The 114,916-nt window shown below is 37.5% G+C and overlaps 1 protein-coding gene, 1 non-coding gene and 2 pseudogenes across 9 annotated transcripts; 1 reads left to right on the top strand and 3 right to left on the bottom strand.

Annotated features, from left to right (window-relative positions):
* Positions 1–472: 472 nt before the first annotated feature.
* Positions 473–99,071, bottom strand: TANK (TRAF family member associated NFKB activator). 8 transcript variants are annotated; one of them, XM_066345961.1, is made up of 8 exons: positions 98,857–99,071; positions 57,200–57,347; positions 37,280–37,391; positions 35,782–35,915; positions 11,884–11,960; positions 11,130–11,245; positions 4,695–5,275; positions 473–1,322 (listed from the first exon to the last, which is right to left on the bottom strand). In XM_066345961.1, exons 2-8 carry the CDS (start codon positions 57,296–57,298, stop codon positions 1,143–1,145), a joined length of 1,299 nt encoding a protein of 432 aa, XP_066202058.1. In that variant the 5' UTR covers positions 57,299–57,347; positions 98,857–99,071; the 3' UTR covers positions 473–1,142. The 8 variants fall into 8 exon arrangements, with proteins under 8 accessions (XP_066202058.1, XP_066202057.1, XP_066202063.1 ...); XM_066345960.1 differs by lacking the exon at positions 98,857–99,071 and adding an exon at positions 78,830–78,946; XM_066345963.1 differs by lacking the exon at positions 98,857–99,071 and adding an exon at positions 78,830–78,946 and having other exon boundaries at positions 474–1,322; positions 35,782–35,900.
* On the top strand, positions 92,206–92,932 carry LOC136378989 (thioredoxin domain-containing protein 9 pseudogene; annotated as a pseudogene).
* Positions 99,072–105,533: 6,462 nt separating the features above from the next.
* On the bottom strand, positions 105,534–105,609 carry TRNAA-UGC (transfer RNA alanine (anticodon UGC)). The gene has a single exon. It is a non-coding gene; the product is annotated as a tRNA-Ala (tRNA).
* A 4,116-nt stretch (positions 105,610–109,725) lies between these two features.
* Positions 109,726–110,435, bottom strand: LOC136378988 (nascent polypeptide-associated complex subunit alpha pseudogene; annotated as a pseudogene).
* Positions 110,436–114,916: the final 4,481 nt, after the last annotated feature.

Raw genomic sequence — 114,916 nt, 5'->3', positions numbered from 1 at the left:
CCAGCTTTTCAAAACACATGTTCCAAAGAAAGCTGAATTTTGTTTTGAGAGTTGCCACTCAATGTTTACTTCATAAAATGGAAGTCATGCCTCAAATATTTTTAAAAATGGGGGGAGGGGGAGAGAAACCTAAAAGATGAGAATCACAGGGAAAGAAATGAAAGGGAAGGGTCAAAATTGAAACAAAATTCTACAGCCTTTTGAATTTGGTATCCTCTCTCCTGTCTTCCAGTGGCCATCAATCAAAATGCTATCAATAACATTTCCCAACAAGAATGCATTACTAATATAAATAAAAAAAATAGGGTTTTAGATTTATTCCCATTAAATACAAATGTTTCTCTAGTAAGTTTACTTTGAAAAATAATTTAAAAATTCAAAGTGATTTACTAGTTGTAATAAAACATCACCAGCTCTGGTATCACCCTTTTATCAAGTTACTGGAAAGAAAACATGCATTTTATAAACTTCTTAAAAATGAAATTTATTTCCTTTGTATTTTTTTACTCAAAACAAAGAACACATCAGTGATCATAATATAAGTAATTCTCTTAATTCTTAATTGATTTCATTATGTAGCTACACATTAAAAGTTAAAACCATGTATATTATTTAAAAAGAAAACTAAAATGTTAAATTGTTATACCAGTGATTTTTATTACTGGGCAACAAATATCTTTGGTTTTATATTTACTTAGATGTTTATGTTGTCTGCTATTCTCTATTATAAGTTTATTCAAAAAGAATATCACTTAGAGCATAAATAATTTAAATTTTTTAATGAAAACAAATGAAAAATCCCTATAAACATTTGACATCACCAAATTCAATAGATTTAACTAGAAATCCAAGCAATAAGCTCAGACAGTTGAAAGAAACATGAATTATGGTCATATAATTCTGTAAGTCACATACATAATTTTGAATTATGGTAATTAAAAACTGTAAACATAAATACAATGAATGACAGTTTGATCTTTTGAAGATAATAAAAGAAAGTTACCATTAAGTCTAGAAAAAATTCAAATAGCTGTGATTTTTTTCAATAAATGATCTTGAACTAAGTTTGCAATCAAGTATTTATATTATTACAAACCCAAAATCATCACACAGACCTTGATAGGTCTGTTCTCAAATTAGTCTTAAGTCTCCCCATTAAAGTGTGAATTCAGATGCCGGAGGAAATCCCCCCTGGATGTAATGGATGGTGGGAAAACTGCTTGACAGAATTCACATACTCGAGGTATATGCAGTTCTGAGTCTGTGCCACTTAGTACCGATGATAAATCACTGTCTTGATTAGGAAAGGGCTTCCAAACTGGCTGCAGGAAACAAAGAAAAACATCTCCTGTTATTTGTATTTAAAATCAGCTAGCACTGAATTTCAAATTCACTTTTTTTGAATGGGTTATGTGCATATACATGAAATTCCCTAACAGGAAAGCAAATTACCTTTCCATAGAGTTAGCATGAGACATACTCAATTCTCTTGCATAAGGGGTACAACTAAACTTTGATCAAGCATTGCTTAAAATACACATCCATGCACTTTATCTTCACATATTTAAAAATCCTCCAACTTTAACACCAGTATATTTTAATACCGTATCACAAAGGCAGTAGTTTTGAAACAACAGTTAATAATAAGACTTTAAAAATAAAATTCTATCTTTTCTATTTTACAATAAAAACCTTGACTAAAGGGCCTTTATTAATAAATAGTACACTAGACATGGTATGTATGTACATGCATTGTGAGAAAAAGCAATTCAAATTTCACTATTTATAAGCAAATATAAAATGAATAAATTATGTACGAATGTTTTAATTTTTGAAAATACTAAACAAATTTCATTGATCAGTTGTTTTTTTGAAACCTCAAATATTTAAATTAATCATTCAACAAAATCTAGCATAGGATTCATTCTTTTGATTTCTTATTTTGCTCCTGTTACATAGTATATATAATATGGCCTTCTTTATTCTTTTTTTGTGGCTGGATGAAGTGAAACCTGTTAATAGTTACCTAATTAAAGAATTCTAGAAGCTTATAATTCAATAAAACTATATCCATTTGTAAGCAGCACATAAATACTCTTAAATAATTGAATTTCTTTCTTTTTTTTTAAATGTAGAAGGGCAAGGAAAAGCATTTAGTCCCATGATAGGTGCTCAATAAATACTCATTGATTGGACTGTATTACCTTCTTAAAGTGTTGTAAGCCAAACTGTTTTTTAAATTTGCTTTCTCATTCTGCATAAATTACCCTGACCGCTAAATTCTGAGGAAAATCACCTCAAAAAGTCCATTTTAGGAGACTCCTTTGTGCTATTTACTAGTATGTGTTTAAAGTAACAGCTTAGTCCAACAGTATTAGTATTCATTCCCTTACCCAATGTCTTTCATTCTAGCTATCCAATCATTCACAAATATGTATTACTAATTGAAGCATTGGGATTTCACGACATCACTGGCTTCTTATAAACATTTAACTGGACAGCTGTGTACAGTGGTGTAAATATACAGATTCTGTCTAAGCACCAAGATATATTCAAATATCAGTATAGAAGGCTTACAATAACACTGACTCAAATCCTTTTGTGAGAAGTAGTCATTTTATTACATAAAATAGTATTTAAAATATATATTTTGATATTTGGGGTAAAACAATTTTTGCAAAATCTATGATAAAAGTAGTAATAATTTTGAGTATATAAGCAAGTATCTAGTTAACTAGACTTAAATTTGACTGTTTGCAATTTAAACAAAAAGTACAATTGATTAGTATGTACCACTCTAATGGGAAATTGATATATATATATAAATACAAAATTATGTTAAAATAATTCTTAAGATCTATTAAATAAGAAACAGATTTAGGAACAATTTAGTTTATAAATTTGGTGAGCCAATCTTCTACTGCCATTTTATCTTCAAAGTTCATATTTATCCTTCTCTGTTAGGAGCTATTATTCAGACTTGATCTCTTCATAGAATTCAGTTGGGGTCCCAATGATTAACTCAGCAAAAGTAAGAAGAAAGAAAGTCACATATAGCAAAATAATAAGCAGGTACATTTGTAATGATAGCTGAACATATAATAAAAAAGTGTTTAGTAATGATTAATAAAAAGTAAAAATCTGAAATATGTGACCACAATTTCACTTCTCTTTGTTACTTCAACTCAAGAATTTTGTATTTATCATACTAGCTTTATTAATACAAATAAAATAGCAAAATAGTTTTAAAAACCCATTTTAAGAAATAGTCTTTCATTTCTAAACTGTAACATAGCCTTCAAAACAAACTAATTTTGCCTTTTCTGCCAAAATATCAATTATCTAACCTTATGCCCTGTGTCTTGTGACAGCTCAACACCACTTCTGCATTATTTAAGCTGAATACTTTTCCATCAAGTTGTAATCACATACCAGCTGTTTCCCTTGCTCTAGCATAGAAAGCAAATGCACAATGCAGGGTGCCATCTACTGAAACATGAATGCACAGACGAACTAGTAAAAGAACAAGCAAGAGATATATAATGGAGAAAAATGTAACAAGAATTAAAACTGATGCACTTCACAGCTCCACAGGAATTCTACTTTCAATAAATGAAATTGTTTAATTTACTTCATTTAGTGGTACCTATAACTGAGATTATGATGTGAAATAAGGTACAGTGTAGAACATAAGTGAGTTTATAATTAAAGCTTGTTGTCAGAGATGCTTAGTTTTCCTCACTACTAAAATATACCACAGTTTGGCTATTTCATCCTTTGTATGCTGATTTAAAAGTCTATAGCCTATCAGATTACTTATAAAGCCAAAGGGTATTTGGGTATTTATCAAGTTGTTGAAGACAAAGAGAAATCAAACAAATGTTTGCAAGTTATAAAGACATTTACAGCAATATGTATTTTCACGAGTTTCTGTTTAACAATTATATATTTTCATTTGTCTTCAGGCATTAAAATATTTTCTTTAAACTAAAAGAATCACCCTGTGATGGTACCTGAGTAAAAAAGACGGTAGGAGTGGATTAGGGGTTTATTTAAGTAGTCTGCGAGCTTTAGGAACATTAAAGTAGTTGATTAAAATCATATATATACAGGGACTATTAAAAAATATATTAGGTTGCATGTTCAGTGCAAGATTAGAAACCAAAACCAAAGCTAAATGTGCAGATCTATGTACTGTATAACAGTATATAATAGGAGTATTAACTGAAAGAAAATTGCTCATTTTGATGAATAGGAATATAGAATGTAATTATTATGAAAAATCATGGATTTTTGTAAAGGTGAGTATGATCTACACAAACATTTTAATAAAAACAAATGTCATTTGTTTCACAGTATGAAATTTAATAAAGAACCCTATTATAACACTGATGCTGAGTAAAAGAGCTCTGAAAAAGGGACTAAGGAGTGACACACGCTAGATATGGGTAAGACTTACATGTACTTAAAAATGTGCCATACATTTTAAGGTGTTTTATAATGAAGCTTTACCATGTTCATGTTTTATAATTTCATGTAATTTAGTATAGAGCCCGCATCTTTTATTGAGAGCTTGCATTTGGCTAGTCATCAGTTTAAAAGGATGTCCAATAACCTGAAAGAGATGCATATCTGTGCCTGTAGGGCAAAATGTGTGTTCACACATAATATATTTGTTAATGCGAAACAGTTACCTGCTGTGGTCCTCGGATAGCTTTTCCTGAGGAATCAAGTGAAGGAAAAGGTGAATCAGATGGGTCCTGAAGTGGGGCTGTATTTGCATATAATGCATTGTGGTCTCCAGGTGGCAAATACAGAGCTCTGTCCAGAGTTGTCCTGATAGAAGTGTTGACAAGATTTGAGGATTTTATACTATCGGTTGTTTTAAGGTTTTGTATAGCTGAAAATATGGGGTCAATTCCCTGAATTTCAAATAAAGTTTCTTCTGTTTTAACAAAGTTTCCCGGATTGTCTCCGATTTCCATATTGAATTTATCCTGACACACAGGCTCTGATGCGGCAGGACTGAGGACGCTGGGTCTTTCTGGAGTGCTGTGTAAGAACGGAGAGTCGCTGTCCATAGGTGGAAACTTGACATTGAACTTAGAAAGTGATTCAAAAGAGGTGTCTTCCTCATCTTGGCCCAGTCCTCTAGGTGTGACAGACGTGATGCAGGGTGCACTTCTATTTATATCATCTTTAGCCTGAGGCTTAAAAAGTGCTTCTTGTTTATCTGTTTTATCCGTACACTGTACAGGCACCGAGCACTGTGTTTCTGCAGGGAAGAGAACATGAAAGGAAAACAGTCATATTCTAATCATTCTTAACAATCTGAATGTTCAGTCAGCTTGGGACAGATGAGTATTGGTTTTTATAGCAATTGAAGATAACAGGGATTTTTTACATTTGCTACCGACTTACCCAGAAATATTAGCATTCTCTAGTGGGTGAACTGGAACGTAGCTTATTAGCCGCAGTTTAACTGCTTTGTCTTTTCCCAGGTCTTTAGCTGCAAGCTTTGCATCTTGTTCACAGTTCTACAGCTCTACACTTAAAAAAAAATTGCTTGTAGTGTATACATTTAAACATATTGTCAGGAAAAGAAGCCACAACTGTAAGCTTGCTTATTAGACAAGTAAGTTGTTAAAAGGGAAAAAAATCCTTATGATTTTTATATATCTCTATATAAAACAGGTTAAGGATCTATATGAATTAGGTCATTTATTTCCCCTAATATCACTGTGTGGAAAAGTAAGTCACCAATCAATTTAGACACTGTCTACTCTCAATCATCTATGTGAGGGAGTGGTGATGGTGGTGGGACTTCGGGAGAAAGAAGACAGTGGAGGCAAAAGAAAGATGAAATTTTGGGATACATGTGAAGCAAATTTATGTGAATATATAATTTTCTCATCTTATAGATGAAAAGAAAGCCCCTGTAGCTCATTTACCTAGAAGTCACTTATCCAACAAATTCAGGTCCCTAGGCCACAGGCAAAGCTAACAAGTAAGTAAACAGAATTTCTCAGGAGTCAGAATTAGAGCCACAAGCTCTACAATGATATGAATTGCTCTTATTCTCATTTTAGATTTATTCTAATGGGTTTGGTGATGGTTCCCTAGCTCATAGATGGCTAGAAGCAGTGAATTAAAGGTATGGATATGAGATGTTGAAGGATACATTATCAACAAGAGCTGAAGGCAGAAGAGAAACAAGAAAAATGAAAAAGCAGATATAAGAACTCAGAAAACACTACAATCTGGTTTGGGACCAGCAAGAGTTATAGTTCTCAATGAAAAGAAAAGAAAAAAAGAACCAAAACCAAAACAATGATCAATGCTCCATGCTGATGATCCTGAGACATTAGAAAAAGCTCAATTATGCCCTACAATGTTATTTCAAGAAGACAGTAAGATTGGAGTTTGATAATGTACGTATTTTCATTAAATGGACAAATGGAAAAAATTAAAAATGATTATCACTTTAACCAGGCAATCACTGATGAAGTTGTGAATTCATAAAGGAAAAACTGACCAATGACGCTGATTTAAGCAGACAGGGTGTACAGAGTAGCGTCTGTCCAGGCTAGTAGGCACGTAACAGATGTTAGTTCCTCTCTCTTCCTCCAGGTCTTTGTGGTCACCTCACATTCCAAAACAGTATTTTCTGTTGGGCCATGACTACAGTACAATGCAACCACCATTTTTGTTCCCTCTGTTGTATACCTTCTGCATTTCTTTAGCACATACCATCTTCTCCTATTGGATTATTACAGCCTTTGAACTGCTTCCTTGCCTCTAAATTTATCTCACATTCAATCCATTCTCTACACTGTTACCCCTCACCCTTAGTTCTTCTAAAGTACAAATCTGGTCTTGTTACCCCCTTAATAAAAACCTTTTCATGGCTTTCCGAAGCCCTTAGCCCTCAGTCACCTGTCCATTTTCATATCTTTCATCATACAGGTCTCATTCCTTACTCCAGCTACAATGAACTCTGTAGAGTTCTTCAAAATAGACATGCTCATGTGTTTTGGGGTCTTTTTACATATTATGCAGGCTGCCTGGTGTCCCCTCTCACTACTCTTTGCCTAATCCTTACTTGTTTTTCATTATTTGGCTTAAACATTAATTTACCTGGATAGTTATTCTGGCTTCCCAAGACTGGTTTAGGCATGTCTATTGGGTGCTCTGCAGATTAAACACTCTACACTGTATTTGCAAGCATAACTCTTTCTTCCATTAAAGTAGGTTTCTAATCTACATTATGTTTTCCATTTATTCCCAGTATCCTTCCCAGTGCCTGGCATATAGTATGCCCTTAATAAATGCATTCTAAATGAATCTGTACTCTCTTCCCCACAGAGTTTAATACAAAAATCTTAGTACAGATAATCTGGGAATAGGAGTGGTACAGTAATTGAGATCATGCTCAACTGTTTAGCAAAAATTTTTTTGTCCTTTAAGGTTCTTAAAGTTCATTAACTCTCAAGTAGTTATTATCCTAGTAGTAGATTTAAGAGTGGCAGGAAATTCTAGGAGTAGATTACATTTACTAATTGCAAATAGCTAATCAGAAAAACAAGTTGTTGAGGTACTCACATTTTGTAACACCTGAGATGGAAGAAACACTTATCAAAATGATTATCACAAAGGCAAGAGCACTATTGCTAATAATGACAACATCAGTAGGACTTCTATGTGCCATGCACGATTATAATCATTGTACATATATTAATTTATTTAATATTCAACATAGTCACGCGGTATGTACTATATTGTCCCCCCTTTACACACGAGGAACTGAGACATGGAGCCTTAACTAATGAATGAGTGGCAGATCTGGCACTGGCACCCAGGTAGCCTAGCTCTAGAGCCTGTGCTCTGAACCATTCTGCTAAGCTGAACATGCCACTTCCATAAATAACAGAGTCCACAAAATGACAGAAATGTGCTTTTCTTTTCCAGTAGTTGACCTATCTTCTCTGTGAACAAAACATAGAAAACCCTAACAGCTACATTAAAGCATATATTTTCTTTCAATACAGCGAGCTGGCATACGTCAGCCACATTAAAAAAAATCTTCTGATTTAATCTACTCAAGCAATAGAAGTTACTATCTACCGAAAAACAATTTTTAACTTAAGATTAAAAAGAAACAACAAAAACAAGTGAGAGGCAGGGAGGCAGAGAGACAGGCTCCTACATTCGCCCAAACTGGGATCCACATGGCAACTCCTGTCTGGGGCTGATGCTCTGCCCATCTGGGGCCTCTGTTGCTTGGCAATGGAGCCACTCTAGCACCTAAGGTGAGGCCATGGAGCCATCCTCAGTGCCCGGGGGTCAACTTGCTCATTCGAGCCATGGCTGCAGGAGGTTGGGTGGGGGGAGAGGGAAGGAGGGGTGGAGAAGCAGGTGGTCGCTTCTCCTGTGTGCCCTGACTGGAAATCGAACCTGGGACTTCCACATGCTGGGCTCATGCTCTACTGCTGAGCCAACTGGCCAGGGCTAAACTTAAAATTTTTAATGCTACTAGAAACCCAACCTTAGGAAACTTAAAAGCAATTGTTATCCTGGCCCTGGCCAGTTGGCTCAGTGGTAGAGTGTTGGCCTGGCGTGCAGGAATCCCAGGTTCAATTCCCGGCCAGGGAACACAGGAGAAGCGCCCATCTGCTTCTCCACCCCTCCCCCTCTCCTTCCTCTCTGTCTCTCTCTTCCCCTCCCGCAGCCAAGGCTCCATTGGAGCAAAGTTGGCCCGGGCGCTGAGGATGGCTCCATGGCCTAACCTCAGGCGCTAGAATGGCTCTGGTCGCAACAGAGCAATGCCCCAGATGGGCACAGCATTGCCCCCTGGTGGGTGTGCCGGGTGGATCCCGGTCAGGCACATGCGGGAGTCTGACTGCCTCCCCGTTTCCAACTTTAGAAAAATACAAAAAAAAAGAAAAAAAAAAGAAAAAGCAATTGTTATCTTAACACTATACTGAGAAACATGACCAGGTGAGCAAATTGCTTTTCTATTTTATTTCAAGGAAACTTAGTTTTGCAAGGAAACAAAGTAAAATGAGAAACATTTTTAGATTTTGAAAATTTAAGTACAGTTGTCCATTTAGACTACTTTACAGTTTAATTGCCTTATTGCCTTGTATACTGACCAAACCCCCCCCCCCCCAAAAAAAAAAAAAAAAAAACCTAATAAAAACCGAAAACAACTGATGGTTCTTCGTGACCTCTAGTCCTATATTCTTTCTTCTGGTCCCCACTGAGATACAACCCTCTCATACCAGGTACTGCTTTCTTTCAGAGCCACATCTGCTTAAACATACATGTTATCTCATCCTTTCTCAAGGCTACTGCCATATGTGGATGAAAAGAAACCAAAAGTAATAAAAAGAAAATATGCAAGTCTATTAACAGCAACTCTTACAAATTATATGTTTATTTTAAAGTAAAAATTAACAAAAGAAACATAGGGACAATAATATTAAATATACTTTTTCCAGATATATTATGCAAATCGTATTTGAAATAGTTCTTTTATACTTTTTTTCCATATAGTGTTTTATCCTTAAAAAATCTGAATAAGCATGTTTTTCCAAAATCTCCCCTTTTGATCTACTACTGTCAGTGGTATATTTGATATTTTTGTTTCAGTTTGTACTCAGCAAAACTTCACTGGAACCTGAAACACAATGGATCTAAGACCTTTCAAGAATAATGTTATATTTATTATTTGTGACAGTTAATATAAAGCATAACAATAATGTTAGGAAGCAGTTTTAGTGGGGAAGAAATTAATGTTAAACACTCGGTGTTCTAGTTGACAGACATTGACTAGATTTAGACCTGTGCGATTTAAAAATGGTCAAAGTATTAAGCCACTGATAATGGGGTAAGGCCAATGACTACATCACCATTCCAATGTTTTGATAAGATGTTAATGTTCAAAAAAGCATGTTTATGAACTCTAGGTACTACATCGCTATAATTAGTATATTTTAAGTAAAATTAATTCTTTCACTTCAGAAGTACTTAATGTCTTTAGTTGGCACAGAAGCTCAATCTCTAATGAAAATGACAGAAACTAAGATGAAAAATCAGAGTTCTTGTTGGGGAAGTAGGAGGAAAGGAGGAAGCAATGAATTGTTTATTTACAAAAGGTACATGGGGTACCTTTCCAGAAAATAAAATAGCAGAAGTCAGCAAACAGTAAATTTATACTACAGAATGACTTTTAAACAGCCTAGATATAAGAGCTATAAGAAATGGAACGTGATCTTTAATTAAAGGGGTGTTAGCACTGCTGCAACATCTTTCAGAGTGAAAACTGTAAATCACATCTCTTGGGAGTTGCATGCAAAGTATCTCAACTCACCAGGGTAAAGGAGAATTTATCATAAGTGATCAGTTTACCTTCCTTTTGTTTACATAAGTGTTTGGTAGCCAGATTGGATTCCCAGAATTTTGCTATTCATATGAACTACTGATGCAAATAGCAGAAAACCAGTCTGAGGTTTTAGGAAAGGGTGGAGCTTAAAAAAAAAACAACAACACTGTAAAACAGATGTTCCTTTTAAGTTATTTTTCATACTAAATTTGTACTTTGTGCTTCCAACAGAACTGGCCTCACAAAATGTGTAATGTTTGTTTCTCAAACCAAACTACAAGAATCTATCTATAGTGTTCAATTAATTTTCAGATAGAGGTTAAAAACAAACCTAATGTTATATAATTTACCTCGGCTCATGTATGGTAGTATAGTTTCAAGGTTGTTACTAACACATAAATTAATGTTTTGTAAGACCCCCAAAAAGCAACTGAAAACTTTGAGATATCCTATATTTATACTGTACTTTTCCCAAGGTGACACTTCTCATTAAGATATTAGTAATTGTGTCATTCAATTTAATCTATATGTACCACACACAATAAAAAGAGAAAAAGCCAATAAATTATATAATGTAATACATTACAAAACTTATACAGCACTTACCCATTTTAGTGGTGTGAGGCCTAAACTGCAAATTCTTAGCACTTAAACACTTAGAAATGTTTCCATAATCAAAAAGACATTTCAACCAATAAAATTAATATTATCAATAATATTAATATTATATTAAATCAAACCTTACCAGTTGCAGTGGCTGGGACATTAAGCTTGCTTAAGTGGTCTTTTTGAGCTTTTGTTAGCATACATAGTCTATGAAATACTTCTTTCAGATCCCAGAAAGTCTTCTCTATACAACTCCTAAAAATAAATCAATATTTAAAAGCGAAAAGCTATTTGTTCAAATATTTTTATCATAATTAAACTTACATAGTACCTTTTTATGTACTACAAAAGTAATTATTGAGCTGTTAAAGTTCAAAAAATGTTTTCAATTCCTAGATCATGCCACCCTGCAGAACAATTTTAATGTTTAGAGGGCCAGGCACAAAATGAATGAAAAATGGAAAGTTCTAATACATAAATGTAGGGCAGACTAGCATATCTGCTTATTCATAGATTACACTAATGCTGGCTGTCTCATTCTCACATTAGAAATTTCAGTATACTGACTTTTGTTTTCTGTAAGCATCTTAAGTAGAAGAAAATTAAATATTCCTCACTTTGATGAAGTTCACATTAAGAGTCATTAATATAAAACAATGTGGCCATAATACTTAGTCTAAAAATTCTCAATATGAAATATTAGTGCTATAGAGAATTCAGTTTTTAGATTCATATCTGATATTAACTATATAACTTATTTAGGTCATTTTCACAGTGAGGAGCCTTGGATTGGTTCCTTCTAGTTCTAAGAGGCTGCTAAAATTTAAAAATATGTAAGAATATATTTCAATATTTATAACTTTTAGAGTTGGCAAAAAAGGATATAGAACTACCTTTCATGGAATAAAGGAATGCCAAGACTCCTTGGTGAAGTTTCTTTTCTAGGAGAAGAAACCTCTTGTCTTCTTTCCTTAAAGATACAAAATGATTACCACTTTATATTGCTTCTAAACTCAAATGAGAATGAGTTAACAGAAAACACAATGAAAAATTTATATTTCTCATTGAAAAATAAGTTTAGGTAGCTTACAGATTTATATATATATATGTGTGTGTGTGGGTATATGTGTAGGTACACACACACACACACACACACACATACCATATATAGGATACACCATATTTTTCGCTCCATAAGATGTACTCCCCCCGCCAAAAATGGAGGGAAAAATGTCCGTGTCTTATGGAGTGAAAAATACAATATTTTATTAAATATTTTAACACACCATTTGGTTCAGAATATTTTTTTTCTTATTTTCCTTTTTAAAACCCTAGGTGTGTCTTATGGTCAGGCAGGTGTGTCTTACAGAATGAAAAATATGGTGTGTGTGTGTAAATATATATGTGTGTGTGTATAATAAGAATAAGAGTAAAAAAAAATGAAGGTAGAAAAATAGGATGAAGACATAAAGTATTTCTGTCTGGTAAGTTCAATTACTATTTTCAATACTAATAATTCAAGGAATTTTCTCAGATCCACCTATGACCAGAAAGTTAAGAAAAAAATCTGTATGTGTGTGCATGCATATGTGCGCATGCACTTCTCTACTGCTGGCCTATACATTTAAATCAGTGTGTCTGCATTTTGTTATAGAGTCTTTGCTGAGGAATGCAGTAGTATTAGAGGAAGAAAACCAAGCAACAGCTCCTTAGCATTTCACTAGCATTTAAAGACAGAGCAATTACGTATTTAAGCTACTTGAACACAAGTTCTTGCCTTTCACTCCCACCCTGTGGCTTACACTGGTATTACATTTATTCTGACATTTAAAAGCCAACACTGAAAAACATGATACAATCTATTGTATGGTTAGATTTTTAAAATAATTTTTAATTATACCTAGAAAACTTTGTGTACCTTATAAAGCTATAGACAAACTCAAATATTTGAAGAAGTCTTAATATACAATCATAAATTATAATTGTCAAAATAGTTTAGGTTTTATATAAGTTCAAATTCAAACTAGTGGACTTTTACTTTTAGTGACTTTGAAGATTTTATTCAATTAAGATCATTGTAGCCTTTATTAAAACGAGTGATTTTTACTATACTGTGTTTTTTTTTTGTTGTTGTTGTTGTTGTTTTTTTTACAGGGACAGAGGGAGAGTCAAAGAGAGGGATAGACAGGGACAGACAGGAACGAAGAGAAATGAGAAGCATCAATTATCAGCTTTTTCGTTGTGACACCTTAGTTGTTCGTTGATTGCTTTCTCACATGTGCCTTGACCGCGGGCCTTCAGCAAACAGAGTAACCCCTTGCTTGAGCCAGCGACCTTGAGTCCAAGCTGGTGAACTTTTTGCTCAAACCAGATGAGCCTGCGCTCAAGCTGGCGACCTCGGAGTCTTGAACCTGGGTCCTCCGCATCCCAGTCCGACACTCTATCTACTGTGCCACCACCTGGTCAGGCACTACACTGTTTCTTATCATTGAAAGAAATTTCCCTTTAATCGTGCTTTTCAAAAAGTTCTTTCAATTTCTTAGTTTTATTTGTTCTTTAAAAAAAATACATGAGCCTGGCCAGGCGGTGGCCAGTAGATAGAGCTTCAGACTGGGACATGCAGGACCCAGGTATGAAACCCAAGGTTGCTAGCTTGAGCGTGGGCTCATCCTGCTTGAGCACAGCTCACTGGCTTGAGCGTGGGGTTGCGGCTTGAGTGTAGGATCATGGACACGACCCCCATGGTCGCTGGCTTGAGCTCAAGGTCGCTGGCCTGAGCAAGGAGTCACTTGTTCTGCTGTAGTTTCCTGGTCAAGGCACATATGAGAAAGCAATCAATGAACAATTAAGGCGTTGCAACAAAAAATTGATGCTTCTCATCTTTCTCCCTTTCTGCCTGTCCCTATCTGTCCCTCTCTTTCTCTGTCAAAACACACACACACACACACACACCCCAACAAAAAAATACATGATCCTGTTTTTCTTAAAATTAATCTTTTCCAATTTTATTACTCTATTTTTCCAGCTTTTTATACCTTTCCAGCTTTTCTAATATATGTTCCTAAATATCAGTGTTTTCTTAAGAGTTCTAATTAGTAAAATAAAATTTTGGCTACCCAAACAACTTCTATATTTTACATATTATGACTATATATGTAGTCCGAGTGAGGTAAAATAAAGATCATTTACTGCTGCATACTTTTTGTCTGACAAACAGGCTATGTTTTCTCCTAGATTAAAAGAGATTTATTGAGCTATTAAACAGTCACATCAGAAGACATTTTCACATTCACAGTTTGTTTTTTAAAGCGGTACACAAAGTTTTTTTTTAACGCTATGTACCATTAGAACACTCAATGGATTTGGTGTGGACTAAGAAGAAAGGTGGTATTTTAAAGCTGGCCAACCATTCAGGATGCTACACATATGGAAATAAACTTTTATAAGATTATCTTATATTAAATCTATATCAACAAAATCAGAAGTAATATTAAGAGAACAGAAACATATGACAATACATTAAACAAATCATAAGTAATTAAACGGAACAATAAATCTTTTAAAACTTACTACTAGAAATTCTCAATATGAAAAACAATTATCTTATTAAGAGCTAGAAAGAACCAAAAGGAAGTACTCTATAATTATAGCCTAAAAATTAAGATAGTTACAGAAAGTGATAAAGAATATTCGAACTGTCAAAATACTGATGATTTTGACATAAACTAGGAACGACCGTTTCTGATGTCAAAGAAGCTTTGAAAGCTAATGTGGTGAAGAGGAGGAAAAGGCAGGAAAAGAATGATAAATTTTTGGCTTCTCAAATAACTACCTAATGTCAACTTATTACCATGATTTTTAGATTTGATTACTGGTGTGGACGAATTTATCTGGAAAAGATTCCTTGGGTATACTGGCAGGGTGTGAAGCAAGGACGCAGTCTGAGGAATTTCTACAAAATATTTAAGATCTTCAGCTTCTTTGGGAATGGAAATACAGCTCTACTTGCTATTATTTTTGTTGTTATTGAAGAAAAGTATTATTAATCGTTCTAAGCAATGCACTTGTCCCTTTTTTGATTCACATCAAATAAATTTTTTCATATATTTCAAATAAAAATCTTAGGTTCCCAACATCATAAAAAAATATAGAAAGAAATCTAACATGTTCCTTCCAAAAAGAAAATAGGGTTTATCTAGAATGGATGTAGCATGTTAATGCTATTTTCCATTGTAGCAATTTGACACAACTCTGAAAATGATCATTCATTTTTTCAAAGGATTTAGGATTAATATTAGTATAGTCAATGGCAACTCCAACACTCTTCCAGAAATGCAGACTTCCTTTTCAATGCTAAATAATCTTAATGAAGATTTTTAAGTTTGTTCAACACCCCAGAGAGTAAGTAAACAGAAGAGATAACTTGTATTTTTCTTTACTCTTAAATATTATCCCAAAAGACCCTGCACTGCAGGACATTGAAGTTATTGTAACTTCAAATAAGAAAGCAAGGGAAATTGGAGTATTATCTTTTAGGAGATTTTAAACATTAAATCATTCAACAAATGAATTTATCTTCAGGTACTAAAACTTAAAATTCTTTTTTTAAATTTTATATTATTTATTTATTCATTTTAGAGAGACGAGAGAGAGAGAAGGAGGAAGGAGCAGGAAGCATCAACTCCCTTATGTGCCTTGACCAGGCAGCCCAGGGTTTCAAACCAGCAACCTCAGCATTCTAGGTTGATGCTTTAATCCACTGTGCCACCACAGGTCAGGCAAAATTCTTAACATTATAAACTGTTCCAAGTACTAGTTTGGAAATGCTGAACTTATGGAATGAATACTGAAATAAGAGTGTTACACATCATAGATTTCATTTACACTTCTAGGATGGCGCTGGATAAATCATTCAACTCAATCATTAAGATAAACCCATTTGAAACAGTTGGAAGATGCTGTAACATGATTTCTTAAATTTCCTTTTATGTGAATTGGGAGAATTTTATTTTCGTATATGTAGATCAATTTAAATTTAGTACATGTAAATCAATTTACCCATGTCATAGATGGATATTATATTAAAAATACATGTTCAAGGGTTACTTGAATAAGCAATAATATTTAAGAAGGAAAATAAAACCCTCAAAGTTGCCAATATTTCATTAAGCCAAAGCCAGATTTATTATTATTTTTTTTTGAGATACAGACAGACAGGGATAGACAGGGAGAGCAATAAGAAGCATCAACTCATAGTTGAGGCACCTTAGTTGTTCATTGATTGCTTTCTCTTATGTGCCTTGATGGGGTGGGACTCCAGCAGAGCCTGTGAACCCTTGCCCAAGCCAGCGACCATGGATGACCTCAGTGCCCCAGGCTGATGCTCTATCCACTGTTCCACCACCTGGTCAGGCAGCCAGATTTATTCTTAATGCAAAGGTAATGAGTTTGGCCTCTGGTGGCGCAGAGGACAGAGTGCCCATCTGGAGCACTGAGGTCAGGGGTTTAAAACCCTGGGCTTGCCTGGTCAGGGCACATACAAGCAAACACTAAACAGCTAGAGTGAAGCAACCACTTCTCATTCCTCCCCTGTAAAATCGAAAGTAACATCTTTAAAAAGAATAGGTAATAAAAAATACTTTTGTGTTGGAATACAGGTTCTATTACATATCAACATCTTAAAAAAAGAAATGTATATTTTCCCTAATGCTTATGTTTTAAAATATTTGGCAGTAAAAGTGAAAGTATTTTATTACTTTTATAAACCAATTTGAAAAACACAGAAATGATTCACAATAGGCAAGAAATATGGATTCAACCTAAGTGTCTATCGGTGAGTAAATGGATAAAAAATGTGATATGTATATGACAGGATATCATATACAAATATATATAAAAATATTGTAAGGCTGAAATTCTATCATTTGAGACAACACAGATGAGCCTGAAGGCTAGCATGCTATGAGAACTAAACCGGGCACAGAAAGACAATACTGCACGATCTCACTTGTATGTGGAATTTTAAAAAGATGAATTCGTAGAAGTAGACAACAGAATCCTAAATTCACTAATATAATGTATATTCTCTCATAGGAAAGGAATCTAAACTTTAAAGGCTATTACTGAATATAGGTGGTAAGTTTTCAGTGACACATACTGGAACTAATGATGACTATCACTTTTTCCCAATGTTCATATCACAGATTGTCTCTAAACTTTAGCCGAGATCCTTGCATGCAAAAAGAACATTTATTTTTAGGTGGTCAGGCACCTGAGTGTAGCCAGTACTTGATTTTGTTTCTGGATGAGGCTTAACAGAATTCTGCTCTTACTTGTAACATGTGACTAAGAAATAAGCTGAGCTGAGATGGGATGGACTAGTAAAGGGAACATAAACAGTGGAACAGCAATAAATATGAGCTTGATAAAATCTACTACAGAGAAAGGATAAATGATCAATGGAAAAAGAAATAAAATAAGGATTAATTTATTGCCTACATTTTAGAAACTAAGAATGAAATGTTAGAGGAGAAGCAGATAGACTACAGGGTAGAGCAAAAATAGGTTTACAGTTTTAAGTACATGAAAGTTTATTCTTGTATTACTATTTATTAATTCTTGTATTATTTTCCATATGAACTGTGCACCTACTGCCCCACCCTGTGTAAATATACTTACCACTTTTAGATATCCTGAGACAATGATGTAATGGTTCAAGTCAAGCACTGAATAGGCTGAGTTAGTGGGAAAGTGAGAAAAGGGATTAGACAGGGAAGAGATTAAAGTAGAAAACAGGAACAGAAAAACATACAAAATAAAAAAGTTTAAATAAAAATAAATATAGGACCCTGGCTGGTTGGCTCAGTGGTAGAGCGTCAGCCTGGCGTGCAGGAGTCCCAGGTTCGATTCCCGGCCAGGGCACACAGGAGAAGCGCCCATCTGCTTCTCCACCCCTCTCCCTCTCCTTCCTCTCTGTCTCTCTCTTCCTCTCCTGCAGCCAAGGCTCCATTGGAGCAAAGTTGGCCCGGGTGCTGAGGATGGCTCTATGGCCTCTGCCTCAGGTGCTAGAATGACTCTGGCTGCAACGGAGCAACGCCCCAGATGGGCATAGCATCGTCCCCTGGTGGGCATGCCGGGTGGATCCCGGTTGGGCGCATGTGGGAGTCTGACTGCCTCCCCGTTTCCAACTTCAGAAAAATACAATATGCATAGTTAACAGAAAGTGAAAGGAGAAAAGGTAACTTTGACAAATTTGTTAATGTATTTATACAAATTTATGGCTATGTGAAATCTATGGTTCTCTCCCCCTCATGGATGTTACTGAAAATCTAGCAGAGCGCCCTGGCCGGTTGGCTCAGCGGTAGAGCGTCGGCCTAGCGTGCGGAGGACCCGGGTTCGATTCCCGGCCAGGGCACATAGGAGAAGCGCCCATTTGCTTCTCCACCCCTCCGCCGCGCTTTCCTCTCTGTCTCTCTCTTCCCCTCCCGCAGCCGAGGCTCCATTGGAGCAAAGATGGCCCGGGCGCTGGGCATGGCTCTGTGGCCTCTGCCTCAGGCGCTAGAGTGGCTCTGGTTGCAATATGGCGACGCCCAGGATGGGCAGAGCATCGCCCCCTGGGGGGCAGAGCACCGCCCCTGGTGGGCGTGCCGGGTGGATCCCGGTCAGGTGCATGCGGGAGTCTGTCTGACTGTCTCTCCCTGTTTCCAGCTTCAGAAAAAATGAAAAAAAAAAAAAAAAAAAAAAAAGAAAATCTAGCAGAGCAAGAACAGATCCTAGGAGCCTTGTCTGTTCCGCATGATCCAGTGTGCTAGGCAAACCCACTGCCAGTTCGGGAACAATTCCAGGGCAAAATGGGATTCATCCCATAGTTCTGAAGGAAGTGGCAAGAAAATAAACAATATAAAAATAAAATTAAACACCCCAATTACTTCCAAGTTCTTTACAGGGTTCTGGTTTAATGTAAATCCCCCAAAAGCTCTATCAATTCAATGTTATAATAAAACGTTCTTTAAAAAAAAACAACAGTTCAAATCCTTTACCAGTACTGCCACAATTACTCTAATTTCAGCCTATGAAGTTGTTTGAAGCAGAGTGAAATAAATACTTTTGCACTCTGTTTTTGGAATCTTTCCCTTTGTATTATGTTCCTTTTGCATATATCTTATTTTCTCAATGGGAAGAAATAATTAATTGTGGGAATGCCTTTTAATGTAAAATAGAAAATGAGAAACTTACACGACAAACTTAAAAAATAAGGTTTCCCCTAATCCCCTCACCCCTTCTCCAAACCCTGGGTTTAAAATGAACTTATTTAGAAAAATCATTTCCATTAATGACAAATTGTGTTATACCATTACCATGATGAACAGAAATTATCTTCATGAAAATGGTTATTACTTAAGCAAGCTGAATGTATTATTTGACTTAATCGACATAACCTTGTGAATTAAGTATTTTGACTTTAAAGTTTGTTGTGATAAATAGGGTTTGGAAAGGTCAAATCATTTGACTACAGGTGCAGTAGGAGAAGTAGCTGCAACTGGACAGCTGGAACCCAGGCACAGGGCTTGCTACTGGAGAAGTGGTGCAGTTATCTAAGTTATCTAACATGGTGTCGTAGATTAGAATGGTGATATTTACATTGCGCCAATGCAAAATAATTTTAAGATTCCAATACCTGTCTGTCATACAACAAATGTTTCTCACTCAAGAGCAGTTCTAAGCCAAGTTTTGCTGTTTAAATATTGCCGGGGTTGGGGGGGGTACCCTTTGGTATGGCCTTTTTTTGTGTGTGCTCAAGAATATCCAAGTAGAAATTTACATCCCAAAATAACCTAGACAGATTTATCAAGTACTGCCAAACCGGTTCACTTGTTGACGGGGGTAATTTGACAATAATTTCTTAACTAAAATTTCATAGTAAGTATTTCTAAAACTTGTAGAAGTTCACTATTTGACAGCATATTACTGTTAAATCTGTCCCCTCAGAACCTTAACTTCCTTCCTTGCCTCCCTATCTCCTAATAGAAGAGTGGGTATATTTATAGTAGCTGATTTAAAATTCTTGTCCAATAATTTCAATATCTGGATCATCTTATGGTTGGTATCTGTTTCCTTGAAAATGAGTCACATTATCTTGACTCTCCATATGTTGAATAATTTTGGACTGTACCCTGAACACTGTGAATATTATGTTGTGGAGACATTATGTTACAGGATACCAGAGGGGTACTGATATTTTTGTTTCTGCAGGCAATTAAGTTGGTTAGGTTCAGACTCCAAACTGCTACTGCTTTGAAGAGCAGCAGCTCAGTGCAGCCCGTTAAGTCCTAGCTATGGACTGGTTTCAGTTTGCCCTGCACATCCAACGGGGGCTGAGTTTAAGCACAGCTTTCCTTTGGCTCTCTCTTCTCTGGGCATCCTGCCCTCACTCTGTGTTGACCATGGTTATCCTGGGCTCATTCTGCTGCCTGGTTTGTCAGCCAGAATAATGGTGGGCTTTCTACTGGAATTTCAGCCACTGCAATTGTGGCCACCCTTAGGACAAGACCAAGGAAAACTGGGAACTTACTCTGAGCCACTACTGGCTCCACATTTTGACTCCCCACCAAAATGTGGTAAGTTCAGTTTCCAAAGTCCTCAGGTAATTGTTTTTTTTTGGTATGAGTTATTACTGTTATTTGTAGAGGACCGATTTGTCTGGCATTCATTCCTTTGTAAGAGAAGTTGAACTGCCAAACTCGGTTGTTTTTTTAAATTGGTCTATTCTTCTGAAATTTCACCATGATTTTCCAGAGATGACTTAGTCACCAATCCAATAGCTTTTCCTAAAGCTCTTATTTTGTTTAGTGTTCATTCAACAGTATTTCATAGAGCAGATCCTCCTTCTTGAAACCTTCTTTTTTTTTGTTACCAGAATAATATTTATGTTTTCTTCTTAAGTTTTAGTATTTTCATTTGGCCTTTTTCTTTCTAGGCCATAAATGTGGACATTCTCCAAGATGCCGACATAGGTACTCTGTCCTTCCCTCATTCTACACCTTTCTGATCAACCATCTTCATGTCGACTCTCCTGAGTATTGATTTTGAAAGTCTGTATCTTCAGGTTCACTCTCTCTCTTGACAACCACTCTCAATTCTCTTGATCCAATATATTTTCATTTGTTCTGTTCTCTTGTAGACAACCAAGTTTTAAAACATAAAATAATCACCTTTCCCTCAAATCCAATTCAGACTTCCCTATCTTCATTTTCCTTTTTAAAAGTAAGGCCATCAACCTGAGCATCAAAAAATCTTAAGGCAAGATAAACTTTAAAGACACTGAAATTAAGCTTTCTTAAATCCAATCCACACAAGCAGTGTGACAAAGGGCTACCAACATTTTATTTTGCCAAGAAAAAAGTTAGTAAAAACAACTAACTACCAAGATATACTAGCTTCTTTTTAAATTTTATTTTTTAAGACTTTATTAATTTTAGTATATGTGCTGCCGAAGCGAGCACTAAGACTTTATTAATTTTAGAGAGGAGAGAAAGAGGGAGAGAGAGGAAGAGAGAAGGGGATGGAACGAGAAGCATCAACTCCCATATGTGCCTTGACCGGGCAAGCCCAGGGTTTCAAACCCATGACCTCAGCGTTCCAGGTGGATACTTTATCCACTGCGCCACCACAAGTCAAGGTACTATCTTCTTGGCAAAAAGAAATAGACCATTTATCAAAAAGGAGTTTTAGATTCAGCTTTACAAAGATGTTATCACTTAGGACAAGATGAGAAGAGCTGGAGACAGGAATGGGGATCCTAAGGTTGCAGCATGGGAAAAGAGAAGGAGGTCATTTTCAATCGGCAGTGGCAAGAAGGAAAGCATGATTTACTGTCGGCAAATGGCTGTCCAGCAGGAATACGTTCCAGATGATACGTTCAGGGAATATGAACAAGTCATGACCCCCCGCACCAGGAAAACATGCTGTTCTTAATGTCAATAGTGGGGAGTGATTAGGAATAAAAATAAGAGTATGTAAACCCATCCAATATAGAATTACATAGATGAAAACTTGGTTGAAATACAAAAATCATACCACTATTGATAAATACAATGGGAGAAAGAAAATAAAAGATATCCATCTTAGAATTATTTGGTTTTGCAAAAGGGAGTTATCAGGGAAGAAAAAAGCAGGTCAATGACATGCAGAATACCTGGAATATACTTTACAATAGTTTTATTAGAATATTAGGATATATTTATATTTTAGAGCAAAATGTCAAGTGTATGGAAAGATGTATATTTGAAAAAAAATCATTCAGGGAAAAGGTCAGCTTTCACAACATTGCAAGACTATTGAAGCTAGCAACTGAGAAGTCTGAGAGTATAACATATCAGGTACAAATGAAGTTTTAGGTGACTCTTCCCTTCCGCTCCCCTGCCAAATTCTAGCAATATCTTAGATGGGCTCACAAAACAGGTAAGGTTTTAAATACAATATTGGGAAAAATGCTAGCTAGAGATTCTGTGGTTAAAGGAAACTAAGTGGTTTTCTTACTATTGATTTTGGATCATAAAGTACATTCTTGTGCCTTTAAAAATGACCACAGAGTACTTAACATGCAACATTTCACAAGTCCAGAGTTTTGTGGAACACCTCCAGAAATGCATCAGGTACCTTTTAATATATAGAGTACAGTCAAAATTCGGAGTTTGCTCTCTCTCTCTCTCTCTCTCTCTAAATATATATATATATAGATATATATATATCTATATATATATATATTATTTTTTTCTTTTTAGTGAGAAATATATATATATATTTCTCATATATATATGGCTTGACTGGGCGGTGGCGCAGTGGGTAGAGCATCAGACTGGGATGCGGAAAACCCAGATTTGAGACCCCGAGGTCGCCAGCTTGAGCGAGGGCTCATCTAGTTTCAGCAAAAAACTCACCAGCTTGAGCCCAAGCTCGCTGGCTCCAGCAAGGGGTTACTTGGTCTGAAGGCCCGTCTGTGGTCAAGGCACATATGAGAAAGCAATCAATGAACAATTAAGGTGTTGCAACGTGCAACGAAAAACTAATGATTGATGCTTCTCATCTCTCCGTTCCTGATATATATATATATATATATATATATATATATATATATATTCTTTTTTGTGTGTGTATTCTTTTTTTTTTTTTTAGTGAGAGAAAGACAAGAAGAGAGATGAGAAGAAGCATCAACTCATAGTTTTGGCACCTTAGTTGTTCACTGATAACTTCTTATATATGCCTTGACTGGAGATCCAGCCAAGCCAGTGACCCCTTGCTCAAGCCAGCGACTTGGCCTCAAGCCAGCGACCTTGGGCTTCAAGCCAGCAACCTTTGGGCTCAAGCTGGTGACCCACGCTTAAGCTAATAAGCCTGCACTCAAGCCAGAGACCTTGGGGTTTTGAAACTGGGAACTTGGCGCCCCAGGTTGACACTCTTTCCACTGTGCAACCACCAGTTGGGTCAGAGTTTGCTCTAGATTTAATGTAGTAGGTATAGCTAAGTAACCAGGAGTAATTTACAGTATCATAATTTAAAGTATAAAGATGTAAAGCAATTATTTATCCAGTAACTGTGGAAAGGACTGATGAGCAAGCACTATGACCCCTATGCATTAAGAGTTCCTGAGGAGATTGCTCGAGTATTTTTAGAGCATGACATTTTTTTCTGGATAAAAAGCAAATAATTTAGTGAGAAAAAGACAACACAATTTTTCTATCAGGAAATTATAATCTGGTAAAACCAGTGGTTTTTAAAGTATGGTCTAGGATCCCTGGGGGTCCTGAGATCCTTTCAAGAGATCTACTCTTGAGAGAGAAAATCTGCTTGGGCCCCGAGTATCCCTCCCATTTTTGGTGTACTTGCCAAGAATACAAGGTTTGAGACATTTCTCAGGGTTGCCTTTGTAGAGGAAAAACTTGAAGGATGAGGTATGTGTCCCTCTTGGACCATGAACAGGCTGCTTTACTGCTTGCTATAAAATGGCGAGCCTCCCAACCTCAGTGTCCTCTCCTTTAATGTCCCAGCATTCCATTAAAAAAAGTGACTAGTTCATCTCAAAACTCAGTGATGCTAGGTGCTTTCCCCCAAGACAACCACGCCACCCTCAGGCAGGGCCAATGCAAATAGAAAGCTCTTGCAGGGTGCTGTGCTACAAATTAATAAAGCTTTTTTTCCCTCTGATCCAGGGGTGTTGTGTCTTCTTTCAGCATCTATGGAGCAGTAACTAGCTAACTTATTAGCTTGTAAGCAGGGTAAAATCAAAACCTGAAATCCATGGGGTCAACTACTGTTACAATACTATTAGATGTTATTTGCCTTTTTGTACTGTGGTGTTTATACTGATAATGCAAAAGAGATGGTGAGTAAAACTGCTGGTGCCTGAATATGACCAGGGCCATGGTAACAAACTGTAGTCCCTGTGTTCTTCCATGTCATCCTCTCAGTAAAAAAAAAAAATGGGGGGGGCGGGGTGGGGCAGCTGCATCCAAGAATGTCCTTGGTGAGTCTGTAAAGATTTATTGAACTTTATTCAATAAATCTTTGATGATTTATTATCAATAAATTATTGATGATTAAAAAGTTAACATCTTTTTAATACTGTGTGTGACAAAATGGGAAGTATACACATGGGCTTCTGTTTCATACTGAAGAATAGGGTTGTCTTGGGGAAAAGCACCTAGCATCACTGTCTGAGTTACATGATGAACTAGTCACCTTTTTTTAATGGAATGCCATTTTTACTTGAAAGAATGACTGATAGGCAAGCTATGGTTATGTACATAGACATTTGCTGAAAAGCCAATGGAGTTAGCATTTGACTTTAAGAAGAACAACTGACATGATTTGATGTCCACGAAAAAATTTAAATTTTCCCATGAAAATTAAAATTTTGGAAACCTTATACCCATCACAGTAAGCTTGACAGCTGTCCAATATTAAAAGACTTTTCTGATAAGATCAATGGTATTAAAAGTGATTTTAAAATATATCATAAAATAAGTCAATATTAGGAAGGTTTACATAGTTCAGTGAACCAATATTTCCAAATGACTAATTCATGATGCTACAAAATCATTAACAGGTAAAAGATACACTCAAAATACAAGATAGGCCAATGGCTTTTGATGTAATAGGAAAGTTCATTAGTGTCAGCTTTTATATATACCTCAGCTAACACTTAACTACTATTTATTGAGTTTTGGAGCAGTACAAAGAAAAATGCTCAAAATTTCTTTCTTTTTTTTCCTCTCATTTTCCAAGTGAGATGAGGGGAGATAGAGAATCAGGCTCCTGCATGCACCCCAACCAGGATCCACCCAGCAACTCCCATCTGGGGCTGATGCTCGACCTATCTGTGGCCATGCTCGTAACTATGCTGTTTAGTGCCTGAGGCGGAGGCTCCATGGAGCCATTTTCAGTGCCCAGGCCAATGTGCTCGAACCAGTAGAGCCATGGTTGCAGAAGAGGAAGAGAGAGAGAGGGTAGAAGGGGAGGGATGGAGAAGCAGATGGTACCTTCTCCTGTGTGCCCTGACTGGGAATTGAACCAGGACATCCACATTACTGGCCGACGCTCTACCACTGAGTCAACTGGGCAGGGTCCACAATTTCTAAAAAGGTTATTAAACTACTCTTCCCTTTTCCAACTACATATCTGAGTGAATCAAGATTTTCTTTATATAATTCAACCAATAAAACAAAACAAAAAACCCACAAAATTTTACAACAAATCAATGCAGAAGCATTTCATAACAATGAAAACAAATATTAGGTTCAAAACAAAGTTTGAGAACTTTTAGGATGACAGATCATGACACATGAGTAAGAGAAACCATGCTGTTCTAGGCTAGTCCTAACCTACTGAGGTTGAGAGAACAGCCTTTTCATGCATTCATTGGTCAAGAGAAACCAGAGCTGAATAAAATATACGAGCTGTTTTGTGGGCTCTGAAACACAGTAGAAAAAAACAGAAAGTGTGAGAAAAAGGGGATAATTGGGGGAAATATGGGGAGAAAACCCATACTAGAGATACTCAAATTTGCTTAGAAACCAAGGAAGAGGTCTTAAAAAGTGGTATACCACTTCTCATTTTCTTCTTCCCTCAAAAACCCTAAAATGACGAATTGAATTAAAAAACAGAAACCCAGAACAGGAAAGGGTTAGGCTAAATCAATAATTAATATTTGGAAACAATTTCTGCAAAAGAAATTTCAATGTATTAAAATGCTTTTGATATCAGTATTTTTCCTTATTGTAATATATTTATTATGACAATCTGGAAAAAGGAAGCTTTGAACTTTGAATGAATTGATTAAAGATAATTATTTTTCCTTCTAATTATTATTGTACCAGAGAGTCTATCAACAAAGACTAATCTCCAAAGAAGAGTAATATAGAAGTGTTATATATATAAAAAAAGGAGGAGTCTCTAGAAACAAAACAGGGGGCATAAGACATTTGCTTTGACTGAGAAAGCAAAGTGCTACACACACACACACACACACACACACACACACACACACACACATTTTCTCCAATGGTCTGTGAGTCTCAGCTTACATTAATATGTGCTACTATATACAGGGCACAACCACCATTTCTACTGAATAAAAGATGAAAAGAAAGAATCAAACATCAAACATTAAAAAAATAAAGGGACTCTATCTTTTTTACAAAGTTGAGTAATGAAATGAACATAAGCAGTCAAATTTATGTCAAGTTCCACTCTTAGAAAATGTTCTGCATTTAAATGACACAAACCAGATCTGACTTTCCCACAATTAGTTGGTAATTACATATGTTGACTAATGGTCTAATTTCTAACTTTTGTTTTTTGTTCAAATAACAAAAAACATATTTATTATATACCTGTCTATGGTACTCTATTTTAAAACTTTTACAATGTATATAAAACCAGGTACCAGGATAATACATAGTAACTTCAATAAATATAAAGTGACTTGCAATAGAGAAAGTGTCTAGAATATTAAGAAAAGCTATGGAGGCCTAAAATTCAGATGGAAATCACTAAATGAGAGCTGCACTTAAAGTCTACAGGATATGAGATATGAACAGTTTAAGGTGAGGGATGAGGCTACTAGTTTATAAGCTAGAGACCAGAAAGCAGAACAGGGTTAAAGTTCATACACTGCCTGCTGAAACTGTCATACATAACTGGTGTAATCCATCACAGATAAATGACTCTCATTGAAGGACTGTCTATAGAATAAAAAGGGAGTACTCTCTTTTTTGAAGCCATAGTTATGTCACATTAGTAAATGAAACTGCTCTTTCAAAACCCTGTTTTAGCTTTCAATTTATATATGTTCTCCAAAGTGGCCTGGAATAATTTTGACTCTTGACTAGAATAATTTTTCCATTAAACTCATGTAGACAATTTAAGTTGCACATCTATGCATGCATTACCAAGATATAGGCAAGTAATAATTTCTTGGCCCTGGCCATTTGGCTCAGTGGTAGAGTGTCAGCCTGGCATGTGGATGTCATGGGTGGTTTGATTCCAGGTCAGGACACACAGGAGAAGCACCCATCTACTTCTCTACCCCACTCCTTCTGGTTTCTCTCTCTCTCTTCCATACAGCCATGGCTCAATTGGAGTGAGTTGGCCCTGGGCACTGAGGATGGTTCCATGGCCTCTTCTAAGGAGAGCTCAGTTGCTGAGTAACAGAGCAATGCCCCACATGGGCAGAGCATCGCCCCCTAGTAGACTTGCTGGGTGCCAGTCAGGGCACATGCGGGAGAGTCTGTCTCTGCTTCCCCTCCTTGCACTGAATAAAAAATAAATAAATAAAAAAGCAATAAGCCATGGCTGGTTGGCTCAGTGGTAGAGCATCGGCCTGGCGTGCGGAAGTCCCGGGTTCAATTCCCGGCCAGGGCACACAGGAGAAGCACTCATCTGCTTCTCCACCCCTCCCCATCTCCTTCCTATTTATCTCTCTCTTCCCCTCCCGCAGCCGAGGCTCCATTGGAGCAAAAGATAGCCTGGGCGCTGGGGATGGCTCCATGGCCTCTGCTCCAGGCACTAGAGTGGCTCTGGTCACAACAGAGCAATGCCCTGGATGGGCAGAGCATCGCCCCCTGGTGGGCCTGCCGGGTGGATCCCGGTCGGGCGCATGCGGGAGTCTGTCTGACTGCTTCCCCGTTTCCAGCTTCAGAAAAATACTAAATAAATAAATAAATAAATAATAAAAAAGCAATAATTTCTTTTCCCTACTTGAACTAAATGTTGAGCCCCTATTCAACTCTACCTTTAAATCACTGGGAATTTTTATTTTTAAAATAAGGTCCTATATGTGTTATCTATACCATAAAATTGCCATTAAGATTTCACTTTGTCATGTAATTAGGACTTCACATTGTCTTATAATTGTTAACTGCTTTGGGTCTCCAAATCTTTGTTTCGCCAACCAGATTGCAGCAGCTCCTCAAAGAGGATGGATCTTCTCTTATTTATTTTTTTATTTTATTTTTTTACAGAGACAGAGAGAGAGTCAGAGAGAGGGATAGATCGGGACAGACAGACAGACAGAAACGGCGAGAGATGAGAAGCATCAATCATTAGTTTTTTATTGCGACACCTTAGTTGTTCATTGACTGCTTTCTCATATGTGCCTTGACTGTGGGCCTTCATCAGACCAAGTAACCCCTTGCTCAAGCCAGCGACCTTGGGTCCAAGCTAGTGAGCTTTTGCTCAAACCAGCTGAGCCCGCGCTCAAGCTGGCGACCTCGGGGTCTCAAACCTGGACATTCCATCTATCACTGCGCTACCACCTGGTCAGGCTCTTATTCTTTATTTTAATTCCTGTCATTGACTAGCAAGAGTGGGTAAATCAAAGGACTTCAATAAATATACTTCTGGTTTAAGTGGCTGACAGTTGAATTTTTAGACATTAGCTGTCTTCAAACACAACTGCCAAGTACAGCACATTCCCCTAATGTGAGTTAGTGCTGATGGCAGCTCCCCAGCCAGCTCACCGCTTACTATTCTAAACCTACCTGGTCTTTTCTGCCCCTCAAAGCTACCATGCACCTGCTGCTGCTCTAATCACAATGAGAGCCACATTAGAAATCTGCCAGCTCTCTAACTGGCAACTTAAAGAAACAACCGCCTTCTTTGTATTTTTAAAGTTTTGTTTAAAGCATGTAACACAGATGAAAAAGACATGTATAAAGAATAAATTAGAAATATATATAGAAAATCAGAATTAAACATAAGATCAGGTCATTGGATACATGAACACAATCATCTCTATTTAATAGTTAAAAGTTCAAATAAACTCATACTATATATATTTACTTCTTGTCTAGGATCCTAGATTCTGAAATAACTTTACAACGTTCAATAAGCTCAACTTTAGTTATTACTTAAGACTTTAAGCCAGAGAGCAGGGACAATATCTCTCTTTTCTTCTAGCGGCTGGCAGTGTCAGGTACACAACAGTTAAGAGTTATTGAATAAATGAGTAAAGAAAATTTACCAGTATCACTCAAGTATTTTATGTATTCTATATTATTGCTCTCTACATATCTTCTTGCATTAAAATACTCTAGCCTGACCAGGCAGTGGCGCCATGGATAGAGCATTGGCCTGAGAAGCTGAGGACCCAAGTTCGAAACCCTGAGGTCTCTGGCTTGATTGTAGGCTCATCGGTTTGAGCAAGGCTCACCAGCTTGAGTGTGGGTTGCCAGCTTAAGCATGAGATCATAGACATAACCCCATGGTTGCTGGCTTAAGATCAGAGGTCATTGGCTTGAAGTCCAAGGTTGCTGGCTTGAGCAAGGGGTCACTGGCTCAGCTGGAGCCTCCCCCCACCATCAAGGCACATATAAGAAGGCAATCAATGAACTAAGGAGCCACAACTATAAATTGATGCTTCTCATCTCTCTCCCTTCCTGTCTGTCCATCTCTCTCTCTCTCTCTCTCTCTCACACACACACACACACACACACACACAGACACACACACACACAGACAGACACACACACACCAAACAAACAAATAAATAATTAGATAAATACTCTAGACTGTTGTATAATTGCCACAAAAACAAAAAGTGGGATAGAAAGGTGAGGGTGAAGTTTTGTCAAGCCTTAAATACCCAGTAGGGCATTTAGTTTGGGAAATAAAGTGATTCCCAGAAGCAGTATTATAAAAATATGTTCCAGTATGTTACAATCCTAGTTTTAAAAAAATAAAATAAATAATGCCAATTTATATTTATATTAAAATAAAAAATTTATTATTCAAATAATAACTGTTACCATGACCTATGTCACTACATTTGACAATGGTAGACAAGAAATAATCATCTTTGTCAAGAATAAGTATAGGCATTATAGTATTATTTGATTTACTATATACAAATATTTTTCATTTTTAAAACTCGTTATAAGAAAGAATTAGTAATAACATGCACCAGTTTCTTGTTCTCTAAAGCACTGCTCAGCTATTCTCCCCTAGAAAGTCTATATTCATATTAGAATTTTTGAAATTGTTAAGATGATAAGCTATAATATTTCTTTCCTGAGATTAATAATGTTAATAATGATAGGATTCAGGAAGCTGAATTTATTATTATATTCTGCCGAATTCCTTTACCCTTTACTAACATGTATTACACAGTGAACTAAACACTAGCCCTCCCCAACATACCCTTGATCTTTGGTACCCTCTTCCGTACCACAGTTTATAATCCCTGTGATGCTGTTAGAATATGTCCACTCTTCCATTCAAGGGGAGGAACTTGTTTTCTTGCCTCTGAAACACTTAGTGACATTTCTAAAGATCAGAATAAAGTGGAAGGGAACATATGTGATTTTAGAGGTCATAGAAAACACTCTTTTATTCATAGAACACTTGTTCTCTCTTGTATTTCTTACTTTGAGGAATTTAGTTGGCAGGTAGTGAAGAGAGAGCTACATGGCAAGGTCTCCTCCCAACAGTCATGTGAGTAAGTTACCTTGGAAGCAGATCCTCCAGCCACAGTCAAGCCTTCAGATAACTAAAGCCTTTACTCACATCCTGACTTGAGATGTGAGATACTGAATCACATGAGATACTGAATCAGAACCATCCAGCTAAGTTGCTCCTAAATTTCTGACCCATAGAAACTGATAATACATTTGATGTTTTAAACTGTTAAGTTTTTGGATAAATTTGGGGCACTCCTGTAACATATGATATATATGATACACAATGCAATGCCCCCTTTGCTAAAATCATATCTCATCAAAAAGGACTGTGCAAACTACCATGGTGTACAAGAGGTGAAAGGTTTTCCATTGAACTGAGTACTTCTCTAATGTGTCTGAAGTACAAGCAGAGTACTAAGAGTCATACAATGAATGACTCAGGTTCTGTTGTCTTGACTTTATACCCCTTTAGGAGTCAAATGATTCTTGCATATTGTTTGTATAGGATTAGCATGAAAAGAAAGGAAACTATACATTTTGTACTTTCAAATAAAACTTTCTGAAAGAACCTCTTTCCCCCAACACATCTGTCTCACTTTTCTAAGGTGACACTAAGTTGCCATTTGCCGTAATATCCACAAGTCTTCTCTCAAATAGTCTAACCAAATCCTAAACAAAATAGTCTAAAGAAATTGAATCCTCAAACCACCCACCAAACAGGTGGAAAGGACTGTGGGTAATTAGTAGTAGCTTCCTACTGTTACTGGTTCAAAACATTTCAATTAATTCATTAGAGAGGTTAGGCCAACTGATTGGGAATGTGATTTCTAGAAATCAATTCATTTTTGAGGAGATTAATAATATAAAAGTATATTGAAAATAGAAAAAAATAAATTGTACCATTATCTTAGCCATTTCTGAATACTGCCTTCTAGATCTTACCTCATATAAAGAGGCATACTTTTACAAAACTAAAACCAATCAATATAATATTTTTTTCATTTTTGGAAAAATCCTAATATATTCAAATCATTCAAAGGTCTTTAAAAAAGTATTTCACTTTCATTAGCTAAAAGTGAATTAATTATAATTCAGTAAGTATAGATCAACATAAGCCAGTGCCAAAGATTTTAATTTCAATTGCTTGATTGGCCAGAATTTATCTAAATTAGGCCTATTTTTTTTTTTTTTTTTACATGGACAGAGAGAGAGTAAGAGAGAGGGATAGACAGGGACAGACAGACAGGAACAGAGAGAGATGAGAAGCATCAATCATCACTTTTTCATTGCAACACCTTAGTTGTTCACTAATTGCTTTCTCATATGTGCCTTGACCGTGGGCCTTCAGCAGACTGAGTAACCCTTTGCTCGAGCCAGCGACCTTGGGTCCAAGCTGGTGAGCTTTTTGCTCAAGCCAGATGAGCCTGCACTCAAGCTGGTGACCTCGGGGTCTCGAACCTGGGTCCTCTGCATCCTAGTCCAATGCTCTATCCACTGCGCCACCGCCTGGTCAGACTAAATTAGACCTAATTTTTACAATGAATATATATAGCCACCTCTCAAACACTTAATAAATCCAATTTATCCTTTCTTTTTTTATCAGTTTTATTTTTTTTACTCTTTTTAAAAAATTTATTCATTTTAGAGAGGAGAGAGAGAGAGAGAGAGAGAGAGAGAGAGAGAGAAAGGAGGGAGGAGCAGGAAGCATCAATTCCCATATGTGCCTTGACCGGGCAAGCCCAGGGTTTTGAACCAGCAACCTCAGAGTTCCAGGTTGATGCTTTATCCACTGCACCACCACAGGTCAGACCAATTTATCCATTCTTTTAGAATATATTTCATCTTCTCTTTTACTCCCTTATATATCTACTGATGATTAGCACTTTGGCTCTAGATATATAAAAAAAGATGAAAAAACTAAAATACAAGACAGTTGATTTTTATTTTTATTAAATGGTTACAGTACAAGATTGAGTTGATCAGATATACAAAGTATTAGACATGTGGCTGTCATATAAATCTTTCCCCTATTAGTAAAGAGGATTAAAAGAACTCACTTTAGATTTATTTCTTACTTGAAGCTTTGTATTTTTTTTCCTCTTATTGTCTGCCTACAAGTTATAGTTGATGCAATATCAGTAATTACTTGGAAATAAACTATTTCTGACATGATTTCTATTACTTACACTTAATTTCAGCCTCGGTATCCAAATATAGATTTTATAAGGACATATTACAAAGTTAAGTCAAATGTAATTTAAAAAATTCTAAAGGTTTCCTTTGACCACTTATTTTTCCTTTGACCACTTATTGACTAAAAACTAAACTCAAAAACTTTAATAAGTAATTACTAATTATTCAAATTTTAAAATAAGCTAAATTATTAACATACGTTATAGTCTTCCACATCCTCCCTTTTGTTCTAGCCATCTATATATATTTTGAACTGGAAATATTTTATTATCTTCAAGGAAATATTATAACTGAAATAAATATAAGAATTTTGATTAAAAATTAATGGTAAATAATGATATTTAGAAGTCTCTGAAACAAGAAAAGGGACTGTAAATGTTTACTGAAGCATTAAATTTATTTCAGCATCTAGAGTTCAGGGATTTATAATGTACTATAATAAAACCAATCGTAAAATTATATTCTAAAAGTCAGAATCATTGTTTTTGAAATTTATCTTTCAAAATAAACCTAATAAACATATGCAAGCGCCATGGTTTCTTGTATTTTTCAGAATTTTTAGATAAATGGAAATTGAAGTGGAGGTGAAGAAAGTTGAATGAGTCAAATAAATAATGATTTTAAATTAAAAAAATACAAGCTGATAGATTCTATAGAGAACTTATTCTAAAATATTAATTTATGGAAAATAAATTTTAACATCAAATTTCTCAGATCTGATGTTAAATAAGAACAAGTTAAGATAGTCTTAGTTTATAGACTCAGTAACAGAATAACCCTGACAGAGCTAAATCTCTTACATTACTTAGAAGGAAAGAAAGAAATATAGTGCTCTTGACTTAATTGATATTGTGAATATAAAAAGTCTTCATTTGTTAGCCGATCTTATTTCATTCAAAAGCTAAAACCCAATTCATCTCATTAAAATAATATCTTTTTAAACATAAAATTTCAATGATTCAGAAAAACATGGAGACTAATATTCATGTATATATCCACTACTCTGATTTAACAAGTGTTAACATTTTGCCATATTTGCTCCAGATCTTTTCTTTAAAATTTTTTATTTATTGATTTCACAGAGGGTGGGGGAACGAGAAGTACTTGCTTCGCCCTAGCTGTTCACTGGATGCTTGTCATAGGTGCCTTGATTGGGGAAGCCCAGGGTTTCTTTCTTTTTTTTTAATGTTTATTTTATTTATTTCAGAGAGAGAGGACGGAGAAGGGGGGAGGGAGGAAAAGGGGGAGAAGAGAGAGAGAGAGAGAGAGAGAGAGAGAGAGAGAGATGAGAGCATTGATCTGTTCCTATATGTGCTCTGACCAGGGATTGAACTGGCAATCTGAGCATTTCTAGACTATGCTCTAATCAACCAAGTTATCCAGCCAGGGCCAGATCTTTTCTTTAAAAAAAGAAAAAGTGGGCCCTGGATGGTGGCTCAGTGGTTGGTTGGGTATATAGATGTCTTGGGTTTGATTCTCAGTCAGGCACACAGAAGTGACCATCTCCTTCTCCCCCTCCTGCAGCCAGTGGCTCAACTGGTTCCAGCATGGCCCCTGGGCGCTGAGGATAGCTCAAATGGTCTGAGCGCATCAGCCTCAGGTGCTAAAAATAGCTTGGTAATGAAGCATTGGTCCAAACAGGAGTTGCCAGGTGGATCCTGTTTGGGATGCACGTGGGAGGCTGTCTCACTATCTCTCTTCCTCTTACTAAAAAAAAAAAAAATGTTATAGATAATACTGAAGCCCTCTTTATCAACTTCCCAGAGTCACACACTCTCTTCTCTCACCAACTGTAGAAGTGATCATTTTTCTAAAGAAGTGCATCCTTACTATCCACATTTTTATACTTTTACTTCCTATTTGTGTTTTTATAAACATTAAAACATTTTGTTTAAAAATTTGTTATTCCAATTTTTTTATTTTGTAATTTCCATTTTACTCTACATTTTTTTGAAATCTAGGCATATTAACATATAAATTCATTTATTTAAAAAAATTTAAAAGCATTTTATTGTAAAGATGTACCTACCATTCTACTATTGATAGATGTGTACGTTGTTTCTAACCAACGCGGAATTAACCTACTTGTACCCATCTCCTTGCAGATATGAAATATTCCTTTCTGACTGCTTCAATGAGGACTTTTAAGTAAGCCAGTTAGGTGGATTTTTAAAAAAAACTTAAACACAGGTAATTTGTGAAAAAATTAGAATGCTATTTTCTACTCCAGAGTCATTGGTATCTTTTTTATTGTCTACTTTACCAAAATTTTATTTCTTTGTTAAATGCCTGAAAAGAGAATACCAGAAAATATGAAGCCTAAGCCTTTATTTTACTTGGAAATAGTACTTCTATTTAGGAAAATGTAAGTTATTTATTTGCATACAGAACTTCAGTTTAGAATTCCAGAGGTGAATCTACCTCAGGAAAATGAAATGAGAAGAAATGTTATGCATAAGCATTTGAATGTTGCTTTTTGCAGAAGTAATGTTAGGGTTGAAAAGAATCTTTTCCATCTCCCCCCCTCCATTTCTGCCCACCCCAAGTTATAATAGAAAACTGACTAAATAATTCAAGAAGGCTGTGGAACCCGATTTCTCATTTGATATTTTTTTTTAGAAATAAGCTAGCAGCACAATCTACCTTTGCTTCTTTTTCTTTTGGTATTCCTGATTTTACTTTGTCATGTGGCTGATCAAGAGTCAAATTATTCTTCTTTGCTTCACTGTCTTCAAGCAGGGGAACACGGCCATAACTGTTATCTGTAAAACAAAACCCTATTGAACAGAAGTAGGAAACCATTGTTTTGGGTACAATCTGGATGTGTAAAAAGAATATAAAACCAAACCCCTAACTTTAAAGAGTAGAGATTTTAAACAATGAGTTTTTAAAAACTCTTTAAAAAATAGTTACTTGGACAATTTGTATTTGCTCATTTAAATTATGGCATATTTGCTTCACATTTGTTTCTTTCATTCCCACTAACACACAAAACCTTTACTCTACCAAAATCAGTGGTATATAAAATGTATAAAATTTTGAAAACCAGAATTCTGTTCTTTGCAGTTTAACCATGAGAAATTGTAATTAGACTTTTTAGATGTCCTATTTTCAGGTATGCATTTCTTGTTTAAAATACTCATTTGCTTGATATTAAATATCAGTTAGCTTGATATTTACTGACAGATATGTATATACATTTACTGCTTATTAAACTACTCCAAGCTTACTACAGAAAAATCAGAAAATGCCCACATGCCAAAAAGAATGAAAAAATAAAAGCCACCCATAATATTTATCATCTGTGTTATTTCTGTTAGCATTTTGGTTTATATTTTACCAGTTTTTCATATATCCACATAAGAATCCTTTTTTTTTGCTTAGTAAAAAATAGTATTTATTTTTGTATCCTGTTTTGCTCATTTTGTAATATATCATGAGTAAATGTCATGTTAATAAGTTAATATATTGCCTGACCAGGTGGTGGCGCAGTGGATAGAGAGACAGACTGGGACACTGTCACTCGCTCGGCTGTACCCCCACCCCACTCCACCAAGGCACATATGAGAAAGCAATCAATGAACAATTAAGGAGCCGCAATGAAGAGTTGATGCTTCTCATCTCTCTCCCTTCCTGTCTGTCTGTCCCTGTCTCTCTCTCCTTCTGTCACACACACACACACACACACACACACAAATTAATCTATTATCATCACTCTTCTTGGCTACACAGCTGTTCATTATATGGGTGACTGTAATTTGGACACTTCTTTACTTCTAGTTTTTCGTTATTAGAAATTACGCTGTGATGAGCATCCTTGATACATATCTTTGAGTACTTGAACAAGTATTTTCTTATGATATAGTCTTAGAATTTAAACTTTTTGTTTAAAAGGTACAAACATTTTAAAAAGCTTTTGCTATTTATTGGCAAATTGTCTTCTAGGAAGTTTTATCACCTTAGAGGTCTTCCATAGAGAGTATATGAATATCCATTTTGCCATATCCTGAAAGTGTTCATTTCTTAAATAAACATAAGTAAATCAGAGAAACAATAGAGAAATAAAATAGAAAAATGACTTCCACCTTTGTCTAGAAGTGGTTCAAGAAATACATAAAAAATTAAATTAGCATGAACATACCTCGACTGGAATTTACGAGAAGTAACTGTGATTTTAGCTTGTCAATAATAATTTGTTGAAGTAGCAGCTGTTCCTGTTGCTCACGTATTCTCTGCTCATAGTTTTCAGTCTGCTAACATAAAAATCAGTTAGCTTGATATTTACTGACAGATATGTATATACATTTACTGCTTATTAATAATATGTAGATATGAGGTGCTCATATTGCTATTTCCCAAGTATTGAACATTTACTGATGAGCTAAAAGCTGGCTCCAGTAATGTATTTATAATCATTACTAACATCTGTGATTTAAAACACTTGAAACACTGCAAAATTTTAAAAATCATCTTAAAGAATTTCAGTTAAGAGTTCAACATATGGGCCCTGGCCGGTTGGTTCAGTGGATAGAAAGTTGGCCTGGCATGCAGAAGTCTGGGTTCAATCCCCAGTCAGGGAACACATGGGAAGTGACCATCTGCTTCTCTTCCCCTCCCTCTCCCGTTCTTTCTTCCCCTCTCACAACCAGTGCCTCAGCTGGTTTGTGCATTGGCCTCAGGTGCTGAGGATAGCTTGGTACTACTCGAGTATTGGCCCCGAATGGGGTTGCAGCGTGGATCTCAGTCAGGGGTCATGAGGGAGTCTATCTCCCTTCCTCTTACTTTAGAAAAAAAAAAGAGTTCAACATATGGTTTTTTGGTCATTCAATTAGGTTTAAAATTGTAATTTAGCATTTAACCCTATTGATAACAAAAAAGACACAAATAATAAAATAATGTTATATAAAAGCTTTCTTTTTTAAATTTTTATTTATTTATTCATTTTAGAGGAGGGGGGGGGGTCGGAGCAGGAAGCATCAACTCCCATATGTGCCTTGACCAGGCAAGCCCAGGGTTTTGAACCGGCAACCTCAGCATTCCAGGTCGACACTTTATCCACTGCGCCACCACAGGTCAGGCTGAAAGCTTTCTTATAAAAGACTCACTATCTGGCCCTGGCCGGTTGGCTCAGCGGTAGGGCGTCGGCCTGGCGTGTGGGGGACCTGGGTTCGATTCCCGGCCAGGGCACATAGGAGAAGCGCCCATTTGCTTCTCCACCCCCACCCCCTCCTTCCTCTCTGTCTCTCTCTTCCCCTCCTGCAGCCAAGGCTCCATTGGAGCAAAGATGGCCCGGGCGCTGGGGATGGCTCCTTGGCCTCTGCCCCAGGCGCTAGAGTGGCTCTGGTCACGGCAGAGCGATGCCCCGGAGGGGCAGAGCATTGCCCCCTGGTGGGCAGAGCGTGGCCCCTGGTGGGCGTGCTGGGTAGATCCCGGTTGGGCGCATGCAGGAGTAAAAAAAAAGACTCACTAACTTAAAAAAAGGTAAGATTTCATGTCTTCTAAATAATCACACTTTTAAAATTAATTTTAGAGAACAAAATGAAAAAAAGAAAATAGGTATAACTAAGACTTTATGAATACTGAAGGGACATGTACAAATTATAAAATTCTACTGATCATAAACTTCCTTTCTAAAAGTTTTAAGAAGTCAAGGAAATAGTGGATAGCTTAGATACCACAATTTCCCTTGTGTGTTGAATCCATTAATTTTGCTATTTTATTGCAATGGCTGTGTGAATTAAGCAATGAAAGAAGACAGTTTGCATTAGAGAATACAGATACTGTACACCAGGGGTCCCCAAACTATGGCCCGCGGGCCACATGTGGCCCCCTGAGGCCATTTATCTGGCCCCCGCCGCACTTCCGGAAGGGGCACCTCTTTCACTGGTGGTCAGTGAGAGGAGCACAGTTTGTGGTGTCGCTGCAAAGCGCAGCGTCGCTCACATACAGTACTACTTCTGGTGACGCGGGATGCACGCGTCAGGGCTTCGGAAGCGCGTCATATCACTTGTTATGGCTAGCAGTGACACATATGGAACCAGACACTGACCATCTCATTAGCCAAAAGCAGGCCCATAGTTCCCATTGAAATACTGGTCAGTTTGTTGATTTAAATTTACTTGTTCTTTATTTTAAATATTATATTTGTTCCCGTTTTGTTTTTTTACTTTAAAATAAGATAGGTGCAGTGTGCATAGGGATTTGTTCATAGGTTTTTTTTATAGTCTGGCCCTTCAACGGTCTGAGGGACAGTGAACTGGCCCCCTGTGTAAAAAGTTTGGGGACCCCTGCTGTACACCTTCAAGCAAATTTAAATATATTGCATTAACATTACCAAACTAGTACAGTTTTAAAAATATATTACCAAATATAATAGAGAATTCTTTACCAATTTCTATCACCAGAGAAATAAATAAATGACTAAATTTTAAATTTCTTGATATGTGAGATGGGGCCTTAATAATCTTATAATGTCCTTTAATAGATACTAAATATTTGATTTTGAATTGATTCTTAATCAAAGTTCAAAATCAGTAAAGCTCTATTGTTTTCAGAGTTCAATAAGCCTACCGTTCTCTACAAATCACACAGTTGTTCCTAGAGTCCCAAAACAAATTAGCTTAAGAAACTAAAGCAGCCTGACCAAGCAGTGGCGCAGTGGATAGAGCGCCGGACTGGGACGCAGAGGACTCAGGTTCGAAACCCTGAGATTGCCGGCATGAGTGTGGGTTCATCTGGTTTGAGCAAGGCTCACCACCGTAAGCCCAAAGTCGCTGGCTTGAGCAAGGGGTCACTTGGTCTGCTGTAGCCCCCTGGACAAGGCACATATGAGAAAGCAATCAATGAATAACTAAGGCGCTACAATGAAGAATTGATGCTTCTCATCTCTGTCCCTTCCTGTCTATCTGTTCCTATCTGTCCTTCTATCTGTCTTTCTCTGTCCTTCTCTCCCCCCCCATACACACACACACACACACACACAAAGAAATTAAAGCAAAAATCCCCCAAACATTTTCCCATATAAAAGACAAAATTTTATAATACATTTTAAACAGAACTGGCAGAGCTATAAATAATGCAAGTGATGTGCATGCCTGATTGTAGTCTTATGTAACATGACAATCCCATAGAGCTCTGCGAGGTAACTTATATATAGGAGGTACTTCAACCATGCTTACTGAAAAAGAAAAAACCAAGGAAATAAAGAATTTAAGTTAAAAAATATCCAAGTAAATTTCATTATGAATAGAACAGATCTGTGAGTTCACCTGGACCATATGTCTTATGACGATAAGTAAAAAGAAAAAAGTAAAGTAAATAAAGAATTCAAGTTAAAAGATATCCAAGTAAATTTCATTATGAATAGAACAGATTTTGTGAGTTCACCTGGACCATATGTTTTATAAGATAAGTATCTGAAATAAACCCTAGATACTAAAATCCAGTCTAGGGTCAGGCTTTCTCTGATATGACATCTTATTCCTCCATAAATTTATGTAAAAGGCCCTTGAATGAGTGGGTGACTGAAAGAAGGATTCAAATGTCTATAGCAAATTCTACAATACCTTAAATTTACCTGGGCTACACACACAGCCACCGGGGCTGAGGAAATCAGCAAACTCGTTGATGTTAGTCCTTTCCATCTATTTCTGTGTATTCAGAAATTTCTCAGCAGAACTCAAGGCTCATCCCAAACACTGACCAATAATTAATTACCCATCCTTTCACTATACTTTGATAGGTATGTACATTCTACTATCCAGGCATTAGGTAACTAGTACAAAAAATTTAGCAAGTTAGAGATAGACACAGAATAAATGTATTATTATTTAAGCCTTAGTCCATTCTCCATCTATTATATACACATTTTCCTCATCTTATGAAAACCAATTGACCAGTATTTTCCTTTGGAACCAACTCAGAACGCTGTGCCAGGTAATTATCATCTTCTAGTTCCTGGCTTATAAACATACTTTTGCACATCTGCACATATTGTAATAAATAGATAATGCTGAAAATGTGTTTATTAACTTGAAAAAAATCAATAACTCAACAATTATTTCAAAATGAAGTTTTGAACTATTTCTTGGATCACTTGATATAAACTCAAGCAAATTCTGCAATAATTTAAAAATTAGTAATTTGGAAGTATAGCAGGGGAAACAGAATAGCAAAGGTCCATGTTCTCTCACTGCTCTTTCCACATACGTACATTACAAAAGTAACAATATTCTAGTCTAATTGTTTATATATCTAATTTCCCTTTAAACTATGATCTCAAGGGCAAAGACTAGTCCTGACACCCAGAGTGTAGCAGAGTGCCTGGCACATATTGAGATGCTCTGTAAACACTACTTGAAGAAATAAACTACTACTGACTGAAGAAGTATCAGAGAAATAGATTATGCCTTCAGAAGTGACCTGAAGGAACAGAGAAAAGGCTTTGCTTATACTTCTGTAAGGAAAAAAGAAAAAATGCACAGACATGGTGACTTAGTGAAAAAGACAAAATGAAGTTTAAGACTACAGATACAAATGATAGGCAATGTCTGAAATTATTTTTTTAATAAAAGGGAAACTTATACCATCAAAAAATAAGGTTCAAGAAGAGAAAATACTTATTCAGAAAATATTAAAAACCAATTGGCCAGTAGGCTGTGAGAGGGGAAGTCCAGAGAATTATTATATCAAATTAGAAAGTAATCAATAGAATTCAGTTTATTTGCTATGTTTGGAAACTAAAAGAAACAAAGTTTTTTAATTTTTCTTTCAAAAAGTGTTTTTTAAATTAAATTCTTTTGCTCACTAAACAGATCTGAATAAACTTATAACCCGAGAAGCCCTTTTAAAAGGTCAGGTATTTATTGCACTGTCACAATATTAAAAAAAATTTACAATGTTAGTATATTCCGGCACTATCAAAGACCCCATAAAACAGAAAAATCACTAACAACCACATTGAAAATGTACAACAGCAATGTCTTGTCAACACTTCTGTACAGAGCACAGACATGACAGCTAAAACAGACAGAAGAGAAGATGCTTTTGACAGCCAGTGTGTGTGAATGATTCTTTGAGTCAGATGGCAGCAACAAGTTACCAACTAAGAGATCTGCATGACAACTAACCATCCATCTGTATCAAACACCATCTGGCCAAGATGACTCTGGCTTCTGTGTATTTGACACGCCTTCCAATTCTAAAGACTAGCAAAACAAGTGGTCTACCAGCATCGAAAGAGGCAAAACAGGTACTTAGGTACTTGTGCTACAATGCACTTTGTATTCTTTCTTAGTGTTCAAAAGCAAAACTTAAAACAATGGTGATCAAATATAGCACACATCTTAAATTTATTAAAAATGGTTGTCTCTACATACTCTCGACTATCACAAATAAATCAAAAGCTTAAGAAATGTCCCTTTATTCAGTAAAAATCTGAATCTATCTTCAAAACTATGGCAGCATATTTTCCATAATTTTGGACATACAGCTGCTCAAGTGTTCATGAGTTTCATAAATTAGAGTTCTATAAAATGAATTTTTTCCTATTCCTGACATTGAAAATTTTCATTTTTCATATTTTCCAAAGCACTTATTTCCTAGATGAAGAAAAAAAATCTAGTGTCCTTACCTATAATACTCTAAATCAGTGGTTCTCAAAGTGTGCACCAGGGTGCACTGGTGTGCCCTAGAAGATTTCCAGGTGCGCCCTATGGTATTCCAGAGAAATATGTGCCTGTTGGGGACCAAATAACCAAGAGGGTTTTTGGAGTTAAGATTTTTGGGAGATAGAGGTGTAAGCTGACAGTCTGCCCAAACCCCCCACCTCACTTGCCTGATTAGGTTGCAAAAGGCTGTTAAGCTGTGGTGCTGGATTGTTTACACTACCCCCGTGTTCCCTGGAAAGACTGGAGGCAAGTTTCTTCTATCCTTTGTTTGGTGTAAAGTTAAGATGATATGTATGGTGGGGGTTTTCTGCACTTGGTAAAATTCTTGGGTTGCCTTGGAAACATGATCAAAGATCTCATTGATTTGCTAATGGCCCACTTTTCCCTATAAATAAAGCAAGATGCGGTTTTTGGGCATGCTTTGTTCTTGCCAGCAGCAATTCCAGGGCCCTCCTAATCCTGTATTTTCTTAATTCCACGTATTTTCTTAAGTCCGCATCATTCGTACTCAGGACCTGGAAGTACTAGCTGTGATGGTTCACAGCATGTGCCCAGATATAAAATAAATATAGTTACTCTATTATACCATTTCATTATGGAAATACTGCTCTTTTTGTTAACACATCATTATTATATTTATTATTAACACATCATTATATTATTTTTAGATAAATACACCCAAATAAAATGGATAGATTTCTCAAAACAGCATGATATTGAAGAATCCAATTCTGGAAGTGAGCAAAAGTTAAGTGTAAATAAAATAGGACTTGAAGGCTGATGGGCAGAATTTAATTTATAGTATTTTCCATCACTTAACACTGAACAATACGATTGGATTAGAAACCCATTCATGGAAGCTTCAAGTGATTTTGGTTTAATATTAACAGAAGAAGAACTGACAGCTATATCCATTGATTGTGGATTGATGATGAAACAAAAGGAATTGTCTCTTGAAGCCTTTTGCATTTCTATAAAAGAAGAATATGTGGCAATATCTAAAAAAGCTTTGAACATTTTACTACAATTTTCAACATGCTATTTATGTGAATTAAGATTTTCTACCTTCAACACAATTAAGAGTAAAAAGAGAGGAATTCTTCAATGTATTGATGAGGAAATGAGAGTTTGTCTTTCAAATATATGTTCAAACATTGAAGAAATCACTAGGACACACTAGGCTCATGTTTCTCAAAAACAAAAGAATGAGAAAACTTAACACATTCATGCCAGGACCTGCCGAATTTACTAAATCTTACTAAGAATGTATCTATATATATAAAGAAATAACTTTTTTGTCATTTTTTTTTATTTTTTAACCCCTCTTTTTATGAATTCTAAAAAGCATAACTCAAAATATGTAACATAAAAATATTTTTTAATGTCAGAATAAATTTAATTTTGTTGTATTTATTTTGTTTAATTACCATAAAAGCACGCTTGGACTTTATATATTTTTCTTTAATATTTGACTTAATTATTATAACATATTTCTCAGAAATTTGTATATAGTGCGCCTACAATTATTTGTAGAATTTTAAATGCACCCCAACTTCAAAAAGTTTGAGAACCACTGCTCTAAATAGATCATTTATCTCTTCTTGAACATTGTCTCTTCTCATTCTCAAGAACTAATCTCAATATTCTGAAAAATACCACTATTTGCCAAATATTAAAAAAAGGAATGAAATTATTAATGAATTAAATGAATGAATAAAAAAATAGTCTCAATTTAAAAATCTTTTCATATTGTTCCAAGATTAACAAAGAGAGCAGAAGCCTTACTGAAGGATTTGTTTGGCTACCAGAAATGTTCTAAATAGGCAACTCCACAGTTCATGAAGGAAGATAAAAAAAAATATTAATTATCCCAATACAGAGCACTTGAGAAACAGATTAATTGTCTTATCTTGACACTTTGGCACACTAAACATCAACTTCAATTTTAAGTTAATAAAAATGAGATTGCATAGGATTAGCAACTCAGAGATCCTGGTTTACACAGCTCATTCCTCAGCCATTATCTGCTATGTACTCATACAACCAGGTAGAAGTCCTGTCCTCCCTTACCCTTGCAGTACCAAGATTTATTTAGGCTAGAGCTACAATATGACAGATCAAATTATCCCATTTGCTTATCTATTATTAGGTGACAATGCTGCCACCAATTTCATAGCATGTCAAATGGTAAACTAAGACAAACTATTTTTTATTTTACAATCTTGTGTTTTGGCTCTGATTAATTTACTTAGTCTCCTTTGGCCTTGGTTTCTTTCTCTTTGAAATGAAAATAATGTTTACCTGAAGGATTGAAGGAGACGGCACGTACAATATCTGGCACGTAGTCTAAACTGTATTGGCAAAGCATCGACCTGGAATGCCAAGGTTGCTGGTTTGAAACCCCAGGCTTGCCTGGTCAAGGTACATACAGGAAGCGACTATGAATTGAGGCTTCCTGCTCCTCCCTCAACACCTTTCTCTCTCTCTTTCCTCTCTCTAAAATGAATAAATAAAATCTTGAAAAAAAATCTGGCACAGAATAAACTCCTTGCAACTATTATTATTAATTCCTTTCCTTTAATAGTTAACAAGGTATCTACATAATATCTATTACCATAGCATGTAGTGCATACATCCATTAACTACAGCTCTGATTACCACTGAACAAAGGTGATTTGTCACCAGACTTACCACACAACCACCCCATGCTCTAAGCCAGTTTTCTCAGTCTTTCTTCCAGTTTATCATAACCTAGGACTCAGAAGTTTCTTTTTGAGAAATCAAAGTGGTATCTCCATTGAATTAAAAATATTCCATCAAGCAAAAACAACAAAAAACTGGTTGTTCAAAGTTTACAAAGAAAGTTCTTAAAGCCTATAAAAAACAGGCTCAAAAATGATTAAGGAATTAATGGCTGTTAAAAAATAAAAAAGTAGCATGCTTGTTGAAAAAAATGCCAACAACAAAATGTCCACCATCCCCACCACAACAAAAACCAAGATATGCATAATGTAAAAAGTGAGATAGGGAGAGAGACAGAGGGTGGAAGCTGGAATCATCAACTCATAGTAGTTGCTTCTCGTATGTGCATTGACTGGGCAGGCCCAGGGATTTGAACTGGCGTCCTCAGTATTCCAGGTCAACAATTTATCCACTGTGCCACCATAGGTCAGGCTATATGTATCTTACTTTGTTGTTGTTGTTGTTGTTGTTGTGACAGAGAGTCAGAGAGAGGGACAGATAGGGACAGACAGGAAGGGAGAGGGATGAGAAGCATCAATTTTTTGTTGTGGCACCTTAGTTATTCATTGACTGCTTTCTCACATGTGCCTTGACTGGGGGTGGAGGAGAAGAGGCTACAGCAGAGCGAGTGACCCCTTGCTTAAGTAGCAACCTTGAGCTCAAGCCAGTGACCTTGGGCTTCAAGCCAGTGACCTTTGTTTGGGCTCAAGCCAGTGACCATGGGGTTATGACTATGATCCCATGCTCAAGCCAGCAAGTTGCTCCAACTGGTGAGCCCGTGCTCAAGTTGGATGAGTCTACACTAAAGCTGGTGACCTTGGGGTTTTGAAATCTGGGTCCTCCGCATCCCAGTCTAATGCTCCATCCACTGTGCCACCGCCTTGTCAGGCTGTATCTTACTATTTTAAAAATGAGAATTTTTTTTGTAACCAAGTTTTTCAACAACACATTATCATCATATGATCATTTCACTGAATATTTACTATGCATCAGAATCAGAGAGCTTTATATTCTTTATCTCGTTTATTCCTTACACTAGCCTTTTGAGGAGATTACAGATGAGAAAACTGAGGCACAAAGAGGTACAAAATAACATTCCCAAAGTTTCTAAGTAGGTATTAGAGCTGGGATTTGAATTCAAGTTTGCCTTACCACAAAGCCCAAGGCCCTAAATAACCACTAGTTCTACAAATGTCCTCTCTTTGCTATATATACTCCCCTTAGGCAATATGATCCCAAATGACTGGTCATATGCAGTCTCTCAAATTTCTTCTTTTAGTTTAGACCTCTTCTCTGAGCTCTAGATCTATGTGGCCAAGTACTACTGGACAAGCACTTCAAATTTTACTTATGCAAAACTAATAATTCTCCTCTCCAACTACCTCAACCCCTCAAATCTCACCATCTGCCCTGCTCCCTTAAAAATCAGTTGTTATTTTTTGCTAGAATTCCTTCTCTATCTGGCACCATTATCTATACAGAAAGTTATAGCCATACTTGACATCTACTTGTTCTATAGCCAATCCATTATATGTCAATTTTAATCTTAAATATCTCTCAAATCTATCTACTTTTCCATCTCCAGTGTAGCCATCACAGCCATAATAAACGACTGCAATAGTCTAACTGTTCTCCTTAAATCTATTAGCCAATTCATTCCCTACACACTAGCTATTGCATTCTTTGAAAAAGGCAAATATAACACTCAATCTTCCCCCCACCAAAATCGCACATGACTTCCTATTGCTCATATGATAAAGAACCAAAAATTCTCAATATGGTCTCTAAGATTCTACATAGTCTTGCCCTTGACTCTTCTCACTGCACTATTTCCCTTGTACTCTCATGTCTTTTAGGCCCACAGGTCTTTAAAACATAGGTCCTTATACCTGAAAAGCATCCTACCCCCCAACCCAGCCCTTTCAAAAATCACTTCATAAAGATTATGTTCGCTGACCTTCTAGATTAGGCCAAGTCCCTAACAGACATTCTAATAGCAGTTTCCCTTTCTTCCTGATACTTATCAGATTTTGAAACTTGACATTTCTGAGACTTTTTGACTAGTCCCTGCTTTACCAGACTGTGCCACCATTCCACAAGGCAGAGCATGTCTGCTTATCATTGTAGATCCAATACCTAAAGCAGTTCCTGTGTTATAATATACTGAATAAAGTGCTCAAAATAATTTTGAGTATAAATAATTTAAATTTTCCTAATTATTAATGGATCTTCTTGAACCTAGCATACCTGTCTGAAAGTTTTGACAGGACATATTTCTGGAAATAAAAAACTGGAACAAAGGATACACACATTTAAATTATGATAGGTAGAAAATGAATCTGTGGCAATGTACTAACAACTACAACAGAAGGAATAAGGCTTTGATTAGAAACAGCCAGAAGCACCTTTATTCTAATACTTGTAGCTTTGGTAGGAAAAAAACCAGAGTGAACCGCTCTGTTTCCAGTAATACTTTACAAAGAGAAATATGTTTTGGGGGAACAAAAAAAGCAAAAAAATAAAAAGGGTGGTAAACAATGAGGTCATTTACACTTTAAGTAAAATAGTACCTATAAGAAAGGCATTTTATGCTGTCACACAATCCTTTTAAAACATGTTTTACAAGATTTAGAGGAAACATAAGCCTTTAGATTGATAGTTAATATTTCAGATGGTCAAGACTAGCTCTAGAAGAAAGCAATCTGACAAGACAGACCTTAAGACTTTATGTTTCTTGTCAGAAAAACGTTTGGATCTGTAATTTATGATAAAGAGACGGAGCACAATCAAATTTAGTTATCTTAGGCTCACCGGTTAGTGTCCTTCACCTTCATTATCAGTACAAAGAAAAAGCAATTTGTAGCACAGCACCTGACTATCTTAGAATTAAGATTTCTTTCTACACATAGGACATTGTTGATTTTTCTCTTTTAATGAAGAACTGGGCAGGAAGAGCCAACTTCATTTTATTCTGTATTTCTCTTCTTAACAAAGAGATTTATATTTTATTTACATAATACAAAGGATCCTAGGACAAGCAGATTAGCTATATCCATATTTCTGTAACTTAATCATATATAAATATAATAAGCTGACTTTTAAATGACAGTTTTAAAATTTTCAGATGTTTTTTATTATTTTATCACTGATTCTTCTCTAAGAAAGATGGTCAAAGAAGCAATAAAGGGTACTTAACTCTTTATTAAACATATTTGTTTTCCCCCATAGAATAGTGGTAGAAACGGATGACAGGCAAGTTGGTAATGTAATAAAACTGATTACATATTTAATTCCACATTATGGAATCTTGTAATATTTGAAATCTCCAGGCAACTTTAACTTAGCCATAAGATGTGGCAAAGACTGCTAATTATTCTCCCATATCTTGAATACAGTCTTATTCTCATTCTTTTTTTTTTTTTTTAGTAATACTACATATTTACTGGGCATAGGGAATATATTTATTAGCCTTTCCAACTACCAGGTATGACCATGTAACTAAGTCCTGGCAAAAGGATGTGAACAGAAGTGAGCTGTACAAATTCTGGACCACATCACTAAAAGGAAGCTGCCTGTTCTTCTCTTCTCTGCTTTTCTCTCTCTTCCTCTCCCTCTCCAATAGCAGGGAAATGGTAACAAGTAGAGCCGCTACTGTGATTCCAGTGATAAAAACCATATTTTGAGGATTCTCAAGCTGCCTTAACCAGACTGGTCTGCTCACTTCTGGACTGTTATGAGTGAAAAATAAACTTCCATCTTAATTAAACCACAATATTTCTCGGTCCCTTTGTAAGAACAGCTTATCCGATACAGTAACTAATTCAGAGGCCAAGCCAACTCTATCACAGCCCTATGTAACAGTCCCTTATTCTGTAAGCTTATTAAAAGTTGTCTATATCAAGGGCTACAGAGATTTAAAAACTCCTCTGTTTTGTAAATTACAAGACCTCTCAGTGTGAATACATAAGAGTTCTTATAAAGAGAAGGAAGCAGAATAAGCAATATTAGACTGTGAACCCTTTAAGTGCATTCTCTATGTTTTATTTACCTTTGAATCATAGGTATTTTTTTTTATATTTTTCTGAAGCTAGAAGCTGGGAGGCAGTCAGACAGACTCCCACATTCGCCTGACCGGGATCCACTCGGCATGCCCACCGGGGGTAATGCTCTGCCCCTCTGGGGCGTTGCTCCGTTTTGATTGGAGCCATTCTAGCGCCTGCGGAGGAGGCCATAGAGCCATCCTCAGCGCCCAGGCCAACTTTGCTCCAATGGAGCCTTGGCTGCAGGAGGGGAAGAGAGAGAGCAAGGAGAGGGTGCTTCTCCTGTGTGCTCTGACCCCTGACCAGGAATCGAACCCAAGACTTTCACACGCCGGGCCGACGCTCTACCGCTGAGCCAACTGGCCAGGACCCTATTTTTTTTTTTAGTGTGTGTGTGTGTGTGTGTGTGAGAGAGAGAGAGAGAGAGAGAGACAGACAGACAGACAGAAAAAGGGACAGATAAGGACAGACAGGAAGGGAGAGAGATGAGAAGCACCAATTTTTTGTTGTGGCTCCTTAATCTCCTTAGTAGTTCATTGATTACCTTCTCACATGTGCCTTGACTGAGAGCCTGCAGCAGAGCGAGTGACCCCTTGCTCAAGCCAGTGACCCTGTACTCAAGCCAGCAACCTTGGGCTTCAGGCCAGTGACCCAGCACTCAAGCTGGTGAGCCCGCGCTCAAACCAGATAAGCCCATGCTCAAGCCAGTAACCTTGGGGTTTCGAACCTGGGTCCTCCGTATCCCAGTCTGATGCTCCATCCACTGTGCCACCGCCTGGTCAGGTACAGGTATTTCTTATGTGCCTGGAACATCCTAAATTGTCATAGGATGAGTAGAAGAAATAGTAAAAGCAAGTTTTACATTCTACCTTTTTGGAAAGAGATGTATGGATCATAAAGTCAGAATACATCCAAGAAAAGAAGAGACTATATTAGATTTGTAGCAATGGAAAGAAAACAGGTTGAAAACCTGAAATGGGATATAATTTAGCTAGGTTATTTTAACGAAAATGGAGTTTAGAATCAATAAACCTAGTATCAGTATTGATTCTGCCACTTACGTTGAAAAACTAACTTTACTGAATATCACTTTCTTGATTTGAAAATGGGGCTAACAATGCTGACTTGGTAGGGCTAAGAGGATTTACATATAAATTTAAAGTGTGTAACACTTTACTAGACACTTAGACTGGAGGGTGTAAGACAAACAATTTGAAGGTATGGTGGCAGGACTGCCTAGGCATAACAATGGAAACTTTGGTACAGAAAAGAGAAAAACACTACTTGGGGCCAGGGAACATAAATACACTTGATGGTCAATAGCAGGGGTCCCCAAACTACGGCCCATGGGCCACATGCGGCCCCCTGAGGCCATTTATCCAGCCCCCACCGCACTTCCAGAAGGGGCACCTCTTTCATTGGTGGTCAGTGAGAGCAAAGTGGGGCATCGCTCATGTACAGTACTACTTCCGGTGACGTGGGATGCACGCGTCAGGGCTCCAGAAGCGCATCATATCACTTGTTAGGGCTAGCAGTGACAAATATGGAACCGGACATTGACCATCTCATTAGCCAAAAGCAGGTCTATAGTTCCCATTGAAATACTGGTCAGTTTGTTGATTTAAATTTACTTGTTCTTTATTTTAAATATTGTATTTGTTCCCGTTTTGTTTTTTTACTTTAAAATAAGATATGTGCAGTGTGCATAGGGATTTGTTCATAGTTTTTTTTATAGTCCGGCCCTCCAACGGTCTGCGGGACAGTGAACTGGCCCCCTGTGTAAAAAGTTTGGGGACCCCTGGTCAACAGTATGACACTAGTAGTAGTATAAGAGATCATTCTATGAAACTTATGTGACGTAATTTAGGATAAGTAAAAGGCAGCTTCTAAAACTTATCACTCCCTTGAAATGGTACAGGTGAGAAAAAATAATGAATATATGAGTTCAGGTCTGACATTCAATTTAATATGCCGTCCAAGTGGAAATGAGATACATGGATCTAGAGCTCAGAAAGTAGGTCTGGAGTAAGAAGACAAATTTAGAAGTCACTCTCATAGGTATCTGAAGCCACAGGAAAAGATGAGAGAGCTCCTATAAGAATATAAAGAAGCAAAGAATGTCTTAAAAAATTATTATTTAGTGGCCTGGTACTAACAAAAGGGATTGAGGAAGTGGGGCTCAAGAGTGTATGAGAAAAATGAAGCATGGTGTCTGGAATGTTAAAGAAAATAATGTTTAAAGAAAGAAGTAGTACAAGGGATATGGACAGCTATAAAACGAAATGAGGCAGCTCAATATGTATAAACTTGAAAGACTATCAATTTTAGGCACAGCTATAGACATGAAACCTCTAGCCAAGCAGATTTTTTCAAATCCCCGCTCTCCTAGCTTTACTACTTATTAGTTATATGGTTGTGGGCAAGTTATTTCAGTTCTCTGCACTTGATTTTCCTCATCTGAAAAATGAAAATAATATTTCTTTATAAGATTTGTATAATGATTAAATTAGATGACTGTAAAGAACTTTGACAAAGATAGGTCTCAATAAATCTTAGAGATGACAATGAAGATAAAAACATTAAAAAAATTTTAAAGCCTTTTTCAGATGAGCACAATTCCATTTTTGATAAAATATGATTCACATATTCTCAAAGGATATATATCAAATTAGTAACAATGTTCACCCTGGGGGAGTGAGGAAAAGAACCATCACTTTATATTGTTTATCTTGAATTATTTGCATTTTTTAAAAAGCATGTGCTGCTTTTGCAATCTTGACCAATAATATTTTAAAAATCACTTACCTATCTTGTCTTTGTTTCTCTCATTAATCTAAAATACTCAAACAATCTGCTTGACAAAGTGTTGTTAAATGGACGTAGCACACTGACTTCTTAAAGAGGAGCTTACAAGTCTTAAATTATAGTGAACTAGAGGGGACACTGTGACAAGAACTGGCTTGGAGTATGAACAGCTAAGTGGAAAAGACTGATGAGTTTCTCAAACTGACGAATGGCAGATAGACAGCAATAAAACAGCTAGTAAAAAATTCTAGGCTACACCAATTCTAATTTTTTGTAACAGATTTCTTAAAAGCTGTGGTAAAATACACATAACATAAAATTTTCCATTTTAACCATTTTAAGTGTACAGTTCTGTGGCATTAAGTACACTTAGATTGTTGTTCACCACCATCCATCTCTAGAACTTCTGCATCTTCCTCAAATGAAACTCTGTATCTGTTAAAACACTAACTCTCCATTCCCCAGGCCCAGCCTCTAGAAACTACCCTACATTCTGTGTCTGTGAATCTGACTAATCTAGCTGTCTCCTAAAAGCAGAATCAATTTTGTGGCTGTCTTATTTCACTTAACATAAACTTCAAGGTTTTCAAGGTTCATCTATGTTGTGCAGGTGTCAGATTTCCTTCCTCTTAAAGGCTGGCTAATATTCCATTGTATGTAACATAGAGTATTTTGTTTATCCAATCTTTCTGTTAAGGTAGTATTACATTAACTGATTTAGTATATGAACCATCCTTCCATGGCAGGAACAAATCTGATTTGGTCAAGATGTGTAATGCTTGTAATATGCTGCTGAATTAGGTTTGCTAGTATTTTGCAGAGGATTTTTACACTGATATCTGTAAGGAATATTAATATGTAGTCTTCTTTTCTTATAGTGTTTCTGTCTGGCTTTGCTGTCAGGGTAACGCTGCCTTCAGAATGAGTTAGGAAGTGTTCTATCCTTTTTTTTTTTTTTTTTTGGAAGAATGTGAGAAACATTGTTGGTGATTCTTATTTGAATGTTTGATAGAATTCATGAGTGAAGCCTCTAGGTCCTGGGCTTTCTTTGTTGGGAACTTTTTGATTACTGTTTCAATCTCTTCACCAGGTGTATATCTATTAGATTTTCTATTTTTCATAATTTAGTCTTGGTAGGTTGAGTGTTTCTAGGAAATTGTCCATTTTATCAAGGTATTACAATTTGTTGGTGTGCAGCTTCTCCAAAGTTGTCCTTTTACCTTTCTTCTTGTTCTATTTTTTTTCTCCTTACTATTTCCTTCTCCTGTCACTTCAAAATATCATCTCTACAAGGACAACTTCCAAATTTGTATTTCCAACTAGTACCTTATTGCAAAGATCCACATTTCAGTTACCTGCTGATCATCTTCCCCTACCTAATCTTCTACCACTTGAGCTCAAAATATCTAAATCAAATAAAGTAATAATTTCCTTTATGAAAATCAGCCTTCTCTAGATTTGTGGCTGCATCATCAATCTTCCAGTTATTCAGGGTGAAAATCTTGGAAGCGCTAGAAATGGCATTTAAAAACTGATTATCTGACTTCAGAGCCTTTGCTCTTATCTTCATACTAGAAGTTTGAGAACTTGTATATTTAACATCTCATTACTAAAGATTATAAGTGAGGAATAACTAGTTTGTTTTACTTAAAAGTTCAATGTCATTTCTGGGAGTAGATACCAGTAAATGAAAAGAACTTACTGATTTACATTTGGTGCTTTTGATTTTGTAAGTTCAGAAACAATAAATGTTTCATAAAATAAAATCCCAAGAAATGTCAAAAGGAAGTATGAATGTTTTCTTACAAATATGTTTTTGAAAAAGTTAAAAATAAATGAGATTGAAGTATAAAGCCCAGCGTGACCTGTGGTGGCGCAGTGGATGAAGCACTGACCTGGAATGCTGAGGTTGGTGGTTCAAATTCCGGGGCTTGGCCCTGGCCGGTTGGCTCAGCGGTAGAGCATCGGCCTGGCATGCGGGGGACCTGGGTTCGATTCCCGGCCAGGGCACATAAAAGAAGCGCCCATTTGCTTCTCCACCCCCCCCCCCCCCCCTCCTTCCTCTCAGTCTCTCTCTTCCCCTCCCGCAGCCAAGGCTCCATTGGAGCAAAGATGGCCCGGGCGCTGGGGATGGCTCCTTGGCCTCTGCCCCAGGTGCTAGAGTGGCTCTAGTCGTGGCAGAGCGACGCCCTGGAGGGGCAGAGCATCGCCCCCTGGTGGGCAGAGCGTCGCCCCTGGTGGGCGTGCCGGGTGGATCCCGGTCGGGCGCATGCGGGAGTCTGTCTGACTGTCTCTCCCCGTTTCCAGCTTCAGAAAAATACAAAAACAAAAACAAAAACAAAAAACAAAAAAAAAACAAACAAATTCCTGGGCTTGCCTCCCAGTCAGGGAACATACAGGAAGCAACTACTGTAAGTAGGTGCTACCTGCTTCTCCCCCCTTGTGCTCACTTTCACTCTCCCTCTCTCCTCCCTCCAAAAATAAATAAATAAAATAAAAAAAGAAAGTATAAAACCCAATGTCAGAACTCTTATTTCATTACACTACAGGTGTACCTCATTTTATTGCACTTTGCTTTACTGCATTTCATAGATACTGCCTTGTCATCAACACTGAGCCAACACTGACCCTCTGCCATCAAAAAGACTACAACTTGCTCAGATGAATTTACTGAATAAATCTGATGTGTAACACTGTGTAGGTTTAAGGTATATAGTGCAGGGGTCAGGAACCTTTTTGGCTGAGAGAGCCATGAATGCCACATATTTTAAAATGTAATTCCGTGAGAGCCATACAGTGACCCGTGTATGTTACGCATTATCCAATAAAAATTTGGTGTTGTCCCAGAGGACAGCTGTGATTGGCTCCAGCCACCTGCAACCATGAACATGAGCAGTAGGAAATGAATGGATTGTAATACATGAGAATGTTTTATATTTTTAACGTTATTTTTTTTTAATTAAAGATTTGTCTGTGAGCCAGATGCAGCCATCAAAAGAGCCACATCTGGCTTGCGAGCCATAGGTTCCTGACCCCTGGTATAGCATGTTACTTTGATACATTTATATATTGTAATATCATTACCACTGTAGTGTTATTGATCACATTACATAATTATAGTAAAATATTATTGTCTATATTCATTATATAGTGCATTAGATCTCTATGTCTTATTTACTACGTGTTTGTACCCTTATTTACTTACATGTTTGTAACCTTAAACACCATCGATCTTATTCTCCTCCACCCTATTCCCTGGTTACCACTATTTAGCTGTTTTATATAGCTTGACTTTTTTTTAGATTTTACGTATAACTGATGTGTGATAACCCTTCAGGCCACTACCATGTCCTATCTGCAAACTTATCTTCATTTGCAGCTATTTTTTCCCTTTTGTTTCCTTCTGTTCTCAAAAAAATAGATGTTTCTCCTCTTGTTCATAGTTAATTCCTTAACCTATTCCTGACCAACAGGTTGGCCTTATTTCCTTCCTCTTACCCTTCTGTCCTTCAACTACGTCTTTACTCTAGACACTCTAAATGAGAAATGTTATCCATATTGAAGGCTATAATAAAACCTGTTGTTCTACAATTTGTATCTATACTCTCCAATTCAGAACTCCACACAGGCTCTAGATCCATATTTGTAACCATCCATTGGACATTTTCACCTGCATGCCCCATAGGTAACTAGACCTAACAATTAAAACCTAATTACACATCTTCTTTCTCTATCCTCAAATCTGCACCCTCTTCTCCATTCTTGATTTTAGTTAGCAGCACCACTATTAATCCAGTCTGCTATTTCTTTTTTTTTTTTTTTTTGTATTTTTCTGATGTTGGAAACGGGGAGGCAGTCAGACAGACTCCTGCATGTGCCCGACCAGAATCTACCTGGCACGCCCACCAGGGGGGCAATGCTCTGCCCATCTGGGATGTCGCTCTGTTGCAACCAGAGCCATTCTAGCGCCTGAGGCAGAGGCCACAGAGCCATCCTCAGCACTCGGGCAAACTTTGCTCCAGTGGAGCCTTGGCTGCGGGAGGGGAAGAGAGAGACAGAGAGGAAGGAGAGGGGGAGGGATGGAGAAGCAGATGGGCGCTTCTCCTGTGTGCCCTGGCCAGGAATTGAACCCGGGACTCCTGCGCGCCAGGCCGATGCTCTACCACTGAGCCAACCAGCCAGGGCCCAGTCTGCTATTTCTGATACCTTGGTATCATTCTAGAATACACACTATCACCCTCAGAAATGGCCTGAATTCAGTTGTCACACTGTGTACACGGGTAGTTTTACAAAGATAAAACTTCTAGTCAGTCATTAAAGATTTCACTAAAATGGTTTATTTTCTTTTTGTTAATGATGGAAGATAATTATAAATTAATAACAAATTTATTTCTATGATATTTTAAAATTTGTACTGTCTTCCTGCTATCTAATAAAAATTAAAAAAACAAAACACAAAACTATCTAAGACAGTGATATTTCTGACTTTGTCATTTTATGTAAAAATTATTTATACCTGAAATTAATCTAAAATCCTGAATGTCAACTGTAAGTGAAAAAGTAAAATAAAAACTAAATTTATGAAAGAACATTTGTCATCTTTTTTATGAACTCTTCCCACATGTCACACTGTTTTTTAAAAAGACAAGATATAAAAAATCTCAGATTTTATCCATTAATATATTCCCATGTTTCAATAATTATAGTTCTTCAAGGCAGTTTCTAACAATATGATATTTTTTCAGTAGAAAAAGACTCTCAAATCCCATTTACCAGAATAAATAACTTTCAACCAAAACCACACACCTTTTGCTGTAGCTCTTTTACTGCTGAATCTCTATCCATGCATGCCTGTCGGAAGGCTTCATAAGCTTTATTGAGTTGCTCACCCATGTTTTTATCCATTCCTCTCTGTCCTGTAGCATCACTATAAAGGATGAAGTAAATGACAGGTCTAGAAAATAACAATTAAAAATGCTATTAAAATGCATTGTAAAGATAGTTCTATATAGTTTACCATGAACATTATAAGGTTTATAAAGGCATAAAAATCTCACCTAAAATCCTAATAAGACATACTGTTAAACCTTAAATTCTACCTTTTAAAAAATATTCTTTACTAATGTTTAAGGAGCAAGTGGGGTTCCAGTTCATAAAGATGCTACTTTGAAAATAGTAATCTGTAAGTGCAACCTAAAAATGGAGAATATAAAAGGCCCATTTTAAAGTTAATACTTTATAGAAATACACAACAGGATTAGCAACGTGGGAAGAGATTTCTTTTTACTAAACGGAGATTTACTCCCTCTTACGAGGTGAATTCTCGCTACATAGAAATTAGAGCAAAATTAAATATATAATAAATGTTTGTGGATGGAGTTCACACTGTTGTTATCACAGAGCAATTAAGATATGTGAAAATGCTCTTATTTTAGAACAAAATCTAGGGAGAGCTGCTGTTGGAGTGTATATTTAAAAAGAAAAGTCAAAGTCTAACTCCCATTCCCTATTAGTTTTACAACCTTCCTGCTGTTTCTGAACTACAGGTGACTTACTCACTGGAGGTTGTTTGATTTTTATCGTCTCAATTTGCATAACATCTCTAGCCATATTACTTGGCTATGACTAGAGGGCCACTGATGACTGGTTCCTCCTGTCCAGCTATAAAAACTACACCACAGGAACTTTCTCTGAACCCTCTGAAAGCCACAGAGTAGACAAAGTTCTCTATCAGTTATAGGAGGTTTTGGGAGTACCTATTTAGCTTCCTAATGATTGGAAATCCTTCATATTTTCAGTTTCTAACCGTTCACAATGTCTTTCATTTTATCCTTGGGCACACAATACTTTTAAAATTTCTTTAGTATTTTACATTAAGATATAATTCATATAACATAAAATTCACCATTTTAAAGTGTACACTTTTTTTGGTTTTAGTGTATTTACCATGTTGTGCAACCATTACCATTATATGATTCCAGAACATTTTTATCACCACATAAAGAAACCCTGTACCTATTAGCAGTTATTCCCAATTCCTTCCTCCCCCATCCTCTGACAACCACGAATCGAGTTTCTAATGCTACAGACTTGACTATTTTAACATTTCATATAAATGAAATCATACAATATATGCCTTTGTGTCTGGCTTTTTTTACATAGCATACAATTTCCAAGTTTTATCCAAGTTGTAGCATGTAATAGTTCACTGCTTTTTATGTCTGAATAATATTCTATTGCAAATATACATTTTCTTTATCCATTCCTCAATTAATAAATATTTGGGCTGTTTGCACTTTTTAGTTATTTTGAAGACACTATTTGCTTACACAAATTTGTGTGAACACATTTTCGATTCCCTTGGATATATAACAAGGTGCAGAATTACTGGATCAGATGGTAATTCTGTTTAACTTTTTAAGGAATTACTAAAACTATTACCAAAGAAGCTGTATGATTTTATATTTTTACTAGTAATATACAAGAGTTCCAATTTCTTCACATCTTACCAATATTTATTTATTGTCCATTTAAAAATTATATGCATCCTAATGGGTGTGAAATAGTACCTTACCATAGCTTTGATTTGCATTTCCCTATAGCTGTTAAACATTTTTTCATGGTTTACTGGTCATTTTTATATCTTCTTTGGAGAAAAGTCTAAGAAGTCCTTTGCCCACTTTAAAAAAAAATTATTTTTAATTTATTGTGTTGATATGGTTTCAAGTGCCCCACTCAATATAACATCCTCCACATACTGCATCCTGACCCCCAAGCCCCATACAAAGTCTCTTTTCACCCCATTTCCCTCCCTTTGCCCCCTTTTTACCACAATACCCCCTTTCTCTCCAGCTATTGCTAACCTGTTGTCTATATATATGTGTTATGTGTATATGATTTTGGTTAATGCCTTCACCCTCTTTGTTCCCATCCCCTCTTTCCCCTTCCCTCTGAGAACTATCTGTTTCCTGTGACCATGATTCTGTTTCTATTTTGTTCCTCAGTTTACTGTATTGATTAGCTTCCTCATATAAGTGAGATCATATGGTATTTGCCTTCCCCTTGCCCATTTTTTTATTATTTATTTGAGAAGAGGGGAGATAGAGAGACAGACTCACATGTGCCCTGACTGGGATCCACCGGGCAACCCCTGACTGGGGCTGATGCTCTGCCCATCTGGGGCCCCTCAAAACCAAGTTATTTTTAGCACCTGAGGCAAATGCACTCGAATCAATCAAGCCATGGCAGTAGGAGGAGGGGAGACTGAGAGAGAAGGGGGATGGGGAGGGGAGGAGAAGCAGATGGTCACTTTTCCAGTGTGCCCTGACTGGGAATTGAACCCAGCATTTCTACATACTGGGTCAATGCTCTACCACTGAGCCAATTGGCTAGGGCCTCCTTTGCCCACTTTTTAAATGGGTTGTCTTTCTAATGTTGAGTTGTAAGAGTTCTTTATATAGTCTGGAAACTAGAGACATATATACATATCCATACATACATATGTACACATACACACATATATACAAATATTGTAATTTTTTTTAAGCTAAAGAGAGAGACAGATGGACTGAGAGAAAGATGAGGAGCATAACTTATAGTTGCGATACTTTAGCTGTTCATTGATTGCTTCTCATATATGCCTTGACCAGGGGGCTCCAGCAGAGCCAGTGACCCCTTGCTCAAGCCAGCGACCTTGGGGTCATGTCTATGATCCCATGCTCAAGCCAGCGACCTCCAGGTTTCAAACCTGGGATCTCAGAATCCCGGATCCATGCTCTATCCACTGTACCACCACCAACCAGTCAATGCTTTTCTCCCATTCTTTAGATTGTCTTTTCATTTCCTTGATATAGTGTCCTTTGACACACAAAGCTTTAAATTTGCACAAAATTCAATTTATCTATGTTTTCTTTTGTTGCTTGTGCTATTCATTGGCTAAGAAACCACTGCCTAATCCAAGGTCACACAGATTATCACCTATGTTCCTTTTTAGGAATTTAAAAATTTTAACTTTTACATTTAGATCTTTGATCCATATTGTTGATTTGTATATGGTGTGAGGCAGGAGTCCAAATTCCTTCTTTTGCATGTGGCTTTTCAATGGTCCTAGTACCTAAAGTTATTCTTTTTTCACTGAATGGCCTTGGCACCTTCATAAAAATGGATGAACATAAATCACAATACTCTTTTAAATACCTAGGTAACATTTCAATCCTATCAGCCAGTCTTTCAATTTAATATAATTAATACACTCCTAAGTCAATATTCAGGCTTAGTAAAAACAATTTCAAGGTTTTTTATTTTAAGGATTATAGTGTCATTACTTTCTCAATAAAAGAATGGTAATAATTTTCAACACTCCACTCAGGAAGTTTGTTTCTATCACTACCTCTGATAGCTAGAAAAGATGAAATGCTATTAAAATAATCAACATAGTGTCTAGGAAACAGAACTAATTAGCATTAATACAAAGTATCATTTTTTAAAAGATTTTATTTATTCATTATAGAGAGGGGAGGGGGGGGAGGAGCAGGAAGCATCAACTCCCATATGTGCCTTGACCAGGCAAGTCCAGGGTTTTGAACCAGCAACCTCAGTGTTTCCAGGTTGACACTTTATCCACTGCGCCACCACAGGTCAGGCCCAAAGTATCATTTTGAGTATTTTATTTATATACTATATTAATCAAAGAAGGCTTTAAGGCATCTGACACAGGCGATTAAAAATAAGTATAAAAACTGGAAAAGAAAAATAAGAGTAGGTAGTTAAAGAGACTACAATATACTGTAATATGCTAATGTAGAAATTAGAGATTTTAAGTAGCTAAGTGGCTAAGTTATTTATCATTGTCTTAAAAAGCTGTACATATCATTACAAATTGTCAATGTAAATCTCATCCATATTTTTAGATCTGGGACAAACAAGAGGCTTGAATTGAGAACCCATCTAGTTTCTTGTTTTGCTCTGTAACTATCTGATTATCAGACCTCTGACCTTAGTATAGGGTCACTAAGTCTATTTTTTCCTCTTCAATATAATTAATATATACACACACACATACACACACACGGAATCAATTCCTAAATAATGTCTTTGTTATATAGTTCTTGAATCTGTGAGTCTAAAAATGAATGTCTGTTCCATCAAAAAGGTATATTCTTATTTTAAAAAATATAAATGCAGAATTAAAAATAACTGCTTCACATGTAAGTAAATCATGTGGAGCCTTCACTTCAGGTCCTTGAATTAGATCATACAACTGTCACAGAGTTACTGAACAAATTGCAAATGGATGCATTCTATTCCCTGAAATAAGAATGTATGTTGGGGAGATATGATTCAGGTCAATACAACTAAATAAATGATACATTTAATTCCTACCACACAACCAAGAAGAGAATTGGGTGTTAGATCAGTGACACTGACCAGAGAAAAAGGAAACAGTCTCTGGGACCCAGCTAAATAAATTTAGACAGACTTCAAATGTCAACATTCTGAACTTTAAAGCACTTGGTTTCTCTATTTTGTAAAGCACTTAAGTGTGAAATTAATTTCACAATTAAAGATGCAGTCACATTTCAATTACATTTTGGCATGTCTTCTGTGAAACTTTCCAGGCTCCAGGGAAATGGCTTTATTTATAGAAAACATGCTCAAACCCACATTTCATGGCTATTCTCAGTTGCCAAGCCCAGAAAGTCTAAGCTAGAGCAACCTCTGTCTTGGAAACACTCTTCTAGTCATGGCTTCATGCTTTCAAATATATTTTTAAGAGAGCCTTCTATAGTAATTTCTTTACTGATGAGACTGGTTTGCTGTTTCCTTCCATCACACTAAGGAAAGATGAAGTCACTGGTGCCCCAGAAGACTGCCAGATGGACAGAATGCAAACCCCTTCACCCCAATCCTCCAGAAGCCAGGGCAGTTCCCACCCAGTCAGATCCATCAGAAGGCCCTTTCTTCCCTAGGTGGTTCTTGCTAGAAGCAAAATGGGGACAGTAAGTTCCTGTTCTGCTTCCCAAGTCCCGTGTGTGCCACGCAGGAAGAAGCACCAAGAGAATCCCTGGACAGCAGGTTGCTTCCTCTTGGGCTGACCTCTTACCTTGGCTCAATAGTAAAACTGCCCCGAGGTAGGAGAGGCAGCCTGCACAAGGGAGACAGTTTTATCTTCCCTTGGGAAAGTTTCCCAACTCCAACAAAGGCTTTTTGTTTTTAAATAAAAAACATTTTTGTTTTTAAATAAAATATATACCATTACTGTTGAACTCAGTTACAAAAAACTAAAGTTTTTGTTTGCTTACAACATGTGTGAGGGCAGCAAGAGGCTTTAGAGATGGTACTACCTTAGAGTTGTGTCCCTTTCGCAAAGGTTTTTCACCAAGTCGTTTCCTATTATTCATTTCCCATTTCACTGATGAGGCTCAGAGGAATTAAAATATTTGCCTACAGCTACAAATTCTTTGTTAAAATTGTTCATTAAAGCCTCTGCAAAGTATTCTCCCATGGTAGAGATGTTCATTCATTACATTTACATCACTGCATGCCAACTACAAGCAAAGCCTGTGCTGGGTACCACTGATGCAGTGAGAACAAAGACACGAAACCTATCTGCATGAAGGTGCCATTAACTGCTACTTAAAACACATGTGACTAACCTGAGATATCCAAAGGCTATAGAATTTGGAGAGGAAAGTGGCCACATCTATTTATGAATCTTAGAAACAGCTTTTGAAGTAGGTGACATTTGAATTGGGTTTTTAATTATGGATAGGAATGACCCCACCTACTCCTGATTTTCAAATAGCATTCATCCTTTCTAAAACAGGTCCTGGATAGCTATCAAGATGTTTTTAGTGTTACATAATACCTATTCTTTACTAAAACAGGACAGGTTGATATGCATTGTTTAGCTTAATTTCCCTGATCTGGACAACTCTGAAAACCTGAGAAAATTCTTAGGTATAACAATAATGGTTACTCAGGAAAATGATTGATTAGGCTAGAGCTTTGCCTATGATCCCATGAAACAGGAATGGAAGTAAAATAAAGAACAAAATGTTTTATCTTCAATGGATCTCAATTTTCCTTGCTTTTATTTATTTATTTTTCCAATTTTCCTTGCTTTTAAAATTAAGGGGTTAAATGATATAATCGCTTTCAACTTTATTATTATATAGCATTTCCAAAGGAATTCAGAATAGAAGCTTTTGCTTGGCAAATATGGTGATTTATTTTTCCTCATAAATGACACTATAGATTTAAAAGTAGACATTTTGTTTCAAATTGTATTATAAACTAGGCCTTGATTACAAACTGGTTGATATGACTTTCATTTCAAGACAGTGAGAAGCATGGAATAAAGTTATATAGGGTGTTTTGGAAGTAAGAGATAATATGGTACTGTGAAAATATGTGATATTATAACACTGTGCAAATTAATGATTTTATTTATTTAATAACATTTATATATTCCCTCCTAATATTTTATGTACAATGAAAAAAAGTATAGGCTTTGTATTCAGCTCCCAGATTTGCAATTTTCTAGCCCATGGAGGAGACTGTTCCATGACATTATTGCTATCTGTTCAGAAGGTTGGACTTGTGCCAGGATCCCCCAATAGAGATTAATCACAACTGATGATGTTCACCTTGACATAAATCGGCACCCTCCCTTGCCTCCTGGTATGTGCTGGTTCTTGGGACAGGTTGTCCTGACCTGGTAGCATTCATTTACTAGTAGTCCTGACTGTTCCTCTTTCATCTCTTTTCCCTCTCTTCCTGCCACGCTTTGGTGCCTGCCAAAGTGGCACTGGGATCCCTGTCATCTTGCAGCCTCCCGAGACACGCTTCATAGGTACATTTCCCTTAGTAAACTATGAAATACCAGACTGCAGTGGCCAGCCTCTTTCTTCAGTCTTTCCTTGCTCTTCGCTTCTGGAGGAAGATTTTCAGTCTTAGGAATTTTCTCTGGGTTTTCATGTACTAACACAGCCACTGACTTCATTTCTCTGATGATTAGTTTTCTTAACACACATGGCTTGTAGGGTTATTAAGATTAAAAGAGACCATATATGAACCATATGTGTTATTTGTTCTTCATAGTCATTCTCTTCAAGTATTCCTGAATTTTAGCTGATGTAGTCATGTGACTATGTTCTGATCACCAGAAAGTATATGTTAATTTCCAAAATGAACTTTCCTTTTCACCTTTTTCACTTCTCCAGCTGGATGCAATGTTGTGGTGAGTCACCCAGAACTGCATGGTGAGGGCAACGCTTCAGGGGCGGTTGAACAAAAGGGATGGTGGGACAGGAATGAAGAAGCTTAGGTTCTGGACACTGTGGAGCTGCCAGATCACTCTGGATATCTTATACTTTGAATATGTGAAGGGAATAAAATTCCTGTCTTAAGCCACTGTCCTTGGGGGTCTCTTAAGAAAGGAACTGAGCTGTATCCTGACTAGTACAATATTCAAGACTAGGTCAGTGCTGAACACACAGTAGGTAATCCTTGCCTTTCTTTTTCCTTCTAATTAAAGCTTACAATTTCATAAGGCAGATACACATGAAAATGATTAACCATACTAGCAAGTATATATAAATGTGCAAAAAGGTATAAACATATCTTTTAAAAAAATTTTATTTATTCATTTTAGAAAAGAGTGAGAGAGAGATAGAGAAGGGTGGAGGAGCAGGAAGCATCAACTCCCATATGTGCCTTGACCAGGCAAGCCCAGGGTTTCGAACCAGTGACCTCAATGTTCCAGGTCGACGCTTTATCCACTGCACCACCACAGACCAGGTGGCATAAGCATATTTTGATAGGAGTCTGAGAAGCACAAGAAGAAGTTATTGTAGAAATTCATCCAGTAGTTCACTCAAGATCTGTGCATTTAATTGTATGTTTTACCTCAAAAGAGAAAAATAAAGAAGTGTAAAAGAGAACTACTGGTCTTCAAAGAGGATCTAACAATTAAACTGGGCCCTGAAAAATGAGGATTTCAACAAGTAAAGAATGAGAGGGGAAAGAACATACATTCTGAAAGAGCAGAGATACTGAGTAGACACTACTTAGTGCATATAGGGACTGGAGGTATTCCATTTATGGAAGTCTAGCGTATGTGCAGGATGAGGGGATGCTCAGACAGGATAATCAGGGACACCATCTTGATTGTGCTGCACTGCAAAAATCCTAAGGGCGCCATTCATATAGACTAACTGGAGTAGATCCCTGAGTTACAGGGCGCACTAACTGCATAATGATATGCAGCAGACTCGGTTTGACCAGATTGTAGCAGATCTTGAAATCTGGACTTTAACCTGCTGAAATTAGGAGTAGTAAAGGATTTTCAAGCAGAAGATGGGCACATTTTAGAAAAGTAAACTGTACATTGTGGAATACAAACTGAGGGAGACAAAATGAAGATACCCATAGGAAACTGTTGCTATATTCTGGGTGAAAGATGAGGCCTTGAAATAGAGTAATGAAAAATGGATCCAAGAGATAGTTCAAAGGCAAAATAAACAGGATTAGTTGGCCAACTGGATCTACACAATAGACAAGAAGGCAGCATTCAGGTCCCTGCAATGCCAAATCAGTTGACCTGGGACAGGCCTCTGGATTCTGTATTTTGATAAGCAAAATAACCCAGGTGATGCTGTTGAAGATGGTTCACCAGCCTTAATTTTTAAAATACTAGGCAGTGATGATAGCCAGACATAGAGAAACAAGAAGAAAAATCTTGGGGGGGGGGGAGGTAAAAGTGTTTGAAGAGATATAATTAACAATAGGAAAATGTAGCTACTGAGTGATAAAATGTAAAAATGATGACTAGGTATACCTTTCTTCCTGCTTTATTCCTAAAGTCCTGCTTTGAATGTCCAATGTATTGATACTCATAAGTCCTTGAACAGTCAACAAGACCAGTGTGTGTGTGTGTGTGTGTGTGTGTGTGTGTGTGTGTGTGTGTATTTATTTATTTATTTAAATGAGAGGTGGGGAGGCAGAAAGACAGACTCCCACATGTACCCTGACCAGGATCCACCAGGCAAACCCCCTACCAGGCTATGCTCTGAGCAGCTGGAGCCACCGCTCCATTGCTCAGCAACTGAGCTATTTCAGTACCTGAGGAGAGAGGCCATGGGAGCCATCCTCAGTGCCTGAGGCCAACTTGCTTGACATTTGGAGCCATGCTGCAGGAGGGGAAAAGAGAGAGAGAGAGAGAAAGGGGAGGGGAAGGGTGGAGAAGCAGATGGGCACTTCTCCCATGTGCCCTGACTAGGAATTGAACCCAGGACTTCCACATGCTGGGCTGATGCTCTACTGCTGAACCAACTGGCCAGGGCCAAAATACTTTTTTTCACCGCAGGAAACCACAACATTTTTCAAAAGAAAATAGCACAGAGAAAGAAACAGTACCCATTATTATCCCACTTTCTGTCACAAGATGCACACTTCTTTCCTTCTAAATATAAACCAAAAAAGAGAATAGGCTCACTTATTATTTGTATGACATCAGAAGGAAAACTAGGTAATGCATAAACTAGAAAGGTGTTTTAGTAAAGTCTGCTGTCTCATATAGACTATTAGCCAAATAGGTAGATGCTATTTCGGTTAATCTGTACATCCTATTAAGTAAGAGGAAAAAACTCTCGTAGCATGTTTGAATGTGTAATTTTTCTAAAGTCTTTCTTTTCCATTCTACCAAATTTATGACAATAAAATAATATTACTAATTATCTTTCACAAGAGTAGAACACTGTATCTATAATCTAGTCTTAACCAGAAAAATTTGGGGAAAAAGACACCTTCAAGTAATAATTTGAAGAAGCAATCCTAAATAGAAGACAGTAATGTAAGAGATGTCACACGCTGCACCCAATTCATAAAGGACAAAGTTATTTTTAAAAAAGTGGTTAAAATATCTAGAGTCAGCAGATTTTAGGGGCCTCTCCAGCATCTCTTAAGTTATTGCTGTAATAACAAAACCATTATAAAAGGAGAGAACTCTTCTACAAAAAGAGTTAACTTCAGGAGACAGTGAGAGGACCTTTTCACTAAAAGGCCTGTTTTCTCTTAAATCACAGTTTAAATTGCTGAGCAGTCATTTAGCCTTGAGGCTATTACTGATGATAAATGGGAACAGGCAAAAGCCTACATAATTATAAAGCTGTACTGTGTCCTCTTAGCCACTGGCAGAGGACTCGACAGCCCCTCATGCCCCTGCTTTTAATTTCCCTGAGGACACCTACAGGCTGTTGGGCAAATGTTTGCAAGTTACAACCTGTTTTGCAAGGAATAATTGTCAGAATGCCATTAAGAAAATAAATAAGGTTTCAAAGACTTCCAGATCTCCATTTCCAGTCCTTCCCAAGATGTTTAGGGTATGCTTTTAAATGTATTACTATTATAAAATTTGAAAGCCAGATATACTATTTTTATACCATGCAACACACTATATATATCATTCTAACTATTGAATACTCCTAAGATAGGACCCTAAAATTTCTTTTTTTTTTAATTTTATTTTTATTTATTTATTTTTTTTGTATTTTTCTGAAGCTGGAAATGGGGAGAGACAGTCAGACAGACTCCCGCAGGCGCCCGACCGGGATCCACCCGGCACGCCCACCAGGGGGCGACGCTCTGCCCACCAGGGGGCGATGCTCTGCCCTTCCGGGGCATCGCTCTGCCGCTACCAGAGCCACTCTAGCGCCTGGGGCAGAGGCCAAGGAGCCCTCCCCAGCGCCCAGGCCATCTTTGCTCCAATGGAGCCTCGGCTGCGGGAGGGGAAGAGAGAGACAGAGAGGAAGGAGGGGGGTGGGGCAAATGGGCGCTTCTCCTGTGTGCCCTGGCCGGGAATCGAACCTGGGTCCCCCGCACGCCAGGCTGACGCTCTACTGCTGAGCCAACCGGCCAGGGCAGCAGTGGCCTTTTTAACATGATGCTTCCCCTAACAATAGTCTAATCTCAATTCTATTTAAATTCTCAAACTACCTACAGATAGTTAAAGAACACATGTCTGATCAGGCGGTGGCACAGTGGATAGAGTGTTGGACTAAGATGCAGAGGACCAAGGTTCGAAACCCCGAGGTCTCCGGCTTGAGTGCCAGCACATCCAGTGTGAGCGTGAGCTTACTAGCTTGAACAAAGGGGTGCTGGCTTGAGTGTGGGATCCTAGACATGACCCTATGGTCGCTGACTTGAGCAAGGGGTCACTCACTCTGCTGTAGTCCCCCATCCCCCCTATCAAGGCACATCTGAGAAAGCAATCAATAAACAACTGAGGTGCTGCAACAAAGAATTGCTGCTTCTCATCTCTCTCCCTTCCTGTGTCTGTCCCTGTCTTTCTCTCTGTCTCTCTCTGTCTTTGTCACGAAAAAGAGAAAGAAAGAAAGAAAGAAACAAACAAACAAACATAGATCCCAATGACATGCCCTCAATTCCAAAGAGGCACACAGCCATGGAAAAGAAGGACAATCTAAGTCTTGTGTTTGAATGGCAAGCATCCCAACAATGAAGAAGGCAGTTCCCTATTTTCTTATGAGAAACACTAGGGACAGAGGTAGGAATGGACAGCTATTGAAGTAATATTACTTGCTCGATGTTTTACATAAACTACTTTATTTTAATCTTCCCTCTGCAGGAGCATACATTATCTTCCCATTCTAGATAAAGAAACAGTACTTCAAAACTTTAAATACATTGACTAAGGTTACAGAATTAGAAAATAGAAGTCCCAGATAAATCGAGGTCTCTCTGTTGTAAAATCCAATCTCTCCAGTTCTTTCCACCCTAATTTAGTTTTTAATTTAAAAATATTTATTTAGCCCTGGCCGGTTGGCTCAGTGGTAGAGCGTCGGCCTAGCGTGCGGAGGACCCGGGTTCGATTCCCGGCCAGGGCACACAGGAGAAGCGCCCATTTGCTTCTCCACCACTCCGCCGCACTTTCCTCTCTGTCTCTCTCTTCCCCTCCCGCAGCCGAGGCTCCATTGGAGCAAAGATGGCCCGGGCGCTGGGGATGGCTCTGTGGCCTCTGCCTCAGGCGCTAGAGTGGCTCTGGTCGCAACATGGCGACGCCCAGGATGGGCAGAGCATCGCCCCCTGGTGGGCAGAGCGTCGCCCCTGGTGGGCGTGCCGGGTGGATCCCGGCCGGGCGCATGCGGGAGTCTGTCTGACTGTCTCTCCCTGATTCCAGCTTCTGAATAAAGGAAAGAAAAATAAAAATAAAATAAAATAAAATAAAAAAATATTTATTTATTGATTTCAGCAAAAGAGGAAGGGGGAGGGGGAGAGGGAGGGAGGGAGGGGGGGGGGGAGGGAGGGAGGGAGGGGGAGAGAGAGAGAGAGAGACATTGAGCTGCTCCTGCATGTGCCCTAGCCAGGGATAGAACCAGCAACTGCTGTGCTTCAATAGCTCTAATCAATCGAGCTATCTGGCCAGGGCTTTATTTATTTATTTGTTTAAATAAAAGATATGTGTCTATATTTTTAATATATTTAAAATTAATTTTAAAAATCCTCTCTCCCCATTTTCTGCTTCACCTTGGCAACAATTTTCAGCTCTTTTGCTTCATTCTTTCTGTACTCTTAAATAGCATGCTATATTGCACTATTAATTTTCAGTTTTACTTATCTTCCCACTATGCAAAAGAAGGATTAAGCTCTCTTTAACAACCCCCTTCCCCACTTTATATCCTTCCTGTTCTTTTTGGTTAGAGTAGCATTCAGCTTTTACTTTCTTGCAACTAGGGTATGTAATGGTACTCACTGCTAAGTCATTTAATATAGAGGTGAGCAAAAAAAAGTATATCTAGAGTTGTGAATATGTGGAACGGACATTCTTATACTATTTATTATTGTATTATGTATCTCTATTACAACTGTAAATTTACTTTTGCCCACCCTTACACTATGCCTCTTTTTCCTTTTCTGAAAAACTTTTCCCCCCAAAAGCCTTCTCTTTTGCAATATTTCTTGCTATCACTAATACAACTCCTCAATTCATTCAGACTCTTGTTATTGTATTAATTTCATCTTCTCAGAAGAATTTCTCCTTCAGCTCTCTGACTTGCTCCAGTCTAGCCTTGTTCATCTCCACGTCTAAAGGAAAGCCTTCATCTTGAGACTTTCTTTCACCTTGAATTTGAGGATTCCCTTTGTTCATCTCTCTAGCTGAACCCCTCATTTTCAGTATCCCAAATCTTCATCTTTGTTGTTCACTTGTCCATTTGGAGGAATTAACCCTCCAGTAGCTTCCTGAGAAAGTGTTTGTGAAGTAAATGTTTTTGAAACAGTGCATAACTGAAAATATCTTTACCCCACCCTCAGATTTAACCAATAGTTTTCCAGGTTAAAAGTTCTATATCGGAAGTAATTATTCCTCAGAATTTGGAAAACTCCCTTCTAGCTTCCATTTGTTTCTGTTGAAATACAGAGCCATTCTGATTCCTGATTTTGTACTTAACCCTTCTGGAAGTCTGTCCTTCAGTTCTTGGAAATATTCCTGAATTATATTTTGGGGGTAATTTCAGTCCTGTATTCCTTTCTGGGACTCCTACTACATGGATGTTGAATCTTCTGAAGTGGTACTCTTAATTCCTCCACAGCCTCCTTTCTCCTTTTTAAATGAACTTTTCTTATTTTATAGGTAAAATATCTCAAGTTCATTGTGTTTGGCACTCAGTATTGTGCTGTCAGATGATAGGTAACAAATCCTGAATAAGTAAAGTAATAAGGTATGTAGCAGTGCTATGGAGCTCCATGAAGGCTGGGGCTGTGTGAGCCAAAATGCTCCACCACTAGCACCCCAGTTCAACAAGAGCAGCTCAACTTTATTTACACACACACACACACACACACACACACACACACACACACACACTTCAAGGTTGAAAAGAAACACAGGCTTAAAGGTACATTCGCACCACCCCTCACCCTTGAATGATTTATAATTCTTTAGTAAGATGTACTTTTTGAGGGGTGGTAGATGAGCATGCGTGAGTTAGGAAGTAGTAAAGGTCCCTCTGCTGGGTTCCCCCACTGCTAAGACTATTCAAAGTGTTTTGCAAGTGTTCACTTGTGGTGAGAAGCCAGTTTAAATCTACAGCAGTTTCAGGATGGAGGAAATAAATTACCTTAAGAAACTGCTATCTCTTTCACTCTGCCCTAGAAAAAAAGTCACCTGTTTTCCCAACCCCTTGGGATATGAATAGTAAGAGTTCCCTTCTCTTACAGAAAAGTTGCTACCCAAGCAAACAATGAGGTGAATAATCTTTTCTATATCTTAGTTCTATTGGTCTCCTTACCCACAAAAAGCATCAGAAGCAAAAAGCAGAAAATAAGTCAAGAAAAGTAGTACATACACATAAATGAAAAAACATCCTCTGTCTTAAGATCGTTAAGGTAAACCTTTAAAGACACTCAAAAGTAGGTGTGTTTTCCTTATTTGAAGACAGGAAATGGATGACAATTGTCACTGAAAACATTTATTTATAATCATTTCGCATTTAAGAGAGCTCCATGGCACAAGCAGCCAATTCTCAAAATGACAGCTTGCATTTCTAGCCTTGCTTTCCATGTTGTAAACTTTGGTCATGTAAACTTGTGCTTCAGTTATGGCTATACCCATTGCACACTGCACTATACTGTTACTGCGTCCCAGTCGGACAGCTGAACTAGTAGAAGATTCAGCATTGTTAGAATCTGGATTTTGTATTTTTCCCATAGATGGTTGGCTAACTGCATCGGAATAAACAAGGAAGGTAAGACAATCTCACTGACCTAACTGAAAGCTCCCTAGACCATGTTCTTCACTTTGCTGGATAATAGCAGTTGGTGAAATTTTCTGTGCAATCTTCTGAGAATTAAGACTTAACAGCTAGACAGAGACCACACCCATGAGTCTCAGCTCTGCCTCACTTCCTTTTTCCTCCAGTTGTACTTTCTTTCAGACTATTTATCACAGTCTGTGGGTTGAACTACACAACTAAACAATGTAACCCTGAAAGACAAACTGGGCATGTGATGCTCTATCCCTCTGAGGTAAATGTAACCATGGCATTGTCCCGTTAGCCTGCTTAGTTAGGGAAGGGTTATCCTCTCCTCTGAGCAGGTGCCATGTTAGAATCTGGAGATGGGGTGGGATATACAACTTATAGATGTCTATTAAATATTAAAAATCTGTTTTCATAAATCATATAAAGTAGGCTCTGCAGAATATTTTTGAACAGTGGAACTAAAAGAGAAAGTTTATATTCTGTATGAGAAGGTGTAAGACAGGACTGTGTGGGAAGCAGGAGCATATATAATTTAATATTTGTGAGATTTCAATGTTTATCAGAAAAGAAATATGGATTCAAAAAGGTTGAGAACACACAACAATAACAAAGGAAAGGCACTTCTAATTTAGGGATAGCAAATAAATGAAGTCATGAAATGCTATGAATAGTAAAACCATTTTAATAGCCCACAATAACTGTTGATTTTCTTCAAGTAATTTTAACTAATATATTATTTTGAAAAGAACTGACTCCCTGATTTCTGTCCTTTTAGCAAGTCACTCTCCATAGTAAAATTACCTTATTGATTGTTCTGCCACTCAAGGGAACAATTCTCCATACCTCACTCCACACAAGTATTTCAAGGATTCTTTAACTTCAACTTACTAAGTAACCATCAAAATGGAACACACGAGACATCTTTTTTTTTTTTTTTTTTTTTTTTTTTTTTAGTTCACTCAAATTCCAGTATTTCCTTATGGCACTGACTTGAAAGACAGGCTTTGTTTTCAATGTTAACCTATTTTCAATAGACCCCTCCTTTCTGCAAAGGAAAAGTATTGGTGGTAAGTGAAAGTTATCGCAGCTCAGAGGTGCTCAAACTATTTACTCCCAAAGTTTAGGGCTGATAATTACCATTGCAGAAACATATTTCTTTCTTTTCTTTTTTATGACAGAGACACAGAGAGGGACAGAGAGGAACAGACAGGCAGGAAGGGAGAGGGATGAGAAGCATTAATTCTTCAGTGTGGCACCTTAGTTGTCGATTGCTTTCCCATATATGCCTTGACCCAGGGTCTCCAGCAAAGCCAGTGACTCCTTGCTCAAGCCAGCACGCTTGGGCTTCAAGCCAGCAACTTTTGGGCTCAAGCCAGTGACCATGGGGTCATGTCTATGACCCCATGCTCAAGCCAGCGACCCTGTGCTCAAGCTGGTGAGCCCATGCTGAAGCCGGATGAGCCTGCACTCAAGCCAGAGACCTCAGGGGTTCGAACCTGAGTCCTCAGCTTCCCAGTCCAAAGCTCTATCCACTGCAACACTGCCTGGTCAAGCGCAGAAAGTATATTTCTGAAGGTAAAAGAAAACAGTATTATACAGGATATTTTCCATATGAAACAATTATCATTACTTAGTTCCCAAACTCTTTTTCTTAAAAAAATAAGTCCCTTAAGAAATGTTTTTCTTGGCTGCATAACAGTGAATGCATTCAACACTACTAAACCGTATACTTAAAAATAGTGAAGATGGCAAACTTCATGTACGTGTACTTGACCACAATTAATAAAAAAATGTTTTTATAGACTATGCATCGGAAAACTATGACACATGTATTATATACGTCTCAAAGACTTATTTTCAGTTGCAAAGCACGTAGTACCACTGCCTGTTCCAACCCTCAACTTTTTTGAACAATTGTCAAATATTGCACCTAGTTAAAAAAAACTTTGTACACTAATTAGCCACCCACCCACAAGGCAGTTTATTTCATATTTTCTATTATGGTATCTTTTTTTGAAGATCACTCAGAATCTTGGTCCTGAACTAAAAAGAGATTTTTGTTGCTTATTCTATATATATAATTGTCTCCTCTTTCCCCCTGACTGAAAACCAAATCAGCAAGTATAGGAGACAGCAGGGGAGAAATGGCAGCCCCAGCATAAATCCCACAGGAAATAGAAACTAAAACCTGGCTTAATAATTAAATACAAAGGAGTTAAAATAAAACAGTAATATTCATGCTTATAAAGTGTTAGAAAACAAAATGGATAAATAGCAGTAACAGTTAATTAGCTATTGCATCACATTAGAATAGTGAAGTTTTATAGCAATAAGCTATCTAGCCTGACCTGTGGTGGCGCAGTGGATAAAGCGTTGACCTGGAAATGCTGAGGTTGCCGGTTCGAAACCCTGGGCTTGCCTGGTCAAGGCACATATGGGAGTTGATGCTTCCAGCTCCTCTCCCTTTCTCTCTCTCTCTCTGTCTCTCTCCTCTCTCTCTCTCTTCTCTCTAAAATGAATAAATAAAATAAATTAAAAAAAATAAGCTATCTATTTTTATTTACTACTTTCTTTTGGACAATAGCATGGTTTTAAAAACATGCAGTCTTTGTTATAAAGAACACCTTCAAATCATGTCAATAATTATTTTTTCTAGATTATAGATGATCAATTAAAATACTCAAATATCCAACCATTCACATAAGACCTGCATCACTCTGTATAAAACACTTATGAGTGTCTTGAAGTATTTTCCACAGTTCATAAATGCATACTGCTAATCACATTACCTGTATAAGGTCATATCCTTGAAAGTAATGAAAAAGTATTTAAAATAATCATTTATAAAAGTTAATGACTCTAGCCTGACCATGTGGTGGCACAGTGGATAGAGCGTCGGACTGGGATGCAGAGTACCCAGGTTCAAAACCCCGAGGTCGCCAGCTTGAGCAAGGGGTCAGTCTGCTGTAGCCCCCCCCACATCAAGGCAGATATGAGAAAGCAATCAATGAACAACTAAGGTGCTGCAATGAAGAACTGATGCTTCTCATCTCTCTCCCTTCTTGTCTGTCTGTCCCTATCTGTCCCTCTCTCAGTCTCTGTCACAAAACAAGAAACAAAACAAAAAAACAGTTAATGACTCTACCAAAGATTACATAATACATTACTATCCACATATTAACAGTAAACTATTAGTTGAATAAAAAGGTGGGCTTTGGTTTATATTCCTTAGAAACCAGCTCTATGTGTGTACACACCACACACATACGTGTACTGTGAGAATGATTTCCATTTCATATTTAAATACGAACAACCATGCTGAGCTTGTGCATTTTCTCACCCACTCATTTGAAACCACACTATGGGTTCTGCCTACAGTAGAATGTCAGCTTGGTTATTACCTCTAAAGGAAGAAATTTCCCAGCAAAAATGGGAAGCTAATGACAACAAACTGAAACTGCCACTCTTCTAATTGTGTTTCACTCTCTGTTTCTTCCCAGGCATAGAAGAACTTACCCATGTAGAAGCAATACCTTTTCTTTTCTACTATAACTGGAATAGAGACAAGAAAGAGAAGTACTACATTTTACTATCAGCCTCAGTATTCCTAGAGCATTCTTCTTGACTATAAAAAAGGAGGTGGGGACCAGTACAGCAATTCTTTGTTCTCAACATTGGTGTTTTAGACCATTTCATTTATTTTACGGAGTTTTTGTTTGTTTTTTAAAGTTCTGGACCTTTATGATAAATATTGTCACTGTTTCAAGAACAATGTACTTTCAGGCCAAGATGATTTCATGAGTGAATGCTTTCAGATGTTCAAAGGACAGAGAGCCCTTATGCTATCTACACTACTTCAAAGCAGAGAAAGAAGGAATTTGCAGTTTTTTTTTAAAAGGAAACCAGCATACCCTTGATATCAAACTTTGGCAAAGATAACACAGAAAAAGAAGACTACTGTTGAAACTCAATTACTGATTTTAAATAAAACTGTTACAACACCATGACCAAGTAAAGCTTGGTTCACAAACTGGAAATCTACTAAAATTAATTTACAGTCCTAATAAGTCAAATAAGAAAAGCACATGATAGGTCACAACAGATAACAAAAAGCTATTCGATAAAATTCAACTCCCAGTCCTGAAAAAAATGTTAAGAAGTAATGAAAAGCCATCATCTTAAGAACAAGAAATATATAAATCAAATGAACAGTCAACATCTATTATTTAAAATTGCTAAGTGCTAGCCAATATGAACCGACAAAAAAATAAAATAAAATAAAAAGACTTTGGACACAATCCAAAATCCATTCTCTGCAAAAATCCTAGTAAGTTAGAAACAGTAAAGACACTTCCGTGATAAATAGAATGTATTGGTAATTAAATAATAGCTAATCCCTCAATAAGATTATTTTAATGAAACATATCTTTAAATTTTATTAAAAGTTCAAAAATAGTCTAGAAAACTTTAAATAGACAAATGAAGAGGGGCTTGCTTTATGAATTACTAAAATAATGCCATTACCAAAGACATTAGTATTTGTATAGAAACAGACAAATAATAATAATAAAAAGCAACAGAAGAATAAGGGAGAAAAAAAGACCCATGTACACATTTTTACTATTTTAAGGCAGTATTATTTCTAATCAGTTGGAAAATGGAATTGATTTCAACAAATGATTTCAGAAAAAATGGCTAAATATCTATCTTAAACAATGTACAAAAATAGCTTTCAGATGTTTTAATGAGTGAAGCATAAAAACTATAAAAAATTAACAATGTAAAAAGTATTTTAATAATTTTAAAATGGGGACCATATTAAGCAATACAAAACCTGGGCATTTTAAAACCAAAAGACTGATTGTTCTTGAAAATATTTGCCAGATGTTTCACAAAGGATTACTAGATCTGTATCCTAATAAAATATAATTTTGAAGACTAAGGGCCAAATACAGGGACGGGCCATTTTACAAGATGGTTAACTAGGTTATGGTACACCCAAAGGAAAGTCATGCTGATGTTAAGTAGCACTCCATAGGGCATGACTTCCACCATGTACTGTATTTCCACAGGTATAAGACGCGCCTTTTACCGAAAAACTTGGGGTCTAAAAACTGGGTGCATCTGATACAGTAGTTGTAGAAGTGTGGCATTTCAAATGACATAGATGGAACTGAGGACGAGGCAACATATGAAGACAGTGATTTGTCATCTGACACTGATGAGGATAAGATAATGGATGGGAGTTTTGACAGTGATGAGTTGTATGAATTTTATGATGAATAAAACTTGAGTTCAATAACTTTTTTTAAAAAGACTTTATTAATTTTAGAGAGGAGAGAGAGAGAGAGAGAGAGAGAGAGAGAGAGAGAGAAGGGAGGAGCAGGAAGCTTCAACTCCTGTATGTGTCTTGACCAGACAAGCCCAGAGTTTCAAACTGGAAACGTCAGCATTCCAGGTCGATGCTTTATCCACTGCGCCACCACAGGTAGGCCGAGTTCAATAACTTTATGTAATACTTTTTTTTTTCAAATTTCAGGCCCCCAAATTAAGGTGTGTCTTATACATGGGAGCGTCTCATACATAAGAAAATATACTTTTTATCTGATAAAACAGATACAAGTATGCATATATAACCTCATTTTCATAAGAAAGTGAAATAACATGCTTACGTACCCATAAGAGATATATAAGAGATATATGCAACGCCTTGGAGCACCTATGGTTGGGGGTAGGAAGAGGAGTTTCATTTTCTGCTTTATACACGGTTGCATCATTTTAGGGTTTTCCTCCCGTCTCAAAATAGAAAGCACATTTCTCCCTTATGCTAACTTTGTTAAAAGCATCGGAAATAAATGACACTTTACACAGCAATAGTTGCTCTATTTTTTGCTTGTTACAGCATAACAACGAGAGACACAACTTCTCTTTGGCTTGGGTATCTTCCCCTTTCTTCACTTTTGGACAAGCACAGGTTTTTACAGGTAACTAACTCCTTGCTGTCAGTTTACACCGGGGGGTGGGGACTTGACAAAACGCCTGGGTTCCTAGTACCGGCAGGGTTTGCTCTTAATCTTTCCACCTCGACCACCCATTCCTCCGCCCGCCCCCCGTGACCCCTCGGGGAAGTTACCCAACCTCTCACTGACAAGCCTATGATGACACCGCACAGGCAAGCAGAGAGCCGAATTGTGCAACAACCTTGGGAAAACGACACAAAGATTCTATTAAAAAGCTTTCGAAGGCGTAACCACGATAACACTGGCTTCTGGAGGGCAGCTCCTGTCCGGAAGAAGCCCGCTTGCCCGACGGCTTCACCGCTCACCCTGACTGACACCCCAAGCCCCGCCTCCCCAGGTTCCCAGCCAAGTCAGCGTGGAAACTACAGGACCCTCCCCCGCAACGTCGCGGCGGGGACGTAGCGGCTGCGCGGACGTCGCGGGCCCGGAAAGCCCCTCCCGCTCGCTCCGGAACGCAGACCCGGGTGGTGTGTGTCGCACAAAGTCCCTCCCCATTCTGAGACTTGGTTGTCTCCGCAGCCACTCGGCTTCTCTCCCTGCGCCGCCCACACTGCAGCGTATCCCTGTCACTCGCACAAGTTCTCAGTCGCCGTGCTCCACAGATTCGGGCACACTCGCTAACGAAGTTTCCTACTCACAGTTAAGAGATTCCGAGCCGATCTTTCACGCCTCGGTCGGCGGCGCCCCGCGGAGTGACTGCAACCGGAAGTTGTTTTCCGTTCCAGTTCAGAGGCCAGCGCCTGCGCGGAGCCATTAACTCATCACCTTCCACCCGGCGGGGCCACCCGGCCCCTCCCGGCACGCCCACAAAGCCCCGCCCGGAGAAGCCCCGCCCCTCCTACCACAAAGATCAGCTGCTGTGAAAGGCGTCCAGTGTCAAGTAGAAGGTCACTTGAGGGTCTTGGCTCAAGTTTTAATGAACAGTAAATAATGAGTTGTAAAATCACGCTTGTATGTGAGTTAGCATACCCAGAATCACCTGATAGGCTTATTAACAGTGTAGATTCTAACACTCCCATAGAGATTCCTAGAATTCAGACCAACTGGTCAAAGCTCAGGAACCTGTATTTACCACAGACACTCATGTGAATATGATTAATGTCCACACACTGAAAAACACTACACACACATACATATTTGCTTTTCCCGCAACTAGTAACACTGTAAAGCCAGTAGCCATGGCCACCATCACAGCCGCCTGGCCCATGCAAGTTCTCATTAGATTTGGACAGTTGGTAATGAAACAATGGAGCCAAGAACTGGTGGGCCATTAGCTTTAATCCTAGCTTGTACCCCGTGAGCAAGAAATACATACAGTGGGAAAACTTTCCTTTCCATTCAGGGCTCCCAAAGCCACTGACTTATCTGAGTTTCCTAGAATCAAAAGTTTCTAGCTCACCAGTCTTTTTTTTTTTTTTTTTTTTTTAATTTTTTATTTATTTATTCATTTTTTTTAGAGAGGAGAGAGACAGAGGAGAGAGAGACAGAGAGAGAGAAGGGGGGAGGAGCTGGAAGCATCAACTCCCATATGTGCCTTGACCAGGCAGGCCCAGGGTTTCGAACCGTCGACCTCAGCATTTCCAGGTGGACGCTTTATCCACTGCGCCACCACAGGTCAGGCCTAGCTCACCAGTCTTATTCACCTCTGTTCCCCAACTCCTTCTTTCTGCATAAACTGGCTTCTCCTTCAGCATTCTGCCATCTTGGCTGCTTCTCCTGGCCTCCTCCACATGGCCTTTCTCTGTTCTCCTTTCTCTAACCTCCTCTCTAATGCTAATATCAGGAACCGAGAGAGCAAGCTCCCGGTCTGCCCCACTTTATAGTGTAGAAATCAAAACCTTTAATCCAATATACAAACAAGGAAGTCTCTGATACAAAGTCACTTATCTGAGGTATAATGGGATTTCTCCATGGGAGTACACCACCCCACATCATGCAATCAGTCAAGGGTGTGGGGAAAAGCTTAGTCTTAAAACTAAGCCTTAGGCCAGGGGTCCCCAAACTAGGCCCGCAGGCCACATGCAGCCCCCTGAGGCCATTTATCCAGCCCCCACCGCACTTCCGGAAGGGGCACCTCTTTCATTGGTGGTCAGTGAGAGGAGCATAGTTCTCATTGAAATACTGGTCAGTTTGTTGATTTAAATTTACTTGTTCTTTATTTTAAATGTTATATTTGTTCCCATTTTGTTTTTTTACTTTAAAATAAGATATGTGCAGTGTGCATAGAGATTTGTTCATAGTTTTTTTTTATAGTCCGGCCCTCCAATGGTCTGAGGGACAGTGAACTGGCCCCTTGTGTAAAAAGTTTGGGGACCCCTGCCTTAGGCTATAACCACCCTGCCTGCTTACAGCCTGCCCACCAAACTATAAACAAGCAAGCATATATCATATTTAAAAATTTATTTGACCAACACTAATGAAACTTAATTTGTTGGGGTTTTTTTTCTAGCACAGAGAGGCAGACAGACAGAAAGGGAGAGGCCCTGGCCGGTTGGCTCAGTGGTAGAGCGTCGGCCTGGCGTGCAGGGGACCCGGGTTTGATTCCCGGCCAGGGCACATGGGAGAAGCACCCATTTGCTTCTCCACTCCCCCCCACCCCTTCCTCTCTGTCTTTCTCTTCCCCTCCCGCAGCCAAGGCTCCATTGGAGCAAGGATGGCCCGGGCGCTGGGGATGGCTCCTTGGCCTCTGCCCCAGGCACTAGAGTGGCTCTGGTAGCGGCAGAGCGACGCCCCGGAGGGGCAGAGCATCGCCCCCTGGTGGGCAGAGCATCGCCCCTGGTGGGCGTGCCGGGTGGATCCCGGTCAGGCGCATGCGGGAGTCTGTCTGACTGTCTCTCCCCGTTTCCAGCTTCAGAAAAATACAAAAAAACAACAACAACAGAAAAAAACTCTCACTGCTTTTGCATATATTTGACGTGATTAATGGTATTTGGGAAAGACCTAACCACCAAACACAAGCATACTAAGAACGCTGAAGTAGCAATCTGATAGCCAAGGAAAAATGATCAGGAATACCAGCCTACTCTAGAACATAATTTTATATCCATAGACTTGACAAATTTTTCTAAGGCATGAACTCTCCTGTCCTAAAGATCTTGACCAGCCATGCCTGAACAGGTTTTCAGCTCATGATTTTTTCTTTATCTTGAAGATTTAAAGCCGATCTCTGAAGTGCTTGAGCTCCCCCTTTTTCCTGGTCATATGGTCCATATAACTTAGAAGCTACTATCTACCCAAAGTAGTCCAGCATCTTATTCCTCCTGTGATAGAATCTTTTCTGTTAGAGCAGGAGGATCAGGTGCTAGCTGCCTCAACTTCTCCCTACACTCCTGAATCATGGATGTTTGCCTTTCTTTACTTAAACCAATAAGTCCAAGAATTTAAAAACTTGCCAGTTGCAGTACATTTTAAAATGTTGCGCTCACCTTTAAAAGTCAAAAACAAGACATAGTTTGAAAAACCTTTAAAAATATAAACAGGTCCTGGCCGGTTGGCTCAGTGGTAGAGCGTTGGCCTGGCGTATGGAAGTCCCGGGTTCAATTCCCAGTCAGGGCACACAGGAGAAGCACCCACCTGCTTCTCCACCCTTCTCCCTCTCCTTCCTCTCTGTCTCTCTCTTCCCCTTCCTCAGCCAAGGCTCCACTGGAGCAAAGTTGGCCCGGGCCCTGAGGATGGCTCCATGGCCTTGACTCAGATGTTAGAATGGCTCCGGTTGCAGGGGAGCAATGCCCCAGATGGGCAGAGCATCGCCCCCTGGTGGGCTAACCGGATGGATCCCGGTCAGGCACATGTGGGAGACTGTCTCTCTGTCTCCTTGCTTCTCACTTCAGAAAAATACAAAATCAAAACAAAACAACAAAAACAAAAATAAACAAACATAAAAACAAACAGAAACTTCTTGTATATAACATTCTGACCAGCTGTACAGTTTTCTTGTAATAAGTAATAGTGTTAAATTTAACAATAGAAAACTTTTATAAAATAACTTATTCTTTTAGAAGTTGTAGGTTCACATCAAAATTGAAAGGAAGGTACAAGATTTTCCATATACTCCCTACATCGACACATGTATAGCCACTTCCATTATTAACATCTTCTACCAGAGTAGCACATTTGTCACAATCGATGAACTTACATTGACATATCATTATCATTCAAAGTCCATAGTTCACATTGAGTTTCACTCTTGGTGTTTTACATGCATGTATTCCTATGAGTTTGGACAGATGTATAGTGATATATACTCATTATTATAATATTATACTATATTAGAATAATTTCACTGTCCTAAAAATCATCTGTGCTCTACCTGTTTTCTCTCTCCTCTCAATCCTTGGCAAACACTGATCTTTTTAATGTTTTATAATTTTGTCTTTCCTAAAATGTCACATAGTTGAAATTACACAATATGTAGACTTTTCAGATTGTCTTCTTTCACTGAATAATATGCATTTGAGTTCCTCCATATTTTTTCATGGCTACATAGCTCTTTAGCACTGAATAATATTTCATTGTCTGGATATACCACTCACCTACTAAAGGAAACCTTGGTTGCTTCCCAGTTTTGACAATTATGAATAAAACTGGTATAAAGATTAGGGTGCAGGTTACTGTGTGAACTTAAGTTTTCTAGTTCTTTGGGTAAATCCCAAGGAGCATGATTGTTGGATTGTATGGTAAGAATATGTTTAGTTTTGTAAGAAGCTGTCAAACTGTTTTCCAAAGTGGTTGTAAAATTTAACATTCACACCAAGAATGCATGAGAATTTCTGTTGCTCCACATCCTTGTCAGTATTTGTTGTTAGCAGTGTTCCAGATTTTGGTCATTCTAATAGGTATGTAGTATTTTTATTTTCATTTCTCTGACATATAATGTAGAACATCTTTCCATATGGTTATTTGCCATTGGAATGTCTTCTTTAGTGAGATATCTGTTAAGGTTCTTGGCACATTTTAAACTTGGGTTGGTGTGTTTTCTTATTGTTGAATTTTAAGAGATTTTTGTGTATTTTGGAATTCAGATGTATCTTTTGCAAATATTTTCTCTCAGTCTGTGGCTTGTCTTTTCATTCTCTTAACAGTGTCTCATACTGAGCAGAAAAATTTAATTTTAATGAAATCCTACTTATTCAGCACTGGTTGAAGAAAATTGAAGGAGATGCTTGATAATTTCTAATTGAAGTAGTAGAACTTAATAATACACTTAAAACCTAAAACTGAATGCATAAACATTTTGAAATATGGAAGTGCTAAAAACTTTGAATAAAGAGGAAAATTAAACATACAGATTTCTGAAACATATTTTTCTCTCTTCCTACTTCTATGATGTTGTAGTTATGAAGATTAGTGGCTGCATACATTTCTGATGTGTAAAACATGAATGCTGGGTTAGATGGATGTGTTCTGTCCTAAAACAGTCTAAAACAGTTCTCTTCTTCTATAATGATAATACAATATATTTTATTAAGGATAAGAATTGCATTGAGATACTTATCTGAGAAATAACCTTTTAAATAAATGACTAAATTTTACTCCAATTTTTCTTTACTCATATTATTATATACCTTATATTAGCAAACAATGCTGTGGGGTATGGTGGGATAAAACTGATAAGTGTAGGATTATTAAAAATATTTTAGGAGCTATTTTAAAAAATGCTTAATATTTTATTGAGCATTCTGAATATAAATCCAGGGACAAGGGAAGCTGCCAGTATAAATATTACAACTTGGAATGTCAGGTAAACAATGATTTAACTCAAATCTTTGATATGAAACATCACTATTAATAGAATCTGGTTGACTTCTGATTTAAGATAATAGCTGGATTAGCGGTTTGTGTCTCAGACTCTCTAAACGAAATGAAAAAAAAAATCAGAAAAGTAAGCAAACTCATACAGCATTGTAAAGCAGTTTTGATAACCAGGTCTAGTGTGTATGACTGAGCCTCTGTGCCCGTTCCGGGTACTCAGTTGACAGAGGTGCTCACTTGCCCCATTGGGCTTGAATTATCCCAAGAGGGGTGCCTTTTCTAAGTCACAGAAGGCATCACAAGTGTAGTAACCCTGCTGACAAGCATCCTCATGACAAACTTTGACAGGATTTTCCACCATTTATAAAAACAGTAGGGCTGAAATGGACATGCACTTTGTTGTTTTGTGACAATTTCCGCTGGCCTGAAGGACATAAGAAACCTATCTGCCTCATGGCACCTGTGAATGAATTGACAGTAACTCCAGTACTATGTGTTACCACAAGAAATATTTTATACTTCCTTGCCCCAGTATTCCCCCTTAGTACTTCTCTCTGTCACCTATGGTTTTGATTATTTCAACATGATCCCAACGGGAGTGGAGATATCTGATACTCCATATTTAAGGATACGTGAAGCCAACAATGAAAGGGGCTGGGCAGACAGAGCTGTGTGTTTGACTCTCACTGGGAGTTTAATTTTTTATATATGGTTCCTTTCAAGGAAAAGACCAGTAATTGTTTCTGATTAATTAGGAATTTGTTTCTTCATAGTGAAATAACTAAGCAATAAGGATATGGGATCTCACCATAACCCAATATAAGTGGTGATAAAATGGATAAATGTTAGTTCCAGGCCAAAAATTTAGCTGTAACTGTGCATATATACTTGTCTCTGAGCTGAGGAACTAATAGAAATCAGGCAGATAATAAGGAGAATCAAGAAAATCAGTACATCTGATTAGTAAAGGCTATAAGAGGCTTAGAATGAATAAGTTCAAGACAAAGCATCCCTTTTAAAAAGACTATGCTGCATAAATGAAGAAGGACAGAATCCTCAAAATGCAGAGGAAGTGATCACTTTGGAAAATGGTTTATCAGGTGCTTAAGCTAATGGAAAGAATCTGCTTTGCATTTTCTATGAAACAGGAGCTGAAATATAAGATATTGAACTGAGACAAGATGTTAGACTAAGATAAGGAAAGATCTAATTTAGAAGTAAGGAGAAATAAAAACAAAGTTAAATAAATTAAGGTTCTAAGGCCATAGAATATGCATTGGCAAAATTCGAATATTATTTTAACATACCGTAATCAAGGATGTAATCAATATTGCAGAATATTAAATCAATGATTAGAGTAAAAGCTTAAAAAAAAACTCTATTAAAGTGTGAATGAAAGGGACAAATACATGAGAACCATGACATGAAATAGTGAAAAGATAGTGCTCCAACTCTTCAGAAGAGGTCAGAGTCAATGGAACAGAAACAGCGAACAAAGATATATTAAAAGTTCTCCAAAGTAATACTTTGATCAAAAGCAGAGATAGAGAGGACTCAATGAGTTTTGAAGCATATTAAAGAAAAGAGACCAAACACTTTGACCTATCCTGATAAAAAATGTGATATTAATGATTTATCAATTTATTCAGCAAGTTTTTGTGAGCACTTCATATGTGTTAATAAGGACACAAAGAAGCCAAGACATATTCCCACCTTAAATAACTTGGTGTCTATTGTGGTTGACCTACATATAAGAAGCAGGCAATTACTACATAATGTAGTATTACAATATTACAATAAGGTTAAATGTAGGATGCTCTGAAAACACATTGGAAAGGCCTTACTCTAGGCTTGGGAGGGTGAGGGAAAACTGTCTGTATCTAAAGTATAGAAAAAACGTATAACTAGAATTTAAGCAGAAAGAAATAAATTACTTGCAAAGGAAGAAAAATACAGAAAAGTTGTCTTATCTTCATTATGAAACGTCAGCAGATGACTAGAATAACATACACAGTTGCTTGGGAAAGTTTTCACTTACAAAGTCTATAGCCACTCAAATTATCATTCTTATAGGAAGGGAAAACAAAGACATTATTAGATACCTCAGGTCCAGAAATATACCACTCATTTTCTGAAATAATTGATGATACAAATCAGTTGGTCAAGAAAAGAATCAAATTTAAAAGCCAAAGATGAAATTCTGACATAAAAGAAATATTTAATATTTGAAGTAATGCAAATATTGGATTAAGTAAAAACTTGTTGCAAATATAATGAGAATATTAAAAGAAAATATTAAGACATAAGATATAAATATAAATAAATAATTTAATAATAATGTTTTCTAAATTTCCTGATTATAGCAACAAAAACTCAAATAGTAAAAGAGAGGTGACAGGAAAAAAAAATTTCTAATTTACTCATTTTTTTTTTAATTTTTACTTACTGATTTTAGAAAGAGAGAAGGGAGAGAAAGAAAAACATCAATTTGTTGTTCCATTTATTTATGCATGCATTGGTTGATTCTTGTATGTGCCCTTGCGGGGGATTGAATCCGGAACCTTGGTGTATCGGGACGATGTGCTAATCAAGTTACCTGGCCAGGGCCTAATTTATTCATTTCTAAAACTTTAAATGTGGAAATAAGGAAATGATAGATAGGATCTCATTATAACTATGATAAATGAACTTATATTATTTTAGCTTTTTTAAATGTAAAGATAAATAAATACAGGTAGAATAAAAATTATATGTTTATTTTTTTCATGTAAACAGAAGAAAGTAAACATTGATCATATAAAAATGATACAAGGCCTGACCTGTGGTGGTGCAGTGGATAAAGCATCGACCTGGAAATGCTGAGGTCACTGGTTCAAAACCCTGGGCTTGCCTGGTCAAGGCACATAAGGGAGTTGATGCTTCCAGCCCCCCCCCCCCACTTCTCTCTCTCTGTCTCTCTCTCTCCTCTCTAAAATGAATAAAAAAAATAATAAAATAAATAAAAGTTTAAAAAAATGATACAAAACTCTTACTTCCCAGCATTTGCTCCATCACCCAGTAAGATAATTCATGTGAATACTCCTCTATACTCTTTCTTGCATGCATATACTGGTACGCTGTGTCCCTATTGTCACACTCTGGCCTCATAGCCACTTTGTCTTTATTGCCACCCCTGCTGAAGCCACCATCAATTCTTATATACCATAACAGTCTTTTCACTGTTTTCCTCACTTTTGTCAAATTTTAAAAGGTCCTGAACGTTTGGCTCAGTGGATAAAGCATCTGCCCGGTGTCTGGACATCTGGGTTTAATCCCCAGTTGGGGCACACAGGAGAAGCGACCATCTGTTTCTCTTCACTTCCCTCTCCCCCTTCTCTCTCTTTTTCCCTCTTTCGGCCAGTGGCTCAATTGGTTTGAGCATTGGCCCAGACGCTGAGGATGGCTTGGCCTCTGAAGCTGACGATAGGTTGCTTGATTCGAGCATTGGCCCCAGACAGGAGTTGCTGGGTGGGTCTCAGTTGGAACACATATGGGAGTCTATCTCCCCTCTACTCACTTAAAAAAATTTTAAATGTTACTATGTTTCTGTATCACCTAAAATTGCTCTTTGGTTTCATATTACCCTTAGGATAAAATCCAAACTCTATGGTATGAGTCTTCTTATTTCTCTAGACTCATATTCTCCCTCTTCCTCTTGGTGATTTTGGGCTTCTCTCAATACTTCAAATGCTCCTTGTCTTGTTTTTTGTTTGTTTGTTTGTTTTTAAGTGCTTGCTAATATGGTTTTCTCATTCTAGAGTGTGTTACCCTCATGTTTTACTTGGTCTGTTGAGGCTTAAGCTAAATGGCCTAATTCTAGCAGGACCTCATTGGAGTTCAAGGTTAGAACTGTGGGCTTAACTATGGATTCTTATTTCACTCTGTCCTTTCCACTTTATGACATGCACCACATTTAAAATCCTAAGATGTACATTAGAGTGTTTTTAAAGTTAGGATGGTTATTAAAACTGATATTAAGGAAATGTGCAACCATCAGTCTGAGGCCTAGGTAGTCATTGTCTCCCCTCTCCCAAAAGCAAACTCAAGCTGAGATAGGCTAATTCATGCCAATAAGTGAGAATTCTGGGTTAAAATCACCTCATTTATATGTTGGTACTGTCATTTACTAACAATATGACTTTATTAACCCTGTGCCTGAATTTCTTCATCTGTCAAATGCAGACTATAATTGTACTTGCCTCAGAGAGAGAGAGAGAGTGTGTGTGTGTGTTCAGTGAGGTTATATATAAACAAGGCCTAGTCTATAGAAATAACTCAATATTAATTAATATAGTTAATTTCTATAATTTAAGTTGGTGCTTCTACATGCAGTTATTTTTTAATTGAAATAAATGGTCATCATTATTATTTAAAATGTCTTTAAAGGCTCTCCCTGAGGAAATCTAGAAAAAAACTTTAAATCAATTGTGTTTAAGGTACCCAAAGTGCTAGAAGAAACCATGGACAAAGAACAAATGGAAATCAGGAAAATGATAAATGAAAAATAAGGGAGAAGGAGAAAATATTAATAAAGAGATAGAAATTATAAATAGAAACAAAATAAAATTTTGGAGCTGAACAATATTGCAAATGAAACACAACATTTACTGAGTGGTTTGGCTGCAGATTTGAGTAGGCATAAGAATCAGTGAATATGATGATAAGACAATGTAAATTATCTAGTTGGAGGAATATAAAGAAAAAAGAATAAAGAAAAGTGAAAAGAGCCTAAAAGATCTGTGAGACAACATCCAGTAAACAAAATATACTTTACGAAAATTCTGAAGGAGAAAAAAAAAATATCAGAAAAAAATATTTGAGTTATAATAGCCCCAAACTTCTCAATTTGATAAAAGACTGAATGTGCATGTTCAGGAAGTTCAATAAACTACATAGGATAAGCACAAAGAGATTCATACTGAGGTATATTATAATCAAACTGTTAAGAACTAAAGATGAAAGAATCTAGAAAGTAGCAAAAGAGAAATAACTCATAAAATACAAGGGATCCTCAGTAAGAATACAAACAGCTTTGGCCCTGGCCGGTTGGCTCAGCGGTAGAGCGTCGGCCTGGCGTGCGGGGGACTCTGGTTCGATTCCCGGCCAGGGCACATAGGAGAAGCGCCCATTTGCTTCTCCATCCCCCCCTCCTTCCTCTGTCTCTCTCTTCCCCTCCCGAAGCCAAGGCTCCATTGGAGCAGAGATGGCCCGGGTACTGGGGATGGCTCCTTGGCCTCTGCCCCAGGTGCTAGAGTGGCTCTGGTCGCGACAGAGCGACGCCCTGGATCCAGGTCGGCGCATGCGGGAGTCTGTCTGACTGTCTCTCCCCGTTTCCAGCTTCAGAAAAAAAAAAAAAAAGATTACAAACAGTTTCACTTTGAAATCATGGTGGAAAGAAGTCAATGGGATGACATATTTAAAGTACTGGAAAAAAATAGGTCTCAAGCAAGAATTCTATGTCTGGCAAAACCATTCTTCAAATATTAAGGAGAAATTGAAATATTCTGAGATTAACAAAAGGTAAAGGAGTTTGCTATTAGTAGATTTATCCTATAAGAAATAATAAAGAGAGTACTTCAGGCTCCAATAAAAGGCCACTAAATGATAACTGAAAGCTGACAAAAAAATTAATTCTGGTAAAGACAACTACATAGGTGAATATAAAATCCATCATGACTGTATTTTTGGTTTGAACTTTTATTTTTATTTGCTATATGATTTAAATGACAAATGCTTAAAAATAATTGTAAATTTATGTTAATAAGCACTGATGTATAAAAATGAAATTAGTGATTATAGTGACATAAGGGAGGGGACCAAGCTGTATAGGAGTAGAGAGTTTGTATATTATTGAAGTTCAGTTAGTATTAATTCAAATTAGATTGTTACAAATTCAATTTGCTCATTTTAATTCCTGTGGTAACCACTAAGACAATATCTTTAATATATATTAAATATGTATATAAATATATAATATACACATAAAAAATATAACATATCTAAATATATGTTATATATATAAACAAATGAAAGTAAAATGAAATGGTATACAACAATGAGTTAATTAAATATGAAAGAATATAATATAGTAATGGGGGAAGTAAGGAACAGGAAAATGGTATAAGACATACAAAAATCAAATAGCAAAATGGCAGAAGTAAGATTTTCTTACCTACAATTACTTTTAATATAAATAGATTAACCTCTCCAACCAAAAAGCAGAGCTTCACAGTATGGATAATACAACATGATCAAATGATATGCTGTTTAAGTTAAAAGTAAAAGGATGAAAAAAATCCTCCATGTAAATAGTTACAAAAAGAGGGATGGGGTAGCTATACTATTATCAGACAAAATAGCTCTTAAGTGCAAAACTGGTGTAAGAACAAAGAAGGGCATTCTATAATGACAAAAGTATTTATCAATAAGCTATTACAATTATACATGCACCAAACAAAAAGCCCCTAAATACAGGAAGCAAATATTGATAGAATTGAAAGGAGAAATAGACAGTACAGTTGGAGACATTACTATACCACTTTTAATAACAAATGAAAAAACAGAAGATCAAAAAAAGGAATAGAAGACTTGAAGAATAGTTTAAAACAGATATATGTAGAATCTTCTACCCAACACAGCAGGATACACATTATTCTCAAGTGGAAACTTCTCTAGAATAGATTAAATGTTAGGCCACAAAAAGTCTCAATATATTTAAAAACATTGAAGTCATAGTATCTTCTCCAACTGAAATGAAATAAAGCTAGAAATCTAAAAGATGGAAAATTGAAAGGTTCACAAATGTGTGCAATTTAAATAACACTTTTTTTTTTTAAGTTTTTTTTTTTTTTTTTTTGTATTTTTCTGAAGCTGGAAACGGGGAGAGACAGTCAGACAGACTCCCGCATGTGCCCGACCGGGATCCACCCGGCACGCCCACCAGGGGCGATGCTCTGCCTCTCCGGGGCGTCTCTCTGCCGAGACCAGAGCCACTCTAGTGCCTGGGCAGAGGCCAAGGAGCTATCCCCAGCGCCCAGGCCATCTTTGCTCCAATGGAGCCTTGGCTGCGGGAGGGGAAGAGAGAGACAGAGAGGAAGGAGGGAGGGGAGTGGAGAAGCAAATGGGTGCTTCTCCTACGTGCCCTGGCCGGGAATCGAACCCGGGTCCCCCGCACGCCAGGCCAACGCTCTACCGCTGAGCCAACCGGCCAGGGCCAAATAACACATTTTTAAACAACCAATGGGTAAAAAGAAAATCACAAGAAAAATTAGATTTATGTAGAGATAAATCATACCATACCAAAACTTAAGGGATGGAGTGAAAGCAGTGCTCAGAAGGAAATTAATAGTAGTAAACATATACATTTTTTTGAAAAAAGAAAAATCTGAAATCAATAACCTAAATTGACATATCAAAGAACTAGAAAAAGAAGAACAAGCGAAACACAAAGGTAGCAGAAGAAAGGAAATAGTAAAGATAAATGAAATAGAGGATGGGAAAAAAAATAAAATCAATGAAATCAAAATCAGTTTTTTGAAATGATTGACAAAACTGACAAATCTTTAGCTAGAATTATTTTTTTAAAATGGGAGAGAAAAACAAATAACTAGAATCAGAAGTGAAATTGTGGACATTACCACCAACCAAACAGAAATAACATGGATTATAAGAGAATACTATGAATAATTATATATGCCAACAAATTAGATAACCTAAATATAATGTACATATTTCTAGAAACACACAAACTACCCAAACTGAATCTAAAAGAATTAGAAAATATAAACAGACCTATAACAAAAAGATTGAATCAGTAATCAAAAACCTCCCAACAAAGAAAAGTCTAGGACCATTTAGCTTTATTGGTGAATTCTACCAAATGCTTAAAGAACAATAAATATCAATCCTTCTCAAACTCTTTAAAAATATAGAATAGGAGGAAATATTTTTTAACTCATTCAATAAAGCCAAGATTGGTGTGATACCAAAGCTGGGCAAGACACTGCAAGAAAATAAAACTAAAAACCAATATTCCTCTCCCTCCTCACTTCTTGGATGTCAAAGGCTGTAAAGCTTAAGGGCCTCAACTAATTTGGAAGATAAAGTGATATCCAGTTTTTAGCCACTAACAGATGCTGATGCCAGAGTGGACTGTTTTTCTGGAGTCCCTGGTCCATCACTTCTCTAGTATCACTGAGAGCCCAGCAAGGCTAAACTGTAAAGAATGGATGCTAATGCATTTGTCAACATGTTTTCAAAAGTTCTGAAAAATCATTTGCTTCAGACATCCCAACTAGTGGAAGAACATTTGGATATTGAAATTCAAAAACTGGATCAGAGGGTGAATTGGAACACCTCAAAGAAAAGTGACTTGAGACACTAAGGAAAGCTCAGCAAGCAGAAATGAAAATGGCTTTCAAAAGTACATGGGGAATACAGAAAAATTCCTAGTGAGAGAGACTTTTTTCAAGACATCATGGAGAGTAAATACGTGGTTTGCCATTTCTGCAGAGATTCCACATGCAGGTGTAAAATACTAGACAAACATTTGGTGATATTGTTCAAGAAACATTTGGAGACCAAATTTTTGAAGCTGAGTGCAGAAAAAGCACCTCTCCTTTTTGGGAGACTGAGGATCAAAATCATTCCAACACTAGCACTGGTAAAAAATGGAAAAACACAAGATTTTTTTGGTGGAATTTACTGACCTAAGAAATACAGATGACTTCACCACATAAACTTGAAAATGGAGGCTTGGTTGTTCTGATATTCTTAATTACAGTGGGAATTTAATGAAGCCACCATTTCAGAGCCAAAAGAAATTTGGAACAAACGTAACAAAGCTGGAAAGAGAAACTATCTGAGGAAAGAAATATGATTCAGACTCTGATAACAGAGAGCAGTTATACTTTTTTGTAAATTGTTTTTTTACTTGTGCTTACTTTAGATAGATATGTTTTCTAAATTTGGTTGATTATGATACATGGGTCATCTAATAGCCACATCCTAATTTTATATAGTTGCATCACACTGAAAGATATCTTTAATATTTTCTGTGTGGAGCTCACATTTAATTTGAATAAAACTGTTGAGTTTTTAAATTATTTGGGTAGGATCTGGATTCTCTACTTTTTTTTTAAGTGAGAGGAGGGGAGATAGACAGACTCCTGCATGTGCCCCTACCGGGATTCACCTGGTAACCCCATCTGGGGCTGATGCACGGCCAATCTAGAGACATGCTCACAACTGAGCTATTTTTAGCACCTAAGGCAGAGGCTCCACAGAGTCATCATCAGCCCCCAGGGGTAGAAGTGCTCAAATCAATTGAGCCATGGCTGCGGGAGAAGAGAGAAAGAGAGAAGGGGAAGGGGAGGGGGGAAGCAGGGGGTTGCTTCTCCTGTGTGCCCAACCAGGTATTAAACCCAAACTTCCACATGCCATGATGACACTGTACCACTGAGCCAGCCAACCAGGCCCTGGATCTCTACTTTTGAGATTCATTTGATCACAATATGATTTTTACATCTTTATACCATTCACAGTTGTGTTTTTAATCCACTGGATTAGAACTAGAAATTTAGCAAATAATTTCGGGGATAATCCTCATGCATTACTTTATACAACAGGTCAAGTGACATTTACTGGCATAAAAGATAGTACCTGCAAATGAATTATAAATATTCTTCACTTCTAGGATACATTTACATAACTATTAAAGAACAGCTTGAAAAAACCTACTCTTCCTTATAAATAAAGATGTAAAAATTCTCCACATAACTAGTAAACTAAATTCAACACATATTAAATAGCCTTTTACATCATGACCAAATGTGATTTATTCCTGAAATGCAAGGGTAGTTAAACATAAGAAAATCATTCAATGCAATATACTACATTTTGACTCAGAAGCAAAACCTACATGGTCATCTTCATTGATGCAGAAAAAAATATTTGATAAAATCCAACACTTTTTTGTAATAATAATTATAATAATAATTATAAGAATAATAATAAAAGATACAACTAGAATAGAACTTCCTCAGTGTAATAAGGAAAATTTGTGAGAAATCCGCAGCTAACATCTTACTTAGTGGTGAAAGACTGAAAGACCAGAAATAAGACAAAGATAATTGTTTCATCACTGTAGTTCAACATTGTCCTGAAAGTCTAGCCAGCACAATTAAACAAACAAAAAAAGTAAAAAGAATCCAAATTAGAAAGGAATAGTGAAAATATTTCTGTTTGCAGATACTATCTTATGCATAGAAAATCCTCAAGAATCCAAAATGCTACTAGAGCTAATAAATTAATTTACCAAAGTTGCAGGATACAAGATTAACACAAAAATCAATTGTGTTTCTATGCATAATCAATGAACAATTCAAAAATAAATTAGGGAAACAATTCCACTTACAATAGCATTCAAAAGAATTTTATGTTATGTAAATTTTACCTTAATTAAAAATTTTAAAAAAGTTTATTGATTAATTTTTAAAGAGAGAGAAAGGAAGAGAGAGAAAGATAGAAACATGCAACCTTTGTTCATCAAGAGTATGCTCTAACCAACCGAACTACCCAGTCAGCTCTATCTCAATTAAAAAAAAATTTACTGATTTTACTGAGAGAGTTGGGGGAGAGAGAGAGAAATAGAGAGAGACAGGAACATCAATCTGTTCCTGTATGTGCCCTAATGGGGGATCGAACCAGCAACTTCTGTGCTTTAGGACAACACTTTTAGCCAACCAAGCTATCCAGCCAGATCTACCTTAATTGGTTGTTTTTTTAAAAGAAAAAAATAGCTCTGTCCAGACAGCTCAGTTAGTTGGAGCATCCTTCTGATGCACTGCGGTTATGGGGTCAGTACCCAGCCCAGGTGCAAGAGGGGGTTACTCAATAGGTGTATGAATAGGTGGGGTGGCAGGTTGGTGTTTTTCTCTCTCTTTCTCCCTTCCTCTCTCTAAAAATCAATCAAAATTCTTTTTTTAAAAAGGAAAAAATAAGAAAATTTGAATAAACTGTGGACTGAGTTAATAAAAATGTAGCTGTATTGGTTCCATAACTGTAACAAATGTAGAAGAAACTGTATTTGATGGGATATGTGAGAACTCTGTAGTGTTTGCTCAATTTTCCCCTAAATCTAAAATTATTCTAAAAAAAAGAAAGTCTATTAACTAAAAAACAAAGAAATAAACAAACAAACCTTTTATTGTCCTAAATAATTCTTGGATCAAAGAGGAAATAAAACTGCAATTAAAAACTATAAAATATTGCCCATGTGAAAGTGACATATCCAGGGTGTGAGATGTAGTTAAAACAGTACTCAGAAAATTCCTAGCCTTAAAGGCTTTCATTACAAAACAAAAAATAAAAATAAATGAACTAATCATTTAACTCAAAAACAGGGAAAAGTAAAATAGTCTAAAATAGGGCATTAAGAAAATATTAATAAAGATAAAGCAAAAACTAATTATTTGAAAAACAGCTAGTCATCAAAGTGATACATTCAAAAGATTAATTCTTTGACAAGTCTAATTAGGGAAAAAGATAGAGAACACAAATGGACAAAATAGTAATGAAAAAGGGTTATCCATATAGTATGGAGATAATTTTTTAAAAGTACCAGAGAATACGATGCATGCTAATACATTTGAAAAATTTGATAAAATGGATCAATTTTGAACAAAACAAGTAAAAATAAGTGCCAAGCACAGTGTTAAGGCTTGCTCTTTAAATATATATTTTGAGAAACAAATAATGCCCATTAAACATTTTAGAACATAGAAAATTTCAGAATTTTTATCAGAAAATAAAAAATATAGATTAATTTCACTTATGAATATGAGAGTAAAAATTTTTAGTAAATTATAGACATTTATTTTTCAGCATATATTTTCTTAATATAAATTGGTATAAGATTAATCAATATAGACACACATTTTGTACAGCACTGTTGCTTATATCTGAATTGTGGTCTGAAACTAGCATTGTCATAATAGGGAAAAAATTTTTTGTACAAAGTGTAGGACTGGCTGCTTTGTTTTAGTATCTGGTTGCTCTGCTGGTATAGGGCTCCTTAGGTATGTCACATTGTTTTTATTCTTTTCTGTTAATTTAAATTGTGTACTAAATTGTGAAGCCAAAATAATAGAGGAGAAGTGTCTAAGCATGTGGATTGAAGAGAAGTGAGAAAATGTGTAGGTTTGATTTGGTTGGTTTTGAGCAACCAATTTATTTTAACTAGAGCAAAAACAACATATACTTTGTAACTATAAACCTAACTTTATTACTGGATCATGATTTTTGATAACAAGAATTTTTAAAAAAGTGAAATTACTGTGCAGACTGGTGTAGCAACTGTGGAAAACAGTGTGGAGATTCCTCAAAAAATTAAAAATGGAACTGTCTTTTGACCCAGCCATCCCACTTTTAGGAATATATCCTAAGAATACAAAATCACTGATTCAAAAGAAGAAATGCATCCCCATGTTCATGGCAGCATTGTTTACAATAGCCAAGATCTGGAAACAGCCCAAGGGTCCATCAGTGGACAAGTGGAGTAAAAAGGTGTGGTACATATACACAATGGAATACTATGGGGCCATGAAAAAGAAGGAAATCTTACTTTTTGCGACAACATGAATGGACCTGGAAACTATTATGTTAAGTGAAATAAGCCAGGCAGAGAAAGAAAAATATCATATGACCTCACTGATTTGAGGAATCCAATGAACAATGTGAACTGAGGAAAGGAATAGAGGCAGAGAAGGGATTAAAGGGACCAGAGGGAAAGAGGACAGAGGGAAAGGGGATGAGAGGATGGAATCAGAGAAAAGAAAGAGATTGCTGAAATTATATATACATAACACAGCGTTATAGAGAGCAGAAAAATAAATCCTGGAGGGAAAGGGGGAGGGAATTGGGGGAGAGGGGCAAGGGGGATGTTGAGGGAAACATGGGGGTGGGGGGATTCGGTGGGACACTTGAATCTATGTAAACACAATAAATTTAAATCAATAAAAAAAAGAAATTACTATACTGTGTAATAGTAGAGCACTATATAGTTCAAAGTAGAAAAATCATACAGTTGTCTCTAATGATACCAAAAATACATTGAATACAGTTCTGCATGAAGTCTTGATACACCTTTAGTAAACTAGGGTTAGAAGTATATTTGGTAGTTATTTGGTTTTTATAATACTGTTATTTATTTCAAACCAATAGCCAACGTCATTCTTAACGTTAACCACTAGGGAAATTCCCACTGAGATCAGAACAAAACAAAGTTGCCTGCTATCTTCTCTGTTATTAAACACTGTTCTAAAAGTCCTGGACAATGTGGTAAGAAGAAAAAAAAAGAGATTACAAAATTATATATTTTCTATCTAAACATATCATGTAAATTTCCTAAAATAATTTAAATAAAGGATCAATAAAATGACTATGCAAGATAAAATGATGAAATTAAGAGCTTTTCTAAATTCCTACCCCACACAATAAAAATACAACAAAACATATTGGAATACATTTTACAATAAACAAAAACCTATATATTTTGTGAGGTCTTAATTATGTAGAGAGAAAGAAAGTTTATTGACAGGCAGGTTCTCTACTGTAAGGATAATCATTTTCTTCAAATGAGTACATAAGTTTTGTGAAATTCCAACCAGAACTTTTTGGAGAAATTTAACAGATTTGTTTTAAATCTTCCAGTTAGCCATCTTTTCTATTGTCACAAGTGTTTAAAAGAAATAACTCGACATTCCTTTAGTGTCCTGGTCTGCTACTAGCAGGAACCTCAATCAGATTGGACTTGATATACAGCTCGTGTGCCCCCTGCACGGAGGCAGACTAATGCGTGCATCAGTGCCCAGGTAAAAGTACATCTGGAGGGAATGAGAAAATGGGGTGGGCCAGTGAGGGAAAGGGAGACCTAAAAATGACTTGAAAGTCTCTATGAATGACTTGGCTGCTCTGTAACCTTGTCCAAGTCATCTTCCCCGCCCCCTCCCCAACCCCATCATTTTGCAGTTTGGATAAAACATCTCAAACTACTGTTTCAATGTTGTAAGAAGGTAGGGTAGTGGTAACAGCCATGAAAACAAAGTGATATGAATTCATGGTTAAGCCCTGGTTCTTCTAGGAGCTGGAAGATTTTGGGACTGTTTTCCTCTAGCAGACACTCAATAAATGGCTGCTATTAATATAACAACAGTGATAATGATGCTTAATGTTTAATATTTTTGAACTATCAACATTTACTAGGATTATTATTAAAAATATTTAAGAAAATATTATATAATCTTTAGTAGTTATTTTTGATTATGAACATAAAAGTCAAGTGATGAAATAAGACTAGATAGATTGCTCTAATTTTACACAAGTTTAAATATTTCAAGATAGGAAATGACAAGTTTTCTATGAGGCTAATACTTTATTGTAAAAATATATGCATTTACATGTATTTCTTAGAAAATGGAAAGAATTATAAAATTTAGTTAATGTTTGAATGAACACACTGGATCAGAACTGATCTTTAAAATTTTAACCAAGACGAAGTATCAATACATACAGTATCAGTGTACTTTTCAACCTAGTAAGCTATATACAACTTAAGTCATGCCAAATACATATCTTTTAACTTTTACATTATGTTATCAAAACCACTTATTAGAGAGGGCTTATATTCCAAATATAAACTTAAAAAAAAATCATTTCAAAAAGAGACATATATTCTATTTTAAATTTTGAGAAAAATGTAAAAAAAATCAGTATTTAAAATTTTTCTTTAGCTAGGGACCCCATTTTAAAAAAATCAAATTTCTAACTATGACAATGAATACAAAGACATGATTGAATCATGTCATAAATTACTCACTTAGCAGAAGCAAGAGAACAAATCAGCAGCACTTCAGTTTAAGACATCCAAACCACCTTACTAGGTAGTGAATCAGTAGAAACTACTGAAGTGTTGGTTACATCTTCAGATTGCAAGTCTTCCTTCACAGACTATTGTTCTTTAAAGATGTAGGCAGTTATAGAATCTGGAAGCTTTAGGTACAAGTTCTAAAATGCTGCCCATACCTCCCTGTGCTCTCCCTTGTGTTGAACTGGGAACTTCCACTGAGAAATCCCCTGACTTGAAAACTTCCTTATTTGTAGCTATCAACAGCCAATCGTGGCAACATATTGAAATGAAGCAAAGACTACCAGAAATTGTTCTGTAAACCACCCGTGACTGTAGTAGCTCTCTCTAACTTCCTTTTGAAGTAAAGACACTTTACTTGAATAGTTAGGGCATTTTAATAAAAATCCAGAAATTAGAGATAGAAACATATTTTTGGATCAAGCACATTTTCATGTAAGAAAATGTAAAAGTAAATTTATTTGATAAATGGCTTAAAAAAAAAAAAGCTTTTAGGAAGTCACTCTTCTCCCTAAGTAGTATATTTATGAACAGAAGGCAAAGACTAGATTTAAGTATAGTTGTTTTTGCTTCATGGTCTGCAGGGGTCACTTGGATGAAGCCTAGTAATAATAATGTTTATGCTGGATTTCAGAGCCTGATCTAGGTAATTAAAAGAGCTAAAGCAAAGAGGCCCTTAAGACAGCTTTTTTCCTTGGGAACTAAGGTTCACTGTTCATGTGGATGAATGTATGTTCCAGTATACTGGGCGAAGCTTCACAAGTGTATGTATTCTTCTCAGGCTACCTGGAGCAAAACATCAAGTTTTATATGCAAATAGAAGGCAGCATATGCACCACAGACATTTTTCTTTGTTATAAAATTTTTGATGTGGAAATGTCCTTAAACATCATCTGTTCTATTTTCTTTTTATTCAGATGAGGAAACAGGAGAGGGTAAATGTCTCAATCTTTTTTGTGGGTGTGTAATGTGAGAGGAGGAGAGATAGGCATGCACCCTGACTTATCCAGGATCCACCCAGCAGCCTAGTCTGGGGACCAATGCTCAAATCAACCAAGTTATCCTCAATGCACAGGGCTACACTCAGATCAACTGAGCCACTGGCTGTGAGAAGGGAAGGAGAGAAGGGGGAAGGGAAGAGAAACAGGTGGTTGTTTCTCTTGTGTGCCCTGACTGGGAATTGAGCTCAGAATGTCTACAGGTCTGGCTGATGTTCTATCCACTGAGCCATCTGGCCAGGGCCTAAATCTGAATCTTTTGAATCCAAGTGCATTTCTTTCTTTTCTTCTTTTATTTTCTTTCTTTCTTTTTTCTTTCTTTCTTTCTTTCTTTCTTTCTTTCTTTCTTTCTTTCTTTCTTTCTTTCTTTCTTTCTTTCTTTCTTTCTTTCTTTCCTTCCTTCCTTCCTTCCTTCCTTCCTTCCTTCCTTCCTTCCTTCCTTCCTTCCTTCCTTCCTTCCTTCTTCCCTTCCTTCCTTCCTCCCTTCCTTCCTTCTCTTTCTTTCTTTCCTCTTTTCTTTTTTTTACTGTATTATGCTTTCAGCATATCGAGTTCTTAAACTGGAAAAAGACTGTAACCAAAATAAGATTGAGAGTCTTCTAGTTGAATTACTACATTTTGCAGATGAGAAGTCTGAGACCTTACTCAAAGTTCTACAATTTTAGTAAAACGATTAGAATTTAGAACTTCTGATTCTCATTCTAGGATCTTTTCCACTTTAAAACACCTTTTTCTTTTAAAGTAGATGTTAAATAAACCTGAGATATTTCTAATCATGATGAAATTAAAAAGGAAATAATTTTGAAAGTACCTACAAGGATGAATATGCTTATGATTTAAAATGTTCCATTTACTCATCTGACATATACTCAAGAATTATTTTCCTTCAGTGTCTTGTGTTTTATAACTACCTGACTGATATCAAACGTTAAACTTTGTTGTGTGCAATGGAAAAATAAAACCTAACTAATACTGTAAATATAGAAAAATAAAACAAAAAAGTCAGATAGCCCCACTGGTAGAAGGAAAACATGCTTCTCAAGAATTTCCATTGTTTGAATGAGCAGGATTTTAAAAACAAGTTTCTTTTAAAAAAGTAGTGCTGATGTCTTAACTGAGAAATGCCCCTTGGTTTCTCCATCTGTGCCCTTTTCCTCTTCAGTTTGCTTTGGCATGTGAGCTTGGCGGATGCCCAAGCTCCAGTGGAACTGGTCAGTCTGGGATATTTGGCCTCAACCTGAAAGGGCACTGCTTGCAAGAGGGTCTTGAGGCCAAGACAGAAATGCTATGTGAGAGATCTTTTTGAGGAAATTCTGTCTGAGTGCATGAAATTTAAAAGCTTTGCCACCAAGCAGTTCTGGCTCTTGGCAAAACATGTGAGGCAGATGGAACTTTTTATCTTTGTCGTTTCTAGTGGTTCCTTTTTTTTCTCCCTCCCCCTCCTTTTTTCCTCTCAGAGTCACAAACCATATGACCAGGGCAGATAGAAATGCAGAATCCTGTAGGAAAAGAAGGAGCAAACTGCACTAAGCCAGGATTGAAAAGAGTTAGGGTATACTGAGTAAGGTAGGAGGGGACTTGGGGTGCTCCAAGTCCAAAATAGAGGGTGGTGGGAAAAGTCAGGTTCTTACTCCAGCCAAGGGGTTGTTAACCAAAGAATGAATTGGTCATCCCCCTAGGCAGCAGGGTTCTCAGGGCAGGTCTGGGTGAAAGGCCTCTCTAAGAATTCCTGGAAAGCAGGGTCTTCCCTGGAGACAGTGGAGGGCAAGAAAGCCAAGGCTCCTAACTGCTGACTGGGGTTCAGGATGGGCTTCTTCCTTCAGGTGCTGTCCACTCTGGCCAAGGGGCTAGTTAGGCAACCACATGTATATATACATATACACATCTACACACATATATCACGTATATGATATATATAAGAACATATATATTTTTTATTTTTTCCATTTTTTTTGTGTGTGTATTTTTCTGAAGCTGGAAACGGGGAGAGACAGTCAGACAGACTCCCGCATGCGCCCGACCGGGATCCACCCGGCACGCCCACCAGGGGGCGACGCTCTGCCCACCAGGGGGCGATGCTCTGCCCCTCCAGGGGGTCGCTTTGCTGCGACCAGAGCCACTCTAGCGCCTGGGGCAGAGGCCAAGGAGCCATCCCCAGCGCCCTGGCCATCTTTGCTCCAATGGAGCCTCGCTGCGGGAAGGGAAGAGAGAGACAGAGAGGAAGGAGAGGGGGAGGGGTGGAGAAGCAGATGAGCGCCTCTCCTGTGTGCCCTGGCCGGGAATCGAACCTGGGACCTCTGCACGCCAGGCCGATGCTCTACCACTGAGCCAACCGGCCAGGGCCTATTTTTTCCATTTTAAAATATTTTTTATTTTTTTAATTTCTGTTGGCTAAGCATGGTATTTGTGGAGTAATATAATTTTTCTCTATTTTCTAGTGGGCTGATGCTCCAAGATTTTATTGGACTATGGCCATATCAAGGGCTGGAACCTATAAAGATAATGGATGCTTTCTCCAATAACACCCCAATCTCCGTAAACTGGGGGGAGTAGCTGGTATCACTAATTTGCAACCTAACAAATTATGCCAAAGAATTGATTCTCCAGTGAAGACATTTGCATTTTATGTCTTAGAGCAGGGATAGTCAACCTTTTTATACCTACCGCCCACTTTTATATCTCTGTTAGTAGTAAAATTTTCTAACCGCCCACCGGTTCCACACTAATGGTGATTTATAAAGTAGAGAAGTAACTTTACTTTATAAAATTTATAAAGCAGAGTTATAGCAAGTTAAAGCATATTATAATAATTACTTACCAAGTACTTTATGTCAGATTTTAGCTAAGTTTGGCAGAATAAATCTTTATAAAACAACTTACTATAGTTAAATCTATCTTTTTATGTATACTTTGGTTGCTCTGTTACAGCCCACCATGAAAGCTGGAATGCCCACTACTGGGTGGTAGGGACCAGGTTGACTACCACTGTCTTAGAGAGTTGTAGAATTATTTAATGGAATTTATGGGCACAGTGAACAAGGAAGGAGATTTAGTGGAAGAAGGGAGTGGGTAGGAAAAGGAAAATGTCCTTACTTTTTACAATTCTTCTATTTAAAGTGTAACCTAAGGTAATGATTGGCCTATCAGTAGGGACATGTAGTTAGCATGCTTTCTCAATTATTTATTCAACAGACATTTATTATGTTTTATGCTGACTGTATGGATTATTAAAATGCCTTTTCTTGCCCTTAAGGAGCTCATGATCTTATGGAAGAAACAGACAGACCAACAATATCTTCTCTGCTCATTGCTAAAGACAAGAGCAAAGATGCGTACAAGGGTCTGTGTGGGGAGAGAGGCAGTTCGCAGCTGGAGTGACTCATGAAGAGAAAGAAGCCTAGATATCAAGAAACTGCAAAAAGGATCAAGAGTAAAAAATGTATTTTATACCATTTTCCACATTTTCAGTAAATTCACTTTTGATTTCTTTTAGACTAAACTAGCTTTTTGCTTACTTCTATAACTTTGTAAGTACAGTTTTCTAAAAATCTTACTTTGCTTTTTGACTTTGTAGAGATTTAAACAAATCTGCGAGGTACACAGATATCTTGAGCAGTTAAGAAGTACCTTAGGCCTATTATTTTTAAGACTAGAAATGAAAGTAATACCCTGGTTTTCTTAGCACTCTATCACCTTCATTGTATTATGCTTACACACTTTTGGCTATATTTACACGATAGAATACTACACAGCCATAAAAAGGAAGGAAATCTTACCTTTTGCAATGACATGGATGGGCCTGGAGATTATTATACTAAGTGAAATAGGCCAGGCAGAAAAAGACAAATACCATAAGATCTCACTTATATGTGGGATCTAATGAACACAGTAAACTGAGGAACAAAATAGAAACAGAGGTAGAGTCACAATGAGCAGATGGACAGCTGTCAGACAGAAGTGGGAAGAGGCGACAGGATCCAAGAAGATGAAGGGATTAGTCAAATTATGTATATATAACACAGAGATACAGGCAACAGGGTAGCAATTACCGGAGAGAAAGAGAGGGGATGGGGGTAAGGGGAAGAGGGGCGAAGAGAGTGAAACAGAGGTGGAAAGAGACTTGCACAGGGCCTGGGGGCACAGTGTAGTGTGTAGAGGGCATTATATTGAGTGGGACACTTGCAATTATGTCAACACTATACATTAAAATAAAAACTTAAATTAAAAAAATAGCCTGACTGGGCCATGGCGCAGTGGAGAGACTGGGATGTAGAAGACACAGGTTCGAGACTCCGAGGTCGCCAGCTTGAGTGTGGGCTCATCTGGTTTGAGCAAGGCTCACCAACTTGAGCCCGAGGTCGCTGGCTCGAGCAAGGGGTCACTCAGTCTGCTGTAGCCCCCACGGTCAAGGCACATATGAGAAAGCAATCAACAAATAACTAAGGTGCAACATCAAAGAATTGATGCTTCTCATCTCTTTCCCTTTCTGTCTGTCCCTCTCTCTGACTCTCTCTGTCTCTGTCATTAAATAAATAAATAAATAAAATTAAAATGCGTGCAAAACAGGGAAATATTGCACAAGCCCAGAAAGGTGATGATCACATGCAATTTAGTAGAAGTCATACAAAAATTACTTAAGAATTTTACCTGAGGTAATGTTATAAGAATGTTAAAAAATTCTAAAATGAACAGAAACTTAGAAGTCCCTCTAGAATGAAGAAAACATGCTTTCTTTCTGGGTACCACTCTTTAAGAAGACAATAGACAAGCTAGTTATTAAATACTCATCCATATTTTATGTGTATGATAGTAGGGATGGAGGTTAAGAGAAAATGAGAAAAAATATCAATTAAATGTTTCTATATCACTTCAAGGTGGATCTCAGACCAATAAGTAGGAACTAAAAGGAAAACAAATTTCACTTCACTACTGAGTGATCAGCATTCCAACAGTAAAAGTAATAGTAAGCCACCCTGGGAGATAATGAATTTCTTGTCCCTGGGGAAAACCAAGCATAAGATAAAATAACTTTTGGGGAATGTTGAAAGGGTATTAACATCTCATGTGAGATAGTAATGACTAATAGCATTTACTCTGGTCCTGGCACAATTCTAAGTACTTCACATGTATCACTTCATTTAATTCTTATAAGTACCCTATGGGGAAAGTTCTGTAGATACAAACTGAGGCATAAAGAAGTTAACTAACTTAACCAAGTACATGTAGCTAGTAAGTGGGAACCCAGGCATCTGTCTGCATATTCTTAACAACTTGAATATGGTGCGCTTTATCAAATACAGATTTTCTTTTTTTTTTTTTTTTTGTATTTTTCTGAAGCTGGAAACGGGGAGAGACAGTCAGACAGACTCCCGCATGCGCCGGACTGGGATCCACCCTGCACGCCCACCAGGGGGCGACGCTCTGCCCAACAGGGGGCGATGCTCTGCCCCTCCGGGGCATCGCTCTGTTGCGACCAGAGCCACTCTAGCACCTGGGGAAGAGGCCAAGGAGCCATCCCCAGCGCCCGGGCCATCTTTGCTCCAATGGAGCCTTGGCTGCGGGAGGGGAAGAGAGAGACAGAGAGGAAGGAGAGGGGGAGGGGTGGAGAAGCAGATGAGCGCCTCTCCTGTGTGCCCTGGCCGGGAATCGAACCCGGGACTTCTGCACGCAAGGCTGACGCTCTACCACTGAGCCAACGGGCCAGGGCTAGATTTTCTTATTTACTGATAGCTTGGAATTTTAGAGTACGTAAAAAATAATTCAGATGTTAACCTGACCACGTTTCATTCCTTCTTATGCTCAATTTTGAAAGCTTTTAACCTGATAAGAAGTGAACAAACTGAGAGTATCCTATGCCCAATCCCTGTTCAACATCAAAAGTTCGGTTTTCGGATGAGCATGTAAGAATAATATAACTGGCGACAGCAAGAGGATGGGAAAGGAAAAGGAGGATGGTGGTGCAGAAGTGGGGGCTTTGCTGAGAAGTGGAGGAGGGAACTAGACTTGCTATTTCTCAAACGCCAGTTTAAGGAAATAGGGCAACCTTGTAGCAGATTCAATGCTATTAGTTAAGGATAATGACAGTGCACAATTTGTTTCTGCAGATTTACTTATTTTTCAATTTTTTTCCTTTCCAACCTGTTATGTATAACTTAGAAGGTCTCATAAAAATATCCATGATACTTTCTTCAGGGTACAAGGTGAACTATCAAGGCTCCATAAAAAATTTCTATAAGTTGACAGAATTTCATCAGGGAATGATGACACCTCACCATAGAAAGGTCTGCTTCAGGCATTATGCATTCTCCTTTCCCTTTTAGTGGCCAAGGTAGCAATAAATTTAGTTTATTGCCAAATAGCCCTTCTATTTTGATCTATGTACTGAGATTTCTCCTGTCTAAAGTTAATGAGAACCACCAACCAAAAGAATGAGTTTCATAAGCATTTTCTTTTTAAATTAAGAAACCCAGAAAAATGGTTTTGATATTAGAATAAAGAAAATAGAAATGACTTGGGTCCCTCACAAAGGTCTAGAATTTATAAATGATAGAAAACAAATTTGTATCGCCTAGGGAACATTTAATATAAAGGGTTATTAACTATAAGAGGTGGTGATCTATAAAGGTGTAAAGATAACCCAGGAGAATATCTCAGGGCTCAAGGAAGATACCCAACAAAGGAGCAAATGTGGAAATCAGACAGTGGTGGGATTCAAATAATTCAACAATGGGTTCTCTGCCTTAATGACTGTTTTAAGTATATAACAGTATACCGAAAGGCAGTTTATTATTTCATGCATTTAATGCTTAAATAATAAGAACAATACAAGAGGTACACAAAACTAGATTATGTTATGTTTTAAAATATTAATGAGAAATATTAAATAATACCTGACAAAACCCAATAAAACTGTTAAGATATTTCCATATTGCTTCTTGACTGGCGTCCTCGCTTGCAATTTTTTTCACCTATGGATGGAATGAACATTACTAGGGGCACTTAGAATACACTGTTGCACATATGAACATTAAAAAAGAGTAAGGAGTATAAATTTGTGATTTCCACGTTGGGCGGCTGCCCAAGCACTCCTGTTAGAACCCTGATTACAAGTGCCATTTTAACAACTGGTTTACTGAATTCAGCAAGATATTAGGTATCAGTTCTGCTGAACCAGTGTGAACCGGTTGAATTCCACCACTGAAAACAGCTTTTCCCCAAGGTTGGGATTCTGGCCACAATGGAGAAGGTGTGGCTATGGATCATTGGATTGCAGAGAATTTTGCTGGAGAACTGGGTCAGATCTGATCCACTTACACTGGGCAAGCAGGAAACACTCTTTCAAAATGCAGGTGGGCCAGGGCTAAGAAACTGACTTCTGAGATACCTGTGGGACTTATTTATTGGGAAGCTGTCGATAGGGATGGCACAGAAACTTGATGAGAAGCCATTTATCTGTATGCCACTGAAACTTGACGGAGGAGAGTGCCACTTGATGAATCACACACATGGAGCTGGAAGTCATGAGATAGGAAAAGTATCAAATGGAAAACACTGAAACCAGGAACTTAAACCCTGTTCCTCTTGTAGTATCCCTGTAGTTCTGTATACTAACAACATCATGCTCACAGCAAAGTAAAAATTTCAAGCTTTAGTGGTTTTTTGTTTGTTTGTTTTTTGTGTGTGACAGAGAGAGACAGAGAGAAGGACAGATAAGGACAGACAAACAGGAAGGGAGAGAGATGAGAAGCATCAATTCTTCGTTGCGGCACTTTAGTTGTTCATTGATTGCTTTCTCATATGTGCCTTGACTGGGGAGGGGGGGCTACAGCAGACTGAGTGACCCCTTGCTCAAGCCAGCAACCCCTGCACTCAAGTTGGTGAGCCTTGCCCAAACCAGATGAGCCCACACTCAAGCCGGCAACCTCAGGGTATCAAACCTGAGTCCTCTGCATCCCAGTCGATGCTCTATCCACTGCACCGCCGCCCGGTCAGGCTCAAGCTTTAGTTTTTCAGGGAAGACAATCAAGGGCAGCTTTGGAATTGGGAGACATACATTGTTAGCTGGTAAACTTTTGAATGTAAAGAATTAGTTTTCATTGTACCCTGTTATGTCAATATTCAACAGTAGCTTTTAAGTATATATTTGTATTACTTGAAGGTAGATAAAGGAGGTGTTAGCTCTAAAATGTCTTTTCAGGTGTGGTCCCGTCCCCATCCCATCCCTACCAAAGTCTTGAGCTCCCCAAATTTTCCTTGGCTGACATCTGAAATAGGTTCCAGGCATCCCCAAACTATGGCCCGTGGGCCGCAATGCGGCCCACTGAGGCCATTTATCCAGCCCCCACTGCACTTCTGGAAGGGGCACCTCTTTCATTGGTGGTCAGTGAGAGGACCACTATATTTGGCAGCCCTCCAATGGTCTGAGGGACAGTGAACTGGACCCCTATGTAAAAAGTTTGGAGACCCATGGTAGACCTTCCTTTGTAATATGAGATGCTGACCCCAATTAAAATGTAACTACCTCATGAAGAAGAGCAATTATACCATTATGGGTCATTCAGCCTTAGGTGATTGAAGACTCTAATGATAACTGTTAATAAGGGAAATGTTAAATTTTAACAAACTAGGATCGGGGTGGTCACGGAGGAGGAACATCGGCTAAGAATGAAGAGGTTAGGAGTACAAGACTCAGTTTTCTCCATGTCTCAATTTTGTCTAAACTGATTATTGGAGAAGAGGCAGGGGATTCATCCTTAACCTGAATGGATAAATTGTGTACTTGTGAATATTCTCCCAAATTCTGCAATGAGATAGAGAAAAATGCCTTCTGCTGTGATTACTCTCTGAACAACTCCACTACTATGGTCTTGTTAGGATTTACTACCTTTCCTCCTTTTATTTTATGGGTTGAGTTTCTGGATCAACTTTTTGGGTGACCTCTGAGCAAATTTACAGATAACGTGAGCTCTTAATACTGTTCTTTGCTCTGGATCTTCAGATGAAAATCAGAGGCAACAGGAACAAGTCTACTTCTAGTGCTTTATAGATCAGTAATTTCACCATTGAGACAATCTGAACATGATTAGATTCAGGCTGTATCTATAAACAGATCTAGATGACTTAATTTATGAACTTGTTTTCTCAAGGTATTTCTTCAGCCAATATAATTGGACCAGTTTGGTGTGTGGAATTAGTGTCAGAGATTTCATCATCTTTCAGGGTGGTTGCTACAGATAGGCAAATGTTCAGAACAGGTGGGAATTGTTTTGCAGGCTGGAGATGACATAGGAAAATATTTCCAAGGGGTAGATTTAAGGTCTTGTTAGCCTTCTTTCCCAGAAAGCCTGAATTAAGGTGCTTCACTTAGCATTCACCTATCTCTGTTTTTTTGTGTTTCTGCTCCTCAAATAAGACCTAGTTATGACCCACTGTATCCCAACTTTGGGTATGATCACCAGACTCCATCAGCCTGTGTTTCTGTGCTATTTCTGCTGTGCTCTCTCTTTTAAAATTGATTTTAGAAAGAGAGAGAGGAAGAAAGAAAAAGACAGAGACAGAGAGAGAAACACTGATTTGTTTTTCCACTTGTTTATGCATTCATTGGTTGATTCTTGTATGTGCCCTGACCAGGGATGGAACCTGCTACCTTGGTGTATTGGGATGATGTGCCAGTAAAGCTGGCCAGGTCCTCTGCTTTACTTTTGATTTCTTTTTTTTTTTCTTCATCTCACAAGAAGCCGTAACTTTATTAATGATAGAAACAGTACAAATTTCAAACCAAGCTACAGTTACTCTTTTGAAACACCCAAAAACCTCCTCATTTTTAGATGGTTACATTTACAATGTCATTACTGTTAGTCCTCAGGGCTCGGACTACCCTTGCTTTCGAAACATTTGCTTGTGACATGACCAATTCTATGTCCTTAACTTCCACACCTGTTTCATCAACGTCTTCCTCTTCACTCTCCTATTGTACAGTTAGAGTTTGTGTGTTTTCTTGAATGTTTGTAACAGCTTCACCTTGAACTTTGAATTTCTCTGCAGCTGCTAGCTGTGCTTGCTGAGATCAATCCTCCATCTTGGCTTCCCCCCAAACTATGTAGGTCTCCAAAGCTGGGCTCTTGTAGAAGATGAGCTTAGAATTTTGGTAGTGACTTTAGTAATCCCTGTCGCCTGTCAATAACCCAGTTTGGCCATAGCTTCCTGTGCCTTCTTTTCACTCTGGCTTTTTGCTTTATCACCTGGTTCTTCATCGATTTCAGCTGCTGCCAGCTGGGCTAGGTGGGTGGTTGTCTGTGTGGAATCTTGTTCCTTGAACTCTGCTACTGATTCATCACTGTCCGATTCTGTTCTAGACCTTGTCACAGTCTGGGGCTGTGTCAACTCCTGCTCTGTAGTTTCTATAGTTTCACCAGGCTCTCTGTGTGGGGAATGCAGAACCAAGATGGTGGCAGAAAGAGAGCAAGTGAGAGTGTGACCCCTGCCTATTATTGAAGAAAGCCTGACAATCTTACTCTTTATTTCAATGCTCATATTTCCAGTCCAGAATTTACAATCTGGGCCAGATTTCTTCTTCTCCCTTGCTTGAGTTCTGGTGTCTATGGCCTTGAGTTTCCTTCACTGTGATTCATCCCATTGTCATGACTCAGAAAGAAAGATTCTGCCACTGCTTCCACAGCTTGATGACTAATAAAGATTTCAAAAGTTAGTATAGTTCTAGCTCCAAAAGTCTTCTTTGATTCAGTCTTTACTGTTATTGAAGTCACTTTTGAAAACATTGGAGAAACAAACATAGTTTTGCCTTCTTTTCAAAGTTATCACAAGTTCTTAAAAACGGTGTCAGAATTAAATCCTGACAGAGAATCAGAAACTTGTTTCTTTTCTAAGTAATGATAGTGTATGAGCTGCTCATAAACGGGCTCATAAATGCAGCTGTGCAGTGCAAACCAGGAGGTGGCACCTGGAGGGAAATCAGAGATTCACATTGTGGAACAACTAAAGAAAGGAAAAGTTCTTTTAGTCCAAAACCTGGCATTACTCAATAGATAGGAGAGAGAGTTAACACTGGTTGGCCTTAATAGGTCAATGTGGACCAGTGAGGGAAGACGGAACTTAGGTAGAACAAATGGGAAAGGAAACGGGCCTTCCAGGGACAGTTGGCGTCTATTGCACAGAGCACAGAAAGCTGGATATGTGCAGAAATGACTTAGCAGATACTGATTTTCAACCTGGTTTAAGAAAAAGTGAATTCATTTTCTGAGCAAAGCCCCTGCTCCTTGATGAGGGAAGCATTGCCTGCTGTCGGAAGTTCCAGTTATTTAAGCCTGTTGTACCCAAGGGAGAGTATATGGACTGTTGTCTATGGTAAAGGTTTAACCAGCCCACGTGAAATGAGAAGGGTAATGCAGTGATTTCTCTCTAAAGCTAAATCTATCTTGCTTTTTATTCAAAGGTTAATTTCCTCCTGCTTTCTTTGTTTTGTTTTTTTGTAGCATGTGGTTTTTAAAAAATAAAAACAATGGTGTTAGTAGATGGTAGTTATTTAATTTTATGTCTTTGCGTAAAAAATTAAAAATTAACAACCTTACATTGGTCCCAAAAGATTTTTGAAAATATTACTAGTTCATACAATCCAAACATTTCTTTTTTTCTTTTCTTTTCTTTTCTCTTTCTTTCTTTCTTTTAAAAGAGAAAGGCAGGGAGAGACAGACAGAGAGACAGTGCCCTGACCAGGGATCAAACTAGCAACCTCTGCACTTTGGAGATGATGCTCCAACCAACTGAGCTATGCAGACAGAGCTTATTTATTTATTTATTTATTTAAGAGAGAAAGAGAGAGGAAAAGAGAGAACGGGGAAGAGGGAGTATTCATTTGTTGTTCCACTTAGTCATGTATTCATTGGTTACTTCCCATGTGTTCCCTGACAGAGGACCAAACCTGCAACATTGTCATTTCAGGACAACACTACGACCAACTGAGCTAACCGGCCAAGGTGCCAAACATTTCGAAGTTCGGATTTAACCCACTCACTATACAGTGATACACCAAGTGACAAACAGATAACCTAAGCAGGAAGGGAGCGTGATCTTTGGACAGTGGCACATTGTGGAGCAAAAGTGGCAGCAAATTCAAGACCCAGGTCTCCAAGTCAGCAGCCCATTATAAATGTCACCTACAGATTTTCTATTGGTGCTACTTCTGAGTATATTTGAAATCGTTGTTGTTGCTTTGTTATTAATAATAGTATATCAGGAAGATGAAAATCAAGGATTTCATAAGAAGTATCAATAAAGCACACATTATAATTATATAGTTACATATAAAATGAATATTTAATGTGATCTTAAATGTGTGAACAGTTAAACATTCTAGTTTATTCTTATTGGCAAGTTGGTGTCACAAAGAAAGGGATGCTTTTAAATTATTTGGCCAGGCTGAATCAAAATCAATTCCTTTAGGGAAGTGCACCTATTGGAGTAGATTTTTACGTCCTCCCAGCTCTCATTATATTCCTATCAGGGATGCCGGTGTTGGATATTGGGTGCATCTCCATTTTGGGAAGGCTTCTAAGGTAACTATCAGCTTAAAGAGAAAGCACGTTATAAATGGTCATTGATATCTGTCAGAGGCTGCAGAGGAAGACAGTGGGACGTATTTCTGGTTGTATATTTGCCATATCAGGCCAAAATCTTCATTCAATACTCAGTATATGCTGCTCCAGCTGTAGTTACCAGTTTATTTATATAGGAAATTCTCCCTTTTCAACATGGTGCTGCCTGTGAACTGAATATAAAAGTGGATTTTCATAAAATGGATTGTACTTTTCCAGAGGAGCAATGCTTTAATTGTGGGATGAATTTCCACTCAAAGGCAACATCAAATGTACCAGAAATGGCAGCCAAAGAATGTCTCACAGAAGAAAAAAGGCCGTGAGACAACAGAGCTTTGTTCTGCCCTAGAATTTAGAGCTGAAAAGGACCAGCTATGTCCTAAGACTTATGTGTGGCTGGCAGATCAGTACTGTCAGCATTAGATGGTTAGAAACTTAGACTGTCAGGGCCTCGCCTCTGTATTTCTCAGCCTGAGTCTGGTGAATCTGTATTTTAACGAGACCCTTTGGTCATTCTTGCTCTGTCCAGGAAACCAGACCTGGAGAACTAGCAGACAAAGCGAAGTCTATTAAACCCATGAGATGGGGCATTCTTAGCACAAGACTGAGAGAAGCCCAGTGCAGTAGGGACACAGAAGCAGGCCACGTCATCTGGAGAGTTGAGAGGAACAGCTGCATCATAGGAAATGCTTCCACGCTGGGCCTGAAAGTCATTACAAAATCACAAGGCTCCTTCCTGGGAAGAGCCAGTGTGGCTCTTCTAAAATCCCAACTGGTGTCTTGCCTAGACTTGGCACTCAGAGATTCATCAGTGGGGAGCAGGACTCTGAGGTGTAATAAACAAACAGGGAGAGAAGTAGTCATGTCTACTCCATGCCACTTTCCTCAGGCCGCTCATAAAAATCATCCAGGGAGCCTTAGAAACCCTCCAGTGTTTGGGTAGCACCCCAGGATTTTGATTCAATTAGTCTGAGGTTTGTCCCAAGCCTTGGTGTTTAAAAAATTTCCCTGGCAGGCGGTGGCACAGTGGATAGATCTTCAGACTGATATGCAGAGGTCGCCAGCTTGAGTGCAGGCTCATCTGGTTTGAGCAAAGCTCACCAGATTGGACCCAAGGTTGCTGGCTCGAGCAAGGGGTTACTCAGTCTGTTGTAGCCCCATGGTCAAGGTACATATGAGAAAGCAATCAATGAACAACTAATGTGCCACAACAAAAAACTGATGATTGATGCTTCTCTCTGTGTTCCTGTCTGTCTGTCCCTAAATATCCCTCTCTCTGACTCACGCTCTGTCTGTAAAAAAAAAAAAAAAAATCCCTGGTTAGCCTGACCAGGCATTGGCGCAGTGGATAGAGCATCAAATTGGGATGCGGAGGACCCAGATTCGAAACCCCGAGGTCGCCAGCTTAAAGCGCGGGCTCATCTGGTTTGAGCAAGGCTCACCAGTTTGAGCCCAAGGTCACTAGCTCGAGCAAGGGGTCACTTGGTCTGCTGTAGTGCCCTGGTCAAGGCACATATGAGAAAGCAATCAATGAATAACTTTGGTGCCGCAATGAAGAATTGATGCTTCTCGTCTCTCTCCCTTCCTGTCTGTCCCTATCTATCCCTCTATCTGACTCTCTGTCACCAAAAAAATAATAATGAAAAAAAAATTTCCTAGTTGATTGTTATGTGTAAACAGCATTTCAAATTCTGTAATATCTTATTTATTTAAATACCTTTAAAATAAAGACCTGCAGAGAAAAAAATGAGTCATTTATAGAATATTCTATAAAAAAAAAGCAGCTGTACTACAGCATGAATATCTGCTGTATAAATTCATGTGAAAACTAGAGTAAACATTTCATTAGAAGTATATTTTATTTTGTGATAAGATGCAGGAATTTGAAAATCTGTATTTTTAAACTATAGATAAAGTATTGTGCTCTCATTCTATTTGAATGTTTTGTCACACACAGATGCTCAGAAGTATAAATTGGGGTTAAGACCTGGGAGGCTGGATCTGCTCTATGACCCCCTGCTGGTGATGAACTGTTCTTGAAACTGATGAGCGTGTGGGTAAAGGTGAAGAGTGGGTGTTAATTAGATTGTCTTGAAGTGGAGCAGCTAGCTCCACAAAAGGCTAGTCTCGGTGACAAGGAGATTCTCTTCATTACCTTAACACCTAGTTTGCAAATTCTTATGAAGATAAGGAGTAAAAAGCTAACTTTCATTGGGTGCCTATTGTGTGCTGAGCTAGGTTTTCTCATTTTGTTTTGATAATTACTTTGTAAATTAGGCGTTTTTCAGAGGATAAAGCAGGCTCAGTGACACTAAGTAGTTTGGATGTGGACAGTAAATGGCGGATCACGATTTGAACTCAGGGATGTCTGTCTCCCGGGCTCAAGGGTTTTTGTGTGGCACA

The sequence above is a fragment of the Saccopteryx leptura genome, chromosome 7 (genome assembly GCF_036850995.1).
Source record: "Saccopteryx leptura isolate mSacLep1 chromosome 7, mSacLep1_pri_phased_curated, whole genome shotgun sequence".
NCBI lineage: Eukaryota > Metazoa > Chordata > Mammalia > Chiroptera > Emballonuridae > Saccopteryx > Saccopteryx leptura.
Note: the sequence above shows the minus strand (reverse complement) of the source record. Positions and strands in the feature narration are given on the sequence as shown.

Bases quoted from the DNA above. Each gene is read 5' to 3' on its own strand.
- TANK (XM_066345961.1), bottom strand. From the start codon at position 57,298: ATGGATAAAAACATGGGTGAGCAACTCAATAAAGCTTATGAAGCCTTC. The intron at 37,392-57,199 runs GTGTGTGGTTTT...TTTTTATGTTAG, and splicing joins TAAAAGAGCTACAGCAAAAG to CAGACTGAAAACTATGAGCA. The intron at 11,961-35,781 runs GTAGATTGTGCT...TGTATCTTTAAG, and splicing joins CAAAAGAAAAAGAAGCAAAG to GAAAGAAGACAAGAGGTTTC.